General features: G+C 47.2%; 3 protein-coding genes across 3 annotated transcripts in view; all 3 read right to left on the bottom strand.

Moving 5' to 3' along the window:
• Gr64c (Gustatory receptor 64c) overlaps window positions 1-17029 on the bottom strand; it is a 52282-nt gene extending 35253 nt beyond the window's left edge. Inside the window, exon 1 of the mRNA XM_075691622.1 lies at window positions 16710-17029. Within this exon, the coding sequence (XP_075547737.1) occupies window positions 16710-16915 (206 nt within the window). The 5' untranslated portion in view covers window positions 16916-17029. The remainder of the gene's footprint in view (window positions 1-16709) is intronic.
• An 8322-nt stretch (window positions 17030-25351) lies between these two features.
• On the bottom strand, window positions 25352-42402 carry LOC142582125 (uncharacterized). Its single transcript, XM_075691522.1, has 3 exons — window positions 42023-42402; window positions 35993-36113; window positions 25352-25778 (listed from the first exon to the last, which is right to left on the bottom strand). The coding sequence occupies exon 3, from the start codon at window positions 25766-25768 to the stop codon at window positions 25352-25354; it is 417 nt and encodes a 138-aa protein (XP_075547637.1). The 5' UTR covers window positions 25769-25778; window positions 35993-36113; window positions 42023-42402.
• Window positions 42403-46668: 4266 nt separating this feature from the next.
• LOC142582203 (uncharacterized) lies at window positions 46669-118900 on the bottom strand. Its single transcript, XM_075691621.1, has 4 exons — window positions 118537-118900; window positions 79399-80414; window positions 48499-48632; window positions 46669-48350 (listed from the first exon to the last, which is right to left on the bottom strand). Exons 1-4 carry the CDS (start codon window positions 118701-118703, stop codon window positions 48030-48032), a joined length of 1638 nt encoding a protein of 545 aa, XP_075547736.1. The 5' UTR covers window positions 118704-118900; the 3' UTR covers window positions 46669-48029.
• Window positions 118901-144179: the final 25279 nt, after the last annotated feature.

The following is a 144179-nucleotide window of genomic DNA, read 5'->3' as shown; positions in this document are numbered from 1 at the left end:
TTATTGCAACCATTATTGCAACCATCTTGCAACCATTATTCGTCTTTTTTTCTTTCTGTGACATCTCCCCTACAGCATTGCCTTCGGCCGATATTTAGTATGATAACAAAAATTAAGCTTCACCCTTAACTTTAGGAGGTAAGCAGCGTAGCCTTCCAATGGGGGAGACAAATTAACATGTAGGTTTGTTAGCTCTTTACCATTTCCGCGCGTTTTATGCCTGTTGTTGTTTCAGCGTAATAGTGTCCATACATAATTTCATTTTGTGAATAAAACATGCGAACTTTATAGATGAAACTGTAATTATTACATTTCAGCAGCGACTATTTGCCAGAAGTTCTGAAAGAAAAGAATTAAAGGGCGTCTACTGCACCAGACAATGCGGTACGCTGCGTGGCATCACGCCGTGCATTTCAACCATAGCGTATTTTGGGGTAGCGCGAAGATGTCGAAGCTTCAGAGTGGTAGAGGGCGTTTAGCTAGTTTTGCCATTTTCCCCAGCAGGCGCCTTTCAATGCGATCTGAGGGGAATACTAAGAATCCTAAGCTTTCTTTGCGAACCCTCCTGGTCTTTACTGACCGCGGCTGATGCTGCTGCTGTCGTGCCGAATAACTCACGCACAGAAGAGAGAGAAAAGTTTAACGATATTTGGGGATGTTAGCTTATATACCTGGCATACAGGACTTCACTCATGCAACGAATTGGCTTATATGTAGCCCTATCTGTATACCGTACACCTACAGCTGTCCCGCAACTCTGCACGGAACTCCACTGTGAAAGGACAAATGGCACCTAAAGGGAGAGAGAAAGAAAATGAGTACATATTATTTTATTTATTTTTATTTTATTTAAATCATACTGCAGGCCGCGTGGCCCAAGCAGATAGGGCAGGGTAACAAATAAAAATACGCGTACAAAAGGCAGAATTGCAAAAATATGAAATTCAAGAAATGAAACAATATAGCACGAAACAGCAATGTTAGGTAGGAAATACTAAGAATATGAGTTTGAATTGATTCAGGGGAGTTAAGATGATGGAAAGGGATGAGGTTCCATTCTTCTATAGTTCAAGGAAAGACGGAAAACTTAAAGAGGTTTGTCCTGGCAACGTAAGGGGAGAGAGCGAGGGGGTGGGAATGACGGGTTTTCCTGGTTGCAGAAATAGTTATGTATAGACTAGGATCTAAAGCAAATTTACGGTTTATCAAGGAGTAAAGGAACTTCAGGCGTATTATTTTTCGCGTCGTTTGTAGGGTGTGAAAACGATTTGTCCGCAGTAATTCAGTTAGACTCTTCTCGGCCGTATTTGGAAAAAATAAAACGTATGGCTCTTCTCTGTATCCTTTCAAGGGCGTTAATGTTGTTTGTGGTAAACGGGTCCCAAATAACGCACGAGTATTCCAATTTGGGTCGAATAAATGTGGTATAGGCTAATGATTTTACTTCATGGGATGCATGTTTAAGCTTATGGCGAAGTAGACATAGCTTTCTGAAAGCAGCAGAGGCAGTAGCAGCAATGTGGCTATTCGAATTTAGGTTGTTAGTAATTATAATTCCAAGATACTTGTACTCGCTCAGTTCAGCCAAGGGATCTTGGCCAATTTAATAAGAAACTTTCATGGGTAGTCTTTTGTTTGTTATACGTAGAAGCACATATTTATCTCAGTTAAGTTTCATTCCCCACTTGTTGTTCCACTCAAGAATGTTGTTCAAGGCTAAATGAAGAGATAGTTGATCATGAACTGTATTAACATCGTTAAAAATGATACAGTCGTCTGCGAACAGACGAATATTGACAGGGGCCTCTATTACATCAACTATGTCGTTACAATAAATAAGAAATAGTAGTGGGCCAAGCACGCTGCCTTAAGGCACGCCAGAGGTTACTGAAAGAGAATCGGACTGCTGCCCATCAATCACTCCGTACTGTTTTCGACGCGTCAAGTAAGCAGAAACCCAGGACAGGATAAAGGTAGGAAGACCAAGGAATTCTAATTCACAAATTAATTTGTCATGAGTAACTACATAAAATGCTTTTTGAAAATCCAAAAATATCCCATCCACTTGGCCAGCCTTGTCAAGTACAGAAGCAAACGAGTGAATGACTGTGCTTAATTGGGTGACTGTCGAGAGCCCCTTCCTGAAGCCATGTTGGAAAGGAGATAAAATCTTACGCTCGTTTAAGAAATCATTAATGTAGTCAGCAACAATGTGTTCAATTAATTTACGAGAAGAGGATAATATGGAAATCGGTCGGTAATTCAAGACTGAGCTGGGGTCACCTTCTTTAATATAGGGACAACACGTGCTACTTTCCAATCGAACGGAAGTACCGCGGAATGTAGAGAGGCCTGAAAGATTGCTACAAGGAATTTACTAAAATGTTCCGCATAAAGCCGAAGGAAGGTGTTGGGAATGCCGTCTGGACCAACAGATTATTTTACTTGTAACCGGAGGAGCATGTTAAGTACACCTTCATGAGAAATGTTAACGTCAGAAGAGCAGGACGGTGAAGTTTGGAAAGAGGGTTCAGTTGGTGGGGAGAAGACACTGTGGAAATGGTCATTTAAAAGGTTAGGAACAGCCTTGGGATCAGTTATTGGAAAGCTATCGTGGATAATGTTCATTATGGATTTATTCCGTTCCTTAATAAAGTTACAGAACTTCTGGGGATCGTCCTTAATAAAATTTGCTAAAGTGTTACTGCAATAAAAAAATTTTTGCTTCTGCAATGGCCTCTGAAAGGGCGACACGAACACCGGTTAAATTGTCAGTAGCTGGGCCTTTCTTTCTATATAGCGGAAGACTGGGATGCAGAAAAGAAGAAAGGCACACATGGCGCCGCGTGTGTGCGCCTCTCTGCGTCACGCTCTTGCGCTCTGTGCCCGTTTTGCCACGAATCAACAACAAGCACAAGCTAAATATTCTCATGGCGACAAATGTAAGCCATTAAGCACGTAATCCCATTGTTAAAGCGCTACTTTATACGTTTTCTTTCCCAGGGTTTGGAGCGTCTGCTCAGTAGGCTTCTCGCTGAGTAAAGTGGGCCCGTCCCGGAAGCAGTGCAGGCAATCCACGGTCGCGTGCGTCACGTGTCGGGGTGAGTGAGTGAGTGAGTGAGTGAGTGAGTGAGTGAGTGAGTGAGTGAGTGAGTGAGTGAGAAAATAAGCTGTTATTGGGTCTAGCAAAACGCGATAAAATGCGCACCCGGCTAATCCCATGACGGGACAGAGAGATCTAGCCTGTCGGCCCGATCGCGGGCTCGCTGGACGGCCAGGATTTGGTCCTCAAAGATGGGACTTCGCAGGAGCGCGTCCCACTCTTCCTTGGTGAACTTCGGGCCCAGCGACCCGCACTCCCAGAGCGTATGAGGCAAAGTGGGAGCCTCATCACAGGCCACGCAAGAACAATTTGAATTAATCTCGGGATATATGCTGTTGAGGGACGCCGTATTTCGGTAGGAGTTCGTTTGCAAGAGTCTGAGTGGTGTCGGGGGTCTTCGACCATTGCCGTCTCGTCGCAGCGTAACGCAATCGTTGCACTGCAAAACCATACGTTGCATAATTTAATTGCCACTTGGCGGCATTTAATTAACCGCTTCACGAAAGCTCGACTTCGCCTAGATTTCAACATGTGCTTTGGACAATTTTTTGTTACTTGCGCGAATAAAATAACGTTCGCACATTTAGATGAGTATCCTTTGTAGTGCACACTGCAAGATACAAGGAGGGGAGTGAGAGCTTCCTTAGAGCGTTGCAAGGCATAAAAGAGAGACGGACGAGGCCAAGAAGGTGACAAGGCAAGCGTTTGTTTTGACGTAATATTTGTCTTGTCCTCGTCTTCGCATCGTGCTCGCTTATTTCTTGTTTTTATGCCTGTCGGCAGTGAGAGCAATTATCCAACCTGATTTTTGCACCGCACGTGACTCCGGTACACTCGCAAGCGCCTCTCCGAGCCATGCGAGGAGGACTGATACATCCACGGCATCGCAAGCAGAAAGACATTCCCGCCAGCGCTGCCAGTTCGCCGTATTCTTCTGAGTGTCTCTACGACAGAGATGGACGGGGACGTCGCTTCAAAGGGTCCACGAAGAAGCGAGCACCGGAGGCTCTCGTAAGGGGCTTCACGCAAGCCACTTGAAACAACTTCTACAAGTCAAATAAAATCACGGGACAGGGAAAGCAACAGCCAACATGAACGCTGGAGTTGTCTTTTCTGCACATGGTGGTATCGTTCACACTGAGGTTGGGGGTGGACACAATGAGAAGGGGGTGTTAAGGAGGAGTCGTGCGACCTTGCATAATCGCCGACGAAATTAGAAATAAATATATGTGAAAAGCTGTTTCTACTGCTGTCTTCCATAGCAGCTCCTCGTCCACTGCAGCCACCCGTCCGTCGCTGTTGCTATGCCCCCATAGAGATTTCTGCTAGAATTTGTAGATGGAACTGGCGCTAATACGGGAATGATGGTTAGGTTTTATCTATCTACGCTTTTATCTGATTTTGTAGGCGTAAGTTTGAAGCAATCTATATATTTCTCCAAACGTAGAAGGCAATAAGACTTTGCCCACTTGCATAAAGAATGCCAATTCTCGCATTTATAGTGTCATATTCTGTTGAAAGTGTTTGACTGTCAAATGATGAGAGCCGGCCGTTTAAAGCCCCAAGAACGAAGTTTATGCAAATCCATACGCTGAACATTATTTCCATGCTGGCTGAACCACCATACTTTTAGCTCGCATAGACACTAGCGCCAAAGTTCCATCTAATAACTTTTGCATTAAAATCTATGGCTGTACGCTGCCTCCGATAACTCACGTGACTCTATCACTTGCTATCGGCTAATGCCGCCGGATCACATGACAATCCACTACCACTGCCAGGTGCTTCTGCAACGCCGGCGGTTCTGAAGAAGACGTCGTCTCATAAGCAAGAAGTTCAAATTGTTGGTTATGAACAGGCGAAAAACTTATCGCGTGTATGACTACACGGAGATCGAAAATTTATTTCCATACTCGAGAAAGCATTTTCACGGCTCCTGTGGCGATTCATTAATTTCTTGTTGCTCACCTAGTTCGGCCACCACTTTGAATGTACACCAGCATGTCTTTCAAGAAAGACGCTCTAATAAACCTATTTATGAGTCTATAGACCTTTCAAGTCAAGGGGTCTAGTGTCCTCCGAAATCTCCTGTACGCGCTTCAATAAGCAGTCTTTGATGATTTGTTGCGACTCCTCCAACCAATTTGGGAACTTCACCAGCGAGTCATTTAAAGTATCCATTGGTAGCAGACATTTCAGCAGCGCAATTTCAGGCATATGCGTGTCAGACATTGCTCAAAGCGTTAGTCTAAAGAGTATGAAGGAGGCTTAACGATTTTATACGCAAATTCTTGCGTTGTAGTTGCCCATACTGCTAATGAAATGTCCAGACGAAATTTGCAGACAAAGCAGAGTCAGTACGAAGGCCCAGGCGCCATCTTCGTTCGCTTGCTTCGCGGCTGGAGACAAACACCGCCGATTTAGCGAGTTGGCCAGTGCCCCTAAACACGGCAGCTGCAGCTGGGGTTTCTGCTCGAGTTGCCGCGTAACATGCTCTCACGCCTAGGTTGTATGTGGGTCGTGCTTTACGAATTTTGTGACAGTTTAGTTTGAGAAGTTCAATTAGTTCAGTAATGTTCTTGCGCCAGGTGGAGGGCCTATAAGAGTTGAGGATCTTTGGTGCACTTCCGCACACGTGCGTGCGCGCGCTTGACGAACAAAGGTGTTTGTCCTTGATGCGTAGGCGCTCAGCCAGTTGCATCTGTCGCACAGCGTGTGCTGCGATCGTAATCGACATTATGGCAAACACTGTCCAAAAACATTACCGCCGCGGCAGCTGGAAAAGGGGTTTCTGTTTGAGTATCGACGTAACAGAAGTATATTTTCTCGTATATTCGAACTGCAATCCGATTCTATCATGTCTGTAGGTTGTAAGTCGTATTTTTCGCATTTTCTGAGGCAGGGCACCTTTAAACGTCAATTTACTTCGGTAAACCACTTTCGCTTGGCGGAGGGCCTCAAGCAATGAGGACTTCCGCACACGTGCGTGCGCGCGTCAAGTACGTCACTTGTGGTGGCGGTGCTTGTGCGACGCTGCCCGTACCAGCTTCGCTTTGCATCCATTTTCACAGTGTGGAGTAGAGGCGGATTTCGTTTTCGTGTAATAGCTTCACTGAGAAGTGCTTGTATAGACTGACAGACACACTTTTATTGACATCGTTAAGATGATGATGGGGACGCAGAGAAAAAAGCCCTTCACAGGCTCGACGAGCGTCTATGCCCCCTGGAAAAAGCCTGGCTTATACGAACATATAAAATGATAACGGCAAAGTGACAATTTATGCAACTACAACAAATTGCAATTCTGTAGGAACAATTAACTTGCTCTATGAGGTTGATTTCACATTCAAAAGTCAAACAGAAATTACTCTTCTATAGGATAACATCATTGCATGAATTTAACAGAGCGTAGCCGATAAGAAATGATTTGTTGCCCACAATTCGTACGTATTTCTTTTTTTTTTTTGTGTGTGTGTAAACGAATCTCCAGATGCTCGGGATCAAATCGTATGTGTTCGTTTTATGAACTTGTATAGCTTTACAAGAAATATAGTTTCCTTAACACTAAATATAAATCTTTTAAGCAGCACATTATTGTATAAATCTGTTATGCGTATTATGTTAAGTGCTTAAAAAATAGGTTTCGAGGGTCAATCGAACGCACCATTGCCAATATTGCGTACGCACGTTTCTGGATTGTGCAAAGTTTTTAATGTTGGCAAAGAAGCCGTGCATCACACCAGAAAACAATCGTTCATGCCAGAGTAAGACAATGAGTAATATAATAGTTTTTTGATACACTGAGGAAATAAGATTTCTGCAGTTTGAGAGGATCCCTATCGTTCCCGAAATTTTTACTGCAACAAAATAAACATGATTGTTCCACTGCAGGTGTTCCTCAAAGAGAAGACTTCAGATCTTAACACGAGACACCGTTTCTATAACGGCAGACCCTATTTTAAGAGCAGTAGCGCGAGAGTCAATAACCTTGTTCCGGGGCCTAAAGAGCACAGCTTTTTTATCAGTATTGATAGGGAGCGAATTACAGAGGGACCAATGATGTAACAAGCGTAGACAACCATCAACTTGGTTTCAAATGTCCGACATGCATGATCCTCTAAAAAAAGGCTGTATGGTCTGCATATATAACAAAAGTGGGTTTATCGGTATTGTTAACGATGTCGTTAATATAAATATTAAAAGTCAGCGGGCCAGATATGCTACCCTAAGCAACACATGGAGGAATAGCTTTATTATCTGATTATTGCTGATTGACTGCTACTTGTTGAGGACGAAATGTTAAATAGGATATTATGAGTTAAGGAACACTCCCCAGAAACCGTATACACAAAGTTTGGCGAGTAAGGTATAGTGGTTAATGCTGTCGAATGCCTAAGTCCACATAAATGCCCAATGCCAATTCTTTTAAGCATGAAATGCTTTCAGCTCCCGTTATCGGCGACTTTCAGGTGACATTGAGCCAAAAGCCAGAGCCGTTATCCGGGCACTCAAACGAGAACAACCGGGAGATTTGCGAGAACAAAACCAGATCATCCGGGCAACCAGTCAAAGCTTAAGAAAAATGTGGTCTCTGGCGCCCCAGCACCTTGTACAGGACTGCATTACATACGCTAGTTACGGCCCAAGTTACTAAGAAATATTGCTTCAGAGTTCTTCCTAATGTTTCACTATATCACTCAAGCTGCAACTTCTAGTACGCTGAAGTTTTATTTGTCATTTCCAACAGGGGGGGGGGGCGACGTTCAATATGCAGATACAGGGCATCACATACTTCACTGTCATCTTTTGGTGCCGAGACAGGGTTGCCTATGCTCGATACAACGCCAGGTGTCCACGAGTTCCGCGGCGCGAGTTTTGCGTCGCCTCGAGAGATGGCGCCACACTGCGTGGCGCCCCCTTCAGGCGCTTTGCTTCTTCTAGCTGGGCAGTGCGCTCTGTCTCCCTGGCGTGTTTCGCTGCCTGTCGTGCCGCCTTCAGCCGATTTTCTTCTTCTAGCTGGGCCGCGTCCATATGGACAAATGTACAGTACGGCGTGGTGCGGTGTGGTGTGCCGTTGCAAACATGCACTACACATTTTAAGATTGTCGCTAGTACCATCTCCAACCAATCTCCCCGCAGGGGCGTCTGCGTCAGCAGGCGTTTGGTGTGTTGCGACACCACGGACCCGAGCACACGAGGGTTGGACCCTCCCGCGTGTAGTCGTGCGCGGCTTAGCCGTGTCCGGGGAAAGGGGGATCCTGGAGGTTGAGCCGATGCTGGGTGATCGGACCTTTAAGGCCCCCCGGCGGAGGCAACACACCTCTTTGGCCTCTGCTTCACGTAGACGGCACCCCCGGACTGACCCACCCGGGGGAAATCGGTAGTCGCCTCTTCCTGTCTCTATCTCCTCAAACCTTCGTCTTTATCTCTCACTTTTTACCTTTCCTGTCTTCTTCTCTCTTCCATTTACTTCCTTTCTCCACGGCGGCAAGGGTTAACCTTGTGTGGATATCCTACCTTGGGTACACCATATTTGGTTATAGTGACGGCGTACGGCTGGCGTCGTGCAGGCTTGGACACAAGCCCTGCCGCGTCCCCTCGTTGGGCTCCGTGGTGGGCGGTCGGCGCTGTTGCCGAAAACACACACTTTCCTATGGCAGCTCAAATCTCTGTTGTCCATGATCGGCGTCTCAAAAGATGCCGCACCGAAGTACCATTCCAGTTCTCCTTTCGAAGCAACGCTCCATCTTTCCCCAAATACTACGTAGTCCACAGTGAAAGTAACACGCCTATTAGAAAGCTTTCTCCATTCCTGGTCGCCAAATGCCTGAAAGATAAAATCGGACAGACATACAAAGCCTCCAAAATGTCTAGCGGGGACCTCCTCCTAGAATTGAATAGTAAAGATCAAGCAGATAAGCTGTCTGAACTAACCAGTATTGGCGAGGCGACAGTGACTGTTTCAGCCCACAGAACACTCAATACAAGTAGGGGAGTAATATCTGAAGAAGATTTTATTGGATTAAGCGACGAGGAACTGCTGGAAGGTTTCCAGGAACAAAATGTTACCAAGGTACAGAGAATAGTAATCCGCAGAAACGATCAAGAAATCCCCACCAAACACGTTATACTCACCTTCGGAACAAGCGTAATGCCTACCTCGCTCGATGCAGGTTATGTTAGTCAATGTAAGACCATATATTCCAAACCCCAGACGATGTTTCAAGTGCCAAAGGTTTGGACACGCTTCACATGCATGTCGAGGACAAACAACTTGTGCTAAATGCAGCTCCAACGAACACCAATCTGAGAATTGCACTTCTTCCCCACATTGTGTTAACTGCAAAGGAGATCACGCAGCTTATTCACGGTCCTGCCCTTGCTGGAAAAAAGAAAAAGAAGTGATTGCTCTAACTGTAAAAGAAAAAATTTCGTTCTTTGAAGCCCGAAAGCGGCTTTCGTATCTTCCGCGAAGAAGTTATGCCGAAGTGACGCAGGCGGGGGCAGCGTCACAGAGGCCTCCGGAGTCCTCCGAGCCCACGCGCAGTGGTGCCGCAGTGACTCCTCCCGCCCCCGTGGTGGAAGCAGTCAGTACTGCTCCACCCTCTTCGACGGCCCTGCAGACACCAGTCCCGCAGGGCCCTAAGATCAAGCGAACCCCAAGGCCCGAGACGCCTGTCTCGGCGCCTAACTCTCGATCCTCCAGCGCCTCAGAGAGAGCGATGGAGGTCGACGCAAAAATCCCGGTGTCATTGACACCGAAGGACAAGCGCTCTCTTGAGCGCGGTAAGAGGGACAAGATCCCAATAACCACCCAAAATAAGAAAGCGATAACCTGAAGGTTATCGCTCATTTGTAGCTTTTTATACATGTCACCTATAACCCTACCTCTTAGTTTTTCGTAGTGCCATTTTTTACCTTTCAATTTCAAGATGGCTTTTATTATTCATTGGAATTGTAGAGGCCTTTTAAACAACTTAGGTGACATCAAAGACTTGTTAAGTAACTTCTCTCATGTGGCCTTGTGCTTACAAGAAACAAACTTAGGCGAAAAGCACAAAAACATTTTAAAAGGATTCACTGTTGTACGGCGCGATCGCACTCAGGCGAACCGGCTTTCGGGTGGCGTAGCTATAGTTCTACGGAACGGCATTGCAGCTAGAGAAGTTACCATTAATACTCACTTGGAAGCCATTGCTGTCACGGTTTTAGCACATCAAACCATTACCATTTGTTCAATGTACATTCCACCACATTCCCATTTTACTGTAGGAGACCTGGAGTGTGTTTTAAACCAGCTACCCAAACCTTTTTTAATAGCAGGTGATTTTAACGCTCATAACATATTATGGGGTAACAAAACAACTGACACCAGGGGACAAACACTTGAAGATTTTATCCTGACTAACGAAGTATGCCTTTTAAACACTGGTGCGCCAACCTACTGCTCCCCAAGCACAGGAGCCATGAGCTGTCTTGATCTGGCGCTGTGCACTCCATCTCTGTTGATCGATTTTAAATGGAGTGTTATCAACAATCCTTATGGTAGTGATCATATGCCCGGCATTATTAAAAACACATCTCCTTTCCCTACAGTACCATTAAGACCACCCCGTTGGAAACTCCATCTAGCAGACTGGCCTCTCTTCAGCGAGAAGGCCAGTCTTGATCACATATCAGATCATCAAACAATAGACGAAATGAATGAAAAGATTGTTGCCTCCATACTTGCTGCAGCAGAACGATCCCGCAATCCTCCGGCTTCTTAAGGAAAAAACTAAAACCCTGGTGGACGAATGAATGCACTCAAACCAAAAAAGCACAAAACAAAGCATGGGGTATCTTTCGGCGATATCCAACACATGACAACCTCCTGTATTTCAAAAAAGCTAAGGCGAAAGCCAGGTACACGCGTAGGCAAGCCGAAAGACAGTCTTGGCAAACATATGTATCCTCCATCAATAGCTCAATAACATCCAAAAGAATGTGGGATCAGCTTCGAAAGTTTAGAAGCGAGTACGCTCCCTATACGATCCCCATACTCTCACCTCCAGGTACACAAACGAATCTAAAAGAACAAGCAGATATATTAGGACAGCATTTCCATAACATATCAAGCTCACTAAACTACTCCACTGAATTTCAAAGGTATAAACAATCAGCAGAAAAACAAAAGCTTCCGACAGCAGGAAGTTCCGAGAAACCATATAATGCCCCCCTAACACTTTCCGAAATTAACAGAGTACTCACTACAGGCAAAAAAACAGCGCCAGGTCCGGACAGAATACATTACACAATGCTCGCACACCTTTCCTCAAAAGCAGTTAAGACATTGCTCCGCTTCTTTAATATAATCTGGGAAACAGGAAAAATGCCGAATGCGTGGAAAAAAGCCATTATAATCCCTTTCTTGAAAGCTGGAAAGCATTCTACAACAGCTACCAGCTACCGACCTATAGCACTCACAAGCTGTCTCGCCAAGTCATATGAATCCATTATAAACATCAGATTGGCATACGTCCTCGAAACTGAGAACCTGCTGGATAATAATCAGTGTGGGTACAAGAAAGGCTGCTCCACAACAGATCATCTAGTTCGGTTAGAACACGAGATACGTGCGGCCTTTCTACAAAAGCAATATTGTCTCACAGTTTTCTTTGATCTTGAAAAAGCGTACGACACAACATGGAGGTTCGGTATTTTAAGGGATTTAGCGGATTTGATCCGCGGCAGAATGCTTAAATGTCTAGCTGATTTCATGTCCGATCGAACATTCCAGGTTCGTTTAGGAACGGTGCTGTCCAGCGTATTTATTCAGGAAAATGGAGTACCTCAGGGATGGGTATTGAGCACAACACTGTTTGTGGTAAAAATGAACTCGCTCAATAATGTAATTCCATCTTCTATAATGCATTCACTATATGTGGATGATCTTCAAATTGCATGTCGTGCATCGAACATGGCAACCTGCGAACGACAAATTCAAATTACACTAAACAAACTAACGCAGTGGGCATCTGAAAACGGCTTTCGCTTCTCAAGTGAAAAAACGATTAGTGTTGTCTTCACACAAAAAAGAGGCCTACAACCAGATCCCATCCTTAAACTACAGGATGCCACACTACCCGTGAAACAAGAACACAAGTTTCTGGGTGTTCTGTTTGATAAAAAAGTTGAACTTTCTCGCACACATCAATAGTATTAAAATCAAAGCGAACAATGCACTTAACATTGTAAAAATCCTCTCCCGGAAACGGTGGGGCTCTGACCGTAAATGCCTGCTACACATCTACCGCACTTTGGTGCGTAGCATATTCGACTATGGTAGCATTACATATGGTTCAGCCAGACTATCTTACGTCCGACGACTTGATCCAGTCCACAACTTAGGACTACGACTAGCATGCGGTGCTTACAGAACATCACCTATACAGAGCTTACATGTTGAATGTAATGAACCTCCTTTACAGCATCGCAGAGCGCTACTAACTTTTTCCTACATACTCAGAATCCGATCCTCACCACAACACATATGCTACAACATCGTCACAAAGTGCAGCTCACGCTTACATTACACAAATAAACCAAACATGATTAGGCCGCTTATCTTGCGATACGAGGAATACTGTCGGGATTATGACATCCCTCGGGAAGTCCTCCAGGTTGCCAGAAAGCCAGAACGTTTACCCCCGTGGTGTGATTTCACAGCGTTATGTGATTGGACACTAACACATCTAAAGAAAAGAGACACACCACATCAACACATTATACAAGATTTCCGCTCTCTTCAAGACAAGTATATAAACTACATAGAATTTTATACTGATGGCTCTAAAACGGAAAAACACGTGGGTGTAGGGGCTGTAACAGAAAATTGGGAAACATGTATTCGATTACCTCAGCATGCCTCTGTCTACACAGCCGAAGTGTATGCGATATGGACGGTAGTTCAAAAGATCATTGCTGACAAACTTGAAAACACTGTCATATACACAGATTCATTAAGCGTACTGAAGGCTCTACACATGAAATTCCAAAGTGAACCCTTGTTAGGCGATATTTTGAATGCATTAACGTCAAACAAATATGGCAGATCAATTAAGTTATGCTGGGTACCAAGCCATGTTGGAATATTGGGTAACGAAGCGGCGGATAGATGCGCATCAATGGCAGCGTACAAAAACATTCAAAATACAGCACTTCCATATAAAGACAGTGTCAATGCAATTCGGAAGGCCTTGATGTCAAAATGGCAACGCGATTGGGACACTTGTTTAAGCAACAAGCTTCATCTAATTAAACCTGTCATTGGAGAGTGGAAATCATGCAGTCACCGGCAACGATTCTACGAGGTGATCTTGTGTCGACTTCGAATTGGACACACACATCTGACGCACAATTTCCTTCTCCGAAAAGAAAACCCGCCAACTTGCGAAAAATGTAATGAAGCTCTTACAGTCATGCACATCTTAATAACATGTCCACACATCGATACACTGAGACGGAGGTTTTTACACAGCCTGTATAAATTGCACATCCCATTACACCCTACCCTATTACTAGCAGATGACCCCCTAGTGCCATTTCCTAACCTCTTCGAGTTTTTAGAAAAAAACTGGTTATTTACACCAACTATAATGTAATGCAGGTTTACCTGCCATAACGGTTCTCTTTATTTTGTCTTGTGACTGGCGCAGCATGGCCTTAGTTGCCTTTGTGCCACTAAACCCAAACTAACTAACTAACTAACCAACCAATCTTCTTTGCCGGTTGCCATTGCCTGCTTGAATCTGCTCTCGATTACGGGAGAGCCAGCAGTTTTTTGTTCAATACAATTTAGAATAATCTGATTTTGAGTCAAAAGCACTGTTTCTGTGGAGTGAAATTTTCGAGAAGCATGCTGGCTAAGTGTTTTCAAGTGTCAAATTTCGCAAGAATTTGACATTCGTGCATATATTACCTTTTCTAAATCATTTGAAAATATCGGAAGTAACGATATTGGGGAGTAATTTTATGAATTATTTCTACCTCCACCTTTATGAATTACACTATCACTCTAGAAATTTGCATGCTCTTGGGGAAAATACCATCTTTGAAGCAGAACTTAAGTATATGCGCTGAGAGAGGGCTAAGAATATCAATAGCACGCTCAAAAGGGAGAATCTGAAACTCACATACACCTCGTGACCTGCTGTTTCGAATGGCCAGAAAAATGCCTTGAATTTCATTGGATTTCGTAGGCAACAAGAATGCAGTTTGAGGGGTTTGTGAGCTTATGCAATCCAGACAAGTAGGCTAGCGTGTATTATATGTACCAAATACAGAAAATAATTGAAAAAAATTCCAAGTCTTCTATCAGAAAGCCTTTCCTCATTAGTACAATTTCCATGTCTGCGCTGTGTTTGATGAGATTTAAACTATAATTTAGCCAATTCCACGTCAAATCGCTTCTTCGTAAGGTACCTCTGACCGAACAACTCGTGCATGTAGCCGTTCTTCACTCAACTCAGATGTGAAGTAACCTTACTGCGATATGCATAAATAGAGCAAGATCATCTAAGTTTGGGCTTTCAAGAAAAAGCTTATATAAAGACGGTCTTTTCTCTGTATCAGTAACAATCTAATAAATTAACTTATGTTTTGGTTGCAGCCACTTGAAAGTCATAACTCTTTGTTTATCCGATGTGCACGCGCCTTTTTAAGCGCTTAAAAAGTTTGTGTGGGAAACATTCCTCGTGTATATTCTAATAGTGGCAATGAAATTATCATAAGCTTTTTCTGCATCAATGACCTCATACATGAAATTCCAATTTGTATTTGTGAGGCTCGCACAAAAGCTACTTAGTATCGCCTCGTTTATGGACTGGTATTTCTTTCGAGCAGACTTAAATTGATGTCGTCTACCTAACTGCTTAAGAGGAAGGTTTAGCTCAGGTACTGCTACCTATAAAAACATACAAAAGGAGAATTCATTTTTCTCGGCAGCCACTTCACCAAATTTGAAGAGGATTATTGCATTTAAAAGAAAAGCTTAAAACGTACTGACGGTTCGTTTCGAATTTTTTATTTAAGTGGTCAATTTTTTATGAAAAATTGGCCAAAATCGCGAATTTTCAAAAGAAAGGAAACTATCAAGTGTACAACCCTGTCACTCGGAAATGAAAAGTTACATCACAGTTATATGATAGTAGATCTAACAGTACATCTAAAGTGGACAAAATTGATATGTGACACATGAATATAAAAATATTTTGTAATGTATAAATACAGCTTTTGCAGAATTCTTTGTACACAACGTAACAAATTCACGTAAGATATAAATTGACACATTGAATTCGTTCGCTTTCAATGATGTAATGGATGGCGTTTACAGAACTTCGATATCTGTTCTCGATACAAAACTATTAATGTAACTTCGTGCTATTTTTTTCGAACTGTCAAGTTTTTGAAAAGTATTTTAACAAAATCCAGGCTCTAAATCGAAATTCCGCTTCCAACAGTCGCTAGAATCTAACTTTCTCTCTCAAATGCAACAAATTTAATTAGAATCGATACAGGGGTTATTCCGGACAAGCGTTTCTACGTTTTACATGTATTTGAATAGGCCGCGTTGGAGTTGGGCCTGAGCTAAAGCTTTCTATTAGGAAAAGAAAAAATCAGTAGATGATCAGTGATTTTCGCGCATATGACTCCTGACATTCAATTTTGTTCACGTACGTTGGTAATAAAGACATGAATGGACGTAGATGTAAGCGGTAGCGCAGGCTCTCGCATCCGGTTACAAAAGTTATTGCATTCCAATATTCTCTGCATTTCACGTTGTTCATTTGACGATGACAGGAACTCAATGTCTGTAACGCCACCCAAGAATAACAAGAGCTTGTTTTCTGTAACGTAAGATTAAAAGGCATCCAAACGTTGGAAAAAGGCTGCAACACCACCGCTTGGAGGACGATACAAGACCGGGAGGGCATAGTTACCACACTTTAAAGACAAGACTTCGTAGTCGTCATGTATTTGTGAAAATTGTGGGGTTAAAGGGACACTAAACCGAAACAATAAATCAGTTTAGACTAATGAAGCATTGTTTGAGAACCTTGCAGGCAGTCATTTAAAAAAAAATAGTTCGATTATTAGATGAGAAAATGTAGGTCCAAGTATCAGTATTTGAATTTCGCGCCAAAACCCCAGCGCCGGTACGTCAGCGTGACGTCAGGGATTCCAAAGTATGCTTTCGCATTTTCGCCGCGTTGGCTAAATAAAGGTTCCCGAAACTTCCTATGTTTAATATTTGGTTCCATTAGAACACAATGTAGTGAACTGTGCCGCTATATATTATTAGTAGGCCCTAGAAGATGCCATCAAAATCCACGACGTCACAGTCCCTAGGTGCGGGAACTTAAGTAGGCGTCACCACCCGTATTTTGTTCTTGCGCTTTTTCTGGCTTACCAAAGGTCTTATCGTTGTAAGAGTGGTGTTTTTGGTGTTGTAGAAGGGTAATTTACTGATGCAGAAGAAATCATTTTTCACTTTAGTGTCCCTTTAAGTAGCACTTAAGATTACCAACAAGACTGGGCGAGAGCCATTTAGCCGTCCGCAGCGCACCTTCCTCCTGCACCAACGACCAACATCTGGCCGTGGGCGGCGGCCGACAGGGTCCGGTTCTCGGCTCTCAGGTGCTGGACGAACAGCTCGGCGAAGCACTTGGCCAATATGCCCGGCGCGCTGTCCCAGGCGGTGACGGCGGCGGCTGCCAGCGCGGTAACGATGGACAGCGCCGCCGACACGAACGCCGGTATGCTCGCGTGCATCCACCTGAGGAACACGTACCAGCGTGTCGTGAAGAAGGCCGTCACCACCAGGAGGTGAAGCGCCCTGGAACCGGAACGGGGAGCAACGCCGCCTTAAGCATCAGTGCCTTACGGTTCTCGACATGAGAACCTGCGTGCCTTTTTGCAGTCTTACTGCGAGAATCGAAAGACGTGCAATTTGCACTTTTCAGACATTCAGCGTGGCTACGTAGGCGCTGATGTTCGCCATCGCGCTTTAAGAACGATAAGAAAGTCGCAGAAGAAAGTGTCAAGTGACTATAGGGGCGCTACCAGCGAGGCCGCAAGACTTGCCTACCGTCGTTACCAGCACAGCATACAGGGTGCCTATGTTTACTTGCACCCAAATTTTCTAAAATTACCTCTGGCAAGTATAGCACAGTTCTAACCCTTGATCTAAATTACTCGATGAGGCAGCCACTACTTCTACGAGAAATCAGAATAACCAATTCAATAATTCACATAATTAACATAATTAACATTTCATTAGTCATATTACGGGACACGTATTAATATACGAATCACAGCGAATGAGTTCGCAAGACGTATACCCACTTGGAACGAGTTCGCTGGACAGCACCTGTTTCGATATAGTAATTTTCAATTCCGACGAAATGCATTGTTGTTCCAGTTAATTTTGTGCTCCAATGCATAAGACACCGTCTGCTTAAAGAAAAGTAACTGGAGCACCAATGCATTTTGTCGTGCGATTAAGCAGGACCGTCACAGACATAATCTCTGTGTACATCGACGTCGAGCACAAAACATGGGATCTTGTCTTGCGTAACCTCCGGATATAATACCACCGTACAAGAAGTAACGCGCTTTACCCCATTTTGTCTCCTTTACGATCGCGAATTTTAGACGATGCTGGATGCTATGCTTCTGTGTGAGGACGACGAGCGTCTAACTACACTGACGCCGAAGAATTTGCTGAACGCGCTGAGGAAGCTCGTCAGCTCGCGCGGCTGTACATAGGTTAGGAGAAGCACGGCGTTACGACACCAGCCACAGACAAGTGGGCGTCATAGGCGCCGACTACGGTGGGGCTCCGGGGCCTGAGCCCACTCCGAAGTTTTGCGAGAAAGGCAGAGCCCCCCCCCCCCCACTCCCCGGCGATGCCTCTCCCCCTTCCCCCTCCCCCAAAGTGTCGTTACCAGATTTTTGTTACCAACATCATTTGAAGTTTCTTTTCAGTTGTCTCTACCTTTTCACTTAAAATTTCATTCTGGCTAAAAGCTTGCTGCATCATTGTTGGCGCCGACGTGGAGGGCTTTTAATTCGTACTTCCGATTTATTTCTGCAAAGCAGAAGGGTTGAAATCTGGGCCAGTTGGTACATACTTGAACAAAAAAACAGTCAAAAATACAAAGGACAAGAGGAGAGGTTCACACCACAACGACTGGACTATCAACTGAGGTTTATTAGAATCGCTGTAGTCCCAGCAGTCCCAGAATCAGTGTAGTCCCAGTAGTCTCTGCTGGCCTTGCTGGGACTACACCGATTCTAATAAACCTCAGTTGATAGTCCAGTCGTTGTGGTGTGAACCTCTCCTCTTGTCCTTTGTGTATTTGTCTGGTTTTTTCGTTCAATTATTTCTGCAAATCCTGGCAACGGGAGGACAAGCGCATTAGAAGCGCCAGTTGCGGCTACCTCATCCGTAGTTTTTCACTTCAAAATATTTATTTAAAATTTCCACTGTAAACAAGATGCACAGACCATATATTTAGATATATACACAGTTCAAAGTTTATTAAATTTTTTAAAGAGAAAGCTGTAGCCAACTAACAATTATTTCTAATGGCTTGGATAGATTATGCTTAGAGGATGAATATGTTGTTGTATGTTCATCTCGCTTCAAGTTGTGTTGCATGCTTTTTTGACTTCGCAAAAAACCTACAGACTTCAGCGACCCCTTCGGCAAAGTCTTTTATCAACGGCATGTGAAATGCATGTGAGTGATGTGTCAGTATTGTTTCTCTTTACACTAGGTAACGCTAAGAACTCATGAAAAATAAATTCTAATAATTTACAACATTTATTAGGGATTGAATTAAACAACTCCACTTAGATGCAGAAGTCATAAATACATCTGATTCGCTCTGTAACTGAAGTGAGGGCAAGTATAGTATTTACTCGAAATCAAAATCAATATCAGTCATGCGCAGCAGTGCTTATACCCGGACTCACAGAAAAAAAAGAAAGCACTGCAGTTTCGCCGGAAAGAGGAAGCAGAATTTGTGATAGCGAAGCATACGAAAAATTACACGAAGCAAGATTCCTACCGCATAAATCCGTGTAAGGGCTGCACGCGTGTAAGGACGCCTTCCCCCCCCCCCCCCCCAACTTGACAGCCATTTAAAAAAATCCGACTGAGAAGCAGTCGCGTTCGGCGGGCTAATTCCAAAAATCGCGCCCAACAGCGAATTTCCGCGCGCAGACACCTTCGAGCGTCGCTACGAAAGGGCCAGAGGAGGCAATCTCGGAGGTTTACGGTGGATTTCATGCGCGTAGTTGGCAATATTAGGTCAAATGTCCAGGTCCCATCTAAGACTCGTCAAAATCGCGACAAGAAGGTGCGACAAAAAAGAATCCATACGTTAGTTATACCAGTGATATAAATTAGTCATCATTCACTTACTAATTCGAATAATAAGCATTGTCTAGCGCACGGCCCATGTAGACCTTCAAGTATCCCATTGGATGGCAACGAGCGCTCGCTGTCAAAACGCTGGCATCGTGAAGAACGCCGGCAGCGGGGGGCGAACGGACGACCGTGCTATTTATACCGCGACGCCGGAAACCACATTCGTTACCACCGTCTGCCAATGTTTATGTCCACTACAGGACGGCCTCTGACAGCGACCTCCAGTCACTCCTCTCTGTTGACTTAGACTACGCGATCTTTAGGGGCGCGGAAAGAAAGCTCGGGAAGGAAGGCAGTGTGCATGAAGTTAACAGCCATCCCTGCTCGACCTTTGTCATTGCACCTGCCAATGATCACCAACATTGAGACACGGTGCGCCGGCGGCGTAAGCGTCAGCCGCGCACGGTCAATCGCAGCTATACGGCAGGGCGACTTAAAGGGACACTAAAGGTTACTATTAAGTGAACGTGGACTGTTGAAATACCATCCCAGAAACCTCTAAACGCTTGTTTCGTGCCAAGGAGAGACTCATTTTAAGAGAAAATGCGTCCTGAAGCGTCCGCGTACCTCTAGCGCAGTTCAAATTGCCCGCCCTCCGATCGAGGAGTACTGACATCATGGTCTCATAGTGACGTTGCGCCATCGGTGAGTAGAACGGCGTCCGCAGACGGCGCTACGGCTTTTCTGCGCAAAACGCAAACGCGCAGCCAGAAACAGAGCCAAGACAGAGCCGACAGCAGAGCGAAAGCGGGAGTATGGTGGCTAGCGGAAGGAGAAACGCGCGACCATAAGCTGGTACTTTATTCTATGACGCAAACTTCGACGCTCGTCGCAATGGACCCTGACAACGACAGATTGGCTCGCGATGCTTGGCTCAACTTCAGCGATTTGAGCGCTGACGAGCGCGACCTGCTGCTGAGGGCTCGCGCTGCCGGCGTCGTTGTGTACTACGACGGCGGCCTCGACACCAGCTCTCCGGAGCGGGAAAGCAACGAGGGCTTCCCACGACATCACATGGACGTGGCATTCCGACTGCTTGTTTGAAATGAGTTTCGCGAGCCAGCAGAACCCGCACAGCACGACGCGATAACGAAACTACTGAAACTCCAAAGCGTGCGCGGCGCAGAGTCGAGCGCGCAGAGTCGAGCGAAAAGGAAACCTTTCGACCACCCATACTACAGAAGGTTAACATCAAAATGTTATATTTTCTTAGAATCGAATAGACGTAGACAAGTAGCATTTTCTTCCGTCTTATAATCGAATGAAATGATATTTTCAATACGAGCAGTTGAGTATTAGTAACACAAATTATGAGGAGTGCTTTCGTCATCGGGCTAGTACCGGAATGTCGCTGGGGGGTCTCAAATCGTGTCTTGCATTTACCTCAATTTCTCGGTTACTAAAGCTCTCTTTGCGATTATATTGACGCCTTAGATGTTCTCGAACATTGCTCTACCACTTTAACTTGACTTTCTGGTAACCTTTAGTGTCCCTTTAATACGCACAAACATATATATTTCCCTAACGCTCACCCGAGACGTCAATCTCTTGGTGGTGGGAGGGGACTCAGGCTGTAAATTGAACTGTCTCCTACTATCAGGTCTTGTAAATACGTATATAAGGCCGTCACTTCCATGAACAATTCTTCGCGCACACACACACACACACACGCACACACGCACACACGCACACACGCACAATATATATATATATATATATATATATATATATATATATATATATATATATATATATATTGCTACGCGGCGTTGCAGGAGCGAACAATGAGAGCACTGACGAAGACGACGATCGCCGGTAGTCGTGTGCACGGGCTCCATCTTGTATGCCTGTCTCCTGCCCGTTGTATACATCTTGTAAAGATATTGTCATGCATTTTTTCTCCCCGTAACAATAAACACGAGAGGGGGGGGAGTGAGGGGGCGTTCGGAAAGCTGGTCGGTCGCGAAGGCCTCCCCCGGAAAAATTAAAGCCTTCCGCCTACGAGTGGGCTGCAATCCCGGAGACCAAGTGTGCGTGTGGACCCTTGTTCACCGTTGCGTCCTTTGTGGAAAGTTGCTGTTATTTAGGTCCATACAAAGTCCTGTGCCGCATTAGTGGCGTGAACTACGGAGCCGTCCCGGTCAGTGCGGCACAAACACGGTGTAGACAACAACCTAGACCTTACATAATTCACGTCTTACTATAAAACCATATGTTGCGCGTTTATGATTTTTTTATTTTTTTATTTTCTTATATTGGACGCTCCTATTTGCAGTTAATGCGGTTACCTTTCTGTTTCTTCAGACAATGCTCGTCACGCTTCACCACTGCTCTGCTGTCATCTTTCATGTGGCTCTCACTATGTTCTATGCCCGAGCATCTGCCTTGAACCTGTCTTGCCTTTCTTTCCTTACTCCACTTCTTGAGCATCGAGCCGATGCTCTTTCCGAGGAAAAGGGGAAGTGCGACCCGCAGTAGTGATCACACTGCAAGAGAAGAGTCAGATAAGGACAAGAAGAAAGTAGTGCGCGTGCTACACAGCTCGTTCGATAGCCCGGTCCTATAGTTATGTGCCAGCAAGGCCTGCTGTATTTGCAGTGTATCCTATGTTGTATTTTCAAATAAAAATATTGCATTCTAAACAACACTATACTATAGTTGTGGAATTGTCAGTTTATACTCGAAATATTTATTCAAGCTAACTGGGCCTTCACCTCAGGCCTTCATATTGTGTTTTGAATTGTATTGTTGGGAACATTACCGTTACATATTTGCTCAAATGTTGAGCAATAGACTATCTCACGGGGAGTTTCATTTCGTCAGAAATCCGAAAGGATACTAGCAGTAGCCCTTTGCTGGCTGATATACAATGATTTAGGTGATTTAAATGCAAGTAACCTTTTGTTATCCTATTCAGCTGCGCGGTTCTTTTTTACAGATAATTTTATATGGGCCCCGTTCTTTATATGGTCCACCGAGCCGGGTGCGGCTTAACTACGGGGACGCGCCACCTCTTGGGTTTTGTACCAGAAAGGACAAATCCGCGCATGGTACACCCAGCCAGCTGTCGCAAAACAACATAGGTGCGTCATTTCATTCTTTCGCGCTTCTCTTTGCTTGTGCCTCTTCTTTCTTGCGCGCTTCTTTCCGCGGCAGGATTAAGAAGACTACAACCGTGCGCGGAGAAATGTGAGCCCTCGCGGAGGCCACCACTCGGCCAGTCCTATTTGGACACTGTCTCTTCACGCGCTTGCGCTTCGAAATAGTTCACCTGTCCACGTCGTGTCGTTTCCACAGCAAAGAGTGTCCCTGTGTCTCTCAGCTTAAGCAAAAAAAAAAAAAAAACTGCCTTTTGCTGGCAACTTTGAATTTACGCAAGCCGTAGCATCTCCTCTTCCACCGCAGGGATATGTAGTGAAATAATGCTCTCTACCCCTCAAAAAGCACAACAAAGGTGAGCGCGGGAGAACAGATCTTTACTCACGAATGGCATAGTAAGTGACAGACGCGTACTCTTATTGGGTACAATTGTGTAGCTATTAAGTAATTAATAAAGGAAATTTTTGCTTTGCCCGTGAAAACGTCAAGCGTTCGAACCCTTGACCCGTGCTGTTGCTGTTCTTCTCCTCTTGCGTATGCATTCACGTATATTGTGTGGATTGTTCCAAAGGTATCATTCTGCATGCAAAAATTTAAAAAGAATCAGTCAGCTGAAATTCATTTTTTTTTTCATTTTTGCATGCTAAATGGTGCCTTAGGAGCAATCCATCCAGTAAACACAAATGCATGAGCAGTTGAAGAAAAGCAGCAACAGAGCGAGCCAACGGTGGGAACACTTGAAGCTGGCATAGTGAAAATTTGCCTCATTTATTGGTCAGCAGCTGCACAATTTTAACCCAAAAAAATATGAGTGTTGCACTTACAATACACTATTCGAAAGTAAGGAAATTTCTGTGGCTCCCGCGCTCACTTTTGTTGCGCCTTTTTGGGGAGTAGGTGGCATTATTTTGTCTTCATATCCTGGAGGTCGAACAGGAGACGTTGCTGTACGCGTAAGGTCTAAGTTGCCTGCAACACGCAATGTTCCTTTTTTTATTCGGATGAGAGGGACACAGGGACACACTTTGCCCTGGAAACCGCACGAGGTGGACACGTGAACTATTTCGAAGCGCAAACGCGTGTAAAGGCAGCCTCCGAAATGGACTCACTGAGGGTCGTCCTCCGCGAGAGCGCACATTTCTCCGCGCATGGTTGTAGGCTACCTAATACGGGGGCAGAAAGAAGCGTGTAAGAAAGAGGAGGCGCAAGCAGAAAGAAGCCCGAAAGAAAGAAGAGCAGCGTCTCCGTTGCTAGGTGGCGCCGGCTATATGGAGCATGCGCAGCGCGGCGTCCATCTGGGACCTCCAGCAAGCAGTGTTACCACGACACATTAAAAAATAGTAAAATTTTTCGCGAAAAATCAGTAGAAATCAGCAGATTTCTTAACTTCAATTTTTGCACTCAGTTTATGAGCCCACGAATCCAGTGCTTATACTAGTACTCTGTTGAAGTATTGTAGCTTCCAGGAAATAGTACAAAAATTGACCCCGAGATTCTTAGCGATACTTTTGAAAAACTCGGGGATCCAGAGAGCCATTGTCAAGCACGAATTTAAAAACAGTGAAGCCCTCCGATGGCCTATTCAAAGGCGTCAGATGGTAGTTAGTACCTGAAAGCTTTAGAGTATAGTATCTTCCAGACAGGGGTAATTGGAGATCGCTGGGAGAGGCCTCCATAGAGGCCTCCGTGCTGCAGTGCACATAAAATTAGGTTGGTCATGATGATGATGATAATAATGGTGGTTTCACAGTTGTGGGGTTCGATATGCACCCACTTTCACAAATTCACCGCCTCACCTTTTCCCACAGAGCATAGAAACTCTGCCTTTCCCCACTTTGCTCAAAGACAGAGTTAGCGCCACGTTTGAGAGTTTGGAAACGCAAGAATGTATGTTAACCTCGGAGCCAACCACGTTTTTTTTTCTCTCGCTAGGTAGCACCACATTAATATAACCTCTATAACCATCCATCCATCCATCCATCCATCCATCCATCGATTCATTCTCTGTACTGAAAAAGTTGCAGATTCCGCTTTCGTTTCAGTAGAAACGCAAGAAAATCAGCAGATTCAAGCGCTTTGTCACTGAATCAGCAGAAAATTTTAAAAATCAGCAGATCTACTGATAAATCAGCAGCCGTGACATCACTGCCAGCAAGCCGCTTTGTGTAAACATTTTATTGGTTCAACTGGTATACTGTAGCAAGTAACCTCTATATTTTGGCAAAGGCGCTCAATACTGTATGCATATACTAGACGTTAAAGTGTTGTAACCTCTAGTTTAGGTGCACGCCTACTTACCTTTAATAGAAGTTAAAATTGTAAAGGTTGATGTTTAACTTATAGATTAAAGGTGGACAAATCTGTGAGAATATACCCCTTTAATTAACGTTACCGTGCTAAGAGTGTACCACCGTGTTATTCGGGAGCCAGCTGCCCTCAATAAACGTCGCCAGTTCCCTTTCAAGATCGACACGTGACAACGTATATATTGCAAGTGACGGTGGTCGAAGAGGCAGGATGTGTGTCCAATGAGCTCCTAAACAGCACTTTGCAATGCGGGGAACTCGCTTTATATCATGGGTCCTGGGTGCTCAAAGAGATGCGGCGTAATGCTAACGAATGTTTCTTTCGCATCTACCGCTAAATCACCACTAAATGTTTCGTTTCCGCATTCAGAGAGAGTTGCTCAGCGTCTCTTGCCTGAAGGCAGCCTTGCAGCGCACAGATCCGCGCTGTGCTGGCTGGCGGCATTTGCGCTCGTAGTCTGCTGCTCGGGCCACGAGTGCCCACGTGTCCCGAGACTTGGCGAGCGAGGTGGCAAGCTGCGACGACACCTTGGCCAACAGAAGGAGCCTGATGGTGAAGAACAGACCTCCGTTGAACATGCTCAGGTGTCTTGTCCCAAGGAGGGAGCGGCCCAGCAGGGAAGTCAGCTCGAGCAGCGACGCGGCAACCACCAACGCTGCCGTGGTGCACCGCACGCGGGAGCGCCCTTCCGCCAGTCGGTTCTCGCGGTGCAGGGGCGGCAGGCAGCCGGACAGGCGGAGAAGCCACGCGTCCGAGCGGAACCGGGCTTCGGCGAAGGACATGTTGCTGCTGCTGCTGCGGGGCGCTATAGCTGAACTCCTCCTCTGAAGAGCAAGGTTTATCTAGGGTGCAACTCTCCGATTCCGCCTATTCGATCGGATGCGAAACGTAGAAATGAAAAAAGAACCGGCTTGATACGAATTTAATGAAATGCATTGGAGAGGGAAAGCTCAATCCTGGCGAATATATGAAACAGAATTTTATTGATGACTTAGGAATTCTTAAAACCGAATTTCCGATAATCGGCAAGTTTTAAAAAATTGAGCCACGAAGTTTACAAATCCATGCTTCTGCACCAAAAACGGATGTCGCACTTCTGTGGGAGGCATCCACCAGAATGCTCTAAAGCAAATTTGGTATATAAATTCACAAGGTTTTACGAGAGTATTGCAAAAGTCCTACTGACAGTTTAGTGGCACGTTTCATAGCGGTGTATAGTACATCATTTTTTCCCGCTTTAGATGTGTTATTACGTGCAGGGGCCCAGAACGCACAACTATAGCAATCTGTTTTTATTCCAATCCCTAGGAGTGACGTCACGTTTACGTAACCGCGGACGGAAGTATCGGGCGGTAACCCGCAGCATTCTTTGAAAAGGCCAGTCAAACGCGCTTCTCGTTCTCTCGTTGCACTTTCTTTTGCTTTCGAAGCGAATAGCATTGCCTACACTGAGCAGCTTTAAAGCGACGATTTCTTTGCCACTTCTCCAGACTTTCTGGGGGCGCTTCTGCTGTTATGGATTCGCCGCGCCTGCCGCTGGGTTTCCTGCAACCCCACCATATGGCGCTCGCCTCCGGTCGTGCTTGGAGAGCGTGCGTAAGGAACGCGTATGTAGGCTCTAAAGCGGGCCTCGTATGCAGGCGTCGTGCTCGCCGAGGTTCGCAGATGCTGTGCTCTGCCCCTCGGCAGCCGCGCGGGAGTTGATCGGATAGCTCTCGGGCTGTCATGGTGCGGTGGCCAACGAGGCTACACAGGGCGGCCTGGGCTGGTCGAGCTTTGAGGCTTGGGAGGCGGTCAGCAAAATCGCATGCAGCGGCCGCCTGCTCTACGTGCCTCGAGGGCGGTGGTCGCGGCGTGTAGTTGATTACTTGTGAGCGACATGCATTCGCACCCCGTGGGTGAGGCGCTACCAGATGGAGAGTGAATGCGGCCTGTTTCGCTCCCCGTAACAGCGCAGACTCACCGACAGATTGGGCAATTAAAACAGGCGCGGGGAACGAGTGCGGGAGCCAGAGGAAACGCGCTGGGTGCGTAGCATCGCCGTTGGATGTGTACGGATGGCATAAACACGCCGTATGTGAAAATGGAGTGTTTAATGTATCGTTGAGACTTGACGTGAAGAAATCACCCGGTCCAGATGACATTCCAAATGCTTTTCTAAAGCAGTATGCCGAATGGTGCTCCAAATATTTATGCGTGATATTCAGAAGGTCGCTTCACGAAGGTACTTTACCAGATGACTGGAGAGTCGCAAGAATTAAACCTTTATATAAAAGTGGTGAAATAAGTGTATACAAAATTATCGGCCACTCTCACTTCTACTGCATGCAGTCTAATTGCGCATATTATTCATAAACATTTAATTGACTTACTACAAGAACATAACGCAAAATCAAAAGTTCAACATGGCTTCAGAAGAGAATACTCTACTTGTGCACAGCTGATAGACTATTGATGATTTTTCAGAAGCAATTAACAAAGCCAAGAAAACTGATGGAGTGTTTTTAGACATTCCCAAGGCTTTCGACATGGTTTCGCACAGAAAGCTTATTCATAAATTAGGTTTCATAATAACAAATGACAAGGTAATAGCCTTGATCGAGGCTTACTTGTCAAACCGGCGTCAATTGGTTTGTTTTATTAATGCCCACCCCACAACATCCCGGTTGAGTCCGGAGTACCCCAGGCATCTGTTCTTGGACCGCTTTTGTTTTTTGTTTTTATAAATGGTACTGTCCGTGACCTTTCTGTCCGTGTTAAGCTATACGCCGATGACTGTCTCCTTTATGAAAAAAATAAATAAATTGAATTGAGGATCGAATTAGACTGAATAACCACCTTCAAAACGCAAAAAAGTAGGTGTGATATGTGGCAAATGGTAATAAATCATGATAAAACAGTACACATGAGAATAACACTTAAAAAGAACCCTCTCCGTTACCGGTATGGTATTACTGATCACGCACTTTCCGAAGTCACATGCTGCAAGTATCTGGGCCTCTGGATTACTAATAACCTTTCTTGGAGTAAACATACTGATACCGTCTCCACTAATGCTCTTCTTAAACTGTTCTTTTTAAGGCGGGCATTACGGTATGCTACCCCTGAAACTCGCCTATGTGCTTACATTATTGTACGACCAGTCTTAGAATATGCTGTTTTATTCTGGGACCCCTCCACTAAAACAAGCATTTACAAATTGGAAAAGGTTAAAAAAGAAAGTGAGATTCATCTGTCATTCCTATGCACGTACATCCATCACGGACCTTCTAAGAAGCGTTTTACCGTCAGTTACTCGTACGAATCGTATTTGCCTCTTGAAATTATTTTTCCTGTTGGTGAATGGGCACTACAGTATTGACACTTCGCAAATAATTAGTTATTCCAATGGTTGCGCTACACGCGTGCGACATTCTCTGTCAGTAAAACCGTTATTTGCGAGAATTAACTGTTACAAATATTCCTATTTTCCTAGAGCCACAAGCGACTGGAACAACCTTGCTGGTAGTGTAGTAACACAAAAGCCACTGTTATTGTTTGAGGTGCATATTAAATAATTAGTTACTTTATTTTGTGTGTGCGTGTTGAGCCATATTCGGTGCTTGTAAATAGTGTCTTGAAATGAATATTCTGTTAAGGTCGTGCGCGTGATGACATCGGCGAACAAGTTTCTGCTATGTATATGTGTTGTCGAAGCCCCATGCCTGAATGTATGGTCTTGTGTTCAAGAACGCAGTATTGATAAACAGATATGAACGCTATTGGCATGGTGCACCTACACGATGATTCCCTTGGGAGCAGGTTGCTCTTTGGAGCAAGAGCTGGCGCGCTCCGTACACTTGTGCGCCTTCAAAGCATAAGCAACGATGTGCGGTGTCGGGCGTGCGGAGGCCGACGACACCATTGAACACGTGGTGCTAAGGTGCGAGGGCATTGGGCTATCTGTCGCGCAGGGTGTCTCCCTGCAGGTTGCTCTTGGTTTCAGGCTAGTGGAGAAGACGGTGCATGTGGCTTAGACCGAGCGGAGGCTGAGAGAAGCCTCGATTATACCGGCGAGCGGCACTTGCCGATAGGCGACGGCCCATCAGTGTAGCGTGCTCGCCCCTTTTTCTATTTTCCTTCCTTTTTTTTTCCTTTTGGTGTTCTGCTCTTTTTTCTACCTGTGCTTGCTTTGCTCTAATAGGTAGGAGGAGGAGAAGTAATTTTAATGAAGAGAAAGGAGGAGAGATCGGCCTGGAGAGCGTGCCTCTAGCCTGCTACTCCTCACTAGTGAAAGGGGAAGTGGGAAATACAGGGAAAGGTAGGTGGCGGGTGATTATGTTATGGTACATTGAGATACTATATACACGTTGTCCTATATGCGGATGCGCACTGTAGACGCAATACACGTAAGGGCAATCTTGTCCATACAAAAAGTGATCTTGTCACAAAAAGTTATTGCGCAAACACATTTCGCACTAAGTGAACGTATCACAGCTTCTAGAGGCGATCGTCTAAACCAGGCTCACTTAAAAAGTTCAAAAGTGATCTTATGGCACGTTGGGCACAGTGAACACTCCTCCACGCACCCAAAAGCTTTTCTTCTGAAAAGGGGCGGGAGTACAAGCTGTCAACTGTATATTTGAGTGTTCTTCGTTCGGCCGCATATTGAGGGCACACGCAAAGTACGTGAGCTATTGTCTCGAGAGTGTGACAGACGCTACATTCAGGGTCCCGTGTTTGTCCAATCTTGTGAAGGTATCGGTTGGTGTATGCCACACCCAGCCGTAATCGATGAATGAGTGTTTCCTAGCTTCGGCGTGATTGTCACGTCCGCCCAATACAACGGATTAACCACAGTATCAACATCATGGTACCCAATGGTACCCATTCTGTAACCATAATAGTCCAACGGTTATCTAACCTGCGCATTACATGACCTGCCCAGCTCCATATTTCTTCTGTTGATGTCAATTAGAATATCTTCTATACCCGTTTGCTCTCTGATCCAAACCGCTCCCTTCCTGTCCCTTAACGCTAGGCCGAACATTCTTCGTTCCGTCGCTCATTGCACGTTCCTTAACTTGTTTTCTAGCTTCTTTGTCACTCTTGAAATTTCATCCCCATATGTTAGCACTGGTAGAGTGCACTGATTGTAGACCTTTATTTTTAGTGATAATGGTAAGCTTTCAGTCAGAATCTGACAATGTCTGCCGTATGCAGTCCAACCCATTTTTATTCTACTGCAAATTTCCTTTTCATGATCAGGGTCCCCTGTGAGTAATTGACCATGGTAAACGCGTACTCCTTTATAGACTCTAGAGGCTGACTGGACTGAACTCTTCTTCCCTTGCCTGGCCATTGACCATTATCTCTGTCCTCTGGTTATTAATCTTCAACCCCACTACTTATACTCCCTCTGTTAAGGTCCTCAATCATTTGCTGTAACTCGTCCCCAGTGGTGCTGAACAGGACAATGTCATCTGCAAATCGAAGGTTGCTGATAGATTCGCCGTTGATCCTAACTCCTAAGCCTTCCCAGTTTAATTGCTTGAATACTTATTCCAAGCTCTCAATGAATAACATTGGAGAGATTGTGCATCCTTGTCTGACCCCTTTCTTTATATATATCTTCGTGTCTTCTTGTGGAGAATTAAGGTAGCTGTGGAATCTCTGTAGACATTTTCCAAGACATTTACTAAGCCCCCTGTGGTCCTTGATTACGTAATGCCTCTGACTGCTGGTATCTCTACTGAATGCAATGCATTTTCGTAATCTATGAAAACCATATAGAGAGGCTGATTGTGCTCTGCGGATTGATTACATCGATCTGACCCATTGTAGAGCATCCTTTGCCGAAGCCAGCCTGTTCCCTTGGCTGACTGAAACGCGGTGTTGTCCTTACGTTATTGGACACTATCTTCGTGAATATTTTATATAATACTGGAAGTAAGCTAATGGGCCTCTAATTTTTCAATTCTTTAACGTCTCCCTTTTTGGTTATTAGTATAATGTTGGCATTCTTCCAGTTCTATGGGACCCTTGAAGTCGATAGACAGTTCGTATAAAGCGCCGCCAGTTTTTCAAACATGACTTCTCCTCCATCTTTGATTAAATCTACTGTTGTTCCATTTTCTCCTGCCGCTTTTTCCCGTTTCATGTCTTGCAAGCTCCTTTTAACTTCATCGCTTGATATAGGAGGAGCCTCTGTAACCTGTTCATTACTACTACGATTGGAGGTATCGTGGTTGCTGTGGGTACTGTACAGGTCAGTATAGAATACTTCCGCTGCTTTTACTATATCTTTGAGATTGCTGATGATATTACCCTGTTTATCCTTCAGTGCATTCATCTTGGTTTGTCCTATGCCAAGTTTCCTTCTCACTGATTTCATGCTGCGTCCATTTCTACTGCTCCCTCATTCTTTCTCCCATTATAATTTCGAATATCACTTTCTGTTTGTTGATCGGCTTTGACCGTTCCGCGAATTCTATCTGATCTGTTGAGTTGGAAACTTTCATTCTTTGTCTATTCTTTATTTGGTCCTTTGTTACTTGGGAAAGCTTACCTACTGGTTGCCTTGGTGTCTTACCTCCCACTTCATTACGTATTTCATTCGTATTTCATTTTTCATTCGTATTTCATTACTTCATGGACCATTACCGAGCGACTGAAAGATAGCCAGGGTTGTACCAATACACAAGAAAGATGACAGCACATTATTACAAAATTACCGTCCAGTATCACTTACATCATCATGTTGTAAACTAATCGAACATATTATTGCCAACCAGATTAATGAATTTTTAGATGCGCACGCAGTCCTCTCTAATTTCCAGCACGGGTTCAGAAAGATACTCAACAATTACACAACTAGTGACAGTAATACATTCACTTTCTTCATGTCTCGATAAGAACGGGCAGATTGATGCAATATTTCTTGACTTCAGTAAAGCTTTCCTTAAAGTTCCCCATGACAAACTAATATTAAAACTCAGACGCATTGGCCTCCCGGAAATTTTAATCATATGGATATCAAACTATTTAACCAATCGCTACCAATTTGTAGCAGTTAATGAGCAACAATCAGGTTGCCTTCTGGTCGGCTCTGGCGTGCCCCAAGGAAGTGTGCTGGGGCCCTTCTTGTTTTTATTATATATTAATGACATTATTACTGAACTTGATCCGAATGTCCAAATCAGGTTGCTTGCGGATGATTGTGTGCTCTTTCAAGAAATAACTTCAAGTAACAACCAAATCCATCTTAACTCCTCTCTTGCTAAGATTTTTGAATGGTGTGAAGCGTGGGCCATGAAACTTAACACTGATAATACCGTCTTTCTTCGCTTCTTTCGCAAAAAAGCTCCGCTTTCTTTTAACTACAGGCTAGGTTCGTCACCTTTGCTGGAAGAGACTAAATGTAAGTATTTGGGTGTCACACTTTCTAATACTTTATCATGGAAGTTACATATAAATAACATCTGCTCTTCCACATTGCGTAAACCATACTATTTAAGACATAATCTTAGAAATTCTCCCCCTAGCGTAACATTACTTGCTTACAATTCACTAATTAGACTGAAACTTCAACATGCATGCGTTGTCTGGGACCCGTTTAATAAACACCATATCACCCGCCTAGAAAAGGTACAGAGCAAAGCTCTAAGGTTTATTTACTCTAAATTTTCCCTGTAGGACACCCTCTGAATTAATGTCGATTAACGGTATCCAATGTCTTGAACAACGAAGAAAAAAATTACGCTTGCAATTTCTTTTCTTGCTTTGGAATCAAGATCTAGCTATTAACCCTTCTCCATATCTGTCGCTTTCAAGGTCGAGGCATACACGCCACCATCATCCTAATTCCCTCACGCCGTATTTTGCGCGAACAGATTTATTCAAGTTTTCATTTTTTCCTTGCACTATAACCGGCTGGAATGATTCTTTATTGCCTTTCGTCGCACTTCGATGCGTTTAACTTTGTTATTATTGTTTTTTTGCCATTTAACCCACCGTGCTCGGACCTGTACAAGGTTTGCATTATTGAATAAAGAAAGAAAGAAGGAATTACTGCTTCAGAAGCCAACCTAGTTACGGTTTAATTCATTGCTTCTATCTCATCTTCATCTCCCTGTTCTAAGGCTGCATATTTGTTTGCCAGTACCAGCCTGAATTGCTCTGCTTTTATCCTTATTCCGTCTAGGTTGGCCTGTTTCTTCCTGACCAATTTTACGCTTTCTCTCTTGAAATTGTGGTGAATCCTAGACCTCTAAATATGTATGATCAGAGCACTTTACCTTACCTAACACTTCCACATCCGGCAGCGTGCTGGGATCAGCAGAAAGTATGAAATCAATTTCATTTCTTGTTTCGCCATTAGGGCGTTTCCAGGTCCACGTTTTGTTCCAACACTTCCTGAATGAGGTGTTCATTATTCGAAGCTTATTCCTTTCTGCGAATTCTACCAGTATCTCTCCTCTTGCGTTTGTAGAATCGACGCCGTAGTTGCCAATTTTCTGTTCACCCGCCTGCCTTTTCCCCACTTTTGCATTCAAGTCGCCCATTACTACAGCACACCGAGTTTGCACTTTTCTCATCGTTAATTCTACATCTTCATAAAACTGATCTATTGCATATTCATCATGACTGGAGGTTGGAGCGTAGGCTCGTACTACTTTAATATACACGTGTTATAACTTTTATTACTACTACTGCTATCCTCTCATTAATGCCGTAGAATTCGTCAATGTTGCCAGCTATGTCCTTAATGATTGCTTCTTATGCTGGAGTCCTCTATAGTAGAGGACGTGGCCGTTAGTCGGCACTGTCTAAGCCTCATCAGTTGTTCTATCTAACCTCAGTATCCCCAGCAATGATATCCCGAGCAATGCTAGCTTCACTCGAGAGAGCTTGGATGTTAAACGTTACCAGGGCCGGAAAAGAATATGAACATAAAAATCATTACGTTCACAATTAACTATTAAGCAAAAGCGGAAATTGATAGAATAAAGGCGGACGCAACGATTTAGAACTGTTTTCCTGGATCAGGTTAGCAATTCTTTTTATCTACAAGTAACGACCCTCCTTGAGTCGATCAGAGAGGACCGAATGTGCCGATGTTCTGTGCAGTTTTTAGAACGCTCGTGCTCGCTAAACCTTGCGCCAAGATGTAAAGTTGACCACGGCTCATCAATTGTTGAGACGCATATCCAGGGAGGGCCCCACTTCCTTACTCAAAAAAATCTGTGGATCCCACGCACTGTGGTAATCGATATAATCGAAGTTTTGTATGCTCTTTGCTTTGAGTGGCGATAATTGGCGGTGATGTCGGCGGTGACTGTGTGATTTATTCAGCGTTTAGTCCAATACGAGAGTGGTGAGTTGAGGTTACACGTTACCTTGAGTGCGCCACTGCAGTTTGTCTGCACAGAACACACAAGGAGATGTATTTGCTTGAGGCGTTGCCGTGTGTCATTGTTCATAATGTCTGAGAGGGTTAAGCATTATCATTTCCTCACATAGCACATCGCGTCGTGATGGAAGTGTTAAACTTTAACTGAATTATGCAGCTGTACGTAATTCAATATGCTTGTATGTATACCTTCTATACATACATTCGCGGTATGCATCACATTTCTCTGCGTAGCGACGACGTTCCTGTTCCGCGAGACTTTCGGGCCTGTGTGTACCTTTGTACCTGTGTGTACCTGTGTACCTGTGTGTACCCTGAGTGCACGCTTTGGAGCCCTTCTGCTGGCGCGTGCACTTCTGCACAAGTGGCCGCTGAGACGCCAGCTCCGAGCGCTCTCTCCAGGCTATGGACGATTGTGATGTTTACACTATCACAGCCAGGCACGCGACCTCGGCAGTCCTCCACCTGCATTTTTGTCGCATAGAAAAGCAAGCACAGCACGTGTCATACGCACAAACTACGCATCCCGTCCCACAGCGGCGCCGTCCGGTATGCGCGGAGGCGAGCCCCATCTGGTGGTGTCGCAAGAAACCGAGCAAGATCACAGCAGCAGCCGGGCCCGGGAAGTCGGGAGAAGAGGCAAAGAAAGCTTCGCTTTAAGGATTCCTGGCTACGCCACTATAATCATATGTGGTCATATGCGGATTTTTTCTGTGGTGAGTGTGCGACGGTGTCAATGCTTCCACGTCGCAAAGGATACATGAAAAATTCAAGAGATCAGTTATAGCGTTAATCTTTAAAATCTAGGTTTTCGTGTTAAGAGTGTTTCGTACTTATAGGGTCGCTTACGTGACCCTTGCGTTGTCTGGTTCAAATTTCACCTTTTATAACCCGAATTTCTTTCGCCTGTAAGAAACATTCGAATCGCAGTTAGAAATACTAGTATGTGACGCAAGAACATCCAGAATTACTTTAACTGCATTTTCTCCGTGTTAAATTTCTAGACTAGACTAAAGAAAACTGAAAAATAAAGCGTCCAGCACAAAACAATGTCTTTATATTCGCATGTTCTCGCACTTAAAAAGAAAGCACTCATACTTGGCAGGTAAATCACCTGGCATCTTATGGCAGTCTGTAAAACAGTCGGTATTGCAGAGACGGCAACTTCAATTTATGCACCTGAATGGATGCAGCCGCGAGCCTATTGCAGGTGTTCACCCTTTGTGGAAGCACCACGCGCAACGCGTCTTTTTTTTTCCTGATTTAATATGGCGGAAATCTGACCCATTTTTGCTAGATTACCACAGGCGACGTCAAAGTCAAGATTTGTCTCGCTTAAGCGGCCCGCTTGGATTTATGAGCTCAAATTTCATGTACGTCGCGAAATCGCGACTACACGAGCAGGTGGGTCGAGTGGAAAGGGAAAATGAAGCTCGAACCGAGAAGTAGAGCTTCGTCAAACGTAAAGGTTTCATCCTCAGAGCGGAATAAGTGATTAAGCTGGACACGCGAGTCGAGTGTTTATATCTCGGACCATGCACCATGCGTGAAGCCATGTTCTTCAATGGTATTTGCTGCACAAAATGGAAACAAATAATCTTGAAATGTCTCTTACCTTGCTGATCGGTTGGCCTGGGTGTACTGCTCAGAAGTGTGCTATTGAAAGATGCCACTCTGGTCTGAGAGCGGGTCGCCAAGGCAACAGCAGCGACCCGCTGACGCCCCCTATAAGAACTCTGCGTTGGCGCTAAAGAAAAAAATGGCCGTCCCAAAACAGCCGAGATTTCCACCTTAGCTCCTAATCTAATTGCTTCTTGGCATTTGTATATAGCTAGCAACGGCTTTCTTTGTGATTCACAAGAATTGCTTGCAAATTGATTTTCACTAAAGCATTGATCACATGTCGGCTCTTGTGAAAGGTTGACGCATAACACAATTACACTGCTGAGAACGTTTGCGAGAGAAGTGTTGCCGAGGAAAAAAGAAACACGCGCCTTCGTTGGCCAATATCAATTCTTTCGTGTCGCATAAATGGGGCAGTAAATGGAAGTGTACAATAATAATAATATTATAGAATAAAGAATAGCTAGTGTAGTAGAATAACAAATAAATACTGTGGCAAGAAACTTGAATTGCAATGTAGGATATGTTTGCGCCATACCTACTGAAAAATAAACATATGCCCAATAACTCCCATGTCCAATTATCCCACATGAGGCGTACGTTATCCTATATAAAAACCCGCGCGTTTTCATATATGTTATATGACATTATTGTATATGCAACGTATCGAGCATATGGCTTTCATTTTCGATAGGGATATCTGACCATGTCATATCCCTGGTGTATTTTTCACCAGATACTTACTGACTGAAAATAAGTTTATCAGGAATGGATGTTGCAGAGAGCTGCCATCTATAGCGCACTAAAGCACCATGTGAAACGAAGCCACGTGTGTGCAAGTGCACACGCTTTTAAACGCAACAGCTCACACCGTTGCTACACATCGTTGCCTTAGCAACGGGCAGAAATTTGTTGTTTTTTCGTTGATAGTGGCTGCGGTGTTGCAGCAGACCAGGCTAGCCTGGCGTGCCTGGCCGGCAATTGTTCCGCCACCTGCTACACATTGAATGAGGGGCGTTTTAGGTTGAAAATAACGTGGAGCCGTACCTCCACCCTGCTCATGCGAGAAGGGGTGCCGCCCCGTTCTGTGAAGAGTAATGTGCTGCTAAGTGTTAACTGGAACATCAGTGCATTTGCCTACAGATTTCGAGGACCTGTATTTTCCGGAGCTGGTGCTAAGTACAGTATTTGTGCTAAATGGATATCACATTGTTGCTGCTTGGATTCGATCCCACATTTAGACCTTGCATAATAAAGTGATTTATACAAAAATTCATCAATTTTTGTCAACTAGCCAGCATCACTCTGCAATTTGTCTTGCAAATTCAGTGTAACCTGCCCCCTCATGTAATCCAGTTGAGGTGACGATAATTACAATGTATGCCAAAAGAAGATAATTAACAAGCCAGTTACCGGACATCAAACTGGATAGCCAGGTATATTGCAGCAAGAGTCAATAACTATTCTGCTTTCTTTTATATTGAATAATATGTTCGTATGCTTTAGGAGCGTACTGTGTTGGGAGCTACTCGGTGCATGGCTGTGACAGGTAGCGAGGTGCAAGAGAAAAACACACAAGGAAAAAAGAAGCAGGCAGAAAGAGCACCGTATCGTAGTGTACAGCTGGACACCTGCATAGGCTTGAACGTGGTACAATAAGCACTCCACTAATATCAGGCTGCAGCGCTGGATACTCTGATATAGAAATCCTTTTTCACACTATTGATGCTTACTGTCGCACATATATATCAGAACCTACAAAGCACAATTCCGCAAGAAATGCATGAGCGTAATTTTTTTCACATCTCTCTCAAACGAAACTCCTCCGGACTTGGAACTAGGGACATGTAAAAATTGCTAATGTAGCTTTACTCCATAATAAAAAGGACACATATAATTAAAAGAATAGACTCCCATTAGGCTGTCGTCTGTTTTGTGCGAGGTACTCACTACGCTAGTTTAGCATAAACTCAAGGAGAGGCTATTCGAAACCAGGGAACAAGCTGGTCTCCAAAAAGAATATTCAACACTAAATTTATCAGGTTAGTGAGAAGTCTGAAGAACATGCCAGACCTTTATATATAATTTCAACAGATTGCTATAACCTGCCTTCTGAGTGCAAAAATAAGCTTAACACGTCACCAGTACTAATTACAGAGTCAATTAGCTTTTTTCATCCCACATGGGATTCGCACTACAAATGGCGGTGGAAAATTTTGCAATAGAACCGTAGCACAGGCACAACTGAATAAAGTGTTCCGCATCTTTTTTTTCCCGTGCGCCAGAGAAGAAAAAAATCTAAGTAAAAAGAAACATGGGCCATCTCATTCTGTAAAGGTGGATGACTAGCGAAGCTGTTCGACACGGAGATGACACGGAATTGAACAAAGGTACGAACTGATTTATTGTCTTGGTGGGTGGTCATCGTGACCAAAGGTGCGCACACACATTTGTTTTCGTGATCGGTGGTTATTTTTTGACTCGCAACTGCTAACACATGCTTTTCTAATCGATGCACGCACGCCGCTGGATGGTCGGTTGGGCCGCATCGGCGCGGCATCGCACGGGATGCGTCTGCAACACGAAACACGTTAACCACTCCCTTTTCGGTCCCTACTCATCCACAATGAAATCACCGACAACCATCACAGGGGTAGTGTCATCGCAACTAACCCACGCAAAGTGAGTAGCCATGAATCCTACGGAGCTATGAGCCATTGCATTTTTTACTCGCTTAGGGGTGTATGAGCCATTCATCATGACAGTTTTCTACATGCTGTTCTGTATGTTCTGCTGTTCTGTATGGGTGATTAGAGTTGGTGGAAGGTAATGTATGGGTGATTAGAGGAGATTAGGGTGATGTAAGCACTGTTAGCTTCACTTGGCTGAGTGCTTGTAGCCTCTGCCTTACGGGGCTATGAGCCATTTTGCTTGCTCACGGGGGTATGAGCCATTGATGATGATAGTTTTTGTTTACGGAGAACAAAAACGTACGGAACACCAGCCATGTACAGCTTCGCTGTAGAAAGAAGAAAGTGCAGCAGAATTGATCCCACCTCAATCGACTCCTCATTTCGCGTGGAGAAAGACCAAGTATACTTATCCAATAATGCAGTGAGACTTCTGCACAAAGAATCATAAGCCATTCCACTCTGTGAAGGTTGCTGACCAGCGAAGCTGTCAAGTACACGACATGGAGGTGACACAATTTTTAGCTAAGGTACGAACTCATTTATGGTTTTTATGGGTGGTCATCGTCACAAAAGGTACGCACAGTCGTTTATTGTCTTGATCGGTGGTCCTTATTTCACTCGCAACTGCAATCACATTCTTTGACAATGTCAAATCGATGCGCGTACGCTACAGGGTGGTCGGTTGGGCGGGATCGGTTTGGCATCGCAAGAGGTATGTACAACACCGAACGCGTAAACTGTTCCCTTTTCGGTGCCGACACATCCACACTGAAATCACCGACAATGACAACAGGGGTAGTGTCATCGCAGCTAATTCACGCAAAGTGACTAGCCATGAACCTTACGGGACTATGAGTCATTGCATTTTTTGCTTGCTTACAGGGATACAAGCCATTGCTCACGGGGGCATCAGCCATTGATGATGACAGTTTTCGTCAAGCGGTTCTGTATGTTGTATGCGTGATTAGAAAGAACGTACTGAAGCACTGTTCGCTTCACTTTGCTGAGTGCTTGTAGCCTCTGCCTTACGTGACTATGAGCCATTGCATTTTTTGCTTGCTTACGGGGGTATGATCCATTGACAATGATAGTTTTTGTTTACGGAGAAAAAAAATGAACGGAACTCTAGCCATATACAGCTTCGCTGTAAAAACCGTCTGGATCTCGCAGAGCTCTGATGGTGGAAGCCGAAAGGCCAGGAATAAGCACGTTAATATCTTTGGTGGTTTGGTCGCTCTGTGGGTGTTACCTCCGCAACATCCCCATCCAGTGCTTAAATAACGAGACTTGCTACATCACTGCTTCAGTGACGTATGTTGAAGTTCCGAGTAGCCTTTCACCGGACTTGCCCCGCACATGAAGTCAGCACTGTTAGGGTTGGCGTCTGACAGGTCATTCACCCTCCCTCCTGAGCCGGAGCCCACGGGCGACCTCATCCCCTTCCCCTCCTCTCACGGTCGTGGCATCGTGTTTGCTTACCTCATCCCCTTCACCTTCTCTTGGCCGGACCCCACGGCGCCGGAGAGGTCATTCACACTACCCCTGAGCCGGAGCCCACGGGCGACCTCATCCCCTTCCCCTCCTCTCATGGTCGTGGCATCGTGTGTGCTTACCTCATTCCCTTCACCTTCTCTTGGCCGGACCCCACGGCGCCGGAGAGGTCATTCACACGACATTCTCACCGGATTCGTCGAAAAGAGGATCGACTTCTTCCTGTGCTCGGTATTGCTGGAGGAGGGGCCCTCTCTCCGTGCCTGTCACGTGTCATTCGACGGAAGCAAGATCCCGCCCACAACTTGTAGAGAGCCTATTTAAGGGGCTCCGAAATGTACTTTGAGAGACTTCATACTTCATACTTGATACTTTACTTCATGCTTTTCTTATTTTCTTTCAACTACCTTTGAATAAACAGTGCAAGTTTCGCACTAGAAAATCGTCTCGCCTCTGCTTGGTCGCCATGATCTACCGGATGCCTGCAGCCCGCCGACAACGCCACGCTACCCAATAAGTAATGTCGGTCGAGCTTCGATAGGCAGGCGTCGCTACTTCTCGGCAGCAGTACGGTACGCTACCCTGGAGTAAGCAACAGCACCCACGTGTGCTGACAGATTCGCTGAAGTGCTCCTTGCGCCTATGATAAACGGTTATAGAATAGTCCGCTGTCCTCAAACGCAAGGATAAATTTCGTAACATGCTACACCGTAAGAAATTTCTGAAAAAAAATCCGACTCCCCGCTCCCTCCCTTCCCCGCCCCAAGATATCTTGCGTCAATTATTCACGTATTAAAAGAAAGCCGCATTACGATGCATCATACAGATTTTCAGTGTAAGATCACCATGGTATCAAAATGAGACAAATAACTGACGGTTTTGTAGAATAGAACAGCGATTCATTATGCAAAAAAGAAGTGAGGCGTGCAGACAGGACACAAGAGTAGAGAAGTGGACAATACGGCGTTCGTGTTGTCCACTTCTCTACTCTTGTGTCCTGTCTGCACGCCTCACTTCTTTTTTGCATAATGAATCATTACCAACTAGCTAAGCTCTCTGTCGTTCTTAGAACAGAGACGCGTGTGATGGAAGTTACAAAGAAAGCTTGCAGTGTATATGCTTCGTTTCATGGCATCTGCGGCCGTACGTGACCCGCGTGTGTGGACATGCGTGACGTCGTCTATCTTTGAGAGTCCCATCTTTGAAAGTTAAAAATCACAATAACGAATGTTTCGCGGTAGTTCTAAGCGCACAAGTTCGGTAAATGCTGCTGAAATTCAGAGTAAACGTATTGTGTTGATGCAGATTACACAGCGTCTGTAAAACAAAATGCATGAGTGACATTGTAAAAGCACAAGCAGAGAATTCCGTCGAACGAGAAAACATGCCATTTGGGAACTTTTTGTTATTCGCAATACCCTTCTGGAAAATTTTCTCAGAGTGCGTGCGAAGAAACGTTCGGCAGGTGTTACATTCGTGTAACACAAGAAGCGAAAAGCCTGCTGCACATTTGGCAATACATGAAGTTATACAATTACCCGCCGGGGTTGCTCAGTGACTATGGGGTTGGGCTGCTGAGCACGAGGTCGCGGGATCGAATCCCGGCCATGGCGGCCGCATTTCGATGGAGGTGAAATGCGAAAACACCCGTGTACTTAGATTTCGGTGCACGTTAAAGAACCCCAGGTGGTCGAAATTTCCGGAGTCCTCCACGACGGCGTGCCTCATAATCAGAAAGTGGTTGAGGCACGTAAAACTCCATAATTTAATTTTAAGTTATACAAATGGGGTTAGGCTTCGCGCAAGACGTAACGAGCCGCAATGGGAAGCACACGTACGGAACTAAGGCGACCTCTCCACTGCACGCGCTGCTTCCGCGGTGGCGTACTTGCGCGGCCGCCCTCGTGAGCCGCAAGAGCCTGCACGCTCCTCCATCGCTCGCCGCCGACAGCCGCCGCCGCTCCGATTGTGACGTCAATTCGTTTAGCCTGAAATATAAATATTTTATTTATTCTGGAGCAAGGAAATGCTGATCTGCAACCTTATTTAAATGAGAAGGATAATGCTAGAATGTGCTAATGACACCCGAGCCCGCTAGCACATATTGAGATCCGCACAGCACCGCGCACGGCGAGCTACGGCGACTCGAAACACAGAAGCTGCGGCGACTGGCATGCTTTTACCCCCCCCTCCCCGCGCGCAATATGGCGACGCAACGGCTTCACTTGACGGGCGCTGCCGCCACTACAGCAGTTTTTCTGTAAACCTCCTTCGGCACACCTTTACGTATAAACGCCATGCAAGCGATCTTGCACGCGACAGCGACAAGCGACGCGATGGAGATGGCTGTCGCGTTCGCTCGTCGCCTACAAGTCGTACCCCATGCGAGCGATGACTTCGAGCGACGTCTCCCTAGTGTTGCCGGTATGAGTGCAGCAATATAGGCGCCGAAACTAGCATGACGCGTGCTTTATTAACTTAAGTTGATGTGTTTTACTGTAAAAAGCAGCATATTCCTGAAAATCTTGCAGTAGGTTGTTATCCTTGCGCGTATAAAAATTCAATCGTTTGCTCGTTCCGTGCGACAATCGGAAGTACTAGAGTTATGTACATACAGTTCCGGCTTCGCGCAATTGGCTAGTCGCTCATAGCACTTCCGGGCGACGAATTCTAGATTTGCAGAACCGAGCGATCGCGCGATAAGACCGAGCGATCTGTTCACGCGACGGCCCGATCCGTCGCTGTGGCACACGAAATCGCGCTCGTGGGGTTTGGTGAGCCACAACCGTGGAGCAGCGACTGCTTCAGGGAAGCGTGCTCGTCTCGCGCCCCGGCGTTTCGAGTTCGATTCCAAACCGATATGTACCAAATTTTCTTTTCAAAGGCGCTAGTTTGCTCTCTTTACAGGAACCTCCCTGAGAAATGTGATTTCAATGCGAGGACTTTTTGACGTGTTTTTACACTTTACGGCGTCAGCCATCTTATCGTCAGGGCGCAGCTTCGCAAAGGTCACCGTCAAAATAGACACTCAAGGCTTTCGCCTTAATAATTAAACACAATATGTTATGTTTTTGTTTTCGCTTTACGGTATCAGGTCATCGAATTTTGTTCACGTCATCGAATATTTGTACAGGTGCATGTACATTATTATAACAAAAGGAAATATATACGTTCCTATACAATAACGCTCACGACAAAACGTCCACATTTTATACAAAATCTAATGGTGTTTATTTGGCAGTGCTCGGAGCAGCGCAAGGTCAACGGTCAGGACAGTGGCAGCTTCCAAGCACGACAGCCGTTGCCGAGTAAGAGCGCTCCACCCACTAGCGTTTCGATCCGGTAGCGGTGAACCCACTAGCGTCTTTCTTCGTTGCACAACGAACACATCTAGGTGAGGGTCAGGAGGCAAACGCAAAAGGTGGACGTGATAGAGAAAACTCGGAACGGAAATACTGACCGTCAGATGGCGCTCACTGGGCGGCAGCTTACCAGCAAGTATGCGGCCTGTAGGGTGGGCAACACAGCGACAAAGAAGGTCAAGCGGAAAGTCAGAGAGGCTGAAATAATCTCATGGGTGGCGGCAATGGAAAAGAAACCTGCCATGAGTAACCACTTAAGAGGAAAAAACGAAATCAGGAAAGAAACAATTTATGATAACTCAAAGGGAGGAGGAGGAATAAACTTTTATTGTACAACCAGCACTTTATGATGGCCGGGCCTAAGCCTCCCATGAAGGGACGTCGAGGGCTTGCCTCGCCGCCGCCTCACGGGCGTGCTGGGTCGCCCAGATTTGGTCGTCGAGGGCGGAGCTCCGCAGAGCCTCATGCAACCTCGACGAGAGAGTCGTGGTGTTAGTCTGTGAGTACTGTGCAGGGCACTCCCAGAACATATGCGGAAGCGTAGCCGGGTGAATGCCACAGCACCGGCAGTTGGGGGTAGTGTAGACGTCTGGAAATATAAGGTGGAGGCGGGCGGGTGAAGGGTACGTGTTTGTTTGTAGCAGACGCAGGGTGGTAGCCTGCGCCCGGCTGAACTTGTGGTGAGGCGGGTAGAAGGTTCGGCGACTAAGGTAAAATGCCTTAACAAGATGGTTATAAGTTGCCAGATTGTCCCTGGTGTCCAACTCATCTCCAGTGACTCCGGCGCGGTTGACTAAGCCTCGCGCAATGGAGTGGGTGACCTCGTTGAGATTGGGGAGGTGTAGGTGGACAGGGTCCGCATGGGCCGGGATCCATGTTAGGGAGATTATGCTGTCTTTAGAATGTGGTGCCTGGCAGAGGATGCGAAGGGCTTGGGGATAAATACGGCCTTTGCTGAAGTTAGTGACGGCTGAGCGAGAGTCACACACGATGGTGTGACAGGTGGGATCTAGAGTGGCCAGGGCGATGACCACTTCTTCAGCCGTCTCGGCAGTGGGGGTAGTGACGCTGGAGGCGTGGTGTAGGACGGACTCCATTGCGTGTGGCGACAGCCACAAATCGTGTGCCATGGGAGTATTGGGCTGCATCAACAAATGTGACGCCAGGTACGTGAGCAAGGGCTTTTATGATAGCTCCGGCACGAGCTTGGCGCCGGGCCCTGTTATATTCAGGGTGCATGTTTCTAGGGATAGGGTCCATGTAGATCCAGTTACGGATGTCGGTAGGGATCGGTTGTTTGGGGCCCTGTTGCTTATGGTAGGTGAAGCCAAGCGTGGATGGAATAAAGCGTCCCGTTTCAGTAAGGGTGAGCCGTTCAAGCTGAGAGCGTTGTTGGGCTTCTATGAGTTCGGAAAGGTTGTTGTGAACTCCCAGTTGGTTGAAGAGTTCAGTGCTGGTGCAATGCGGGAGGCCAAGTGCTTGCTTGTAGACCCCTCGTATGAGGGTGTCGAGCTTGTTTTGCTCAGCCCGGTACCAGTTGAGGTACGCAGAAACGTAGGTAATGTGACATATGACAAAGGATGGGACGAGGCGGATTGGACTCAAAGGGAAGCTCCAAACTTTTCGAAGCGAGATCAGGATGCCTTAGAACACACACCTATAAAGCGAGATATAAGGAGGAAGAAGAAGCATGGTGCTTGCTGCGGTAATGCTAGGGAAACTATGGAGCATGTTTTATTAGAATGTGAAGACGTCTACCCAGAAGCCGATTTAGGCGCCACTGGCCTCCTTGAGGCACTTGGGTTCAACGAGAGGAATGGAAAAGTAAACATGTCCGCAAAAGGCATTAGTAAGAAGCAATTAGAGGATTGGTGGAAGTAGGGAAACGACAAAAAACGGAGATATACAGAAGCACAGTTCGAAATAGGCGACCAGAACATTTGGGTGGGGTAGTTCATAGTGTATTTTTTTCTCTTTTTTATTGTTTAACCTAGGTAGGACATTAGGCAGTATAATAGCAAGAGCTTGGTGGCGCAACCCACTGCCCCGTTCCAAAGGGGACGCTCGTCCGTCCGTCCGTCCGTCCGTCCGTCCGTCCATCCATCCATCCATCCATCCATCCATCCATCCATCCATGCATCCATCCATTTTTCTTACACGCATAACGATACCTCCTGACAGACGCTAAACAAATACACACTACACGGGCCAAACGAACTGAAGTAAATTACATCCTTAAGTGCCTTGTACTAAAGATACATTCTGAAGCAGCGAAGTGATCGCAAAATTTATCCTAATTATATTACTGACTTCCGAGTACGCAGTCGCTTTTATATTCACGTGGAATGTACGCGCGCAGGAAGGCGAATTAATATTTTTCAGAAGATTTGTTGTGTATTTCAGTTTGGGCCCATCTTCGGACTTTCTTTTTTCACACGCGTGTCTGAGTGCAAAATAACGACTTACGAAGCCGCACAAGCTTTACGTAGACGCCATCTTTAAGTTGGGTAGAGGGGTTACTTACAGAGCATCAGAATATCGAGTTTAAAATAAATATCGCATATCATAGTGACTACACGTGGCAACGTTGGGCATAAAGGCAGCGGTAACAATCCACTGAATAGGGGGTAATAACTTCTGAAGCGACCCGCCGTGGTAGGTTAGTGGCTACGACGTTTCGCTGTTGATATCGGGGTCGCGGGTGCAACACCAGCAATGACGGCCGCACTTCAACGCGGGCGAAGCGTAAGAAATTAGATTTAGGTGCACGGTAAAGGTGGTCGAAAGAAATCGGGAGTCTCCCGCTATATACGGCGTGCCTCCTAATCAAATCGTGGTTCTGGCAGCAGGTAAAACCTCCCAATTTATTTGTATTGTTATATCTGAAAAGATAAACTGGCACATGTCTGGATATGTAGTACTTATACAAGGCAGTATAAGGCGGCACTATGGACAAGACAGCATGACGCAGATTCGCACCACTTCGGAAAGTAACGAAATTCGACGCTAGAAATAACACGGCTGTCATGCTAGAGCAATTAATAGTCCAGAGAATTGAAGGGCTCGCAATTTTTTTCGCAATAACTACATGAGGCATACCGACAATGAAGGAAAGCAATGAGTACACGAAATATGCTTTGTTTATTTCACATGTAGAAATAAATAAGATATGTATAAGCAATCATTCACGCAAGCTGAATGCCACAGCAAATGCATAGCTTATGCGGACCGCAGAACTGTCTACGTCGATAACCGTGTTTGATGATGGCGGCACAAGTTATCGTCGACGTGTTTCGGTAAACTGCATGACGGCGTGACGACGGCGGCATGACCAAGACGACATGACAACAACAAAAGCACGAGGCCGCGTTGGGTGCTATGACGATCTCGCAATGACGGCCGCGCTCATGCTGCTGCTTCTCTGCTCGCTTACTCTACGGCGGCCAGGTGTTCCTACGACCATTCGCTTTAACAGTATGCTGGCACTGCGGAAGTCTATCTAAGCGAAGCTGTGGTGAGTCGGTGAGATGAAGCGGCGCATCTTTTCATTTCAGAGACCCGCAGCGGCATTTGCGTTCAGGTGGCAGAGCAGAGCGCTATATACACACCAGCGGCCACTACACCATCTAAACCGTATACCTTAAGATGCCGGAAAGCTCTCGCGCGACAGCGCACGCGTCTCGAACAGTTAGTTGGCCAACTCCCCGCGGTTGCGTGGCAGCACATGACCTTCGCATCGGCGCAGAGAATCCTGCCGCCGACCTCGTGACACGAGCCAAAGAGACCTGTTCGCTTTGAGGTAAAGCGAGAGTCGACGAGAGCCCGCGACGCGTGCGATGCGCGTACACCGATTGAGCCAGTGCTTTCCTTGGCTTTGTTGTCCGTTACTTTCATGTGAGCCAGTGCCAGTTGGCAGTGCTTTTAAAAATATGGTTGACTATAATTTCCCGGCATAGAAGACGCGAGCGTGCACGCCACGTCCGTGACACACGCGTGGCATGCAAATGGGGAGTCTCGTAGCCAGGCCCATAGGGACGCAAGGAGGCAGCGCAATTAGTGGACTCTGGGTACTCGGGCAGTCTTCGGACAGATTAAGGAGTCGAAAATTTCGAATCTCCTGTTGAACTGAACGCTCAAACAGTCGTAACAAATGGCGTGAGTAAGCGAAAATTGCAAGTGGCAGGAATATTTCGACATGAACATCAGCACAAAAGCACTTCACACACTGGAGACACCATTACATGGTGGCTGAAAAATGAATCCCCACTCGTCGCAATACACAAACACACACAAAAAAAAAAAAACTCCCCAAGTACCCCGGAAGCGTTACTCACTGCAGTTCATAGAAGCTCTGAGAAGGAAAGCTGCCTACAAAAATCTGTAAGGCACGGTCCACATAGTCTCACAATGTTTGCCTCGCACCTCAGGTGTGAAAAACATGCAGCTTTCTTTTTCTAATGGCCCATTGCACATAAAACGAAGCTCAAGGCAGGCATCCATATCGCCACGCTATTCGGCCGCAGCAGAGCAGAACTGAAACGGTGATTGTGAACAGGGCAGACGCGAAGCGGGGTGCCGATGAAGCGGGCTTGTCGTTGGCAGTCCCCGACTTGGCCTTTTCGAAGCTCTCCAACGGTCGTTTCGTTTTCTCTTTTGGAGAGTGACTGGTAGATTCCGGCAGTGCTGCCGACGACGGTCCCGGATGCGATGGCGAAGTCGTGTAAGCCGGGATGGATGGAAGCGCGTCCGGGTCCGGTGTCGCGTGCTCCGGACAGCCCAAGTCCTGCAGGCTCAGGCGCGTTACCTGCGGCGGAGACGCGCGTTTGAGTGTCCGCTGTGACAAAGCCTCATTTGGCTCAGCACGCGCCAATGACCGTGTACCGTTCGCGCATACGGTGGTGGCCGTGACCCGGGAACTGCATAAATGCGCCCACGCTGCGAAATTTGCCCACCTTGCTTTTGCCGCGTGCCGGGTCGTTGAACTCGCAGCTGACGTGACGCAGTTCACGGCGGAACTTTTCACTCAGCGTGCGGTTTTCAAGCCGCAGGATCCACGCCAAGCGGCAATCGCAGGTCAGCCGGTTGCCTGCGCAAGGTAACGAATTAAGCGCGCAGTGAGTGCGTCTGCTATTGAGCCCTCTTTCACCATTCGCCTGGCCATGTTCCCTTCTGATGCGTAACAGCATGGTACGCAAACGTGCGTAATGCACGTTTGCGTGCACGAGAGGCGGTGGATATTAAGAAAGTCATCTTTTCTCGCAGCAAATGCAAGCATTACTTCAATAGCATAAATACCAGGTAGCATTCCCTGAAACTAAAATTTGTAAATTATCGAAGTACACTCTAAGAAAAATCCCGGGGAAAACGGGAGTAACTGGGCAGTTAGTCCTAAAAAGGGCGCTTTCGTCCCTCAAGGAACTAACTGCATAAATTTGCGTGCCGTGTGCAATTTTCGGAGAGCAAGTGTTTAGTCCCTGGTCGGAAAGAGAGCAACGGGAGGGCGAACGACAACAGCTACTCCCCATGCACTCCGCTGTTTCCGTCCGTGTCATGGAGCGATGCGGCGAAAACGGTATTGTCTGTAAATCGTGAATAGTTCGAAGGTCGTGCACTGTCTATTGAACTACATGCAAAGCAGCACTTTGCCCCTTCGTAAGAAAATTGCATGAAATTTAAAAGCTCAAATGTTAAGAGCCATAACCTTCGTGCGCACACCATAAGTGAGCGATGGACATCAAACGCGCAAGATTTTCTGCTAGAACGGAGAGAACCTAAGTTCACTTGCTTATGTAGCACAGGTGGTTCCCATACTTCGTGCAGTGCGTCATGCAGATTCCCGTGCAGCCAGGAAACAATGCAGTGTTTTCGCGTTATTGTCAAAATTTAGAACATAGAAGCACAGACGTAAGGCTGTGCCCGTGGCGACACGACACGGCAGCGTACGGATGCGCCACTTCCTTTTGAAGAAAAAAAAAAGAAAATTAGACCAGAAAACATCTTGCACACATGTTGAATATGTATTGGACTTACACTCGTGTTTGTCATCACTCCTGGAAAGGTCGCTGCCTTCACTATCAGGAGGAATTGCTCCGCTATAAAAGCATTTGGGAGCCATTTCACTTTTGCGAAGCAAATAAACGATGTACATGTTGTTGCATTTGCGCAACATAGCAACGTTCGGTCACCAGGAACAAACTATTCCGAGATAATAATGTTTTTCTTTTAATCTACAGAGTCAGGAGGATGTGGAGCTCAGCGTAAGAATTTTTTTTTTTTACACTTTGCCTTATGGAGAAATACATTTACAATTGGCAAAACTTACCTGTATCACTGCTCGCGGTCGCGCGCAGCCTCTGGCATGTTTGTTTTGCTAGAAGATGCGAAGGATGAGCACACTTGACAGCACAAGACGGCGCATTTTTTAGACGAATGTTCCGGAAATGCAACAACTTGTGCAGACAGCTCCAAACGGACTTTGCTTCTGTTTTTAAAGCCGTTCATCGGACTGTTGCGTAAATGCAACAAGGTGCAGTAAAGGGTTAATGAGGTAACTGCATGCATCGATTCGTTAGCGAAGGGCAAGACGCCCGGCCCGGATGGCCTTACTGCCGAATTTTAGTGTTTTCGTTCCCTCTTATCGCCATTATTACATCAAGTGTACCGTGAGGCCTTGGAAGTAGAGTACCTAACCACCACAATGTACGAAGGGCACACCGTCCTTATAGCCAAAAGCGATGATGAGACTAAATTGCAAAAAGTGGACGGATATCGGCCTATCTCTTTATGCAATTTGGATTACAAATTTTTTGCAAAGGTGTTAGCTAACCGTTTGCAAATTGTAATAAGGTCTGTGGTCGGTGATCATAAAACATGTGGCATCAGGGGCCGGTCCATTCAGACGAACATTCATGTTGCGAGATTGGTGCTAGAGTGTGTAGCTGAGGGGCTTGGATCGGTGGCAATGGTACATACAGCTAGATCTGGCTAAGGCGTACGACAGGGTGAATCATTCATTCCTGTTTACTGTACTAGAGCATATAAATATTGGATCCCTGCTCCTTAGCGGTGTCAGGATATGTTATGCCAATGGCTCAACGAGGCTGATAGTGAATGGCTCTCTCTCCAATCCGATTAGGCTTGTATCATCAGACCGACAAGGACGCCCTTTGTCACCGTTTCTGTTCTGCTTGTATTTAGAGCGATTTGTATGAACATTCCTAAAAAAAAATTCCAAGGGTTTAAATTACCGACTAATGAAGTTCGGGTTCTCGCGTATGCAGACCGACGTGGCCTTTTTTCGTACCGATAAAAAGAGTGTAAAGACTGCTCTTGCAATTACAGAAGAGTTTTGTGCGGCTTCTGGTGCAAGCCTTAACTTTGAAAAAAGTTCATGTTTTTGGTTTGGAATACGGGTCACAATGCCATCACATTACACAGGCATTCAATGGAAGAAAGATCTGCGTTATTTAGGTGTGCCTCTCTCACAGTACAGGAATAGCAACGCTAATTGGTCGGGAGAAGTTGGCAAAATTCAACGTAAAGTGAATTCATGGCGAGGGAGGAATTTGTCAATGTTCATTCGTGCTCAAGTGTGCAACGTGTTCTTAGCTTCCCCTCTCATGTATGTGCTGCAAGTAATGCACTGCTCACGACTTCGTCTTCAGGCACGGCATCGCGTATTTGCAACATTTATTTGGAGTTCGAGTTGTGAATCGATGCGGCCGGACAATCTGTTCCTCCCTCTTGAACGCGGTGGTCTAGGATTAGTCCACCTCTTCGTCAGGCAAATTGTTTCTCGCCTGTTTTTCGTTCGAGACAGTGACCATCCGTTTTCGCGTGAAATGTTGCAACTCCGTTTAGTTCATTGTGTTCTTAACATAGTGGTGTCACCAAATGCCAAAGATGTCCCACAGGCTCCTTGGGGCTTTCTCAAGGAGGTTGTTGACACACTTCTTGAAAGTTATAGACTCCGCCTGGTGCGCGTGTTCACAGCGAGTCGAAAAGCAATTTCTGTGGCACTGGTTGACTCTGTTTTGCCAGATCCCTTGTATCGTGCACCTTATTTAAGCCGACCTCATCGGGATGTACTTAAACGCGTCCGAAAAATATGTGTACCTCCTAGAGTAAAAACATTTTTCCTTAAATTAAATTCGGAAACACTCCCTGTTAAAACTTGGTTCAATTCGAGATGTTGCTTTGTGCCGTGGTCAACAAACTGTCGACTATGTCTCCATGCCCAAACTATAGATCACTGTTTTATAGACTGTAGGGATGTTGTATTTTTTGGGGACATTCTCCAACGAACGCTTAGAAAGGACATTGACATCACTCCATATTCAATTAGGTTTCTACCGTTTAAGGTTACGGGTGGTCCTCCCTATGACATGTTCATAGCACTTGGTTTATACAGCCTATTGAGATGTAGACTGTGTGATCGGCATGCCGGAAGCCCGCGATCTATAAAATCCTTCTTTCGCGAAAGTGCTGCTTATGTAACAAGTGTGTACGCTGCGCAGGAACCTCCGCCAGACTGAATACACTTGTTGGATGCATGTGTGCGTTTGCCTGAGTTTTAAGTGTGGAGTGTCTACTTTGTAATACACCTTCAGTTTTGTTTTCCATATAATAAAGAAAAAAAAAGTCCAGCCGTAGTGGAGTGGTTAGAGTACCTGACTTGTGAACGAGAGAACCTGAGTTCGAATCCTGCTTCCGGGCACTTTTTCTTTATTTTTCAGCTCAGTAATTTTTTTATCAGGAAATAAATGCCTAATTACATAAATTCCACGTTTGCGGAGCATCAGCAGAATGACCGTTACTCCCTTGAGGAGCATCGGAAAAGGGCAACTGTTAGTCTTCGAAGGATTAACCGCATGGGAAGTAACAGTTCATCCCCTCGCACTTACCCCCTAAGGGAAAGAATGGTTGTGGCAGATCAGTTCCTCCCTTAAAGGAGTAACCTCAATACCCCATTTACTCCTTTTCTTCTTAGAGTGTACTATTGAGCAGCTTCGCCGACAGGAATTTATTGATTTCAACGTTATTTTCACGCGGACGTCAAGGCGCCCCCTCAAAGAAATACCGCGAAATTCAAGCGACGGGCGAGCCCCTGTCGCGCGGTGTGGGGCACGCGACATCGCGAAAACAAATAGCGATTGTTGCGCGATCGAACATGCTGCCGCAGATACATCGAAACACACACACACACACACACACACACACACACACACACACACACACACACACACACACACACACACACACACACACACACACACACACACACACACACACACACACACACACACACACACACACACACACACACACACACACACACACGCTAGGATAGTACAGCCTTCTTCGATGGCGCGTGCCCACTGCAGGGGATTGGTCAAGATTTGAATGGTATTAGGAAGATGTTGGTGGTACTAAAACTGGAAAAAGTGTCATGTGGAAACAGATAAAAATGTGTAAAGAACTGAAGAGAATCGTCCTGAAACAACTATAAGTTCCTCCACGGCTGAGCAGACATCCAAGTGTTAGTTTACAAGAGAGGAAGCTCCTAAAGAAAGGATATTTAAAATGGAAAAATTTAAACCAAGTTGCGTGAACGTTGGTTCTAAAATGTTTTTATTTAACAAACAAAACGGTGGCAGAGTAAGAAAAAATTATCTATGGTCTCATCTAATGCACAGAATGGGCACGAAGGAGAGGGTACCAGACCAGCCCTGTGACGATGAAAGTTTAGTGATGATGTTCGGCAGCCTAACCGGCTAAAAATTACATGAGTTTTTCTGGTGTGAAGAATTTTTTTGCCAAGGGAATAGGAGGTGTCGATATTCTGCAACTTTTGCAAGCGCTGGGTTCAAAAAGTCTAGAGCGATTGCATGTCTCCTGTATCTAGTAGTAGTCAGGTAAGCTGATACCGGCAGACATGATAGTACAGTGCCATTGAGGGCCGCTCTCGCGAGATCGTCAGCCATTTCATTCATGTATGATTATACATAGGGGATTATACATGACCCGGCACCCAAAGTAATCTAATTAAATTTATGTAGTCAGGCACTACAAGATGAACTGTACGTAAAAGGTTAATACCACTATTTGGTGTGAGCATTGTACATAAAGATAAAGAATCCGTTATTAACGCGATAGCGTTAAGGAGCTCGTGTCGCAGAAAAGCCGGTGTCGTCGGCGCCGGTGTCGGCGTCCGCGGCGTTGGCCGTGAGCGATAAATCACGGCAGGCACTTCATAAATAAAAAGCAACTTCCAAGATGGGCTGGGTGGGAATCGAACCAGGGTCTCCGGAGTGTGAGACGGAGACGTTACCACTGAGCCACGAGTTCTTTTTTTTTCCTTATTTCCAGCTTGGCTACAAGCCTCAAAAGTGTTTGTGATCATAGATCACACTCGTTTTATATGTGTCAAAGTATCAAGCATTGACACCACAGCTTCATCACAGTCATTCATCTTGTACACGTCAGGTACCTTCACAACCATTTCCACAAAATATTCATACACAGTTCGGCCTTTAACATCGCAATGTCTATATGCAAACAGACTACGCCATACTGCGTGCAGTCCAAGTAAAAAGATGACATCCATCTGTTCAAAATCGCGTTCAGGCGGTAAAAAACGAATGCCATGTGGATTGAGGGGTCGGTCTATCTTTAACGTTCTCTGTAATATATCCCAAAAGAATATGGCATTATTATAATCGATGAAAACATCTTCAATCGTTTCAGCTTTGTTGCACAGAAAGCATCTGCTTCCCCATGGCACATAAATCCCTCTTTCCTCTAGCCACGTTTTAACAGGCAAGGTTCCCGTGTGAAGCTTGAAAAAGAATGTTTTAACGTTCGCCGGTATACACATATTTTTAACCCTTTTAAGTACGTCTTGCCCAGGCCCTTGTTGAAAAATTAACCGATATAATGGAACAGGGAACATACTTTCAGTGAGATCCTTCATAAGACGCTTTCTTTTTACATTGGAGAGGTACTCAAGGGAAAATCTCGCCCTAAGGAAACGATAGGACGTTACAACTTCACGCAAGAACCTTGAAATTGTGTAGTGAGGGCCAATGGCTGAAGAAACAAAAAAATCAGGCATAGAAACTGTTAACATGGTTTGAAAAAAACAACACAGAAACGGGTCTATTTCGTCCCTTATCAATATGAAACGTGATACAACTTGCTGAAGAAACAAGTGGCACACCGACAGACCACCTTTCTTTACTCGACGAAACAAATTCGTCCTTGATGTTCGCTCCCACGTAGAACACCAGATAAACGTGGCAAATATTCGGTGAAATTTTTGAATATGCTTACGTGTACAATACAGTGCCTGCAGAAGATACATAATTTTCGCAACGAGAAAAACATTACAAATAGTGGCACGTGCAAAAATCGACAACTCACGTCCACCCCATGCTTCGGCCATCGCACGCATTTCATCCGTTTTTTCGAGCCAAAGTGACTCGTTCTCACGATACCCATCCAAAGGTACCCCCAGGTAAGTGCTAGGTGTCGTGAGCCACCGAATATTTTCAAAAACACCGGGCGTGGCATTCCAATGGCCATGCCAGAGACCAATACTCTTTTGCTTATTGATTTCACTGCCGCTTTTCTCGCAAAACCTTTCAGTAATTCTTAATAATGAGCTAACACTCTCCCTATCTGCAGCAAATAGGGCAACGTCATCGGCATAAGCTAGAACACGTACTTCACAGGACTGTATCTTAAACCTCCTGATTTCTGTACTATTAACTATTTTTCTACAAAGCGGCTCCAAAAATAAAGCAAAAAGTAAAGGGCTTAACGGACAACCCTGTCGAACGGAAGAGAGTACTTGTATGCGTTGTGATAGTTCACCATTAACAATTAAATTGGTACATGAGCTTTGATATGCCATTTTGATGCCTTTACACATGACGGAACCAAGCCCTACATAATTAATAACAAGAGAACACTATGTGGTACCATATCAAAAGCCTTAGCTAGATCTATTTGCAGCATCGCTACCTTGAGGAGAGCGCTATCGCAATATTCTAAAATGCTTCTAGCTGTATGAATATTTGTAAATATTTTCCTACCTCTGATGCCGCATGTCTGACGCGGCCCAACTAACTTCTGTATAACCCCCTGCAGCCTTGCTGCAAGAACTTTCATGAAAACCTTGTAGTCAACATTAGTCAACGTAATTGGCCTGTATCCCGTTACTTTACGTAGCATATATTTTTCTTTGCCTTTTGGGATTAGTACTGTGTGCGCGCGATTGAACGATGGTGGTAAAGTCCCCCGCTCGACTGCCTCTGAAAATACTTCATGCAATGCTGTTGCCATGTCCGTCTTGAACGCCTTGTAAAATGCCGTGGTAATCCCATCCGGACCAGGAGATTTGCCCGAGCTCAGTTCCTCAATAGCCCTCTCAATCTCTTCCATACTAATATTCATTTCTAATAAATTCGTTTCCTCTTTGCCTAGCGTCGGCATTTCTGCCAGAAAGTCATCCTCGTAGCCCGGCGCCTTTGGCTCCCGACAAGCAAACAAATCTCTATAGTAACTTTCAAATGCCGTCATGATAATTTTCTGTTCTCTGAATATCCTACCATTATATTCTATTTCCAATATTTCATTTCCTCGAGCGTACGCCTTTTCATCTGACAAAGCTCACTTTGTAGGTACTTCCCCCGCGAGATATTTTTCGGCTCGTGCTCGTATAATTGCGCCTCTGTATTTATCCTCCTCTAAGCTTTCTAGTTTTCTTTTAATGACTTGCAGTTCTTGCGTCACCAAACCCGGATTAGCTGTTTCGATTCGCACCAAGTCTTCGAGCTCCTGCCGCAGCATCTGTTCATGTTTTTGAGCCTGATACTTCATATGCCCACCTCTATCTATTGCGTTCAATTTTACCCTTTGTTTAAATAACTCCCATTTCTCTGCGGCACTGCGTAGTGTGTCATTAAACAAATGATGTATTTCTTTTTTTGTTTCATCTATGAACACGTCATCCTTGATAAGCTTGGCATTCAATTTCCATCTTTCCCGTTCAAGCTTCCTTTTTTGCTTTTGGCCGATCTCGAAGGTCACTAAACAATGATCACTGAAAGAAACAGCATCAAAATCGTAGTTCTGACACAAAGGCGCAATCTCTGAACACACATACACTCGGTCTAGTCGTGCATGGCTGGTGCCTTGAAAGTGTGTGAAATGCTGTCGACTTCCACCTCTTGCGAAGTGTGCCACATCATTTAAAGAGAATTTGCTCACGCATTCTTTAAGATACGCAGCACTTTCTTCATTTACACAAGCAGTGGTTGAACGGTCTTCCTGATTAAGGACACAATTGTAGTCACCCAACACAATCAAACACCTCTCACAATCAAAATACATACTCAATTCGCGAAAGAACAAAAATCTTTCATGCGGCTTTGTAGGTGCATAGACACAAATAATTCTAAATTTCGTTTCCCCGTAAGAAAGATCGCACAAAACAAAGCGTCCTTGCAAGCAACTTGTAACCGTTTCAACGACAATGCCAATTGAATTTTTAACAAACAACATACACCCGGCTGATGTTCCCACCGCATGGCTCACGCATACATTGTACCTCAAAGAAAATTTTGCTACCAAGCCTTCGGTCGCCTCCTCTCTGCTAACCTTCGTCTCCTGGACCGCAAGCAAATCTAGGTCTCTTTCTTGCATTATGCGTTTAACTTGATATTGCTTGCGACTAGCCCCTAGACCCCGTACATTGAGCGTACCGACGCGTAATGGTGCAGGTATACTAATCATGGTGATTGTAAGCGCGAACCACCAGTACAACGCTAACCGTGGCTCTACCCTGCAGTGGGAATACCAGGGTATTACTTATCGCGTCCCTGACCCCGAACCGGCGACGATGACGCCGACCGGACTTCAGGGACATATTTTTTACCCTTGGCGCCAGCAACGCGGTGCCACTGACGCTCCAGGCGTTTAACCTTGCGTTCGGTGGTGTCCTCCGTCAACTTCGGAATGCCTGTTCTGAGACGCTTCCCGCGTCCCGCGGTCGCCCCTGTAGCGTCTGCTTGATATTCGGCCGTAGTGATCTCGGTGCTGTCGCTCATGTCTTCCTCTTCACTTGCTTGACTTAAGGGCAGTGACTCTTGCGTGCAGCCTATTTCGGCACGTTCCTCAGTTGCCTTCGTCAAGTCCCGACTGTCAGGTGTCGTCCTTCCAGTTTCCTCGGCGTCAGTCTCCCGGGCCTTGTCTTCGCATTCCTTGGTGTTGCTGTTCGGGGCAGACCTTTCGGCCTCCTCCGCGTCCATTATGTTCTCTTGTACTTCTTCTGTTGGGAGAACGGTTTTAGTTACTCTGGCGTAGCTCCTTGCACAGTCATTACTTTCGTGTCCGAACGCCCGGCACACACCACAACGTGGCGTCTGGCAGTCCCGTCGAACGTCTCCTTGCCTGCGGCACCTCAAACATAGCGGGGACCGGCCCGGGACCACAAGAAGGACGGTGCCACTTCCCAACTTGAAAAGATGAGGCAGGTCATCAAGCTCAACACCTTCCTTAAGTCTCATTCGCACGACTCTCGTCGTGGATGTCGTATGTTCAAAACCGGCGACGGACCAGTTGTCGTTCGACACGTCAAGGACGTCACCAAAGCTGCTCAACGCTTGCCGAAAGCTCTCACTTTGGACAGCAAAGTCGACCCAGTGCACTTTCACGGTGACGTCTTGTTGGACGGGGTCAATGACAGCGCAGAAGCTGCCCTTGACCTGAAGTCCGCCCGTTTTCACCAGAGCATCCTTGTCCGCCTTGCTGCGCAACTTGACTAGCCAGACGTGATTCATCTGGTAGGCTCCAATACCCGTGATGTTCTTGACGATACCAGCGTCCTCCAATGGCTCGCGAAAATCTTCCAGCCTATATGGTCTTCTTGCCAGGTCCCCGTGCAAAAAAACTCACTGCTGCATGCTCTCGCCTGAAGGCAATGTTGGCAGCAACATCCTATAATCCGAGGGTGCAGAAGAAAACCTGTCACCGCGGCCAAAGGCGGCCGCCAAAGAACCTCGCACGGAGCGAGCCATCACGCGTCCTTCCTCCTCGAAAGCCGAACGCGGAGTGAGCCACGAGTTAGAGAGAGAGAGAGAAAAACATTTATTGAATTATAAAATGGAATTCTCGCGGATCGAGGTCTTCTCTTCTGCACGCTGCCTTCTCGTCGAAGGGAAGCCTCTTCAGCACGGGTGGTCCCTCAGTCCAGGGCTCCACTGAGTTTGGCCGCGTCCCTAGCGTGCTCCACCATCCTTCTTTGGACGGCGAGTTCGCAGCTGACGAGCCGGCTCTCCCAATGCTCCGCACTCGGGGGTTTATGATCGCGGAATGCGTCGTTTTGTTCGCACTCCCAAGTTATGTGATAGAGTGTGGGTGTAGCCCCGCACCAGGGGCAGGTGTCCCTATACTGCGTTGAGAACATCTTGTTGAATATGAAAAGGTTGGGGAAGGTGTTTGTCTGGAGCCTACGCCAGCCCGTTGCTTCCTCCTTCGTCAGCGCTTTATGGGGCGGTGGGTACTTGAATCTAGTCCCCCTGTAGTGTTGCAGTAATTCCGAATAACTGTCACTGAGGATCCCGGCGTAACTAGCGCGGTACTCCTGCTGCTGCCCAGCCCGGAATCTATTAGCTCGAGCTAGACCGTCCGCCGCCTCGTTACCCCTTATGCCCTCGTGTCCAGGTATCCAGATCAGATTGTGTTTGATTTTCGCCTCCTCCGAGGGGTTACCCCCTCTGAGGATCCTAAGGGCAGTTTTGCATATTCTGCCCCTCATGTAGTTGCGACAAGTCTCTTTTGAGTCTGTGAGAATATTTAGCGATTTATTCTCCCTATATCCTTGCATCGCCGCCAGCGCCACGGCGATTTCCTCGGCTTCAGCTACGCTCCGTATCTCGGCCGAGACGCACGAGACAAGCTTTTCCTCCTTGTTCATTACTACCGCGATGGCCTTAGCCTCGCTTCCTATTAAACTTATGCTCGCGTCCGTGAAGAGAGTGTTCTCTTCTCTAGCCACTGTCTTTTCTATGTATTCGGCCCTAGCTTTCCTTCTGCCTTCGTGGAGCCTGGGATCCATGTTCTTCGGTATAGGCTTCACATTAAAGGTTTTCCTAATTCCCGCCGGTACGTCCTCGTACCGGTCGACGTCTCCTATTTCGAAGCCCAGCCTACCGATCAGGTTTCGCCCCGTGTAGGTCCCCGTTAGTCTTCTCATTTGCGCTTTCCGCTGTGCTTCCGCCATTTCGACGAAGGTGTTGCTCACCCCTAGTTGCATCAGCTTTTCGTTGGAGGTGTTTCTCGGCAGGTGCAGCGCCGTCTTGTAGGCTTTCCTCAGGACGACTTCAATCTCTTCGTTGGTCGTTTTAGTCCTCACTTGGTAGGGTAGCGAGTACATGACTCTGCTGACGATCAGGCTGTTGACGAGCTTGAGAGTGTCTTCTTCTCTCATGCCGTGCCTCTTCTGGGAGACCCTGCTTATCATTCTGCTCACGTTCTCGGTCGACTTCTTGAGGAGGCCGATGGTGTGGTTGCACTTTCTGCTGCCTTGCAGCCACATGCCGAGGACGCGTATCATGTTGCGTTCGGGGATGAGTTGTCCTTCGAGGCTGACCTCCAGTTTCGCCTTGGTGGGATGTCTGCCGACTCTTAGCAGTTCGGACTTTTCGGTGGAGCACCTGAGGCCCCTCTCCTTCACGTAGTCTTCGACGCACTTGGCTGCATCTTGCAGCGCCGCTCGCTTTTCTTCCAAGGTTCCGCAGGTGGTCCAGACCGTGATGTCGTCCGCATACATCGCGTGCCGGATTCCCTGGATCTTTTCGAGTCTCTGCGCTAGGCCCAGCATCGCCACGTTAAACAGTACGGGCGAGATTACCGAGCCTTGGGGCGTACCTCTGCTAGGCGTTGCAAAGATACCGCTCCTCAGCTCGCCCAGGCCGACCGTCGCCGTTCTGCCCGAGAGGAAGTCCCTGACGTAGTCGTGGGTCTTCCTGCCGCAGTTTGTATTGTTGAGGCCCTCCATGATGGCCTCGTGGCTGACGTTGTCAAAGGCCCCTTTGACGTCGAGGGCCACGACGACGTTTTCGCCCTTTCTCGGCATTGTAGTCAGGACTTCCTTCTCGAGCTGCAGCAGAACGTCTTGCGTCGACAGGTTGGCCCTGAACCCAAACATCGAGTTTGGATAGTATCTCCCGTTTTCTAGGTGCCGCTGGATGCGCTTGGTGACGATTTTCTCGTAGAGTTTTCGTAGGCACGACGTCAGCGAGATGGGCCTCAGGTTCTCAATCTGGATTTTCTTTCCGGGCTTGGGGATCATTACGACGATGGCGTGCTTCCACTCCGCCGGAACTTTCCCTTCTTGCCACAGCGTGTTTAGGTACTTGACGAGCTGGTCTATCGCTACGTCGCTCAGGTTGCGTATGAGGGAGTTCCGGACTCTGTCCGCTCCCGCCGCCGTGTTCTTGGTGGCCGATCTGATGACCTCGACGACCTCCTCCCTCGAGATGGGTCGGTCCATGTCCGGGTTGTCTTCGCCTCGGTACTCACCGCGGTATCCCTCCGGCTCTCCCGTTCCGTAGCATTTCTTGCGGACCTCCTCGAGCAGCTGCTCGTCGGTGCCTTGGAATAGGTGGATCAGCCTCTGGATCGAGTTGCTGCTCTCTCGCTTGCTCTTGCTGGGGTCCAGTAGGCCTCGGAGTATCTGCCACGTCCTGGCCGTGCTGAGGGTGCCGTTTAGCGAGTAGGTGAATTGCTGCCACCCCTGTCTGGCCAGTTGCGTCGCGTACTCCTCGGCCTTCTTGGTGATCTCCGCAATCTTCTTCTTTAGCTTCTTGTTCAATCTCTGCTTCTTCCAGCGCTTGGTGAGGCCGCGGCGTGCTTCCCATAGCCCCAGCAGCCGCTTGTCCACCTCCGGTGCCTGTTCTGTTCTGTCCACCTCGCGGGTGTAGAGCTCCTGGATTTGCTTCAACTGTTGGCTCCATTCTTCCGGGGAAGTGATGTCGCCGCCCAGTTCTCTGCAGTGTCTTCTGAAGGCGTCCCAGTCCGTCAGTCTGGTCGAGCCGATCTTTCTCTTCGTGTTTTCCGCCTCGAGTACTAGGCGGAGGACGTGGTGGTCGCTGCCCAGGTTTTCCAGCAGGTTCTCCCATTCCGCGTTCTTGGCGTTCTTGACAAACGTGAGGTCGGGGCACGTGTCTACACTGACGCTGTTACCCATTCTGGTAGGCTGGGCCTCGTCGGTTAGGAGCTCGCATCCCGCATTTTCCGCGGCCGTGCTAATCGCCCTCCCTTTCTTATCCTCTTTGGCGTAACCCCACAGGGGGCTCTTAGCGTTGAAATCTCCCGCTATCACTAGGCTGTTGTGTCCCGCTAGCCTCTTGGCTTCGGCAAAAAGTTTTAGAAAGTCCCCATCCCTTTGTTTGGGCGAGCTGTATACGTTAATTACGAAAGTGCTCTTCGATTTCCTTTTCTTTTTAGGAATAATCTCCGTTATCACGTGCTCGATATTTGTATCCTTAATCTCGTCGTGATCTATGGTGACGATTTTGTTACTTATGAGTGTCGCGGTATTCCCTTTCTCCAGGCACGTGTAGCCCCTAAGTGCCGGAGTGCTAAAGGTTTCCTGTAGTAGTATCAAGTCTGGCGCGGTTCCTCTGTGATAAATGAGTTGCTGCAGGAGCCCTTGCTTGCGCTTGTAGCCCCTGCAGTTCCACTGCCAAATCTCTAATTGGTTGTTTCCTGCCATGTTGTTGAGGTCGATGGGTTAGTCGCTCCTAGGGTTTCTGTGCTACCGCCAAAATGGCGCTCGTTAAAGAGTCTTTCTCTAGAGTCTATTATCTTTTGAGTGTTCTGGTTCTTAATGTAGTTTCGGAATCCCTGCTCCTGGAGGGCCATCTTTTGTTGGGTATTCTGCAGTTCCTTCTGCATATCCTTCATCTGTTTCTGTGTTTCTTGTTGCATTTGCTGCATACTTTGCATAAAGCTCTCTAGCTTATCATTAAAGCTTAGTTCGCCGGTCACCTGTTGAACGGGGCTAGGGGTCTTCGGTGGCGAAGCTACCCTAATAGGCGAGGAGTACGAGGGCGGCGAGACGAAACCTAGCCGTCTAATCTCTTGTAGTTCTTTAATTATGTCATTAATTTGTCTCCTTAATTGTTGGTTTTCTTTCCTTAGTTCCTCAATTATTTTGTCCTTGGTATTATCTGTGTTTGGGTTTGAGTGCGGAGCATCTGGAAAAAGCGTGATGGGAGGGCCGGCTCCCCAGCTTACCTTAACTCCTCCTTGCTTCTGTTGCTGCTGCTTCTTTGGCTGCTGGCCCTTCGGAGGTGGGGGTGGCCAGGACCCGTCCCGGTCTCGGCTCCGGCTACGGCTCCGCCCCCTCTGCTGGCTCTCGTCACCCTCGTCCGAAAACCACCGTGGACGTCTGGCTCCGCCGCCGCCGTGGCTCTTGCTGCGACTGCGGCGCTGCTGCTGCGGCTGTGGCGGCTTGCCCCACCGCAGCTCGCTCGCCGTCTTGAGTCTCATCTTGCAGTCCTTGGTGCCGGCCGCGTGGTCGCCCCCGCACAGCAGGCACTTGGGTGTGCACTCGTGGCCTTCGACTGGATTCTGGCTGCCGCACTGCCGGCAGGTCTTGGACTCCGGGCTCGGGCAGACGTCTGTCCGGTGTCCTTGCTGACCGCAGGCGTAGCAGACTTGCCGCGTCGGGCGATACGCGTAGCACCACATCTCCCCGCCGTAATATATGACTTGCTTGGGGAGACGTGGGCCGTCGAAAGTGACGACGGCGGTGCTGGATCGCCCGAGCATTCTGGCTGCCAGGACCTTTACTCCTTGGGTGCGGACGCGGAGGTTCGCCTTCGCACATTTCGTTGTCGCGCCGAACGCTGCGTTGCTCGACGCTCACCGCGTCCGATGCGGGGCGCGTAGTCGCTGCGCCGTAGCCCATTGTCTTACACCCCTTGGCGGGTCGACGGGAACGCTGTCGCGTTCAACTCTTGAAGGCGAAGCTTAAGCGTCCTCCAATTTTTATGACTACCGTCGATATTGAGCTTAGTATACGTAAGGCTAACACTACAACTTGAAATTCAGCCAGAAATACGGATAAGTAATCCTAATTGAGAATGACCAGTCTAGAGCAGGAGCGAAAACGCCAATTCCAGATTTTTCTCCACACTGTGAGGCGTATGTTGCAGTGGTCGTATTTACACCTCAACTCAATAAATTACCTTGTAATAGTCCATTAAATATATCATGAGAGAGAAATATTGCTTTGTTTAGGTAGATGTCATCATAGATGATTTGTAGACTCTCTCGCACATTACAGATAAGTGGCACCTCCGAAATAAGTACATTTAAGGGGTTACTCAATGTTTGTACAAATACCACCTGTAGTGCATGAAACCGGGTCCAGTGTGTTCCGAAAACTCATGTAGACTGGGAAATGAATGTTTTCCAATTTTCTAATAGGGGATTCGTACATATTTAAGAATGTTAACGCCGTCAGCAACTGAGGACAAGTCCTGCCCCTTCTTCTTCTTTTTTTTTTTTTGCTCATACCAAATGTTTTCTTAACATGTACGGTTACTGATCAGTCCTACCTAGTTGGTTTCTATTTTCCGTATTTTATTTGCAACGCTTCTATGCTTAGTCTCACATGTACTGAATATGTGTCACTTTACACTGTTTCTCCATTTCTATACCTTCATTACCTGCTTTGCATACCGCCTGCCTATGTAATGCCCTCTTCGAAGGCATTTACGGATACATTGAATTAAAAAAAATTCAAGGGGCACTTCGGTGACCCTACGTGGATGAATGTGAAAGCATTGCGACCACCGCGCGATACCCACGCTCTTTCAGTCGTCTTAATTTAACTTTGCCTTAACACCATAGGTCGTGGGTTCGACTCCCACCTAAAGTCGTGTGTTCGAGTGACTTAATTAACTCTGCCTTAATTACCCAGGTCCTAATTAACTCGCCTCAATTAACACCAAAGGTCGTAGGTTCGATTCCCACCAGAGGTCGAGGGCTCTTAGCCTTTTTGCACCATCGTGTGGTCACGCAGACGCCGACAACTATGCGCCTGATGATATTCCGCCCGATGAGCCATTTAATGCTTTCCCATTAAAATAAGAAGTGAACCCAGCTCCCTCTCGGCTTTGCCGCAGACATCGGGGGCGCGTCGCACGGTGCGGCGCTCGTCAGGCCGCTCGCGCAGCCGTCGTCGCTGACCTGCCGCCGCCACGTGGTCGTCGACGTGGCATCAAGTGGCCGTTGATGTCACATACACGATCGCGGGCTATTCGTACACGGACACGTTGCATGATCTGCTAGCGCATTGTGCAACCTTCCACACCACGCTAAATAGCCAGCTACACATAAAATGTTTATCATACAATTGATTTGCGCCCTGCCTGGGATTTGCATAAATCTCTATGCGACTTTTCAGTTGCATGAAGACCTGTCGGCGTTGAAGTTCTTCCTCTTTTGTCCGCGCTTTCTAGGCCAGCGTTGTCGAACCATAAAGTCTTACTAACTTGCCCAGCTTTCTTCCGCTCTAAACACTCTTGCGAATAGATAATTAGGAACACATTTATTCCTTTATTTTTTGCTCCGTAACAGGAAAAGGGGAGTAGCCGAGGTACTCAATCTCTCCATAGTGGTTCACCTATCACAGAACAGGCCCACATTATGGGAGTTCAGAGAGAGAGAGATAAAAAGGAAGGCAGGGATGTTAACCAGTCAAGCATCCGGTTGGCTACCCTGCGCTGGGGGAAGGGAGTAGGGGAGTAGAAAGAAGGGAGAGAAAGAGAGAGATGACGGTAGAGAGACGCCAACGAACAGTGCTACAGAGTCAAAGGCGCTCGCACAAGCCAGACGTTCTCGGAAAGCATACAGGTGTCTTTAGTGCCTTCTGCGCCGATGATCAGTGGGGACGGTGTTCTAGTATTGTCTGCTCACTCAGCAGCGATCATCTAGTTTCCTGAATGCGTTCGTCATATAGATTGTATTTTTGATTGAAACCGAGGACAGTGGCACAAATGGGAGTTCAGGTGGCAAAAGATAACCCGGAGCTTTTTAAAACACAAACGTGACGACCCAACTCGGCACGTGCGCTGGCTTTCTCATTTCTCTGGCTACGCAAGCGGAGGAGAGCACATGTTCCGAGGTCCCAGTATTACAAGGAGGACCGACGGACTTGCACTAAAATACTTCCGTGTTTGTCAGGGCTTCGACTCTTCGGAGTAATTCTGGCTCGGGATTTTACAATTAATTGCACTGCTACGATTCCTCTGACAATATCACAAAAATATTGCCTTATCGAGTTCAAGTCTGTAAATTAGCCTTCCAAACCGCCATTATATAGGCTGGCAAATGCTGCGAAGACACAAGAGCATAATGAGGTCAAGTGCGAGCCCGACTTTGTTTTCAGCTGGCATAACTCGCCCGAAAGAACGAACGAACGAACATTGAGTCCAACCCACGACCAGCCATGAATAGGGGTGAAAGAGGCCAAGACAGCCGCCTTTAAACATTCCTGTGTGTTCCTGGGTTTTCACAGATGAAGCAGCAACTCTGCGAATGCACTGCAAGACCCTCCTTCTTCAAATCGTAAGCCTCTCTCGCTCGAGCAGCCCCGTAGAATTGCGCTGCCGCATCAGAACTCTTCGCAGAGCGCACAGGCCCGCAGCCGCTCTTGCGCCGCGGACTGTTTCATCCGGCGACACGTCCGAGGCGCTATAATTAAAGCGCTCGTGTTGCAGGAAGAACCGGTACGCGGGTCGTTGGACGCCGTGCGCGCCTGCCGAAAAGGTGGTGGCCCGGACGCGTCGTGCTCCCTCGTCGAGACGGCGCTGCCGGCCGTTGAGACCAAACGTCGACAAGTCCTGCGCAAAGGGCCGCGCTCTCTCTGCGCACTACGGACGGGAGATCGGCTTCGCGGCAGGGAATGTTAGCCGGGAGGATGTCTCCGTTGCAGTTCCCGGCATTGTGGACGTGGCCTTTATTGAGGCCAAATTTAGCATTTATCGGGCACCCCATAAAATGTCTACTGGCGTAGGGCCCCACGCACCACTGCATATATACCGTGGCCCTCAGGGATGCTGTTATGCTGCCGTTCCTTCGGCGTGCGTAGCTTAGATGCCCCGTAGTACTGCTAAAGAAATGAACGCCGCCAGTTGAAGCGACAGTTATTGCATTGCACAGAAACAACGCCCATGAAACTTGCACACGTTTCATCTGGCCGGTGTTGAAATTTACTTAGCGAAGCATTATATAGTTACACATTTCCGAGCAGGCCTGTGTGCATTATTGCATATTTGAATGTTTTAAAAACATTGAAAGCTTGGGCCTTGTCAGCCAAAGATGGCTTGAATGTGCGGCTATACAAAGTATACAGCTTTGACAAAGCGGACTGCCGTTCCATGACACCCGCCACGTTTGTGCGCTGTGGCTAAGTGGCACTCCCAATTGCTATAACGGTGTCGCGGACTCGTGTTCCAGTTGACACTGATCGACGATGTGGAAAAATGCAGAAAACGCATTGGTGATAAATATTGACTCGGATATCAATGCATTTCGCTACACATTTTGAGGATGTATTTCATCGAGCTGGTGCTAAGGAACAGGATTTCTGCTAAACTAATACTTTATCACGGTTGGGCTTCAATTTCGAAGTTGTGACATGTGCAGTAAAATGATGAATAAAAAGATTAACTGGTAAAACTTTTCAATACATCACAGCACACTGTGCTTACCTAACGCCGCGGTCGCCCAGTGGCTTGCTGCGCTACTGAACTCGAGGTCGCGGGCTCGAACCCGGCCGCAGCTGAGACATCTCAATGGGGACGAAATATTCCGAAGTCCTCCACTACGGCCTGCCCCATAATAAGAACGTGCTTTTGGCACGTGACACCCCAAAGCTTCTTTTTTTAATTCTGGTGCGTAAGTACACTCCCTCCTTTTCAAGTAATCGAGCTGTCGTGACAGAATAGGAAATGTGTAAAACATGGTGGCCGTGACGTGTATGCCGCTCTGCAGTCAGTTCCGGCGCAGGCGATCTGCAAAAGCATGGCCTTGGAGATCTCTTTCTAATACCCAGCGGCAACCGTCGCTGCAGCGTGAGTTTGGACACCACCTATATTGTACGTTATCTAGGTCGGCCAAGTTATGTGCCACCGGCAGAGGGCAGTGCACTCGAATCGAAGTGGCACCCTCGGAAATGGACCGCGAGCGGCAGATTCCGCATGCCGTGGTCTCTCGTCCGTCACGCCGAACTTGGAGCCGTTCGTTCGCGCCTGCCAGCGGGTGCGAGAAATAACGAGCGTTCGCGCGGTTCCCACTCGTGTGGCGAGCGTCCAGACGAGGAGGCGCGCGGAGTGCTCTCGCGGCGAAAGGTCCCCAGATAAGCTAAACAGCGACGAGTGAAAGAAGCGACGGACTGGCATAACGATTAACGATAAAAAAAAAAAAGAAAGAAGCCGCGGGGGCGGAAGGCTGTGGAGCTTCTTTTCCCGGCCACGATTATATGGAGCGTCAGGAGTGCGTCCGAGGTCTAAAATAGCTTGAGGCGCGGCCAGCGCCACGGAACGCGCCACCGTCGTCGCGACGCCCACATCGACCGCGCTTCAATGGTTCACAAATGGGCGCCAGCTTGCGCGCATTCGTGGAAGGAGCACAGCAGCTGCACAGTCAGGCGCTGTGTGGTTTGGCTGCCCCGGAAATGCCCTCGGCCGCTAGAAGTCAAGTGACATCGTGCTTTAAACTGTGCTCCCGCTCACATAGTCAGTGTAAAAAAGTGCGCATAAAACTATTAACGAAAATAATCGCGTTTAGTGGTCGTCCTCTCCTTGAATTTCTAAGAAAGCGCAACAGACGAGGTGAGCCTTTTTTCGGACCCGGGCAGCATAGGGAGAAACTAAAAATAATGGTTGACAGGGTTTCTTCTTTAACACGCACCGAACAAACTTGTACGAATAGAGAAACTGTTCCATACAGAGAAATTTGTAGAGCGTAATTTGTTGTTCAGCCGCATTTTCGCTCAGGTGAATACGAAATTAACGGTTTTTTACGTAGTACGTTGGCGAATTTTCTTTCTTCGTGAGAAATCTTGATCTACCTTTTTAGCTATCAGTTGCTTTTCTTTAGACATTAACCTATCAGTCACTGTTTTCATATATTGAGGTATCAATTACTGTTCTTTAGATATTTTCAAACAAGATGTGCGGTGCTGCCGCCAGAAGGAAAGAGATGAATAACCTTTTGTTTATTGCCGGTACACCGGTACTGCTCAACTTCCCCTTCCACTATACGTTCATTTTATAATGATCACTGTTGCTTACATTTGATCCCCCCCTCCCTCCCGCTCCCAGCCGTACTGCCCCAGAGTTTAATTATCTTTACGTCTGCTACAACGAGCACGCGATGCGAGTCTACCCCGCGCAGTAAGTGTCAAATGTTACTACATATACACACACATCGACACGAGCATCAGTGCGCAATGATGCGGGCCACTTGAAACGGCCTTCGCGGGCGGCATCGCTCTGTGCGCGACGCCCCGTGACGCGTGCCAGAGCTGATAACGGCCTACTCACGGACAGGGTCAAAAATAATAAAGATCAACGGCATGCACACTCTCCACGTGTACACCGATGTGCTTCGTGGCAGACGTGACCGTGTGTAATGAGGCACTGGCATGCTTGCATACATGTTCACACCACCGATGTAACGGTTGGGGTCGGGCATGAAATAGATGGCAGCTGGCCCATGCCGTCGTCCAACTTATCCACGCTGAGGACGTTGTTGAAGGGAGAGACTTGTTCTCATCGATAACGAGGAATACGGGATTTATTTACAGTATTTACATGGAGAACGTACCGTTGTCAGATGGGAAGAGGACTTGGCAACCAGAGGCGCCGCGTCCCAGAGCTTTCATGTACTCAACAGTTCATCAGTCTAAAATGACTGAAAGATGAATGCACCTTCAGGAGCCGCCAACGGCTCCTTAAATACACTCTGTCCTCCATAGATCCCTAGGTGAGGAAGAACGGCCGTTCGACCAAACGGAGCGTCCAACGTCATCGAAGCCGGCCTGCCTTTGAGGGGGAGGGTTTACGCATTCACTTCTGCACAGGTAACACTGACCACATCAAGGTGGGACGGTTCTCGCAGACACGGTGCTTGACCCGAGCAAGCGCCTCTTCGTCCCTGTGTTGACTCCGCAGACAATGGCAGCCGCATTCTGTCCATGACTTCTAAGCCCCGTGAGACGGCCGCAAGACATCTTCTCCCAAGATTTCCACCGCTTCAAACAAGCCGTGACGGCGACGGCGAATCCACTAACAATACTTGGTCCGCCGACCACGTTTAGTCATAGACGCGCCGAGGGCGTGTTGATGCGGCACATCGTTGTCCCTACAAAGCGAGTCGCCGCAGCAGGTGGGGAAGGCTTAAAAGGTCGCTTCTGGGAAGCTTGCCACCTCCGCAGCAGCAGATGGCTGGGAAAATTTTGTAGGTCGGTACCCTTAGAGGCCATTCGTAACAGCTCCTCCATGGCCCGGGAAATCTCGACTGGCCAGTGCTGATAACCGCTGGGTAGGAAAAGAATGGCTGGTGGCAAGGGGGGGATGGCTTGGCTTGCAGCGACCAGCTGTGAAATGATGACACCGCCCCAAAATATCCAACAAGGAAAGGCAACTGCAAAACGAACCTCACAACACGGTTCTGCGGCGAGATGACAAATCTTGGATCTCACTTTAGACCCGCTAGGCTTCAAAGAAAACATAAGTGCAGAAACTAAACTGGTTAACCTCCCTGCCTTTCCTTCTCCCCTTTTTCCTTCCTTCCTTCCTTAAGTGAAGAAAAAAAAATTCTGCGTTTCGCTACGCAAATTTTTGAAGCAATTTCGTGCTGATGAATTAAGCAATCATGGATGGAACCCTGCTACATGAGAGCGGATCTTCTTGGCTTAACAAAATTAGCAATAACAACCCCAAATTTTGGCGGGATCCTTAAACGCATAATTCAAATTAGCCTGCTCAAACCATCCGCATTGCTGTGCAACTTTCCCTTCTTATATCTAACGGAGAAGTTGTACTTTTGGAGAGTGAGGCTCCATCGGAGCAAGCAGCCATTTTTGTGTGACATTTGATTGAGCCACGTCAGAGGATGGTTGTCAGTCTCGAAGATGAACCTCGCTCCGTACAAGTAACACAACTTTTGGGCTGTACAAACTAAACAAGCACATTCCTTCTCTGAAGCGCTGTAGGCTTCCTCTCTTACAGTTAGTTTACGGCTGGCATAGAGGATAGGATGTTCCTCATTATCGTCGCCGACCTGACTAATACGTCCATAGCTCTGTCGCTTGCGTCGCACTGAACCATGAATTCCTTTCTGTAGTCTGGCGCGCGAAGCTCAGGACGAGAAAACAATGGCGTTTTCAAACCTTTGAAAGCGTTCTCTTTGTCCTTATACCAGTGCACGCTACTAGGTGCTCCCTTTCGGAGGGCGTCCGTTAAAGGACTTGCCACTTGCGAGGAATTCGGAATGTACCGTTGATAGTACCCTACAAGTCACAAAAATGAACAAATGTCTGTTTTCGTGCGCGGTTGAGAAAAATCTCCTATCATAGCTATTTTCAGCTCGGCCGGCCGTCTCGTGCCCTGACCGACAACATGGCCCAGATAAGTAACCTGCGAACAGCCAAACATAACACTTTTCCGCCTTCATCGTTAAGCCGGCTTTCCTGAACCGTGAGAACACCTGTTTGAGGTGCGATACGTGCTGTTCCCAGCTGTCCGGAAAAATTGCTACATCATCAAGATATGGCAAGGTGAACTACTGCAAGTCTTTTAGGACAATATTAATTAACTTAGCGAAGCTAAACGGCGTGTTCTTCAGCCCGAAGCTGAGGGCGAGAGGGCAAAAAGTGCCTACAGGTGAGATAAATGCGGCATAGCGGCTGGCACTTTCTGAAAGGGGAAGTTGCCAATATCACCGCACGAGATCTATAGTTGAAATGTATTTAGCATCGCTAACTCTTTCAATTCGTTCCTCAATGTTGGGTATCGGGTACAGCTGGTTCATAGTGATGCCCCCCCCCCCCATTTAACTTCCTGTAATAAATACACGGACGAGGGCCCTTATGAGGTGTTTCTACAAGTATTAGCGGTGACGTGTAGTCACTCTCACCGGGCTCAATTACTCGCAACTCTAGCATGCGCTGTATCTCTGCCTCCATAATTTCTCTTCGTCGTGTAGACACCCTGTAAGGCTTTGATCTTACGGGTTCGGCTGGTGTCAGCTCTATTTCATGCGTTATTAGTTCGATTCTACATGGCCAATCACTGAATATGTCGCAATATTCCCCTAATATCCCTTTAAGCTCATCTAGTTGCTCGGGTCTAAGAGTGTGCGAGCTTACCGAATGTTTTACTACTTCTTCTAGGCTGATTTGAGAGCTGGAGGTCGCATTATACTCATCAAACTTCGTACTAGTGTCATTCTGCTCTTTGATGGTACAGTTAACGACTCTGCTCCGCTCTACATACGGCTTCATCAAATTGCAGTAGTATATCCTCATCTCCTTCCTGCAACTGGGCATTTTCAGAGCATAGTTAGTATCTGAAAGTTTGTGCAACACTTTAACAGGCCCGTCCCAGTGAACTTCAAACTTGTTCTTTCTTGAATGTTTCAGGATCATTACCTGGTCTCCGGCGTTAAACGTACGAAGCCTCGCATTCTTGTCGCAATAGAACTTGGCGTTCTTTTGAGCTACTCCCATGTTCTTTTCGACTAGTTCTTGGGTTGCACTTAGCCGTTCTAGCAGATTTAGCACGTATACTACCACTGTTGGACTTTCTCCTCTTTCTTCCCACATCCCTCTTAACATTCTCAGTGGAGAACAGAGTGTCCTCCCATGCACTAGTTCTGCTGGCGAGAACCCTGTAGCCTCATGAGGAACCGTTCGCAAAGGAAACAAAGTGGCCGGAAGGCAATTCTCCTAGTCCTCCTTGTGCTCCTAACAAAGCGCACGCAAAACTCGCTTAACCACTGAATGCCACCTCTCTACACTGTTTGACTGAGGGGAATAAACGGAACTGTGTATCAACTTTACCCCGCACTTCTGTAAGAACGTGGATATCAGTGCGCTGGTGAATACTGACCCTTAATCCGCCTGAATTTCGGATGGAAACCCCACTCGTGCGCATACTGTCAAAAGCGCGTCTGCTACTTCGGTGGAGTTGAGCTCTTTCAGAGGGATTGCTTCTCGAAACTTTGTAGCCGGACACAGCATTGTAAACAAGTACCTGTAACCCGACTTTGTCCTTGGTAGAGGCCCTACCGTGTCTATCACAAGTCGTCTGAAAGGTTCTGTTATTAAGGGCACTACCTTTAGTGGAGCTTTCCGGGTTTCTCCTGGTTTACCCGAGCGCTGGCAGACGTCGCGTGATCTTACAAAATTTTCTACGTGTTTGAAACAGCCAGGCTAGTAGTATTCCATAAGCAACCTTTCCTTTGATTTGTTTATGCCTAGGTGGCCAGACCGCCCATTTCCATGACAGATACTCCTCTCTGATCTAGAATCCTACCCTTTCGGTCTCTGTAGTGTCGATACGACAATCCTCCTCTCGTATCGTCACGTTGCGCCTAGCAATGCCTTCTTTAGCTGCGTGATGCAATTTAGCTAAGCTGTCATCATTCTTTTGCTCGGCTGCCAGTGACTCTCTATCTACAGGTAAGAGCTGATCAAGGTTCTTTGAGGCCGTTGATAGCAACGACCCTGTCTCGCTTGCGAGTGCGTCAGCTGGCTCTTCCTGCAGGCGTGAACTTTGACCCCCTAGTGATCCGCTCTCATTGAGCTGGTCAGCTGGCAGGCTTTTCTCAACCGTTTTTTCGTCTCTCGAGCCTAGCTCGGATTCGGTTACTGAAGTTACCTCTTTTGCTGCTTCCGCTGGAGCAGCTTGTGCATTTTCAGCCGAAAGCGACGCGATTTTGGGAGCTTGACCTCGCGTTAATCCATGCACTACGCCCTCTCCCAGTTTAAGCCCTTTGTTACGCAGTAACTGATCCGACCGATTCGAAAAAATGTAAGGGTACTGCAGCGACTAAAATTGGGAAACTGCAGCCTCGGTCACGAGTAATCAAGTGCAAAAATCTGACATTCGAAATCACTTTGCGTCGCTTTGGGTTCCACCGCATATGCCCTGCGTAACCAAGAGATTGCACCGAGAGGAAGCCCCACTTCTATATCGAATAAGGACAGGATCTGCTAATACACCGGCCTGGTTATTTAAAACGGGGCGAATCAATTCTCCGAACTGTACGGCATGCAACGAGACAGGAGACATTGAGCACTTTTTGTGGTCCTGCCAGCAATTCCAAGATGAAAGAGACACTCTCCTGAAAAATCTGCAAAACAAGGACCTTCCGCATGCGCGCCTGCAAGACCTTATATTTCCCGAGGGATCAGTTATAGCCCGCAAAGAAACTTCACACGTCTCCTCATCGATTTCTTAAGAGAGACCGATTTGATGGACATATGGTGAAATCCTTCAGCGGTATTGTGCGAGACGCTCGGGCGGAGCAATTGCCGGCCTTGTTCGCCAGGCTAAACCCGCCTGTTGCTACACTTCACCACCACCACCACCACCACTTTGGCCATGGGCAGACGCACGCTGTGTTCTACAACCTGTTTAATCCATGCTACTTCTCCAGTGAAGTTATCTACCTTCACGTAAGACGGATGGACAATGTCCATAGTGGCGGCACTGACTCGCAGCACCCGGCATGGTTTGCCATTATACTTGCAGGTCGTGAAGATATGGGCTTCAAAGCTCCATATTCTCGTCTTCGTTCATCCACGTAGGAGAAAACTACGCCTGGCTTCCCTCAGTTTAAAGCGATATATCCCAGTTTGTGGCTTTTATAGCAGCGGATCGGTCTAAAAGGTTCGAATTTTCTTTTGTGCTCTTTTTGTCCGGTTTCCCCATTTGCTTTCTCCTCGCTCTTTTCTGAGGGCTTTCTCCACGTCTACAGGCTCCGGTAGTCTAGTCTGCGAACCAATTTTGAACGGAAATGATTTCCGCGGTCCATTTCGACCATCCCAATTTCCGTCCTTTCTACGCGTTGCGTACTCTTCGGCTAATTCAGCCGCCCTTACCAGTGTTTACATTTCCACTATCTTGCACCCACAGCTTCACAGATTGTGGGATTCTTCTGTAAAACAGCACTAGACACATGCATTCAATAATCATGTCTCTGCTCTCGTACGCTTCCGCGCTTTTCAGCCACTCGACTAGGTTTGCCTTTAAGATATATGCAAACTCCGGATATCCCTCGCTATCCTTCTTGCCTGTGCTTCTAAACTTTTGCCGAAAAGCTTCGACTGAAAGGCGGTACTTCTTCCGAAGACTAGCCTTAACCTTCACATAATCATATGCATCTTGCGCACTTAGTATGGCGATTACTTCCGCAGCCTCACACGGCAACATAGACAGGAATCGCTATGGCCATGTACTCAGGCCGAAGTTCATCTCGCAAGTCCTTTCAAAATTTCCTAGGAACAAGCCTATGTCATTCCCGACGTCAAATGTCATTCCCGCCCTGAGGGGATGGGAGAGCTTAGAGGAGTATGTATGTGTGTGTGTGTGTGTGTGTGTGTGTGTGTGTGTGTGTGTGTGTGTGTGTGTGTGTGTGTGTGTGTGTGTGTGTGTGTGTGCGTGCGTGCGTGCGTGTGTGTGTGTGTGTGTGTGTGTGTGTGTGTGTGTGTGTGTGTGTGTGTGATGCGCTTTAAATCATGCATCTGGGACCTCAAAGAGGGGCGACGTAATGCCAAGGCATTTCTCTCGCATTTACTCAATATTTTGTTTCTGTGATAACGCAATTACTAGCTTCCAATGACGTCACGCAGTGATGAGACCATCTACGCGTCTCCCTAAAACGGGCTTGGACCTCCGGCGGCGCCGTCCCAGACACGCCGCGAGCGCTGCGGCATTGCGGAAGCGAAACTGGATAAACTGCCGCCTCTCGCGCGCGCGACCTTGACAAGAGCGAGCGAGCGAGTGGCGCCTGTGGGCCGCCAGCCGCGAGTGGGACAATACACCGGGTGCGCGGAACAAAAGGGCGAGCGCAGAGATGAGGATTCGTCACGCTTCCTTCCCGCTGCTGAGAGAAAAGCCGCGCGAGAGAGGCGGATCGAGCGGGCATGTCCCGAAGTGTGCGCTCCACAAATTCCGAGTGCCGAGGCAGCGTGGGAAACGCCGGCGGCTGGGGCAGAACGGCGCCTGAGAGCGCCGACAGTGCAGTGTTCGACAGCCGGAGGTGAAACGCGACACACTGCAGGTTCAGGCGGTCAAGAACGGAGTGACTCCGATAGGCCGGAGGAGCCATGTTCCCGGCTTCGAAAGTAACGGCGCAGGTGGCCTGGCGAGTACGTTTCTGACGCGAGAGCGTCAGCGGCCCCATGTTGCAGAAAATCCGGCGCCGGACATCGTTACGGCAAAAAGGTTTTCCAACCACCCATACCCATGCCCTCCATGTGGCGCAAGGAAGTTAGTGAGCTAATTGAATTTCTCAAGCTAAATTTCGTACAAAAATCGTAAAGTACGACTTGCGCACGACCTACAGAAATGATAGCGTCGGATTGTAATTTGACTATACGAGAAAATAATTCTGTTATGCGAAAACTCAAAGAAACCTCTTAATACACACGAACCGGCCGCGGCGTTCACAGACCGGCCACGGCGTCCGCCATGCGCACCGGCGCGATGGGTGCCTTTGGGGCCACGGAGCGGCGCGCCCGGCTCCTTGCGATACCTCCAGCTGGCGCTCGCCTCCGCCTCATCACGGCGCACGCAAGAGGCTGTGTTTCTACCAGAAAGTCCGCCTTCGTGCATAGCGTTCGCGGCCAGCGTTTCCCGGTAAACATTACGGTGACATACGCTCCAATTGCTGGGAAGCGTGAGAAGCAGTAAGGGATCTTCGAATGCTATGGCGGTCCACTCTTAAAGACGAAACAAGCCCAGATATGTACACTTAAAGGCGGAGCTTAAGCGTCTTCCAAAAAATACAAGAATGAAATTAAAGATTTTTAGTAAGATACTTGAAAAAGAAGTGGAGGCGGCAAAGGAACCTTAAAACAACTGTCAGAAATAATGGTTAAGAATAGATGAATAAATAAATAAATAAATAAATAAATAAATAAATAAATAAATAAATAAATAAATAAATAAATAAATAAAATGAATGAAGCAAGTCACACTCCTGGAAATTTCATATGTGAGTCGCGCTGGGTCCCGAATAATGTCATGCAATGCATACATCGATACAAGGCGCCCAGTGAAGGCGCCCAAATATAAAGAATTACTGGTGAAGTTAGTTGAAGCCCAAGCAAGTGAAATTGAATTTCAAGACCTTTTCTTCGCGTTGCAATTCTGTGGAATAATAGGGTAGGTTCATTTTCTTCTTGTTCATCTCCTTCGTTTTTGTTTGCACGACGTGCTTTTCATCTCTCGGCATCAACAACTTTGGACTTCAAACCTGAAGTTTGACTCAGAGGAAGGGCGAGGCTATCGAGACGCTGAGGTTACACGAATAACACTTGTTTTTCTGTTTTAGTTTGTTTGTTTGTTTGTTTGTTTGTTTGTTTGAGGACCGTTTTCTCATGTTGCGCTATTCGGATAGCGCTCATATGCTTAGCTAACATGCCTCAATTTTCTTTATGATGAAGAAAATTAATGAAGAAAACGCCACGAGGCCTGCCTGCGGCTGCACTGGTATCATCATTAACTGGAAGGGCGCACGTTGGCATCATGTCATACCACGAGCTTAGCTATATAGATGCGAAAGATTCTTGCCGAGAGCACGTTATAATTAGTGTTCAGATGGTCTCCCGCGGACAGCCTTTGAGAATTTATCCAGCTGTTGTGGTCCCGTCCACACGGCGACAGGCGGGCTGGTGTTTTGGAAAGCGCTTGATGGCAACTCGCCTCTTTTTCTCTGCTTTCCGAATGTCTTGGCCACTGTCACAAGTGTCACATTGCGCGGTGCTCTGACTGAACCACCTGGCGTGAAATTGGAAATCAGGGGGGCACGTCGCACACGGGCTACGCAGCGACGCCAGGCTCTGACAGAGGCTGCCGCGACGTACGGGTGAGCGCGGTAGACCGAAGCGGGGTTGCAGTGGGGACGCAATGGCGCGCGTTTTCAACGTTCAAAAAGATATCACCAATAAAAGCAAGAACGATTGCTATGCGATAGTGGAACGTTCTTCCTCCTCCGCAGCTAGCGCTCGCCAAGCCTTCTCTATTTCGGGAGCACGCTTAGACTTGGGCAGACGGGGCAGAAGTCAGTCTAAGGAAAGGGCGAAAAATAAAATTTTCCGGAATAGAAAAATGCGAAGGAAGAAGTAAAAATCGCGAGCGCGAGACGCAACCCGGAAGCCAGCAGAGCAGCCCCGTCCCCCTCGCGGATAGTTCTCTCCAACATGCGTTCTCTTCTTTCTTCCTGCTCTTCTTTCTTTATTAAGGAACGTGCAGTTCTTCAAGTCTGTCGGCCTGGCATGCTTCCACGTAGGATAGTCGCTCGTGAGTTTATTACAAGGATTGGTCACAATTGACCCACCGGCCTCTTGTGAACTGGAGAAGACGTTCTTTGTTTACGATCGTCTAACGCGGGGGCCACTTCTCTAGACAGAACCGACAGGCGTACCTCAACTGTTGACCTTGAAGATTGCGGCAAGAGTGAACGCTCAGTGTGGGCGAGCGTAGCGCCGTTCACGTAACCGTGCGGCTGGATGGGCTTGTGTCGAGGACGCCAGAGATGGCATGAGGCCCCATCTTTTGCACGAGGAAAGCAAACAGGCTAACGTGGAACAATGTCTGTGGGGCGTTCCACGTAAGGGAACGCAGCTAGCAGAATCGCTTTGCAGGGCTGCTGCAGATACCAGTGTAATGGAGTGACGTGATAGCAGGAATGATCCTTGAAGTATTCCTTCCCTGTTATTTTAACTTCACGAACACATTCCGAATGAATACAAAACTAGGCGAGAACTCTACAAGCACGAGATAGCATCCTTTGATTGTAATGCCTTAGCAGCTGCGCGCGCGTGTGTCACGCGCAACCGCGCACTCTTTCATTTATCAAAGCGACGCTTAATACCTGGCACCTCTTGCAAGCTTGCAATTTCTTGCACACAGTGACGCGCTCGCATGCGCGCAGCACTTGTACAGTCTTCTGTTAGGTATCTCAAAAGTGGGTGATGTTCGCCTACAACGTTGTAAAGATATGCGTGAGCGCGACCGAACTGTTGTTGATTAGAGCCCAGTGCTCTAATCATTAGGCAACTGTCGCACGCTTGCACCAATGTCGCTCTTTAAATCGCCTGGTGCGAGCGTCACGTGTCGCATTCTTCCGCGTGATCGCTTTGAGACGCTGTGCTATAGACTGCTGTAATGCATGCGTTCGGCATCGGCCCACACTGTATATCGCCCCCCCCACACACACATAAATATATATATATATATATATATATATATATATATATATATATATATATATATATATATATATATATATATATATATATATATATATATATATGTGTGTGTGTGTGTGTGCCCAACGCCCAACGGATGCTCTGCTTTTTTCCCGTGTTGCCGATATGAAAAGGGCGACCGTGAAAAGAGTTCACCCTATGTACCACACCATATACAATGTCATTTCATACATAGCCATCAGGCGTGAAGCCTGCGAAAACATTTCCACGTCCTTTTTTCTTTTTGACAATCACGCGGAATAACACTCAGCACGTGACTCACCAGTGAGACCCATTGCGAAATCCTCGCCGCGCTCCATGTACTTCAGGTTGTGTATCGTCCTCCACGTGAGAGTGACCAGCTGGTTTTGCTCCAGGTCCACCAGGTCCAGATTGGGCGCACCCACGAACATGTCGGCGGGCAGTATGCGTAGCTGGTTGCTGGCTAGATAGATGAGCCTGAGGCGCGCCAGTCCATCGAACGCCAGCGGATCGATGACAGAGATCTGGTTAAGCTTGAGGTCCAGCTCTTCCAGGAGAGGCATACTGACAAATATACCGGCGTCGAGCCGCGTGAGCTTGTTGCGATACAAATCGAGCCTCGTGAGCTGGGAGAGTCCTTTGAAAGTCCGGTTGGTCAGCACTTGTATGAGATTGTCCCCGAGCTCGAGCTCTCTGAGGCCCCCCAGCTCCGCGAAAGCAAGGTCTTCGACGTACTCGATCTGGTTCTTGCCCAAGAACAGAACAGCGAGAGAAGGAAGCCGCGAGAACCAGCCGGCGTTCACGTGTCTCAGCTTGTTTTCGCCGAGCTCCAGAGTTTCGAGCCTCGGCAGGTGCGCTATGGCGTCCGGCTGCAGTTCGATGATGTCGTTGCCCTCCAGCTGCAGCAGGGTGAGCGCGGACAGCTTGTAGAAGGCCCTCGTGTGAAGCACACCCAAGTTGCACTCCGTGAAGCGCAGCTTCTCGAGCCTGCCCAACTGTCGCAGCGAGTCGGTGGGCACGAAGTCGAGCCGGTAGTCCTGCCCGTACACGGTGAAGGTGACGGAAACCAGCGCTTTCTGGCGCCGCAGCGCCTGGAACACGGCGTGGCCTCCGGTGAGTGGCTTCCCCACGTAGCAGACGACGCCCGTGGTGTCCGCCTCGAAGTGTTCCGAGGAGCACCGGCAGTACATGGGCTCCTCTTGAGCCAGGTGGCACAGGTTCGGAGGCACGGCCGACGAGTGGCCCGGCTCGGACGACGCGGCGACCGCGGCGAGAGAGAGCAGCAGGAAGCACGTGCTCGGCCGGCACAGCGGAGACCTGCGAGAGGAAAGGCTTTTCTGTAGCAAAATCGAAAACGCCTTAAAGGCAACAATTAATATAACGAGGTCATTAACAGTATCGTCGCACATTAAGCACGAACAAGGTTCGGAGAATGTTCTTGGCGCGATGACTTTTATCAATTGGTCGGCGACTAGTAGGCGTAATGAAATCACTGAAGCGGTCCAACGCGGTAGCCGCTAAGGCCACTGTTTATTGAGAGCAGTCAGGCATGCATGGCGCTGATGGAGTCAATAAGACTGCCATGCGGCTGCATCACGTCGGGGACGCTATAGCGTATTCCTGCCACGCACTATAGTTTCTAATCTGCATAGCACGAGACTATCTCGCCGCCACAACCTCTAGTCTAGGCCTCGTGTCAGCAGAGCACGTTCATGAATATATCGTGTAAAGGGTGTTGAAGCTAATGGTGTTTCCTTTTGTGCTGTCCGTGTGGACCACACAGCAACAGCCAATTTTTTACCGCGCGCAATCATAATGAAGCCTGGGAAAATCATGTCGTCGTTACAATATCCACCATCTATATAGCGGTTTTGGCCAGGCTTTCTTATACCCCTGATACATGGGCACTCCAAATGCATTCGGACTAGCGGACACCTACCAGAAAGGCGTTAACGCCCTTTGACTCACGACAAAGGGGTATCTCTTTTTCAGTGAAGGCCCCTTGCGGAAGGGGACCTTGACTGAACTGCTTCATAGGCCCAAAGGCGCAACCTGGTGCGCAATTCTTCAACAACTCAAAATTTGACGAAGCCCAATGGTGCCATATTAATAACTTTAGTGCTTGCAAAAACGATTTTATAGTTCGCAGTAACGCAATTTGCCCCGATACGCTGTATTTAACGCTTTGTCAGTTTCAAGTTCAAGCAACGTCATATGCTTTGCTGCGCTGCTTATAAAAAAAAATGCCAGTGTTGAAACCCTTTTTGATAAAGCGTCCTTGAGCGGCGGTTATTTCAAAGAACATTAATTAGTTCGTCCACATGTCAGGACTCAGAAGTACTCCTCTCGAACATGCGCTTGCCAATTTCAGATCTTAACCTACGACCACCACATTGACACAGTTGTGCTGTTTCTGTGGCAGACGTTATTAATTTACTTACTCCACATTTCCTTCTGTTATCGTTTCAACGAAGCCGAAACAGAAACTCCGTTTTACGGAAACCTTGTCCAATAAGCATATTTTTGCAGAAAAGCGTCAAAACGTGTGCGTATATATATTCTCCATCATTATTGTCGACCTGATTGGCGCGCTAAGTCACGCTTTCATCGTATCGGGGAGCGTTTTGGGCGAACACGATGTGCGGGCATACTGGTGGGCTATAGTTGGTAGGATATTCTTTACCACAGCAACGCAGAAGCACATGGACGACGAAAGAAAAAGGCGGGACACGGCGCTAACAACTGAGCGTTGATTGCACGAGAGCATATATATATATATATATATACATACATACATACATGGGGTTTCTTCAAAGGTCAGCAGGCTTGCATCTGCAGCGTGGCCAAGAGTACGTGGGACAGAATGGCAGGTGCATCAACGAGAGATTACGTGAGCACAGGAACAACGTGGAACAGCTAGCTAGCCAGCCACATCAGGCCACCTTGCCGCACATTGCGCTGCGCACGCCGCGAATGGAGGCCTCTGTTTTATCACACTCAATCGCTGGCCAGACACCCTGTCCAGCCCACCAGAAAAATAGTAGAGGCTGCAGAGATTAGGAATAGGGATTGTGTTGCTTGACCGTCAGTCTCCTTATCAGAGAAAGAAATATTGTTTGTGTCGCGTTAGCCGCCTGTGTCAGATGACACAGGCGGCTCTGTTCCCACGCCAATCAGCGATTCAGCATAGACGGAGTTCTCATAGACACATCGCTTCCACCAGGGGGCGTCAGCCGCCTCGCGTTAATTTTCTCCCGATTGGTGTGTGTGTGTGTGTGCGTGCGTGTGTGCGTGTGTGTGCGTGTGTGTGTGTGTGTGTGTGTGTGTGTGTGTGTGCGTGTTTGTGCGTGTGTGTGTGTGTGTGTGTGTGTGTGTGTGTGTGTGTGTGTGTGTGAGAGAGAGAGAGAGAGAGAGAGAGAGAGAGAGAGAGAGAGAGAGAGAGCTGCGCTTAGCACTTCCACGATTTCAGTGACAGTGTTATGGACTCCTAATTGCGTCAGTCTTTCGTAAGTCCGCCGGCCACTCTGTAGACTGAACGCAGTAGAGTGTCAAGAGAGTGAAAATTCCGAGGGAGATTAGGAACGAACTCGCCATTCCACCACAGCATGGGAGAACACAACGAGGGACGCCGACGCGCACGCGCGGAGTCCCCCGAGAAGACTCTAGCAGACAAACCGGCCGCGTATGTGGTTGCCTCGCCTGTGGGGAGCGGCACAGATGCAACAGCGGCTGTGGACGGAACGGGGCGGATCCTCCGAACCGAAGAAATCGCAGCGAGGTCTACCCTAAAAGCGGGAGAGGCCGCCATTGCTAGTGCAACCGCATTCGCAGGGTCGCTCTTCATAATATTGGACTCAATGTCAGCGATCAAAAGCTTCAGGTCGAGCTAATTAAGCCAATCCGCGGCAGAGAAACTAGAGGCCGGATATAACCACCAGGCTGCTCTGGGTCATTAGCCACGAGGGAAACGCCGGCAACGAAGCTGCCCACGTCACAGTCCGCGCAACTACTAACCGCGCCGAGGGGCAGCCTCTTCCGAAAAACAACCTGAAACACTGCCACTAAGTAACGGAGATCGCCTCCGTCGGCAAAGAGAGGAACGACAGATCTACCCGCCTCCATGCGGCGGCCTAAACAAACAACAGGCCGTGGCCCTGCGCAGAACCCAAACGCGCAGTGTGCTCAGCCCCAGGAGACTAGCGGCCATCCTGAAGCCATCCCTACTATTTAATAAAGTTGTTTCCTCTTCCTCCTCCTCATGATTGGTCGTCCGTTCTCATGCAATCAGAGGCATACTAAGCGGGTTAGGCATTTACAGATGGTTAAGTGCTGCCAGATGACGGGTCAAGCAGCTGCAGTGATGAAACAGAAGATGACCGATCTCGGCCACTGATCTCCGCTAGAACGAATGGAGGTCAGTGATTTCGGCAGCCGAAATTCTAAAAAAACAAATGTGCCATCCTTTCAAAAATCATCATTTTTTCCAAGGAAACAAAAACGTCTCTAACATAATTAGTTTGTCTGATTTATTAGGACGGAAACAAATAATGCTTGGACGGGACCAAGCGAGGACGCCAGACTAGCGCCTAGTCTATCGTCCTCACTTCGTCCCGGCCCAGCGCTGTTTGTACAGGTCCTAATGGTGTACCAACCAGCCCAGTCCAGCACAGTGCTTCCTGTCTACTTTATTTCTTTGTACAACTTCAACTTCATCCCCGACTTAAACTTTTTGCTCAAGCCGTCTCTCCACCCACGGGTATACCCTCGCCTTCTTGGCCAATCGCCCATAGTGAGTACATCCCATAATGTAGGAAGCAAGCAGAGACCGAAAGATGAAAGTGAAGTTTAGTGCCTGGTGTTCAAGGCTGTTCGGCACCACGCTCGCGAGGTCTACATTTGAAAGACACGCATCTGCGTGAGACAGGAGACGTAATAAAATGAGTAAAGAGTTTTAGATGATAGAAAACATGGGATTTATATTTAGGTGAGGGGTAACTATACGTTACCTAGATCACGACTTGTAGCACATGCAGTATTTACCAGTACACTTTGTGGCTTTCGAAGGATCTTCATTGGTGCACGTCACCGTTTCGCTTGCACGATGGCAATAATGTGCTGGCGAAAATCGCAGGCTCCGTAAACGAAAGCGATTTTTTAAAGGACCTTCGGAGTAAAAGCTATCTTCCCTGGGGCGAGCGCTCTGTACGAGGCGACATCAGCGCTGTAGAGATTGTTGTTGTCGTTATTATTATTATTATTATTATTATTATTATTTATTAACAAATGAAACAGCCACAAGAGAAAGGATAGCATGCAGTTATTTTTTCTTGCTTTTGCTATTCATCGAGTGTAGCGCAGCACGGAAACGCGCCTCAGAGGCGATGGCTGAGTTCGGTCACTATATACGCCAGTCGCGTTACGAGTTTCTCGAGCCAATTTCGCTATGTTGATAAAGCGCCTTGTTCACAAACTACCGATTTTGTACAAGCACTGCAGATTAAAATAAGAAGTCCCATGTTCTCCGCATCACAGAATTCGAAATGTATCGGAGCACATCGCCTCCACTGGAAGCATACCTAACGGATTAAAGCATTAAATGCATTTTTTTTCGCTTTCCCATCCTAACTTTCTTACTCCTTCTGTCTTTTCCTTTTATATGGTTGTGCGCGTGACAAACTGGATAACCCGCCGTGCTTGCTTCGTGGCTATGGTGTTGGGCTGCTGAGCACGAGGTCGCGGGATCGAATCCCGGCCACGGCGGTCGCATTTCGATGGGGGCGAAATGCGAAAACACCCGTGTACTTAGATTTAGGTGCGCGTTAAAGAACCCCATGTGGTCAAAATTTCCGGAGTTTTCCGCTACGGCATGCATCCTAATCAGAAAGTGGTTTTGGCACGTAATACCCCATAACAAACAAACTGGATAGTTAGCCTTGCTAAACTTGATTGCCTTGGGCATTGGTTTCTGTTTCTTTCGCGGTCTCAGAAACAGGCAAGGAAGGAAATTTAATTAAGCTCTTCCTTAACAAGCAGCGACGTAAAGTTGACACTGAGGTGACGCTCTCTCGCTGGGCGAAACCTCCAGCGAGCGTTCAAGGACAGCTCGTGCGAAGACGCGACCTGTGCGGCCATGGACCGAGGCGCCCATCCGTCAGGCAGCCGCTCTAAGCGAACGACGAAGTGACCTCAGCGACACAAGGCGACGCTTTGTCGATGCCCTCAAAGCTAACAAGCTGAGAGGTACGGCGCCGCCCACAGTTTTCTCGGCCCCCCGCAAATTGTCTATGATGCGCCCTATGATAAATAGGAAACTTGAACAGGGGGGCCAAAGAAGAAAAAAAATGACTGCGGCATTAGGCATGTGTCCCCTTTAGTGCCTTGTAACACTTGTACAGTTCATCAGCTTCCACTCAAGTGCCGGAAAACTTCCATTAAACAGAGCGGCGGGTGTATCAACATCAGACTGTAAAAGAACGCAGTCACTTAACAACTCCAATGCTTCACATCTAGCGTCGCATTGTTTCAATGGCGGTTGTAAACCTTTGTTTGAAGACACAAAAATCCTTTCAAGACACAAATGCCAAACCACACGGGAAATAATCGAGGCATTTCACATTAAAAGATTAGGAGAGACTTGCGTTAGCCACGCATCAATATCTTTGTTAGAAAACGAATTTCAATATCTTCTCAGCACGTGTGTTAATCTGAAGTAGTGCCTTTTGTTTTTTTTCTTTTGGCTTCCCTACCTCTTGATACGTTTAACTGATAGTCTTTACACCTTGTCATGTTCATATGCAGCACTGTTTGCAATCACTTACATATAGGTTGATAGTATCAATCAAGATTTAGTTCAGAATTAGCACTCGTAATGTGTGCTTCTAGTCTCTGTGTGCGTCCCTTCGCGCTACAATCCAAGAATATATTTAATGTGCGCCTAAAGCCAACTACACGGGTGTTCTTGTATGTGGACTCTTGTCCATATGCGGCCGTCACCTCCGGGACCCAGTCCGCGACTTCCATCTCGGCCGTGCAACGATATAGCCGTTGACCTACCGCGACGATTCGGGGGAAGCACTGTGTGGTCATTTGAAAACTTTTCCTGAAATGTTTATTGCGATAAGCACTCCAGGCACATTTCTGCCGTCGACGTCACCGTGTTGCTCCGTACAAAGTCCAAGGGCGATGACATCGTCCCCGCGCACCGTACGCTGTACGTGCGAGAGAAAGCGTGCGAGGATGAGCCGACGCTGGCGGCTCAATGTCGCGCGCGCAAGGGGGAGGGGGGAGGGGGGAGGAAGCCGGGCACTAGCACGCAGTCTTCCGTTTTACACAAGGGACTGGAGCGAGGTCCCCGTCAGACGGCAGCTGCATGTAGCGCTGCCTCGCGGACCCTATCGTGAAAGCTGTCTGCGATAAGGGCACAGTCTGGGCGTCTAGGTGCACCGGGGGCCGACAGCTTCGCGTGCTCTGTGTTGCCGCCGCTTAGTCCGTGTTGAAGCGAGAGGCAGCACAAAGGGGGTCAATTCGCTCGTTCCTTCTGCCGCGCTTACCCGCTACAGCCTTTTGACAGCGAGTTGTTGACCGGAGTGGTTGTGGAGCCCCGTGGTCATCGAGTGAGATGTGCTCGTGTTTGCTTCTGCGCGCGTCACACCATGCTTGTTAACTTATTTAGGAAGGAAATGTTTCTAACTTTATATTGCCGATAAAACTACATACTTCGTATAGCTGTCTACTAATTTGCTATCGCAATCGATGCTTTGCTTTTCGGGCGAAACTGCGACATTATTTAGACACCTTACTAATCGACGGCAACTTCCCACACATTACGGCACTTGCATGCAAGATGCAGTAGTGTACTCTTGCTTGGTATCCGTGGAAATTGGTAGATTTTATAGTGTAATACGCGCTGCACTTGATTGAAGTTATTTGCTGCGCGGCTGTGGGTAATTAATCGAAAGCAAGTGGTAAAAACGACTGTTTCACAGACACGCAACTAGGAAAGAATGTTGAAGCTTGTAAAAGTGAACAAGGACTGCATTTTCTAACTTTATATTTCAGTCTATATTCGTTCCGCTCTACATCATTGGCTCGGACATAACTCGCACGGCACCACGTCAATGTTATTCCTGGGATCGACCACTTGGCGCACTGCATGACAAGGAAAGAATAGAAAATGACATCAAGTCTTACAAAAAACGGGCCAGTATTTATGGCTAAGTATGAAAGGCAGTATAGGGGGTATCGAGTCTGGCTGCATCCATCTTTAAAAGCTCAAAAAAAAAGAAGAAAATGAACTAAGCACTTCGCTCTGCTCGGGCTCACCGCATGCGTTCCTGGTGATATGTGTGGTGATATACGTGTGTTTATTTATATTTCTTCTGGTGACCGCTTTTTACCTGCTCATAAATATTAAACGTTATCGCTCGGCGCGAGACGCGCCTGCTTGTGTCAGAGCATTCTCGATTCTAGCAGCCCATGCTATCTGTGTTGTCCCCGAATTTTTAAGGCGAAAGCCTTAGCTATCTATGTTGGCGGTTGACCTTGGCGGAACTGCGGCGCGAGGAAAAATAGCTGACGCTGCAAAAGAGTGAGAACACGTCAAACAATTATCGGATTGATGTCACATTTTTCAGAGAGGTTCCTCTAAACAAAGTAAATTGTGGCTTTGCAAAGAACATGTGTTACATTTCGGTCTGCATGGAAATCGAGCCCAGGCCGCCGGGGTGCGAGACAAGCACCCTTCCCTGAAGCCACGGATGCTCCAGGGTTCTGGCTTACTAAAGGTGTGCCTAGTGCATGCGCGATTGCACGCGTCACGTCGCAGCCACCTCGCTGACTAAAGGTGTGGCCAAGTGCTTGCGTCATTGCGCGGCGCACGTGACGATGCGGAGAAGGTGGCGCCACGTCATCAGTGTATAAAACGTTAATGACGTTCCGAGGTCTACAAACGGTATAATTCTTTAGCATTCCCACACGTGAGCAACCTTTAAGTGTCTGCCGAAATTAAAGTTCAGTAACTGCTGGCACGCCAGGTGTTGTTGCGCAGAAAAGCGGGCGCGCGCGCTCTGCGCATTGACGTCACAGTCGGAGCGGCGGCGGCGAGCGATGGAGGAGCGTGCACGCTCTTGCGGCTTGCGAGAGCGGCCGCGGAAGTACGCCACCGCGGAAGAAGCGCGTGCCGCTGCGTCTGCACGAGCGCGATGTCGAAGACGGGCCGGACTCCCGCTGCAGAAGCGGTACAACGACGGGTACGGCGAGCGGAAGAAACCAAGCGACGACAACCTCCATAGTATAATGAATAAAGAGAAAATCAGACATCCACCCGTTCGTAGCAATTGCTACAAAGGAAACCCAAACAGGTTCCTCGAAAGAAAAGCCTCATAGTTGAAGAAAAATTCGTCCTGGTCCGGGACTCGAACCCGGGACCACCACCTTTCCGGGGCAGCCACTCTACCATCTGAGCTAACCAGGCGGCTAGCAGACAGCAGGGCGAAGTCGAATTTGCCGACAACAGGAAGCAAAGGCAAGCGTTTGACGTAGTAGTTCTGCGGAAACCCGCAAGGTGGAGATGTGGATGTCTGATTGGGTGAATGTCTGATTTTCTCTTTATTCATTACTTCTCTCCACCTTGCTGGTAAACAAGACCGCACTCCAGGCCTTGTTTATGCAATTTTACCAACACGCGGGTTCTTTTTCTTTATCCGGTGGAAAATTGCGCGGCACCGGTATTCGAACCACGGTCCTCTTGCACGCGAGGCGGATGCTCTACCTCTACGCCACCGCTGCACGCGCTTTCTATATTATAGTTTAATTCAAGAACTCCCCAGCTTCATTTCAGTGTCTCGCAAGTTGTTACTGACAGATAAGTTTTGGGTCAACGCTACGTGTGACCATTCTTCCCTGTAGGTTTAGAGTGAAAATTCACCACACCAAGGCGGGAAGGAACTACGAGAACGTGGTTAAGCCAAGCGAGCCGCATGGCACATTATCTCTGTTACAAATCGACGCAGTCGGTGACAACTAATAAAAGGCAATATACGACCTACTATTTACAGATGAGCAGCGGGACTGTAGCTCAATACAGTGAACTTTAATGTTGCTTGCCATGAACGTGATCGACGTTATTGAAGGTAAATATGTAAATATATTGCAAAAAATGACTTCGTTTTATACTTCGTGATTTTTAGGGCGCCCTATTGCTTGAATGTCTTCTGCTGAGAAGCTAAGAAATCATACTTTAAGTTTTATAGCGCTAACCATTTATCTCGTGGTGCTTAAGAATTTCACGAGAAGTCGCATTAGTTACACGGCTCCCGTGATCATGTGTACACGCCTCAAGAAATGAAAAGTCTTGAACACCACAACGCATACCCCTCGCCTTGATAGAATGTCGTAAATACAGAGATAAAGTTTTCGTGATCTCGCTTTTCGTTTTTCCTGGCACAGCCGAGTGATCGAAATGAAATACACACGTCAGCGCTGTTTCAGAGTAAGCCATTAGATGAACTATATCTCCCGTCCCGTCTGAGCCTTTAGCCGCCGATGACGTCACTCTTCACCGAATAAGTTTGTCTGAATCGCACCCCTGAAAAAAGATGAAAAACGTGTTTTGCCTTCGCGTCTGCCTTGTGTAGCACGAGAAACCAAGAACTGACGTCGTCGCTTTGGCAAGCAATGCTGTGCGCGACGTGGCATCAGGGAGCAGGTCGCATATCGGGCGCCTGCAACCCAAGCATCGGCAAAAGTCGAGCGCCGTTGGTGACGTCACAGTGGCCTTGATTTTCTCGCCTTCGCAACAGCCAGCAGCCGCGGACGCTATACAGCGGCGTGACGAGCGGAAATCGGGAAACTTTCGGTATTACGCCAGGCAACAGAATTTGTAGTTACAGCGTGAACGCAGTTCTGACCATGCGAGGTTGTCGTGCTTGACGCAAGTTATTCTTTGGACACGCGACATATGGCAGGGGGCAGCGAGCCGCCGTAGTGGGCAGTGCTGCGCTGCCAAGTGAGCAGCGCGTGTAATGTGCCCGCAGAGAGAGCGAACGTTGCCCCTCGTTCGTACAGAGACACGCCCGGACGGAGTAACGTTGCAGAGAAATAACGAAGGGCTCGAAAAAGCTCGAAACGAGGAAAGCCAATGTGCTCGACGAGACCCTTCGTAGGTGCTAGACTCGCTAAACGCACATTTATTACTCGGTACGGAGAGGAGGCGACTGTGGCACAATAGTTACAGTAATGTCAGTAACTGGATCCCCTGCCGTAGGTGCACGCATATCCTGACAAAATTATTATCGCGGTGTTCTCTTCGTGAATACCGAATGTGCACTCGCTCATCACCATCCTTTCTTTTCATTTTTTTTTGTTTCTAGCTTTTCTCTTATTTGACGGACACAATGTTTAGAGGAGTCACAGTCTTCATAGCCTGCAAACGGTTTATTTTCGGCATATTCATAAAGTATATGCCCGATATCATCCATCCGTTCCTGATCAACCTACGGGTCTATCTCTCTATAACGCTACATGACGGTCTATGACGCCAAACACTCCCATGTTTCTCCTATACTGCCCAAACGGCTTGCACCATTTTATCCCAAAGAAGAAAGACTAGCAGTTTATGGTCATGCTTTGCAATAATCAGTTTATTTCCACAGGCACATGTTTGGCTCCTCGCTTATCGTGACCTATAGGCAACGTGATGCACTACCTCACACGCAATGACCTTTTTAGGCAATCTTGTTTCCTACCGGCTAATTCAAAGTGGAATTCATTACCTGAAGATGCATTTTTGGCTCGTGATGTCACTTCAATCGAAGTTGCATTGTTACCATCGCATTTGTTAAATCGAAAGCCTTAGATGGCTCATGGGTCGAAAAGTACGATGTCCGGCGCTATGGCACCAAAATTCATAGGGAGTCGAACCCACGACCTGTGTTAGGAATTAGGGCGAATAAGGTAATCGATTTCTTTATAAGAAAGCATGAAGTCGAGGCGAAGAAGACGCGTCAGCACAACCTGTGGTACGAATTAAGGCAAGTTTAATTAAGGTACTATTAATTAGGATAGAGTTAACTAAGGCACTCGAACCTACGACCCTTGGTGGAAGTCGAACCCACTTGGAGATATGGGCAAACCGGCCATATCTCCAAGTAGGATTCCAATTGACATCATGAACTCGAGAGTAGAACCCGCGACTTTTGATGGGAGTTGAACCCTCGAATTCTGGTGGCAGTCGAGCCACTGCCTTTGGTGTTAATTAAGGCAAACTTAATTAAGGCACTAGAACCCGCGACCTAACACGAGGATATGCGCGAACCAGCCTCTCCTAGTTGCATTTCAATTGACATAGCGAAGGTCAACAGTCGAACACATTACCTTTGTTGATTAAGGCGATGTTAATTAAGATATCGTTAATTAAGGTATATTTAATACAGGCACTCGAACTCCTGCCCCAAGATGGAAATATAGGCGAACCGGCCTTTCCAAGTTGGATTCCAATTGACATAGTGAAGATCAAGAGTCGAACCAGCGACCTTTAGTGTTAATTAAGGCACATTTAATTAGGATATGGTTAATTGAGGACCTCGCACCCCCAACCTTACGCGGGAGTCGCAACCACTTGGAAAGATAGAACTGCGTTATACTCTCGGCCTTCACAAGACCTTAACGATGACAATTGGAATCTGACTTGGAGACACGGACGAACCGGCCATATCACCGAGGCGGATTCCAATTGACATCGTAAAGGTCTAGAGTTGAACCCACTTAGTTTGGTGCTAAATAAGGCAAGGTAATTAATGCACAGTTAATTAAGATATAGTTATTTAACGCACTCGTACCAACGACCCAACATGGAGATATAGGTGAACCGGCCTCTCCAAGTTGAATTCCAATTGACACAGAGAAGGTCAAGAGTCGAACCCGCGATCATTGGTGTTAATTAAGGCAGATTTATTTAGGATGGAGTAAAGTGAGGCACTCGAACTCACGGCCTTTGGCGGGAGTCCAACCCGCTTGGAGACATGGACAAACCGGCCATATCTCTAAGCAGGGTTTGTGTACGGGCTAGTTGGTATTCCATTGCAAACATCACTTACGGCGCGCACGTAGACAGAGGGACCAAAAGAACAACGGAGACAAGCGCTGTTACTTCTAACTGATCTTTATTTTGAGTAACGCGCATATATAGACCGAGACAAAGAAGAAAGCGCCCTCCTCCCCCCCCCCCCCAAAAAAAGAGCACGATACCGGCATGAGTATTCAAACAAATTCAAAGGAACCCTGACCGCCTCCTAAAGATAAGCGAGCGCTCATATGCGACCTCAGAAAAGCAAGTTCTGTATCTATTAATGCAAATTGACGGCTTACTAACTAAGTCACCTTCAGCGAGCGCTGCTGCTTCAGTGATAAATCTACTGTTTTCATCAGAATGACTAGCTAAGATACTGTTTTTTTTTTTAAAGAGCGGAAGACAGCCGCATTGTGCGGAATGGACGCCTAGAAACCCTTCCCGTCCTTTGCGCACTTTATTGCTATGTTCTTGCAATCTAACATTTAGACATCTACCTGTCTGTTCTATATATGACCGACCGCATTTCAGGGGTATCTTGTACACAACACCTTTCGAACAATCTGTATACAATTTTCTGTGATTGATACTGCAACACTTAGGTTCCTTAGCAAGCAAATTAGTTCTAACGCAAAGCTGTGCAAGTTTTTTAGGGGCAAAGAAAACAACATCGATACCTGATTTTTGTCCTATTTTCTTCAGTTTGTGAGAAATCCCATAAACGTACGGGATAACAGCTGTTTTGTTTCTTCGATCATGTACCTGTAGCTCAATGGTGTGAGGATCACTGCTTAACCTACTACGCAACTTCTCCGAGACTGAGACAAGAAGGTTGCTAGGGTAGATTTTTTTTGACATTTGACATTATTTATTTCATCATAAATTTGTACATCAACATAAGCAAACAACTGTTGGGCCCATAGCCAAGGCTAGTGTGGGCCCATGTGGTATGCATGCGTTTGTGCTGCGGCGATCAGGACAGTGATGAACAAATGCGTATTGATTATACATAATTGTACAGGATGAGAAACAAGAGGGAAAAAAGAAAACATACATCAGTGCAACAATAGAATAGTATTACTGAAAAAATATCACCACAAAGACAAAGCAACATTCTTAACTAATTTTTGAGAGATATAATATTTTTATGGAAAATAAAAAGTTACTGGCACTCTTCACTTCTATTGGTAAGGCGTTCCATATCTTTGTACGATGATACTGAATTAGTCTTTGACCGTATGTGTTTCGGGTAACTGGTAGATTGAAATTTATGTTAGTGGCGTGTCTAGTATTTCGTGTAGGAATCACAAATATACTAAACGACAATGAGTGATTGCGACATATTATGTTATTCACTAAAATAGCAACTTTAATTTCGGAGGATAGGGTAAAGGGAAGTATTTTCAACCTGCAAAATAAATTACTGCTGGATTCGAATGGACTAGAAAACGTCATTATCCGCACCGCTCTCTTTTGTAAGCGCAAAATTGGATCCAAATATGTTTTAAATGTGGACGACCATGACTCGCAACAGTATGTCAAATGACAATGAAAGAGAGAAAAGTAGATGATTTTCAGTACCGAAATATCGAAGCATGCCCTCGCCTTTAAGAGCCCATAACACGCTGACGCTAGCTTCGGAAATACATTATCAATGTGTGGTTTCCAGTTTAAACTACTGTCTAGTGTCACGCCCAGATATTTAATTGTGTTCACCTGCTCCAGAATGCTATTATCAAGATATATTTGCAGAGGTGCACTGTTGACATGACTATGCCTAGAATGAAAAATCATGTAGTGAGTTTTAGCTTTGTTGAGTGTAAGTTTATTTGCTCCAAACCATGATGAAACACAGATTAGTTCTTTATTAGCAATCTGTATTACTTCGTGAAGTGTTTTGCCTGTAAACACTAGTGCAGTATCGTCCGCGTACATGACAGCTTGGGCAGATGTGAGAATTGAAGGAAAATCGTTGACATACAAAGAAAATAAAATTGGCCCTAGGACAGACCCCTGTGGCACACCAGTTTTAACAAAAGAACACGAAGACGTAAAATTAGTAACCTTAACAAACTGTTGTCGGTTGGTTAAGTAACCAGAAAATACATTGAAAGTACTGGCACTGAAACCGTAGTATTCAAGTTTCTTTAGTAGTATGGAATGAATAACTGTATCGAAAGCCTTCTTGAGGTCTAGAAATATTACTAAGGCTAATTCATTATTATGGAGTGCCTCGTTTATATGCTGCGACAACTCTAGTACTGCTGAGGACGTAGAGCGACCGGTTCTGAAGCCATGCTGAGATTCATTTAAAATGTTGTTTGTGCTCAGGTACTCTTTCAATTGAATAGAAATAACCTTCTCAAACACGGTATTATTAGCACTCAAAACAGAAATTGGTCGATAACTTCCAGGGTCATTATTATCACCACATTTATATATAGGAGATACTTTAGCAATCTTTAGAGTTTCAGGGTATGTACCGCGTGCGATATTAAGATTGGATATGGTTGTAAGAACAGGGCAGAAGAGGTCAACGTTATCTTTTAAAACTTTGACAGTAATGCCACCGTGACCTGCCGCCTTGTTAACATTCATATCGGTTAATATATTTTGTACTAGAGTATCTTCTATTGGTTTAAGGCAAAATGTGCAGCGTAATAACGGGTAATTAACATCACATGACTGATGAGTTATACAGTCAGCTAGAACTGGCCCAACATTGGTAAAGTATGTGTTAAACTCATCAACTGTTTCGGTGTCATTTCGGTCAGGAGCAATGTGCCTTTTCACAGGTGCACCAATTACATTGTTAATAATGTCCCACATCTTTCTAGAATTACCCTGAGCCTTGCGGATCAGTTGCGCGTTAAACTCTTAAAATCTGTACCCTGCCGCCCTCAACCGAGCGATCTGCGAACTGAAACTAGCTTCTACCAAATGATAGCAGGATTTTCTTAGTGCACTATGCAAGCAAGCATGAACTATACCTCTCTTAACGAGTTTTGAATGGGCGGATGCATAGGATAATAGTGGCTTATTGGCACGCGGCTCATACATCCAACATACACGTTGCCGGGCAAAAGATAATTTCAAATTTGAAAACCTAAGGGACCCATTCTCTGGAAGCTCATGTGTAAGTGTGAGCGGAGGTAAGCATTCCTCAAACAGCTTCAACAACCAGAATAAGAAAATCATCAAAATAACGAAATGCTTTTTCGATTTTTGTATTGCCCAGACGTGACATGACGTTCCTGTCTAGGTAAGCCAAAAATAAATCGCTCAACAAGGCAGCGATACCAAGGCGCTATACATATCCCGCTTTTATGGAGGAAACTCCCATTCCATTCTGCGAAGGTTGAGGAAAGGTAAAGTTGAAGCAAATTTATAAAATCTGAAACGGACACACCTCATTCATTGTGGAACGCAACAGCACCAAAACTATAAATGGCTTCTTCGATAACAACTGTGATGTTTGGGATGTCAACCCCACCGCTGGCAACCAGTTGTAATGTTTGGAGTCGGGCATGAAATAGATGGTAGCTGGCCCATTCCGTCGTCCAGCTTATCCCTGCTGAAGATGTTGTTGAAGAGAGAGACTTGTTCTCATCGAGAACGAGGAATAGGGGATTTATTTAGAGTATCTACATCAGAACGTTACAGTTCATCAGTCTATTATGACTAAAAGAGGAATGCGCTCTGAGCAGCCGCACAACAGCTGCTTATAAACACTCTGTCCTCCCTAGATCCCTAGGTGAGAAAAAAATGGCCGTTGAACCTGCTACCGATTTGGAGCGTTCAAAGTCATCGCAGCCTACCTGCCTCTTAGGGGGGGGAGGCGGGGTTTACACACACAGGTTTCACTGACCGCGCCGAGAGGTGAGTGGGTTGTCGCAACACGGTGCTTGACCCGAGCAGGCGCCTCTTAATCCACGAGCTGACCTCGCACAGTGGACGCCGCGGCTGTCCATTGTCTGGCGTCTTCAAAGACCCGTGAGAAGGCAATGCAAAGTATCTCTTTCCAGGAATTCCCCCTGCTTCAATCGAACTGTGAAGGCGTTGGCGATTCCACTAACAATACTTCGTCCGCCGACCGCGTTTAGTCATAGCGGCGCCGAGGGCTCATTGACGCGGCGCATCGTCGTACCTACAAATCGAGTTACCGCGGCAGGTGGGGAAGGCTTCCATGGTCGCTTCGGGGAAGCTCGCCATGCTCGCAGCTGCGGCTGGCAGGGAAAATTTTGTAGATCGGTACCCTTGCAGGCCGTTCGTAACACAACCAAGAGTGCCTGATGCGCAATAGAATAAAACAAGCCTTTAATATCTATGGGCATAGCCTTAAATGGAGCGTCAGAATGTTGAGAAAGGTAGTGTATAACGGCGGAAGATTCTTTAACCAGAAAAGGATCAGAAACATCTAGCCTCTTTAGGTGACACAGGAGCCAGCAGGAAAGGGAGTATTGCTACGTGCCTTTTACCGAAATAGTGACACGCTTGTCTTCGTCATTTTTTTTTTTGTTTCTCTATGTGCGCGCTGTAAGTGATGTTTGCATATCTCTAAGCTGGATTACAATTGACATCGTGAAGGTCTCGTGAAGGTGGCCAGTCGAACCCACTACGTCTGGTGTTAATTAGGGCGAAGTCATTTGAGGAATCGTTAATCAAGAGAGTTAATTAAGTCACTCAAACCCACAACCTTTGGTGGGAGTCGAAACCACGATTTAACGTGGAGATATGGGCGAACCGGCCATATTTTGAAGTTGGATTCCAATTAATATCATGAAGGTCGATAGTCGCATTCACTACCATTGGTCTTAATCAAGAAGAAGTTAATTAGGGCACAGTCAATAAAGATAGAGCTAATTGAGGCACTCAAACCCACGACCTTCGGTGGGAGTTGAACCCACTTGTAGAGATGGGCGAACCGGTCTTATCACTAAGTTGAATTTCAATTGACATCGTGACGGTCTCGTGAAGGTCGCGAGTCAAACCCACTACTCTGGTGTTAATTAGGGCGGCGCTAATGAAGACAGTTAATTAAGATAAAGTTACTGAAGGCACTCGAACCCACGTCCTTTGGTGGGATACGAATCCACGACCCAACATGGAGATACGGGCGAACCGGCCATATCTCGAAGTTGGATTCCAGTTGACACCGTAAAGGTCGAGAGCCGAACCTACTACTAGTGGTGTAAATTAAGGCACAGTAATGATGATATAGTTAAGGCACTCGAACCTACGATCTCTGGTGGGAGAAAACAATAGGAAACAACAACGCCTTAGGTTGAATATATCAAGTAATGTAATGAATGTCTCGCGAGCGCGCAGGTTGTCGCTTTCATCCTATTTAGCCTATGCTAAAGTGGCTGTCAACATTATTAGTTGATGGCACTGTATTCCAAACATTATGACATTATTCTTGTTTATTTATTTTTAGCGCTGGCCGTCACATGTTGTTCTCCTTTATTGTAATTTTGTTTGCCACCTGCTTGGCCCATGACCTATGCCCTACAGTGTCTATTAAATAAATTAAATACACATTCAGAAAACATGCTTCCTAAAGATAAGGGGAACAGTATGCTTCCGTATTGACAGGGTAGTCCATCTGTCTTTCAGAAGGAGAGATGACACATTCTGTCGAAGACATAGGATGGAAGCACTGACCAGAACCGGATGCGGTGACGCACTACAAACATCCCGGAATTCAAATACAGTGTACTCTGCCGTGCTGTTAAGTGGCTCGAATCGTCTCCACTGGCACGCCCAATGGCACAGGTTCAACACTGAGCGTAACAGGTCGAATACTACGGAATATATAGACACAGGGATTATCCCTCCACCAGCCACTGGCAGGTGTTCCTCGGAGTATCAAGCTGCGTTACCACATTGTCACTTGCGCACACGCTGAACAAAGGGCTCTACCACAAGAATCTTAAGTTATGGTTTGTGGGGCTTGTCTCTAGACACAAACAACAAAACGCCAGGCAGAACCAACCTTACGATTAATGTCGACTTTAATGCTATTAGCGTAAAGCAACATATCGACACACGTATCGCTACTGAAGACGCACGAAGTGGCAATCTCGCTGTCTACCACAGTGCCAAATGAGACCACGACACAGCACATATTGTTGTATTAGTTGCACCCTAGTGACAACTCGGTAGTGTCCATAGTATATCCCATAGCTGCAAATTCGTTGCAATGGCTCTCCATCAGGCGGCTACGCTCCACCGGAGGCGTCTGCTGTAAATGCGTGGGACAATATCATTTTATTATATTTAAGTCTTGGCACATATATTCTGGAGGACTGAAGAATAATGGGCATATACCAATACCACATACGCAGCATCCCAAGTGTCCTATATTAAGCGAAACAGCAGGTAGCTGTCGGTTCGGGTACATGCCTAGTCAGCCAACTTGTTTGCTCGGCAAGACAATTGCCAGCACAATACGTAGTGGACTAAGACGTCTACATGCATCCACAAATATAACCGGCGTGAAAACCACTACGAACGCCAAACATCAGGGAAGAGGTAACGAAAGCTTCGTTTGAAAAACCGCGTCCCAAGAAGCAAAACCTGAATTCACGGCATCATGGCGTTGGCGTTCGCCGTTTAGCCTATTCTTCTATATAGTTTGATTGATTACGTCTTTGTTCCGCAGGCAGACAAACCGAGTAGGTAGGCGTCTACATCAGACGTGGTTTACAAAGCCCTTAAACAAGCAAGCAGTGACGTATAGGGCTCGCGACATCAGTTGCTGTGGCCTATTTTGCGCCCTGTGAAAACAGTGGAGTGCTATGGACGTTGACAAGACGCTGACACCTTGTTCACAGGCGATTTACACATGTTGTCCGCACCAAGCAAGACTTGGTATAGTATTAAAACATTATGAAGTTCCTTGGAACTACTTTCTTTGAAAACATAGGAAATATACCAAACACATCCGACTAAGCGCAAGTTTCCAATAAAAGCCGTCTGTCGCTGTCGCATGCTTATTTCTAACCTTTCGGAAGTATTTCATTTCAAGGACATGCCGTCATATAACATGTTGCTGCGTTTTGCTTTATTAAACAAGAAAACCCTTAATGCTCTCATGTTCAGTGAGTTAACGCCGCCTTCGTTACTCTCCTTGTTTGGTTCACATTACTGTTGTGTGCGCTGGCAAGAACCATTATCTACGTGCGAGCTGCTTTGGGAATGAATAGCTCTAGCTTCCGTAACACTGCAGGTGTTTATTAAGACCGCGTAGAGCTCTGCCACGCACAACTATACCGTGTCCTTGGGCACAAGGCGGCGTCACTATTTCGACAAGGCGCGCCTGCGCATCTCTGCCGCCAACGGTCTCCGGATCGCATGCATCATCCTGCTCGTGGGCGAACAGGCGCGCCGCGTGCACCATGTATACGGCTGCGTTAGCGAATCTTGTTTGGTTCTCTAGCTTTGACGACGCGATCTTTTTTTCCTCCCACGGAACTACGGAAGCTTGCCATACCTGCTTTGGTGCAGATACTACGAAGAATGAATTTGAGAGACAGATACATAATGGTATAGCTAATGAAGGAAAAATGAGACATCCACCCAAACGTAGCTAAGTGCCACAAAGGAAACCCATACGGGTTTTTCGAAATACAAACTTCGCAGTTGAAGAAAAATTCATCCTGGTCCGGGACTCCAGCGCGGGGCCACCACCTTTCCGGGGCAACCGCTCTACCATCTGACCTAACTTAGTTACTATCAACTTAGCTACGTTTGGGCGAATGTCTCATTTTCCCTTTATTAATTACTTCACTCCACCTTGGGGGTTTCCGCAGAACTATTACGTCATAATGGTATAGCGTGGCAGTATATATAAGAAACATATGAAGAGTGCACCAAAACTAAGCGACACTATCCATCACTGATTGCAGGCGTAAAAGAGTTTATGCATGCGCTCCTGCTTATGCCACTGCCCCTCATGGGCAGATATGTAGCTAAAAAGGAAAACTTTCTGAAAGTGTATTTGTGACTACATTTGCGTGTGTACGTGGCACACGCACGCACATGCACGTGCGCACGTGCATGTGTGTAGACGTGCACTCATGCGCGCCGAGGTGGGGGGCGCCAGGGCATCGCCAAGAGGTGTACTCACCATGAAAGCGTTGTTTGTTGTCGGTTAGCTTGGTGCTTGCCTATATGAAATCATGGACTTTATGAAAATAACCCAGTTTATAATTAATAATTTAGTTCTTCAGGCAAAATTATGAAGTTTAAAAGCAAATATATTGCGGCTTTACAGTATTATTTGGCACTGTGTCTCTGCGTGCGGATGTTAACCGTATATCTCTTGCGTTCAAAATACACTTCACATATTCAAAATGTTGTTTTAAGAAAACATCGTGCAAAATTTATTTAGCACTGCAAAAACGCGATAAAACGATATAACATGTTTGACAAGCCTAATTTTGAAACAAGTTTTGAAGCAAATCTTGGGACACGTTCCCAAAGGTAAGTAAACCTGTAAAAAAAAAACGTGTTGCTTTTTTGTTTAATGCCCCGTTAAAAAAACCTTGATTATTTGCTCTCCGTTAGCACAACAAGGTGGCTGTTTCTCCCGCCTGGCGGACGGCCTACAATTTCGAGAAACTTTTCACGCATGCATCCACGCGCAGCGCCAGCGACAAACAAAATATCATGTTATGCGAAGAAAGAACAAGAAACGCTGCAGTAAGGAAACGCGGCAGCAGCAGCGAGCGAATGGGCCTTCGTGTTGCCGCTCGCATCCAACGCGAACTAAGCTTCGAAAACACAGCGCGGCGCCGACTCTCGCCTGGAGTAAGACGCGCCCCCCCCCCCCCCTTCCCTACCCTTCTCCGGAAGCCTTGGGCGCGACGGAATGCGGCGCGCTTCCTCCCCGCTTTCCTCCATTGGGTGCGTGAGATTGAGCCGGGATCGCCGGCTCACCCTCGTACGCTTTCGTTCCCACATACAGCATACGGCGCGCGCCGACGATGTTATCTCCCTTGGACTTTATACAGAACATCACGGAAACGCCGACGGCAGAAATGCGCGTGAGTCCATATAAATGCTGTCGCAATAAAAAGAAAGTTCCCTTTGTGCAGCGATGTCGTAGCAAGCATGGCGAGCTTGGCACTATATGCGTTCGTCGCCGAAACGGCGCCTGCCTGTTTGCGCCGAGTGGCATAGCAGATGGTCAAAGCCCAAGTTTTTCGATCGTGCCACTTTGTGCACACTTTCACGTGGCCGCGTTGTTCAGTCAGAACACCTGCCAAAAATGGGCGATGAAGAACAAAGAGAAAGCGGAGCGGAGCCGAGCGCTTGTACAACGACAGGCGGCGTCCCTCTGGAAGTGTGGTGGGATAGGACTCAGCATTGCACGTTGACGCTGACGAGAGGAGAGAAGAGCGAGAGACATCGACAATAAGGTGGCTTCTGTTCGAGCGGAAAGACGCCACGACGAGGAAGCAGGCTCCCGTTTTTTGTGTGCTGCGCCTGCACCTCTTGCACAACGCATTTCAATTTTGCGACTGTGCTGGCACGAGTTCCACCACATCCGCCACGGTGTCCCATAGCGGCTGTGGCGTTGCGCTGCTAAGCACGAGGACGCGGGTTCGATCCCCGGCCGCGGCGGCCACATTTAAGGAAAGAGGAGAAATGCAAGGTCGGTCGTGTACCGTGAGAGTGGATGCACGTTAAAAGAAACCCTCAAGTTATCAGAATTAATCCAGTTCGCCCCTGTGGCGTGCCTCATAATCATATCACGCTTTTGGCAGAGAAAAACTCCACAATCTAATTTAAATTTTCCAACGAGTCTGCTTGTCGAGCGTCTGTTTTCTCATTAGCTTTCTGATCTGGGTCAGTTAGCAAAGACAGCGCGCGATGACATCCCTATATAAAATATTTCAGAATGAAGGTAGCTAGACGTAATGCAGCCACGTGTGTTTCGGAAGATGAACACTGTCACATTGAAATCATCTGTTGTTGCGAAGGGCGCGCGGTGCATCACATTAAAGGGAGTAGTTCACACTGGTGAACATTTCTGTAAAAACTCCATTGTAATTCATTAGGAAGCAAAATGTTAATTACTATAAGGAAAACATGAAGGACAAACTTCCGTATTTTTCTTTCTTTAATTTGGCACCGAAATTGCAGCGCCGGTACGTCAGACTGTTGTTATGCACATTTCAATATATTCATTCGTATGTAGGCCTAAAACGGCCCAAATAATAGACACACACGCAAATAATGTTCTCTAAGCTTCCGAGCAGGAGTTCTTTGCTCATTTATTTGTACACTTTCTCAATCGGTAAACATTTTACCACAGACAAAAGGGCCCGCTTGCAATGTCTGTGACGCACCACGAGAAGTTGGTGCGCGGAGTTTACAAAAGTACGTCACCACTGGGGGCTTCCACGCACCTTTATTGCGTCTATTGTCGCGAGACTAAAAAATGGCCAACAATATCTGAACTGATCTCCTCTTTTATCCCTGCCCCCACATCCGTACATTTGCTGGTGTATAGCAAACCTCTGTTCGCTATAACAGTAACACTTCCAGCATTCGAGAAACGTAATGAACTGCTGCAGCTGAACAGTTCTCTTTATGATCTTTGTAAGACAATCATCGGCGTGTTACAGCTGTGCACCAACGTAGCGCGTTCAAAGCCTCGCGTAAAGTCAAGGCTTCGACGGAAGCCCGTCTGGTCGGAATGAAGCATGAAGTAGTAAAACGACGGACACCGACCAAAAGAAGTACTAAAAATGAATAAATCTTTAAGACGTTTCGGCTTCGCTACGGAAGCCTTGTTCACAATGGTTTGAAGGAAAGTTCACGGAAGCTTATCTATTCTTCAGCGCGTGATGTAAGCAGCGCTTGTACGACGGGGGAAGGGGTCCTTCACTTCGATTTTGCGTGTGACGTATTTTCTGTATCTCCAGCGATTCCAGATACAGCCACGATTTCAGGTTTCTTTCGTGGCTACAACGTGCGGATTCGGCGCGTTTTGTGACAGCTGCTGCCAAAGTGATCGGCAAAGTTTTGTGCGTGTGCGCATGCGCGCGCGCGCGCGTGCGTGTGTGTGTGTGTGTGTGTGTGTGTGTGTGTGTGTGTGTGTGTGTGTGCGTGTGTGTGCGTGCGTGTGTGTGTGTGTGTGTGTGTGTGTGTGTGTGTGTGTGTGTGTGTGTGTGTGTGTGTGTGTGTGTGTGTGTGTGTGTGTGTGTGTGCGTGCGTGCGCGTGTGCGTGTGCGTGTGCGTGTGCGTGTGTGTGTGTGTGTGTGTGTGTGTGTGTGTGTGTGTGTGTGTGTGTGTGTGTGTGGCGAGTGCATCGACTTGAGGAATCCGAATCTTCGCAAAGGACACTCGGCATCGATTTCCCAGAGCGCATTTTCTTTTTTTTTCCTCCCTCCAACTGATCCGGCCCGGGAAGGCGACACGGCAGCATCATGAGGGCACAGACAAGGTTGCTGATCAAGGGCGGCAAGGTTGTCAACGATGATATGATGGGCGATGCCGACGTCTTCATTTAAGATGGCGTCATTAAGCAGGTGGGCAAGGACCTGTCTGTGCCAGCTGGGACTCGTAGTATAGAAGCCAACGGGATGTACGTGATGCCAGGTAGTATTGACTGCCATGTCCACTTTGAATTATTCTTCGTGGGAAATTTTTAGGTCGTTCAGTTTCACAAAGCCGCTCTTTTGCAGCGGAGCTGTTAAGGGATACTTTCCCTACTATCGGGTCCGCGTGTAGAAAGAAATCCCGAAGATAGTTCTATGCCGGGTCGAGTCATTCTTTTGATAAAGTTTATCTATCCTATCCGACCTGCGGCGGAGGTGACGGAGGCGTTAAGCCCATACGTAGGCCGATCCCGAAGAGAGTACAATACTGCGCCAACCCGCAGCGGAGGAGGCGTTAAACACTCGCCGCCCGTGAGCCGATCCCGAAGATAGTGCAACACTGGGCCGACCCTCGGCGGAGGTGCAGTTCGTCATTAAAGGGCCCACATACACAGCTTTGCTGGTTATCCTTCTTTACAGAGTGGAAGGGTGCCGAGTTTTTAAACTCACTTTTCTGTCGTAATGCCAACGCTAGCGCGCTATATATATATATATATATATATATATATATATATATATATATATATATATATATTTATATATATATAGTCTGGTTATCTTTCCTTCTTCTTTCTTTCACATTCTTGGAAGCATGCACTGACCGAATGACTGGAGCAGCGAGGGCTCATGACGACGTGGCAAAGGCGTCCTCGCAGTTGCTCTCCTCGCGCCAGGTGACGGGCGCCGGCGCGGATCGCGCGGCCAGCGAAGCCTTCCTCCCGGCAGCTGCGCCGTCGACGAGAGTGGGCGTTGCCAGTTTTGGCTCTCGCAGTACATGGCTGGCTCGGCAACAGATGGGCGCGCGATAGAAGAGGCACCCGACCCCAAGAGTTCCCCGCAGGCGCCCGCGATATGCATGCGGAAGCGTTTCGCACTCTGCATTACTTTCGCCGAAGGTAAAAGAGAGGTGGAGGGTTCACCGCGGCCCTGTCGTGTATCGCCGCGAAGCAAGAACGTGTCACGACCCTGTCGTTGCCATCCAACCGAAGTGCATCGGAATTTTGAAGCGGTTTTCGCAACACCGCAAAGGAATGCGCCGAGTATATGAATGTAATTGCAACTTCTGCGGCGGTGAGCGCGAGCGAAGGTGGAATAACGTTCAAGACGGCGGTGGTCATTCTCCTCCTCCTAAGCGGCACCAACGGTATCGGGGAAAATCAAATTGTTCTCACTACTATCTTGAAATAGAGTTAAACCCGGTCGCTTCACAATACCTGGGCCGAAGCACGATGTCATGATTCTGTCCGCGATTCGCGAGCATTGTCACCAGCATCGGCCAATAGTGAGTAGTGCTTGAGCAGAAAGGAATCGATAAGCAGTAATCTTTTCATTCTAACGGGCCTGTGTTTTATGTTTGCGCGCTTACCTCTGCGCGCTGTCAACTTACAAGAAATAGCGAGACAAAGGAACTGGCTGTAAATGTCTGTAATCTCTCGCGAAGATATTGTGCGAATTAGTGGATGCTTAGTTTCTTTCCTTTTTTTTTGCGTTTCGTTAACTGGCTTATTAGAGTCTCTTTCTAATAGAATACTTTGCGTATTTTACGATTGTTTTGCTTACTGCTGCGCATAGATACAGTGCTCAGAAGAGAGCAGTTCGCCATACAGCAAATGCCCAGCAGGATGGCCACACTCGAGAGCTGTTTTCCCCCCTTAAAATGTGCCCCCTGCAACGTTTTTATAATCTTAATCTTGCTCTAAGATGCCAAAAATACTTCAGATGCAAGAATCGCATATCTTCTTCAGTTGTGTAACCTTACTGCGCCCATACTTACCTCGTATAAAACTAGAGAAAAGGCGAAATGGCTGTCAACTTTTTTACTTACCAATTATGGGTTCAGTGGATTATCATACTGCGTACCAAGCTTGACCAATAAAACTGAAAAACATGGCATTGACAGAAACATTTTCCAGAGGTGCAATAAAACAGTGTATTATCGAAGACCTGCCTTCGGAACAGTAACATGTTTGTTTGCATAAGAAGGTAGTATGACTGATTGCCTGTAGTGCGCTTTGTTTCGAATCCTTGAGTTATCTTTTACATTTCTGAGATATAGGCATTTGCATTTTTCACATTTTTGTACACGCACGTAGTTATGTTGTTTCTGTATCTAACAAAATAATACCGTCCCCATTTACTATATATTGGCAATCCTCGTAATGTATGCCAAACCTCTACTTCATTTCCTGAAAAAAGTTTTGATGTGCTTTTTGTAATTTTTTCTTGTCTTCTTTGTGCAAAATTATTACAGTGTTTATATCTTTATGCGACAAAACGCCTTTTGTTCAAATAATGTGGGTATTTCGTAATTTACATATATATTCTGAGGAATCTGTTTCCTTTGTATACTACTATTCTGGTTTTGTAGTTGCTTTAGTTATACCAATTGTTATATATTCGAACTAAAACGTTACTTATGCAATGTATTTATACGTTTCTTTATTTGGCTGCCAAGGATAGGGGCAAGGACCATGTCAAGCTGCTACTTACCAGCTTTTTGTTCTTGTCTTCGCGTTCGTTATGTGCAGATGCTGTAATGAATGCCAAATTTATTTATTTATTTATTTATTTATTTATTTATTTATTTATATATTTATTTATTGATGCAGCCCGAAGGTTGTTTTTTATTTTTCGTTTCGTGGCATAGTTCAAAGTGACAGCTTGCTCTATCTTTAGCACCTGTTTGATTTATTCCGGCTTTTTTTTTTTTTTTGCACTCAAGCTCGCCCCTTTAGCTCACTGCTTAATAGGAGTTTGATTTCACAAACAAGACTGCACGTGGTAAAATAGAAAACAGAAAGCAGTTCTGTTTCCTGTTTCACCACGTGCAGTCTTGTTCGTGAAATCATACTTTTCATGTTGAGTTTTATTTCCGCGTAGTCACATCTAAGTTGATCATGTTTGTTTTAAACTTTCCAATTTGGTGTGGCTTGGAATCCACCTTTACTTAATTCTGCGTGTTCTGTGGTTCTCTGCTCATTTCATGAAACCATGCCCATAATTTTCGTTCCTATAACAGCTGCCTGGTGCTGATAGGGCATTATGTTGTCTTTTCTTTTTTTCGTTCGTTTGGTGTTTCGTGGGGTAGTGTGAGCTGGGGGGGGGGGTTATTTTGCGTTTCGGCGCTTGCCTTTAACGACACATGCCCTATACCTTGCGAAATGTGAGGGGAAGGGGTTTTTATCAGATTGCCTTAACGAAAGGAATTTCACTTGGTATTTCAGGGCATGTGTATGTATCTCTACTGTCTTCATCGTTTCGCGCTGCTTAAATTGCAGTGCGTATAATTATTTGCAATTGTTGTTTGAAGTTTATGCAGGCATAAAGCTAAGAAAATAAATATATTAAGGATGGCGGCCGCCGAGCTTCTTAAACTTGACGAACTTGCCTAGCGCTAATTGATTTTTCGGTGAGTGTAGTAGAACGTGACCTGCGCTTTTGCTCTGTTTACGACACTCTTGGCAGCTTCAAGCACGGTGTTGCCTGCTAATATTACCAGAGGAGAAAGAGAGAGAGAGAATAAACATTTTTATTGGGTAATACAGTTTTGGAGAGGCGTCCTCATTCCAGAATGCCTTGAGCTCGGACCGCGTCCTGGGCCCTCGCAATCAGCCGTTGCTGATCCTCGAGGTCGGAGCTGGCCAATGCGCTCTCCCAAAGCTCGTTAGTGGGGTAAGGGTTCGGAGGATTTAATGGTGCCGCTCTGCAACCCCCTACTATGTGCCTGAGGGACCCGGGCTGTGCGCAGAAGCGTCATTGCGGAGAGAATTGTGTAGGGTCTATGAGGTGATTTCTGGTTGGGTGGGGGAATGTATTAACCTGTAGAGCTCAGAGGAATCGCTCCTGCTCTCTAGGTAGTGACTTGTGTGGGGGTGGATATGCTCTGCGGGTTAGCTTGTAGTGTTGTGTTGTAGTGTCTTCGTAAGAGACTAGAGGGTGCGTGCGCTCGGGTTCAGATTCCTCGGCGTCGGCTCGGTGTGTCAGATCTCGAGCCGCGTGGTTGGCGACCTCGTTGCCAGGAATGCCTTGATGATCTGGCGCCCAGATGATCATGACTGATCTCGTTGGCGGCTTTTGATTGATGATCCGGAGCGTAGTGGTATGAATTCTGCCGCTAGCAAAGTTGTGGCACGCCTGCTGGGAGTCGGTCACTATGACTTCAACCTCTGTTTGGGAGAGCGCGAGGGCTATGGCCGCTTCCTCGGCTTGGAGGGGATTGTTTCATGTGAGCGAAATGCTGCTCCGATGTTCTGTGTTGACGACTACGGTGGCTGTTGTGGCTGCCCGTCTGGAGTAAGAAGCCGCGTCCGTGTAGGCTGTAGAGGGTAAAGTCCCGTATCGCTTGTGTATGGCCAGGGCGCGGGCCTCCCTTCGCTCTGCGTGGTGCACTGGGTGCATATTGCGAGGTAAAGGACGTACGGTGATGTTTCTCCGGATAGCATGGGGTAAGCTCACAGTCTGAGGCGGCGGATGGCTCAGAGGGGCAGAGAGCCCCAGGCGTAAGAGAATGGACCTCCCTGCTTCCATAACCGCCAGCCTTGTTCGCTGACTGGATAAATGTGCCTCGATCAGCTCCTCGGCCGTGTTGTGCACACCTAGTCGTAGTAGGAGTTCTGTGGACGTACTGATTGGCAGGCCCATCGCCTGCTTACTGATCATTATGTTGATTTTCTTGCGTTCCGTCTCGTTGAGTAGTGCGTATGGAATAGCGTAAGTTATTCGAGACACGACGAAGGCTTGGACAAGCCGAAGCGTGTCCGCCTCCCCCATGCCTCTTGTCTTGGTTGTTATTCGCCGGATCATGTGCGTAACTTGGGCTGTTGTATTCTTAAGCTTTTGAATTAAGATTGTATTGGTGCGATCCGACTGGAAAACCATTCCCAATATCTTTACGCTCTGAGACGGAACGATGGTGTGTCCCTCCAGTAGTATGTTGATAGTGGGCGAGTCGGATGTGTGCTTCTTTCGCGGTGAGAACAGGAGTAGCTCCGACTTTTGGGGGCGCAGCTGAGCCCGCATGACTTAGCATAGTCGCTCACCACGTCTGCAGCTTCCTGCAAGCGGTTCTCCATTTCCCCGATGGACCCTGTGGACGACCAGATGGTAATGTCGTCGGTATATAGACCATGCCGGATCCCTGGGATGTTATCGAGGAGCGGCGGTAGGCCTATTAGGGCCCATGGTAGTGTGTATAAGCGCGACTGGACGAGGACGAAGAAAGAACCAGATACACAGACACAGCGCTTACTAGCCCGCCAACGTGTTTTAACCTATTAGGGCGATATTGAAAAGGAGAGGGGATAACACTGCGCCCTGTGGTGTGCCGCGCCCGCCAAGTAGGAAGGGGTTTGTGGCTTTGTCCCCGACCTTTAGGATGGCTTTTCTATCTGAGAAGAAATCTCTGATATAGGAGTACGTCCTGGCTCCACAGCCCAGCGCGTTTAGCTTCTGTAAGATTGCTGTGTGCTTGACGTTATCGAACGCCCCTTTAAGATCTAAGGCGAGGATAGCCGTGGGGGAGTTGCGTGTCGCTGGTACAATCACCTCCTCTTTCAGCTGAAGTAGGATGTCTTGAGTTGAGAGGTGTGGGCGGAATCCTATCATCGTTGTTGGAAGTTTCCCCGAGTCCTCCAGGAATGGTTGTAGCCGGTTGAGAACGATGTGCTCTAGGAGCGTTCCTACACACGAAGTGAGGGAGATCGGTCGAAGGTTCTGAAGGGCTGGTGGCTTGCCTGGCTTCGGTATCACACGAACCTCGGCTATTTTCCAGTCCTTGGGAAGGTTTCCTTTCCTCCATACTTCGTTAAGATGAGCGGTAAGCTCTAGTAACGAGGGGCTGTCAAGATTTACAAGTGCCTAATTGGTAATTTGGTTCATTCCCGGGGCTGTGTGGCGTCTCAAGCCCATTATCGCCGCTGTTACCTCATGTAGATGAATGTCCTCATCTAGGAGCTCGTTAGGGGTGCCGGTGTAGGGTGGCAGAGGCTCCGATGGCTGTGTGGGGAAGTACTGGGCTTTGTGAGTCAAAAGGAGGTCCGCCTCGTTTCCAGGAAATTGGTGAATTATTCGGGCCATATTGCGGTGGGATTCCGTTTTGCTGCTGGCCGGGTTGATTAAATACCTCAATAACTTCCACGTCTTGGAAGTACTCAGTCTTCCTCTCAAGCTGTCGCAGAGGAACAGCCAATTCTCTCGGCATAGCGTGGTAGCGTATTCCGCAGCCTCTTGTGTGAGTAGTGCTTTTCCAACGCTTCAGCAGGCTACGCCGGTCTTGCCACATGTGGAGCAAGCGAGCGTCGATGCTTGGAGTGGTGGTGGATGTTTCAAGCATTTTGGTGTGCGCCTTCACATCCTGGTGAAGCTGAGTGATTCAGTCCTTAATTGACTGAAGCTGTTGGCTCTGTTCATTCGCAGCTCGCTCTTCTTTTATCTCCCGCAGCTTGGTCCAATTCGTAAGGCGAGCCGCGCCTATCCTGGCTTTGTATTCGAGTCCATGGAGAGTGGTGGCTAGCAGCGCGCGGTCGCTGCCTAGGTACTCCTCCAGATTGGTCCAGCAAGCTTGGGGGATACTTCTGGTGAGGGTTAAGTCGGGGTTCGTGTCTCTTTGAACACTTGTGCCGAGCGTCGTGCTATTGCTTGGATCGTTGACGAGTGTGAGATCCATGTCCTCAATAACTTTGTGAAGCATGTTTCCTCTGGGGTTGGTGTACGTATAACCCCAGAGGGGGTGGGCTGCCTTAAAGTCGCCCACAATTAGAAGCGGATGGTTGCCTGCTGCGTGCGTGGCTTGCTCCAAAACCAGTTTGAGGACCGATGGCGCGCTTTTCGGCCGAAGTAGACGTTTAGAACAAACATGGGACCCTTCTTCTTTGTTGCATGTGGGATAATTTCGAGCAGAATGGCAAGCGTTTCGGATTGCTGGAGATGGTGTTGAACGGCCACTAAGTTCTTACTGACCAGGGTGTGAAGGCTGCTGCCTGTATCGGTGCCATAAGTGACGTATCCGGGTAGGTGGACGTGTCTGTTCGTTTCTTGCAGTGCGATGATTTCAGGTGGTCTTGTTGATGTAGCGATGTATTGTATCAGTGATCCATACTTGTTCTTGTAGCCCCGGCAATTCCACTGCCACACCGTGGTTTCGCCTGGGGAGCCCCCGCCCTGACTGCATATATGTTGAGGCGGAACCATCTTGGTTATCAAGGGGTGGTGATGCGTGCACAAGATGGGGTTCTGGGGAGCCCAAAGAATCTGGCAATTCTGGTAGGGTCTGATGAGCTGTTTTCTTGGAGCGCCGGCTTTGACGAGCTTCCAGTGCTAGTATGCGTTCCTCTAGTCTCATGATGCGTTCCGCCAACTGAGTGTTAGAGTGTTGTTGGGTTTCGAATTGTTGTTGTTGTGCCACTGACTGTTGCATAGCTGTGAGTTGTTGCTGCATAGTAGCTTGTAGGGATGTCTGAAGGCTCTGAATAGCTTTTGCTACTACCTCTTCTACCTTCTGGAGAGTGGCATATTGGACGGGTATGACTCCCTCCGGTGCAGTGGGCTGCGCGGTTGCTCGTTGCGGTGTCGGATTTGAAGTGACTGTGTGAGCTGGCTGCTCTTCTCATTTCCGCTTCTCCGGGGGTGGGGTAGAAGTGTTTTGTGTAGGGGTAGTTCTATTTCTTCCAAACAATTCATCTTTAAGTGCTACGAATTCTGCGTGTACGCTAGTGATTTCTGATTTGAGTTTTTCGTTTTCTTCAGTGAGACGCCTAATCTGGGCATGTGCCCGTGCCAGCTCTGTGTCAACAGGGAGGGGGGGAGGGCGGACGAGCTTTGGGAGAAACAACCTGTGCCCAGCTCACCTGCTGCGTGACCTGCACTGCGCTGCTCCCTTGCTTCCCCTCCTGCCGCTTGCGGAACGACCACGGATCGAGGTTCTGCCATGGGATGGCGTCCGTCGTCGTGATGAGGTCCTACGCCTGGAACCGGAACGCGCCCTGGAACTGCTCCTCCCCTGGACAGCTCCGCGTCGTTTCGGGGACCGCGACTTGCGGGATGCTGAGTGCTCGCCACGTGGCCTCGGAGACGAGGAGCCTGCTCTCAGGATCTGCTGCGGTTTCCGGCGGTTGACGGGCGGCAGGAACATGTTGGGGCAGGTTTTCGCCGCTGTCGGGTGATTCCCACTGCACAGAGAGCACCGAGGGCGGCACTCGTGCTGCTCCGTTGCTAGGGAAGTGCCGCACTCTCTGCACTTGGGTGTGGCGGGGGGCCGCGGGCAGACGTGGCCTCTGTGGCCTGTGGCCTGTCTCGTTGCAGGTTCGGCAATGTGGCACGGTTCTCTTGTAGAGGTAGCACCGCAGAAAAAGGCCGGAAAATTCGATGTAATATGGTACTGTTTTTCCCAAGAATGTGATCACCATGGTGGTTGTGTTTGCTTGGTGCTGAGGCCGTAGCTTCTGAGGCAGTGCTCAGAACAAGGATGTTTTGGTCTGCGTCGATGCGTATTTTGAATCCGGTGGAGCCGATTTGTAGCTTTGCCTCATTTGTGATGGCGTCTACTAACTTCCCCGGGCTCACCTTGTTGAGCTGCAGGCCGTTCCGTGGTGGAACCGCCAACTTGTAATCATAGGCAGGAAGGGGGGGGGGGGTTGTCGGGGCTTGCGCATCGCCGGTCGGCTGTGGCGGAGAACGGGCTTCGGTGGCGTTCGGGAAAGTTGGGGCGTGGTCGAGCGTGTCTGCAGCCGACGGCGACGGGCACGGCTGGCAACATTGATCCACGGCTCATTGTCTTCTTCGTTCTCCTCAGCGGCCGGAATAAGTCCTTGGGATTCGCGAATTTCCATGTCCTCGTCCTCCGGGGACCCGGTAGACGATCGGTGGGCTTTGTCGCCGTCGGCATTGAGCAGCGCGTTCGCCATCTGCAGCGGTGCGGCGGCCGAAGCCTTTGCTAGGCCTCGCCACTAGCGAAGTGAGTTTAGCGGGGCGGCCCCGCTTCGAAACTTGATGTGGCCGTAAAATGCAAAGTATAGCACTTACAACCTCAAGTTTGGTGTTGACGTGCTCTGGCTGACTTCAGGCACACGATGATTACGTAGAATATGGATGTGGAGGTGATTTCGCCGAAAATGTAGCGTCTGTGCGGAGCAGATGTGGAGCCCATGCGACCCGTCGCCACACTTCGTCGTCTTCCACCAGAGGAGAATATGGCGCTGCAGTAAACATTCGAAAGCGGTAATGGCGGGTAGCACGGGAATTGTTGTATACAACTTACAAGATTTTCGTTGTTGTTGTTGTTGTTGTTGTATAGCGAACATGTCTGTCGCTCATACGCACAATGGGGGATTGGCCAAGAAATGGCTGAATTAATTCTAGTTATAATCAGAAATATATTTTGAGGACTGCTACAGGCCTCTAAGACCCATCTTACATTGTATATTGTCATTGCCCTGAATCTTTTTCAGAACTAGCTCAGAAACGATTACTCAAACTATTCATCTTGTATATGAAGTCCATCGCATCATCAACATCATTATTATTATCATCATCATAATCATAATCAGCCTATCTATGTCCACTGCAGGACGAAGGCCTCTCCTTGCGATCTCCAATTACCCCTGTCCTGCGCCAACCGATTCCAACTATATACCCGCAAATTTCCTAATTTCTTCACACCACCTAGACTTTTGCTGTCCTCTACTGCGTTTCCCTTCTCTTGGTACCCATTCTGTCACCCTAATGGTCCAACGGTTATCTAATCTGCGCATTACATGACCTGTCCAGCGCCATTTTTTTTCTCTCGATGTCGATTAGAATATCGTCTATACCCGTCTGCTCTCTGATCCAAACCGCTCTCTTTCTGTCTCTTAAAGTTATGCCTAACATTTTTCGTTCTGTCGCTCTTTCCGCAGTCGTCAATTTGTTCTCAAATTTCTTTGTCAGTCTCCAAGTCTCTGCCCCATATGTCAGCACCGGTAAAATGCACTGATTGTATACTTTCCTTTTCAATGATAACGGTAAGCTCCCAGTCAGGAGCTCACGATGTCCGCCGTACGCGATCCAACCCATTTTTATTCTTCTGTTAATTTCCTTCGCATGGGCCGCTGTGTAGTTACAGACAACCTTTGAGTGCGTTTAGAAATCCTCTAGATTGCGTGAAAGTCCAAGATGCAGCAGCAACATGAGAAAGTACTACATGTAGTTTAATCTCCATCTCAGTGTTTGGGGGTTCGGTGTTTACCATGGAAAACATGAGGACATGGTTACTTCTTCCGCATACTCGGAGAGGCAGCTTTTCGCATCTAACCGTGACCCGTCATTCCTATGCAGGATGAACCTTCGTGTCGGCAGCAAACGTATATTGGCTAATGCCAGCTTTTCTTCCACCCACTTTTGTACGAAACTCTATGTATGGAATTCAAGGGCGGACGCCCCGTGCTTTGATTCGCCAATAAGAAGGTTCACAATGCGCGCAAAAAAAAAATAAATAAAAGGAACGCGTTGATGAAAAAGAAAAGAACAAGTTCGTAGTGATTACATCGAACTGTTCTTGTAGTGACTCGACGCACACGTACACATAGAAAGCACGAGTGACAAAGGCATATTGCATGGATAAGAATGTGAAGATAAGGGAGCTACTGTACACAATATGGAGAGTCCCGATTGTGCGCTCGCTAAGTGCTCTCGATACGAAGCAGATAACGTTCCTACGTGACGTCACAGCGTGCGAGTAACATGAAAAGGAGTCAGGGAAAGGAGACAGCTGTACCGCCACGGCGGGCGCAAGTTCGTTGAATGGAGAGTCTCGTCGCAGACAGAACAGAGGTCGCGGGCGACGGTGGGTCGTCAGCGCACGCGGGTGAAAGCAGACGCGCTTTTTGCCACTGAGGCAGCACTGCGCTCGGTTGGGAGGAAGGACGCTTGAAGTATGTAGCGCTGACGACTTCCCTTTCTTCCGCGGAATACTTGCCCGTCCTGTGGACGAGGTAGTTGCCTTGTTCGCAGCAGGTTATCCTAATCCCAGAAACCACTTCGTGCTGCAAGTTTGCAGAGCTGCGAAACATGTTAAGAGGCACGCTACCTTTTCGAGATAACATAAAATAAGGCTTGGATGCGTTATTACAACTAGCATGATAGAGAGAGAGAGAAAAAAACTTTATTGCTCAGTTAATCGGAGTTATGGCAGGTCTGGGTGGGGCCCTCAGTCCAGGGCTCCACTGGCTCTTGCGGCTCGCTGAGCTTGGTCCAGGAGGGCCAACTGGCTCCCCTGATCCTCGCGTGCGAGTAGTGCCTCCCACTGCCGTACGAAGTCTGTGACGCTTAGAAAAGGTGAATTGACGTTGCTTGGCCGAGCCGTACATTCCCACGTTATGGGAGCCAGCGTGGGTTTCGCGCCGCACCACGGGCAGGTGTCGGTGTAATATGTCGGGTGCTGCTTGTGTAAGAGGTTTAGGTGCGGGTATGAATTGGTTTGTATGCGACGCCAGTCTTGGGCTTGTCTTCTATTTAGTTTGCAGTGCGGAGCGCCGTAGGTCCGTCTCTCCCTCCTCTGACTCTCTAATATGTCGCGCACTGCGGACAGTGGTTCCTCTAGGGTTCTGGCCGCTGCTCGGTCGTTGCTTCCTCGAGCTATGCGGTCTGCCCTTTCGTTCCCGTCGAGTCCGTTGTGCGCGGGGCACCATGTAATGCCGTGGTCCAGGTCCAGTCGTGAGCCGAGTATTCTTTCGGCGCTGCGCGGTAGCATTCCCCGCATAAAGAGTTGACACGCTGCCTGCGAGTCTGTAAGCACATGAGCCGACTGACCCTTAAAGTCGGCGTCTCGTATCGCCAGCGCTATTGCCGCTGCCTCTGCTGTGCATACCGAGGTAGTCTTAACCGTAGCGGTTATCGTGGTGACTCTATTGGTTGCGGCGATCGCGTAGAAGTCCCTGCGAGTGGTTTCACTCGCGTCCGTGTAGTAGACGGCCGGATCCTTGCCGAATCGCTTCTGCAGAGTCCTCGTCCTGGCCTGTCTGCGGCCTGCGTGGTACCTGGCACTCATATTTCGTGGTATAGGTGAGACATGGACGTGCTCCCTCAAATCTCGTGACAACAAGTCTGTTTCGTCTCCGCAGAATAAGGGTCGAGCGTTGTATCCCAGTCTTTGGAGAATAGAGCGGCCCTGGGGCGTAGAGCTCAGCCTTTCTCTTTGCGATATCAGAACTGCAGAGGCCTGTTCTTCATATTTGTTGTAAATACCCAATCGCTCCAGGCGCTCCGTGCTGACTGTGTTCGGGAGTCCCAGAGCAGATTTGTATGCCGTTCTGATAAGGGTGTCCACCTTCTTCATTTCACTTTGGTTAAGTTTTTGGAACGGCAGGCCGTAAGTAATGCGGCTAATCGCAAATGCTTGTACCAGCCTAATAGTTTCTTCTTCCGCGAGCCCGTTGTGGCTGCGTCCAACTCGCCATATCATACGTGCCACACTCTTAACGGTTGGTGTTAAGCTCCGAATTGTGGCATCGACGTTGCCATTCTCTTGGATAAGCAGGCCAAGCACTCTCATTTGGGCGACTTCACGAATGGCCTTGCCGTCGAGATGTAAGTCTATTCTTGGTGTGGTAGTTTTCTTATGACGCTTGCTGCGTACGCACATGAACTCTGATTTTTCGGGTGCGCACGTCATACCAGCGTGCTTGGTGAAGTTCACTACCTTGTTAATGGCCTCCTGTAATAGCTCTTGTTTTTCTCCGTAGGAACCCCGGTGTGCCCACAACGTTATGTCATCGGCATAGATCGTACATCCGAGGTCCCGTGCTTGCTCGAGTTCTAGGGCCAGTCGCCTCATCCCGACATTGAAAAGAAGAGGCGACAAGATTGAGCCCTGTGGAGTTCCTCGGTTGGGCATCGCGAAGACGTCAGAGCGCGTACTGCCCAACCCAATCGTTGCCTTCCTGTCGCGAAGGAAGGTAAGGACGTACCGAAACACCCTTCCTCCGCAACCTATGTCTTCCAGACCTTCGAGGATTGCTTCGTGAGAGATCGTGTCAAACGCTTTTTTGACATCGAGCGCCACAACTATCCTGGCTTCTTTGCTTCGTGGCGGGTCCAAAACTTCGTCGCTAAGCATAAGGCGTCCTGTGCCGAGACGTGTGGCCTAAAGCCAAGCATAGAGTGGGGAAAAAGTTCATTCCGCTCGATGTCATTGCTCAGTCGTGTTTGGATCACTTTCTCAAAAAGCTTCCCTGCACACGACGTGAGCGATATTGGTCTGAAGTTTTGCAGATCTCTGGGTTTAGCCGGTTTCGGTATGTGAAGCGCCAAAATTTATTCTGGTGTGCACAACTCCGCGAGATAGGAATGACCATACGAAAGGATGCCAACATAACCAAACTCCTCGTTCTCTCCACGTACTGCAGGGTCTCAACGTCGCGAATCGTGAGTGATAGCCGGAAGACTAGAGATAAACTCGTTCGAAGGGAACACGCTTCCGACAATAATACATGCGAAGGGCTTCGTATGTATGCGTATGTATGTACACACACACACACACACACACACACACACACACACACACACACACACACACACACACACACACACACACACACACACACACACACACACACACACACACACACACACACACACACACACACACACACACACACACACACACACACACACACACACACACACAACACACACACAAACACACACACACAGACACACACACACACACACACTAGTAGTTTTTATTCGTCAAATAAGGCGGCTAGCGCAGGCGTTTGCACGTGTGGCGTACCAGAATGGCAGCGCCAAGTTACAATGTAGAAAAAAATAATAACAAAAGGGGAAGAGTTCTCAGTTGTTACGTTTTAAGCCAGGATTGAACTACGCGTTTACCTTCCAGATTTACGTATGCCCATGCCTGAAAGGTAGTATAAGCACAGTTTTGACAATCAGCGGAACATACGACGTTCATTCGCAAAATTGTTATTTCACGCAAATTTCACGGTTCATCAATCGCGTGACTGGTGAACGCATGATCCGTATACAGAACAGCGTAAACATGCGTGCCGAGTGCCGCAAAGGCTATTGTGCTATGTCGTTCCCCTTGTTCGATTGGTTATGTAGGCAAGTGAGTCCGGAAATGCGCCACACTACTGGCGATGTCTTGCTCAGTTAGACCAATTCGCTCATCGCGGGTAGAGCAAACCTGTCGTCATATAGTAAACCTTCAGCCGTCGTGCGTTGTGCGTCGAGAGGATTGTAGATACTTCTAAGACGAAGGAAATAAAGCAACGTAACCCCAATTAAAACCACGAAATCGCTCTTTCGCCGATGGCCAAGAAGGGTTCCCAGAGGCCCAAAGTTCCACTTCGGTTTCACCCAGTGAGGCGGAGTTCTGCGTTTCGGAGCAGTTGCGCAGAGTGGAGCGACATAATTTGCATTGGCATCCATAATTTAGTGATTTGCGCCATAATCGAAAGCATAGTAAAGATTCTTCAAACTAAGAATTACTTGGCCAGTGAACTTGAAACTTCCGCCTCTCTACAAGCGTTGCTTCGAACACGGCTGAGGTGTTCGCTGTCATGCCGGACAGCGTTTCGTTGCCTGCCAGCCATCTCGACCCGTATTCACAAAAAGGCCCTTTCGCTGGAATTGTTCTCAATCGAAAATTCCAGCCAATCGTGATGCTGGACATACATTAGTGAACGCTACTAGCTAGTGGCAAAGAGCACTTACGAACGAAAAGCTTTGTAAATTCGTCCGCTGGCCCACAACGCATTGCTGTGCTCACCTGGAGCTACGGTGCTGCGTCGGAGTCCGACAACGCGCTGGCACGCTGCTTCTGGTTGCATGTCTCGCGCTCTTCCTGCGCCTTGCTGATCCAGCGCCAATGAGTCCACGTACGCCGGCATTGCCGCTGCCGACAAGCCGTCGGAGCGAGTCCGTCTCGTACGCCATGGCTCGTCCTCCGGGCGGCTCGTCGCAGTCCGCCAGCGAGCAACGCGTGCTCACGGTCCCGCACACACTCGGCCACGCCGACGTCTCTCCTCGCTGGTCTGGCCCGCAGTCGACCGGCTTCGCTAGCGGCGGCAGCGGTGGGGCACGCCTTCTCCTCGACGCGGATGACGAGCACGACACGGCGCCGCTTTCTCTCGAACGATGCCGCGTGGCGGCGCGGCGAGCGCGCGCCTCACCGAGGTCGTTCCGTCCGCGTGTTGCCGCCGACGAGAAGCAAGGACCAGATGGCCGCGAGGTCGCATGCGGCTGCCTAACGAGCGTGTGCGCTCGTTATGCTCGCACTAGCTCCGCGATCGTCCTCCGCCCGCTTTCTCTCGCGCTTTTTGCTCGTTCGACCAATATCATTTTCTCCGGCTGTGTCTCTTGGCTCTGTCTCAATTTTCCGTTAGTTTGCTAGCTGCCCATTCAATGGCGCCTGTATCATCTGTAGCTTCCTAACGCTCCCCTTTCAGGGTGCCTCCAAGCTCAATCGCTCGGTGCCAGGAACCGTTTCCACGATCTCCGACAGTCTCGTTCAGCGGCCGCTTCTACAAAACGTAACTTACGCGAGGATAAGCTTTCCCGCGCTTCGCGCAAGTGAAACTATAGGTTGCCGCACAATAAACTGCCAAGGGAAACTTGCGCTACTCGTTTAAACGTGTTGCCTGTCAGTAGACGCCTTCTTTTTCGGCAATTTACTGCAGCTTGTGTGAAGGCTTTCAATCATGTATATTGTTACCGGTGGACGAAGCGCTCCTAGATACGTGGTGCCCGATCTTCCTAACTTTGAGGGGAACGGTCTGGGTTTGTTGAAACGCAAAGGGCCTAGACGTCTGGCTTCTTTCGTGATGCAAATTATTCGTCTCTTCCTTTGCATTCTTCGTCTCTTCCTTTGCAGGCCCTTTGCTCCGGTCGACTAAACGGCGCCTTTGGCGCCTCCGTCCATGCGCGCCTGCTTGTTGGCCTATCGTTGTTTCGCACAACGCCGACGAAGAAGCGTTGGACAGAAGAGTGCCCCACTTTTGCTACGCCCTCTATCGCTCTGGCAAACAAACAAGAGCGTCCGGTAGCGCTCGCAGCTCAACCAGGAGCCTCGACTGCGTTCTATGATATAGTACAGGAGAGTTCTTTGTTACGACTTGCCTGGTCCTCCCGTTATCCTTGTGGGGCGCTGTGGCTAGAGAATGAACAAGAATCAAGAGTTAGTGGAATGGCTAAGTTCTTATATTAAGATTTTTGGGAATTGTGCCAAAATTATCCTGTTGGGTGACATGAGTGCCCACATGCAGGATCTAGATGGTTATACCGACAACGACGCGTAGATAATGCTAGATCTCTGTGAGCAATGTAACCTCTTTATCGTGAATGTGTTGCCTAAGTGTGATGGCCAGATCACGTGGGAAGGCAGAAATAGGCCATCGGCCATCAATTACTATCTGATCGCAGAAGGAATTTATGAGAAGTTGAGAGAAATGGTCATGAACGAGCAAGGGATCGAGCAAGGGAACGAGCAGCATAGGATCGAGTGACCATAAACACATCTTTTATACAAGCGGGTGCTGCGGTGGCGTAGAGGTAGAACACCCGCCTCGCGCGCGAGAGGTCCGTGGTTCGAATCCCGGTGCCACGCAATTTTCCACCGGATGAAAAAAAATCCGCGTGTTCATAAAATTGCATAAACAGGCCTGGAGTGTGGCCAGCTCCCGGTGACCAGAACCGGTAGCGCACTCCCTCACCAGAGAAGGATTGGCCACCCTGGTGCAGTACTTGGCCACAACCTCCTATATGAACCCAACAATCAAACCCAGGCCCTCAGTCCCCAGCAGCTGCGAAGCAACTGACCACGGCGGCGGTCAGACCTGCGACGCAGCAGAGGGTGCTAAGAATCCCTGGCTCCGGACAGGCCGCCATTGGAATATGAACCTGGCAACGTTTAACGCTAGAACGTTATCTAGTGAAGCGAGCCTAGCCGTGCTATTGGAGGAAGTAGAGGGCAGTAAATGGGATATATTAGTGCTCAGTGAAGTTAGGACGCCAAAGGAAGCATATACAGTGCTAAAAAGCGGGTACGTCCTGTGTTACCGGGGTTTAGCGGAGAGACGAGAACTAGGAGTCGGATTCCTGATTAATAAGAATATAGCTGGTAACTTACAGGAATTCTATAGCATTAACGACAGGGTGGCAGGTCTTGTTGTGAAACTTATAAGAGGTACAAAATGAAGGTTGTACAGGTCTACGCCCCTACATCCAGTCATAACCAGGAAGTCGAAAGCTTCTATGAAGACGTGGAATCGGCGATGGGCAGAGTGAAAAAAAAATACACTATACTCATGGGCGACTTCAATGCCAAGGTAGGCAAGAAGCAGGCTGGAGACAAGGCACTGGGGGAATATGGCATAGGCACTAGGAATAGCAGGGGAGAGTTATTAGTAGAGTTTGCGGAACAGAATAATATGCGGATAATGAATACCTTCTTCCGCAAACGGGATAGCCGGAAGTGGACGTGGAGGAGCCTGAACGGCGAGACTAGAAATGAAATAGACCTCATACTATGTGCTAACCCTGGCATCATACAAGATGTGGACGTGCTCGGCAAGGTGCGCTGCAGTGACCATAGGATGATAAGAACTCGAATTAGCCTAGACCTGAGGAGGGAACGGAAGCAACTGGTACATAAGAAGCCGATCAATGAGTTAGCGGTAAGAGGGAAATAGAGGAATTCCAGATCAAGCTACAGAACAGGTATTCGGCTTTAACTCAGGAAGAGGACCTTAGTGTTGAAGCGATGAACGACAATGTTGTGGGCATCATAAGGGAGGGTGCAATAGAACTCGGTGGTAACTCCGTTAGACAGGATACCAGTGAGCTATCGCAGGAGACGAAAGATCTGATCAAGAAGCGCCAATGTATGAAAGCCTCTAACCCTACAGCTAGAATAGAGCTAGCAGAACTTTCGAAGTTAATCAACGAGCGTAAGACATCTGACATAAGGAAGTATAATATGGATAGAATTGAACATGCTCTCAGGAACGGAGGAAGTCTAAAAGCAGTGAAGAAGAAACTAGGAATTGGCAAGAATCAGATGTATGCGTTAAGAGACAAAGCCGGCAATATCATTACTAATATGAATGAGATAGTTCAGGTGGCTGAGGAGTTCTATAGAGATTTATACAGTACGAGTGGCACCCACGACGATAATGGAAGAGAGAATAGTCGAGAGGAATTCGAAATCTCACAAGTAACGCCGGATGAAGTAAGGAAAGCCTTGGGAGATATGCAAAGGGAGGAGGCAGCTGGGAAGGATCAGGTAACAGCAGATTTCTTGAAGGACGGTGCGCAGATAGTACTAGAGAAACTGGCCACCCTGTATACGCAATGCCTCATGACCTCGAGCGTACCGGAATCTTGGAAGAACACTAACATAATCCTAATCCATAAGAAAGGGGACGCCAAAGACTTGAAAAATGATAGACCGATAAGCATACTGTCAGTTGCCTACAAACTATTTACTAAAGTAATCGCAAATAGAATCAGGAACGCCTGCGACTTCTGTCAAGCAAAGGACCAGGCTGGATTCCGTAAAGGCTACTCAACAATAGACCATATTCGCACTATCAATCAGGTGATAGAGAAATGTGCGGAATATAACCAACCCTTATATATAGCTTTCATTGATTACGAGAAAGCGTTTGATTCTGTCGAAACCTCAGCAATCACGGAGGCATTACGGAATCAGGGTGTAGACGAGCCGTATGTAAAAATACTGAAAGATATCTATAGCGGCTCCACAGCCACCGTAGTCGTCCATAAAGAAAGCAACAAAATCCCAATAAAGAAAGGCGTCAGGCAGGGAGATACGATCTCTCCCATGCTATTCACAGCGTGTTTACAGTAGGTATTCAGAGACTTGGATTGGGAAGAATTGGGGATAAAAGTTAATGGAGAATACCTTAGTAACTTGTGATTCGCTGATGATATTGCCTTGCTTAGTAACTCAGGGGACCACTGATCTGGAGAGGCAAAGCAGAAGAGTGGGTCTAAAAATTAATCTGCAGAAAACTAAAGTAATGTTTAACAGTCTCGGAAGAGAACAGTAATTTACATTAAGTAGCGACGCACTGGAAGTGGCAAGGGAATATATCTACATAGGGCAGGTAGTGACGGCGGATCCGGATCATGAGACGGAAATAATCAGAAGAATAATAATGGGCTGGGCTGTGTTTGGCAGGCATTCTCAGATCATGAACAGCAGGTTGCTATTATCCCTGAAGAGAAAAGTGTATAATAGCTGTGCCTCACCAGTACTCACCTACGGGGCAGAAACCTGGAGGCTTACGAAAAGGGCTCTACTTAAATTGAGGACGACGCAACGAGCTATGGAAAGAAGAATGATAGGTCTAACTTTAAGGGATTAGAAAAGAGCCGATTGGGTGAGGGAACAAATGCGAGTTAATGACATCTTAGTTAAAATCAAGACAAGGAAATGGGGGCATGGGCAGGACATGTAATGAGGAGGGAAGATAACCGTTGGTCATTAAGGGTTACGAACTGGATGCCAAGGGAAGGGAAGCGTAGCAGGGGGTGCCAGAAAGTTAGGTGGGCGGATGAGATTAAGAAGTTTGCTGGGACGACATGGCCACAATTAGTACATGACCGGCGTTGTTGGAGAAGTATGGGAGAGGCCTTTGCCCTGCAGTGGGCGTAACCAGGCTGATGATGATGATATATATATATATATATACATATATATATATATATATATATATATATATATATATATATATATATATATATATATATATATATATATATAGAGAGAGAGAGAGAGAGAGAGAGAGAGAGAGAGAGAGCGAATTACTATTGCAAAATGTCGCAATTTCGCCCGAGAGGCGAAACATCGATTGCTATAGCAAATTCCAAATTAGCAGACAGTTACAATAAGTAAGGACGGTTGTATTATCGGCCGCATAAACTTACAAACACTCGCTTAGTAACTAAATTACCAGGCATGGTCAAAATTTAAAACTTAAATTATGGGGTTTTACGAGCCAAAACCACTTTCTGGTTATGTGGCATGCCGTAGTGGAGGACTCCGGAAATTTCGACCACCTGGGGTTCTTTAACGTGCACCTAAGTACACAGGTGTTTTCGCATTTCGCCCGTATCGAAATGCGGCCGCCGTGGCCAGGATTCCGTCTCGCGACGTTGGTGGCTGCGGTGGTGCAACCGCTACCGCGGCCTTTATCGTCTCTGTTTCTTGAGAGAAAAATCTGAGCGCGTTGTCATGTGTTTAGAAATCAATGGGTAACGATTTTTCAAGAGAATTCACAACACGGGTGTAGACGGTTAACGAACGTTTCGGTGGCTGCAGACGCTTTTCGATGCATTCGTAAATCTGGAGAGCAGAGTGCAATATGTCCTGTTCGAGGTAGAAGTCATTCGCCCACACTGACCGATACATGCAAAAATTTTATCGGACGACGTTATGGAACAAAGTGGAGCGGACGACAGTGGTTGTCCAACACTCGATACCGCCGTCGAGGAGGAGAACGACGGTGTTAACCGATACCGTTACCGACACCTTTACAGATGATAATACCGATACAGTTACCGAAGGTACTACCGAGGGCAATGTTGAGTGTCATAGTACCACCATAGAAAGCGGTAGTGAAAGTAGTAGAGGTAGTAGTGAGAGTAGTGACGACGAAGGTAGTGAGGATGAAGAGGAGGAAGATGAAGAAAAAGAAACACCGGATCGAAGAAGGAGGAGGACGACGTCGTTGTCGTAGCTGCTAACGAAGAAAGGGCACCTCTCCCTCCTACTAATACTACTCATAATGAAGCAGCACCCGTCGTCGTAGAGCAAACATCATTTGCAGACCGATTAAAATTGGAGATGCAGTCGAATATGCAGGACATGCTACAACGTTGAGGTAACAGGGATGAACGATCGGAAATAATGAAAATGGTAGAACCAATGCAACCCCTCGTAAACATCTCACCTCCGCATAATAATCGTACCTCCGGTGGTGATAATAAGAACGAGAAACAGACTGCGAGCAGTAACAGCAGTAACTGTATCAGTGGCATCAGCAACAGCGATTCTGAATTCGGCACGGTTCTGTATCGCCGTATGTAAAGAAGATGAAGAAGAGAAAAGCTAAAGCAGATAAGAAAAGAAAACGACGTCACGACGACAGAGAGGAAGAAGAGGAATAGGAAGAAATTACAGATAACGAGCTTTACGAAATGCAAAAATATTTTGTGGATACGTTATCTCTATCGTTTCCGTACGTGGTCGACGATGAAGTAAAGAAATGTTTCAACTAGAAGACTGCGTGTCACGAATCGAAATAATATTTTATTGCAAACGATCATTAATTTAACGGTATACAAATTCGCCGAACAAATACATTGTATTCACATATCGAATACAGTCTGTGTCGAATGGAGAAGGACTGGTGTACGAAATGCTTGAAAGACAATACGCTGAATATATGATAACGATGAGCTCATTCAACGAAGTTATTAAAAAGTGTAATTTTTTCGTATACCAGGACGCAACGGCAGATGCGTGTAAAAACATCGACGATGTCAACGAAAACGACGAAGGGTGCGATGACGATTTTTTTGACGACGATGACGAAGAAGGCGACGACGACCGCTAAAGCGATCACACTTTCACGATGTTCGCCAAAATTGTTGCTCGTAATTCCGTCTGCTTCACAAAGTACCACAATCCATACAACAGAAAATAATGGGCATCGATACCATGTTGCAACGCATGGTAGGTGTCATGCGCGTTACCCCAAATAGCATTATGGGTCGTTCTAACAAAAGGAAATGATACGGTAACGATTACGATCGTTCGTATAAATTTTGGGACAACAGTAGTAGTAGTGACGAAGAAGGACGATGCTTTGACATGTTGAGTAAGATTGTAAATTATTCGGACGACGATGAAGAAGGAGATAGACGGCGTCATCGACGAAACAACGAAAATGAGAGCAAGGCCGTTGGAAGAAGAAAATTCACTTCTCTGCGGCCGTTACCCAATAACTCCGTACGTCGCATCCTCTCCGATAACGTGAAACGTGAAAACACGACGATGCTGTGTTTTCCCACAGCGTCGTCGCAAAAACGTAAAGATGTCTGCCTTTAGAAAAGGGTTGGAAGACATTTTTCTGAGCAACTTCGACATTGCATCGGCAACGAATAACGGTCACACAATTAATTTTCTTGGATTCACTTCCAAATAAGAAAAATGTATACGTGTCATCGAGCACGTACCGGCATTTGCAACGAGGTGCCTGCGTCTGAGCAGGGGTCAGGCCGATAACGTGTTTGCGTCTAAACTGTGACTGGTTCCATCCGCCGTCGGTTCTACCATGGGTTACGTGGTTTGTTTGATGTATAGACACGCTTAATACCAATTATGTATGGGTTTCAATAACGAAAAACCGCGAGTATCGTGCGACATGAATCAGATCGTCATCAGGAGGTACGACGACATACACCGGGTTACCTATGAGCGAAGCGCAACTCAAACGTCCCATTGGACTCGCCATAAGTGTGTATAATCGTTAACAATTTGGCACCGTCATAAAAGTGGCGCTGTGGTGTATGACTAAGAGTTTCCATCCCAACATTGTCCGGCCGTTGAACGAATCGTATTACAAGCACGACGTCGTAAGACACGGAATTAATAATTTAATGAGAGACAAAACGTCTCCCAATTTCGATTATCTCTGTATGTTGGTAGACATGTGTTCCAGCAAACACACGAGCCAGAAAAATGCCGTGGTGTTACCTGCTGTTATAAGCCGTTTCCTACCGTGGGCGGCGGACATGTACGTCAACTGGGACGAGGACGAAGCGAGGACGATTTGAGGCACAGAACCCGTGTTGACCATAAACGAGGTCACCGATACGGTGGTTCTATCTCCCGGTGCGCTATGTTTGTTTGAATTTATCAAGGAAAAATTTGGAGGTGGTAGTAGTAGTAATAGAGGCAACGAGGATAGTAGTAACAGTAGCGACGGTAGTGATATAGTAGTAGCAGTAGCGAAGACGAAGAGGTGAAAACAAGACAAAAGAAAAGGAAGAGAACACAGAATGAAAAGAAAAAAAGGAGAAGCAACAGAAGTATAAAAACAAAAGGAAAATACGAACCACACACTACATTGCAATGAGCAGTTCTACATTAGTGTGGTTTATGTGCATGCAACAACTACTTGTGCAAAATAGAAGTGAGGCGTGCAGACAGGACACAAGAGTAGAGAAGTGGACAACACGGACGGCGTCCGCGTTGTCCACTTCTCTTCTCTTGTGTCCTGTCCGCACGCCTCACTTCTATTTTGCATAATGAATCCTTACCAACTAGCTCACCTTTCTGTCGTTCTAAACTACTTGTGATAGGCTTTCATGTAATATGAAGTTTCGGTTGGTAACAACCTGCCCCCCGTACGGGACTCTACGTTTTCCGTCGTAATGGATGGCCCACAACGGCATTCCGTGCACCAACGGATTGTCCACGTTAGATATCAGAGCAACTATGGCGCATCTATCGTGAGGTCCGTTTAACATTGCCGTGGCAACGGCGTAACTGTCGACTGAACCTCTCGCGGGAAAACCGGGCAATCTCTGATCCGGAACCAGTTGATGATAGTGGATGTCAAATATGTGCAATCCACGGTATTTGTGTGAGAAAGCCGACTGATGTTCAATGTCTGATGGGAGCGTTGAAATATGAGCCGTAATCCACTGTTCGGTCACATTGGCGTCTGATTTAGAGAATCGCCTTCACCAGCCTCGTACAACGCTCGTAGGCCTTCGTGATGAAGAAAGACGCACTCTCGTATGTGATACATTAACATCGGTACAAACGCGGTATTCGCAATGTACGTTGCAAACTTTACGGTTTGAGCTTTATCCAATAAATTCAAATCAACAGCTCCATTGCCGTCACCACCGTCTTTACTAAACTGTCGTCTGATTTCATCACTCGGTGGTGAAATGTTGTTATTGCCCGTCATGTCGACGGCTCCGATGTGAGCGCGCCAGGGACTGGCGTTCGCACGTCTGGTTCGTGTGGCGATACGAAGTGGCGATCAGCCGCCACGAGTGCAGCCAAATAAATTTTGCTGCAATGACCAAACTCTGGACGCGAGTGTATGGCGTGAACGAATCGGTCGTCTAGTACACAGGGGAATGCTTTGGCGATTTGAAAAAGTAATCGCGTTTGAAGTCGGTTAGTGCGAGTGCCAACTCGATGCCAGTGCCGCATAAGTTTCTGTAGTCTTTCGAATGGAGAATACGTTCTTCTTCGTCTGGTCCAAAAAAGGAGAGAAACTGCGCCAAGTGATGAACGGTGAGACCACAATATGGAGTTAGTCCCGCGTCTCGATCGTACGTGATGTTTCGGGCAAAAGGCACCGGACACAGGGGAGCCGAAAGGACTCTTCCCGTGTGCTCGTCAATCAAATTCAATTCCGAATGATTTGTTACGGCCGCTAGCGTACTGGTCCTCATCGTAACGCATTGGGCGTTGCGCGCGTCTTGATTTTTACTCCCTTCGTAAAACGAGTACGTTTTGTTTAACTCTTTGGGAGCTCTGTTTTCCGAAAGTAACAAATTATATATCCATTGATCTGTGCTCTGTTTTAATCACCGCCTCATACCGGTCGTGGGATCGAGCATGCACAGATGAATTCCGGCGACGTTCGTAGTTGCCGTCGTCGTTGCCATTTTTCGTGCCTCTTTATTTTTTGTAGTATGTAATATTGTACATGTGTGCATAAAAAAATAAAAAATATGGAGCACACACAGTGGTGAAGTCTGGTTCGTAAATATTTTTCACAAGAGACAGGTCGTTCAGCTGCAATCGGCCCGACCACGGTAGTTCCTCCGTTCATCGGAGATGGAGCCACTGTCGGCACACCGGGTTCCGGAGCTTCCCGACATCATTGCCCCGATGAACTCGCTCGACCCCAAAAACCAATTGGAACAGTACTGGGCATCCGGTAACGCCGTTGCGAACTTGAGTGCAGACTGGGAAACCATTTGAGGAGGTTATTGGGACAGGCGATAAACGGCAGAACGTTTGTGAAAGACGCCGTTCACGTTCATGGAATTAACTGACGGCGCACCCCCGGAAGCTACCCGCGAGAATGTTCAAAGGTTTAAATCTAAGTATTACTCACTAGGCGCACCATGTAATTTGATGTTACAAGCAAATTTAGACGTAGATAGACACCGAACGATCCGGAATTACGTGAGTTTATACATAAAGTAATCAAACAATTGGGGCCAAATTACACGCTTACACACCCGCAAGTACACGTAGCGGCTCAAGTATATTTCGTCGGAAGATTGAGTACACGTCTGCAGCCGATATTATCCGACGATACGGTCTACCGTCTAACCATCATAGTCCGTGGCTCGGAGGTGTGAAATACGACACCGTCAATTCTCTATCGAAAACTCACAACATGTTTGTTTCGAGCGAACCGATGGACTTACTGTATGCCGGTATGTTCGTGGATTGTGGTGCTAGAACCATTCAAATGTTTGAAAAATTGACCAATGCTACTCAATCGGAGCACACCCCCGCGTTAGAACGGGACGTTCTGTCGAGGTGTGCCAACATGGGCGTGGCAATAGCGACGTGTCGAAAATCGCTCCTTATGGTTGCGATTGGTGGGTTGCGTTGAATCTATCCTTGGGTGCCTATTCTTGTGAAAACGGATTTGTTAACAAAACTACTAAATACGAACAGGGTGGGTAAACCTCTGTTAAACTATATCTTTGCAAATGCGGCCCTTGGCAAGGCGCTGCCGACGGTGGGCGGCAGCAGTTGTTGCGAGGATCGACGAGGAAAAAGTGTGACGCTGCTTCCGACGACGGCGCCATGCCCGGCGCACACGTTTAGGCTGCGGCGTACGTGATAGTACAACAACGTCGCCCATTTTATGGGCCTTACCCTATTCGCAAAAAAAAATAATAAAATGAAAATGCGTGTTAAAAAAACAGAATATACACTGTGAACGGAAATAACTCCCAGGTGGGAGTATAATACTTGCCCTCTAGCGACCCCCCGGTTGGGAGTTTATTATGCTCCGTATGATCGCAGTAGAATCTTTACTCCGTGCAAGAGGAATATTTGCGTGGAACTATGGGAGTTTCTTTTCTGCTTATATTTTTTTGCTTTGCAATGGACGGAGTTTTTTCGAGGTGCAACGGGAGTATAAAAAGAGGCATCGCGTGAGTTTGCGCGAAGATCTTTACATGCAGAGGTTGCTGGCCGAATTTCGCGTCAGATTTAACAAAACAAGTCAATGAAACCACATATATTATGACATACACAAACATTCCAGAAACGCCTAATGCAGAACTTTGAAAGATATTCCACGTACACGCGATACTCAAGAAGCAACGCTGCCGATATATATAGCCACGATACTGTGTGCCTCGAAACCGCCTAGGGAGCAGCTGTGCTGTTTTCAGAATTACGACTCGCATACTCGTTCATAGGAGATCTATCTCTAATTAATAAAGGGAAAATCACATCCAGCCATCCGTAGCAGTTACTACAAAGGAAACCCATACGGGTTCCTCGAAAGAAAAGCCTCACAGTTGAAGAAAAATTCATCCTGGTCCGGGACTCTAACCCGGGAGTCAAACGAGGAAATGGCGCTGTTTTGCTCCCATACGTCGGAGTAAATATTCCAGGAGAAGAGGTTTTAGGGCACATCCCCTGTTAAAACTCCCAGGTGGGTTTATTTTCGTTTACAGTGTACCAATGCATCTCTATTTTCTATCCAGACCATAGCTTATGAAAATGCCATGTCTGATATGGATTAAAACTATTACAATCTGCGTAGCGTTTTGCGAGAAATAGTACAGTGCGTATACCGATTACATTAAGGGTTACCCAAAGATATCAGCACGCGCGGGACCACTAGACTCGTAAAATAAGTTACCCCATCGTCATCAACGTTTCGCCAATGAAGAGATACAACAAAAATCAACTTTCTTCTGTTCTTACGTACAAGTGCACGACCGCTACGTATACCACCGTGACGACGACGGCGGCGGTGACGACGAGGTTCACACCGAACACGTACCGCCACTGTCGTGATTGTGGGCACGGCGTACGGCTATAACAGAACGTGGTGTTGGTCGTGTTCTTGGTGTAGCACCGGCACACAGCACGGTGAAGACGCAATAACCGACCATAACCCCGCTATGGTTGTTAAATATTACGGGGCGAGCTCAAACGACGACGACGCGGAAATTGCCGACATGGGCCAGTTTGCGTTTAGCCCCCCCAGCGAAATTAAAAAGACATGCCCATCCATAAAGGAAATTGTCAGAACGCAACATCACGTACAACAACGACGACGTCATTATCAACGACAAAGGAAACAGCCGCAAAACAAAAGGCAGCGTTTGCATAGCGAAAACGATGCACCGTCGGTTGCCGCCGATTGTCTACGTGTTTTCCCCACCACTAATACCGATCCGAAGGTTACGATCGTAACAGCAGGTAATAATAACAGGCAATGAAAGGTGTTGGATAAGAATCGCTCTTGTGTAAACGGCAAAAAAAAAAAAAATGGCGATTGTCGCGATCCAGTGTCTAACGAAGATAAATGTCGGATATCTTCCACATATGCCGCCGTAATGAACGCATTTGCGTGTTCTCAGCCCATTGCGTGGGCTCGTTGCTTTGCGAATCCGGTCGACAAGAACCCTTATTTGGTGCGACGATGCATGTAATGCAAACTCCCATTTTCCTATTATTGCGAACACCGATACGCTCTTTTCACAAATAGAACGGGGGGGGGGGGGAAGAGGTTGCGATGAAGGAAACGACGTTGAAGAAGAGGATGATGAAAACGTTGAAATAATTTAAGTCAACAGAATATGCGCTCCGTTTGCACAGTTGACTATACGATCGTTATTTTTGTGTGACCCATTTTGCGGACACGTTGCCGGTCCTCAGGATTCGGACAGCGAGTACACGTCGTTGCGCACTCGGGCTCTCGTGCACGCATTCGAATATAGAATGGCGAGTGACGACGGACCCGTGCCGTTCCCCTTTACAAACGTTGCGGATGCGTTCGTAAACGTATACATGGACGGTACGACAGGAAATTAATCCAATCACTACCCAGTCTGTGTAACGGCGGTCTCGAGGGCCGCAGATGGATACGAATGCCGTTACGCAAGTATTCACCAATACGCCATGAATTACAACCACCTGCTCCCTTGATAACAGCGCTGTGGAACTCGTCACAACTTACAGGTGCCTTTGCATCAATATTCAGTCAAACTTATCATGGAATAATCATATTAATATTACCCTTGCCTCTTCAAACCATACTCTCGGACTTATTAAACACAAATTAAAAGAAGCCCCAATGCTTATTCAAAAACTAGTGTACACGACATTAATCCGCCCTAAACTCGAATACGCGTCTGCGATTTGGGATCCCGAACAAACTTACATCATCAGTAACATCGAAGCCTTGCAAAACCGTGCTGCGCGATTTATTTTTTCAAATTATTCACGTTGCACCAGCGTCACCTCGTTAAAGGATAAAACTGAGTTATTATACCAATTAAATGCATTGGCGGTACATGATTCTTACGCAAATGCACACGCTTACGATCTCATCCAAAGCGGTGATTTGGAGGTGTTACATAACGCGATCCATCCGAAAGAAGTTACGCTGACGAATGCTTTGATAACTGATTCGACGTTAGAAAAACGTCGGCCGAAGCCAATGCAAACCCTCCGCCGATATTACAACAGCAGCAACATCGAGGACAGGCGTCAGAGTGCAACAAAGATACGAACGGAGGAGGACAACAAAACATGTTTTGTTGTCCTCCTCCGTTCGTATCTTTGATCGCTGTGCACTTGCAAGTGCACAGCGATCGACCGACGCACGGCTTCGGGACGTCGTTCGACAGAGCCCCGTGTACAAACCTTGGGACCCATAACGCAGGACGCGTTGAATCACTATACGATGAATCACTATGAATCGCGATGAATCACTATACGATGAAGGAAAGCATACTGTCTCAATTGACCGCGTTTGTAGTAGACAATCCGAAGTGCAGCGACGTATCACGTGATCGCGGTCTGTTTTCTAAAGATCCTTCGACGAAGCACGGTCCCAGATTGATTTTGTGGGCTCGCAATAAAATGCCAGTGAACGATTACGCTTCGGTCAACAACGTAGCTTTAACGCCCCGCTTTCCTGTTACACGTGCCCGTTTCGCCCAACTCGCTGCGTGTTACACCAGGTTCGCAAAAACCAGTGGCGCGGCATGCACTTCTTACAGTTCGTGCGCTCCCCCACGTTGGCGGACGAATAGGAAAACGATCGCGAGTGGACGATCGAAGAGAGAGATGGTGTCGATGGCGGTGGGGAAAACGGCACGGAAACCGCAATGGGGACGACGAGAAGGGAGACGCACTGGTCACGCCCACTACCTCGGCCGCTTCGTTGGACAGCGGTAACGAAGGCGGCTGTGATACGGCGGTGGTCGTGCAACAGCAGCAGCAGCAGCAGGAGTGACGGCGTCGTGGAGCAGTTCCGCGAGATGACGATACCGTCTCGTAAAAACGTAAATGCAGTAGAGTGGACAAAAGAGATCACAAGAACTACAACGTTACTCAGTGGTTGAAAAGGAACAACAAATCCCGATACTGAAAAACGGTCATAGTGTATTTGTACAACAAAAGACAGCGAAAACTGCGGATTACAATATTGCAACGATTTCCTACGGTAAACAAGATTCCTCGCTTAAATATTTACAAAACAGCGAACCCAACAGTGCGAGATATTTTGGTGCTCTGAGTGATTATTTCAAAAGAAGTAAACCTGCTGCAAATTCATTTGGATATTGATATAGATCTAGCTGAGCTGAAATTAAAAAAAAGAACTGTGGCAGACAGCAGCTCTTCATTTACGCTTCAATTTGCCAGTTAGGGCTGCCTTAATAAACCCGATGGAACACCTAGATACGTAGACCCGCCATCTGCTAGTAGGAAGAAAAAGAATGCGGTGGCTGCTGTAAAGAAGACGACGACAGTGGCTGGTGGTGGTGTCAAGAAACCAACACAGCGACATTCAAGAGAAAGAAACCGAGCCCGGCGATGAGGCGTGTCATAGAACAATTTGTCGATAGTAAGAAGAAAAATGAGGCAGGTAAACAGAAAGATTTCAGTAGCGTGAAAAGGTCGTTGGTTGCTGCTAGAAATCGAGTGGAAAACTAAGCCGAGACAACTGAAAAGCAAATAATCGAGATCATGAAGAATAGAAAGAAGGTGGCGAAGAAGACCGCCATCCCCGCTGTTGTGTCAACATCAAGAGATTTTTTGGGTACGCAATTCCAAGCGTTCGGTGAACCCAGTAGCTTTAAAAAGAAGAAGAAACAGCCCGCCGCTATACACTCCCGGGCGACACCGATGACATACCGTCGGCATATCTACCTAATCAAACAACTGCTGCAGACGACGATTCCGAAGATGAGTTACCGTTGTCATATAGATTGGCTACTGGGAAAAGGAAGAAGGCAGCGGCTACTGCGGACGTAGAAATGGAGAATGGAGAAACGAAGAACGGAGAGAGAGAGAGAATAAACATTTTTATTAGGTAAATGCAGCTTCGGAGAGGCGTCCTCACGGAGAAAGCATACGTGCCTGGGAGCTCAAAGAATAGTGAAGACGACCGTTACCTCTAAAACAGCTTGGCTGTTAAGTTTTACCAACAATAAGAATTTTATCAACAATAAAAAGATTGATACGTGTTCTAAACAAAAAGAAAGAACGGGTGGTAGTGTTGTTTACTGTTTTCAGATTACTAGCAAAACACTATATTAACAAAAATACACCCCGATCAAAACAATAGAGGACAGCGGCGATGGCTTCTTTATCCATGAACATTTTCGAACTTTCGTATGAAGACATTGTGAATCAAGAGGTCATGCGACGATCTTATTCCAAGACCCTCAAAGAAGCCATGCGCAGGTGTAAGTTTGCAAACGTTAGGCGAGATGCTTTCGCTTCTAAACCGTCGAAAAAATCCCTGTACGGCACGAATTGCAACTTTGCGTGGACGCCTCTGCAATGACGTACACGACTGCAGTTTTGGTAGTGAAGGACTTGCGCCGGCCTAAAATATCTAAAAAAGTGGATTTTGTCGGCCCAAGGATTGCAGCGCGTCATGATGCACGTCGCTCGTACCTTGAAAGACCCGAACAAGCTATACGAACTGGAAAACGATGAAGCTATGTTGTCGATCATGACGAGAAATATATCCATCTTACAACTCGGATGTATTCGATCGATCGTGTTCGGTATAATTAAGGACGCAGTCAAATACAATCTCTTACCAAACCCCACCAAAAAGAACGATTCGAAAATTGGTTATGCTCATGCGGCGATATCTGCTCTCGCCAACGCCATGCATAACACGGGTAACGTCGTGACCGGACTTGGCATTGCATCGAGAACGAGCGGAGCGACTAACGAGAATCTCGGTCGTAATGTTGTAATCAATAAATTGACAAAGGTCCGTAGAGTGAAAGAACGTTATTACGAGCGTATAATGAATGTGATCGGGTTTGTGGACACGCTTTTGTAATAAAGGAAAAGGGTGGCATTACGCGTTACGGACTGGACTGGTAACACATACACTGTTACAGAAAGCTTCGCTTTAAAGACATCGCTAATGTACAACCAGAGAGAAAAATGGGCACTTAAATTAGTTCTATAACTATATAGGTATATAGCAGTTCAAATAAAAAAAAAAGATTTCCAATGGCAAAAACGAAAAACAGCAGCGACAGCCAAGTCAAATATCGTCGCTTCCTTCTCTAAAAGTGTACTTGGAATTTAGCGATGATATGTCTCCCGATGAAAACGACGTTAAAAGCGCCATTGATTATATAAAACGAGAACTCGTGCCGGCCTAAACGGAAGCCGCGTTGCGGGAAAAAAAGGAGACCGACGAAATCGCAGGCAACATACCAATGCCAAAAGAGTTCGTAATTCCACCCGCGTTCACACACAACGTTGACAACAGACTTGAGGCCGAGTATTTACTGAATAAAAATCCGGAAGTTTACGCAGGACTACAATAACCGGTAACAAAGGTAATCGCGCGATGATTACCAATCCCAAAGATTCTACAAAGAAAATCGAACAAACGGTGCCTAACTGATTAGGCAACGAGGACGATGATTCTCTGTTACAGCAATTGTGCAAGTATGCCTCTCCGGACGAGGACGAGATTTCCGCAAACGACGACGATCCAATTGCGAATCAATTTTTTTCGGAGATTATACAAAGGCCATATGATACGGGCACTCCAATGCGGCCTCACTTGCAGTGTCCGACTACGTTTCCGATCAAATAACCAACGAGGACCCCGCTCCGGTGAAGCTCGCATCGGTTCGGACGACCCGTGGCGAGGAACCGAACGAGATCGCGCAGTGTAGGCTGGAATCAAAAAGTTGGGCGAGTCCATCGGGCCCGACCCGTCCAACGAGCGCGCGCGCAGTCTGGTAAATTCGAAACTCAAAGCGATGTCAGGCGTTTTCGAACGCGGCATCGTGGCGAAAAGAAAAACCCCGCGCATAAAAAACGACTACGAGCCATGGCGAACATTCTCAAGCTCGACTGCATACAGCGTAACACCATTAGAGCCACGGTTAGGAAAAAGCGCGACGAGAATGCAATGCCAAGCACCGAAGAGCTCAATTCGTTAGCTCTGGTTGACGAGCGACACGGAAGGCCAGTTCACACGATTGGGGAATTGAATGCTTTTCTATCCAATTCGGACGACGACACGTATGAAGTACTCAAATCAGCGATGCGCGACTCGAGTGTAACCGGCGTACGTTGTATATTGAAACCTCCCGTTGCGGTCAACGATTCTGCTGTGGGTGCCATACCTGGCAATATACAGAGTGCCTACGTGCGTCGTCAACAGCAACGTCACTCTTACCCCTCTTCATACGATGAATGCGTACACTGGAAGCGATATTATTGTCTGTTTGACAGCCGAGATGTTTAATGAAGTTACAAAATAAAACAAGTTTTAATCATCACCACCGTGTTTTGTTTTTCTATCGTGTACAGAATGATAACAGCAGGAAGAGAAGAAAAAAGGATTCCCAGACACGCACGGACAGTTTGTGTGTTTTACTTTTTTTGAATATTTGTTTGTTTTATGACAGCACCTTTTCCGCACAGTGCGCTTTCGCTTGCTCAAAGATGAACCACTTGTGCGATCCTCCTGCGGCGGCATCTCTGAAGGCATCTTCGGAAATGATGCCCCACTTGTACCAAATTTGGAATGCTTTATATTTGCTCGTGTTATCGATGTGGTGACATGCCGATTCCTTCGGTGCACGCGGTCTCTCGTAACGGTGTCGCACTACATACATATTTATAGAGCTCGGCCGACGTTACGTTATGATCTCATTCGTAACGACCACCACTGCGTTGTTTAGTCCCGTAATGTTCGTCAGACGTTGTTTTATTGAATTACACGCCTTACGCATTTTAGGGCCTTTGTTTCTCTATAATATCGATCGGTATTCCGTAATAGGATAGCGGTCCACTCATATGACCGGTGTTGTATTCGAGTAGCGAAGCAGAAGTATTCGAGTAGTGAAGCAGAATACAACACGAAGCAGCCTTCTAATCTTTCGCTACATTGCCGAGATTGTAACTGCACGCCAGAGTTAAATGAATCTGCGATATTGTACAGGCATAAGAATGAAGATACGCGTCTTATGGTAGAAGCATGGCATATCTATAATGGTGGAAGCGCGTGCGTGAGTCAGCCTTCGATTACTTCACATAAGGAAGAGACTAAGTGCCTTAACAGTTATCTCTCACGTAGACCGGCACGTGTACCCGACTGACACGTGGTGTTACCATTCCTGAGCATGCGCAGATGAGTTTTGTGTCTTTTTTTCTTTTTTCGCCTCAGTGCTCCCTTCAGTTGGTAGTCGGCGTTCGTGTTGTCCACTTCTCTACTCTTGTGTCCTGTCTGCACGCCTCACTTCTTTTTTGCATAATGAATCCTTACCAACTAGCTCAGCTTTCTGTTGTTCTAAGGTAAGTCAGTTTTACACTTTCCCGTATCGTGTAAATCGCCGTAATTGAAACATGGAAACAGGAATTGAGGGTCGTCGGTGGGTACACAGGCGGTCTTGCCACCCCTGCAGCTTGACGTACGTACCATCGTTACCGCTGTGGCACTCATTTTTATCGTGCTAAAAGCCTTTTACAGCTTTATAATTTTTGTTTCCGTAATCCACGGGAAAACACGGGTCCGGTAGACAATCTAACTGGTGAATTGTGTTGGTCAATCTCTTGTTGGAGAAACCATTACATTGGCAAACGTAACCAGGCCAGTTGTCGTACGTTTCCTACACACCGCGTGAAATGAGATCGAAGAGTTTCACTTCTTCCTGTAATTTTCTGTCGTATAACGGTGCGTATTTGACGATACCGCTAGACTGTGGTACCAAAACTCCACATGCAACTTGTTTGTTGCAACTCGGTCCTCCGAAAAGGTATTGACACTGTTACGACTTTGCACCGCTGCCACCACTATTACGACTTTGAGGTGGTCCCGTAGCGCTCGTCACCCGTTTCGTGGCAGAGCGTTGGTAGCGAAGACTCCGAGTCAGGCGTCGTTGAGAAGAACGAAAGGGACTTTATACACTATATACAGGTCATTATACAGGACAAGATCGGATCGGCACGGGGGCCGAGAGCTCACAGCAAACGCGACTGTTCCCGCTCGGCGACGTCCGGTGAGACTGCAACGCGTGACACATGTCACTCCACTCGAGAGCGGCACTCGGCTCGCGGTGGGTCGGTGGATTCGGTTTTCCAGGCGGCGGCGTCGGGACTTATAAAGCCCCGAGAAACGATTGTTACTCAAACGGCCCAATACAAAGCCAGCACTCGACGGTCGTCCGAGAGGTCAAACCAGCGACCGCGCTGGCCACCCGCTTCCAAGTTGCCGTGCGCGGTGACCTCCAGGGAAAAGGAAATACGGCGCCGGGCTGTCTAGCACTTTGTTGCACGTTTGGACATGTCACTTGCCGATGCTTCTCCGGGGACGCCGCTGCCTGACGGCTCAGCATCTTGACTTGTCAAGGGAGAATTAGGGCGCTGTGCCTTTCGGCGCAGCCCCGTGTTTGTCCAAAGGGCGTTCGCAGGATAAATTCTGCATCTTGTAGATTCGGAATCCGGGCTGGTGGTAATGGCACAACGACACTGACACGTCGTGTGTAACGTGTTGTCCTCGTAGGAGCAGGTCAGTACTCGTTGACCCAATCGCCAATCGCAGTCTTTGTTTCCCATTATGGTGTTTACTAGATTTATCGGCAAACAATACTGAAAGTCCACGTCCAGTTTGACGCTGTTCAAAATCACCGAAACGTCATTGTCGTCGTCCTCGTTTGAATGCTGCGACTACTTTTCTCGCACGATTCTTCTTAAACTGGCACGGACGAAACCCCCTTCACACGGCCCACCGTCGTCCGGTGCCAGACGCACTGCTTTCATGCGGTGAGCGTACACTGTAAACAAAAAAACTCCCAGATGGGCATTTTTTGCTTGTCCTCTAGCGCATGCCCTTTTGTACATCTTTTTGCTCCCATTGAAAGGGCGTACGATAAAACTCCCATTGATGGGCATTATTTGGGCGCACAACGGGGGTACCGTAATACGCTCACTTCACCCCCATTTGATTGGGAGGTACAATGGGAGTTTTGTGAAGGAATTAAAGGCATTTTAGTTTAGGTGCGGCAAGCACGTAGCGAAATGCTTGGTGGCGCGGGTCGCGCGCTTACGCAGCATCAGACGGAACACCGCAGGCCGAAATGTCGAACGCTGGCGATCAAGGCTCAAGGGAACTCGGCCGTCCGTGAGCTACCACCCGAGCAGGCGTCGCACCTGCTCGGAGCGAACGCCGGCGTCCTACACTTTGGCCTGCGGTATTCCGTCTGCTGCTGCATAGGCGCGGCGTACCGCCACGAAGCATTTCGCCGCGGGCTCGCCACACGTGGTCCAATCGACGGCACAGGGCCACCGCTGAATCGACCAAGTCACGCGCACACGTGGTCAATGGCGAATGAACCCGTCACCGCACGTCTTCATTTCTTTCCTTTCGCTGATCACAGGCCCCCTCCTTGCAAAGCTTTTATACAGTCGTCCTAGCTTATCGGCAGTGCCTCCGAAGCCAGCAAACGCCTTCGAGAGCAGTTGCTACTTACTGAAAGGAAAAATGCACGAGACACACACTGACAGTGAAGAAAATTTATTAGACATCAAATGTAAGAAACATAGTATGTTTACTTCCGGGCCCAAAAGAAAGCGCATTTCTGCCCCAGTAAAACAATTTTCTGGATTTTAAAAAAGAACAATGTACATTGTAAGCATGCCAGTTACTAGTATTCTACATGTCCTAACACAATGAAATTAGTAAATGAAAGAAATGCTAAGAAATCTTACCTCGTTTCATACTGAACTGTAACTACAGAGCCATGTGTTTGAATTGTTACTTTGTACTGACACTCCACACTTTTGCACAGACTACATATTGAGCTTGCTTGACTAACAGTAAAACTTCATAATTCAACAACATAATTCTGAACTTAAACTTACAGCGCAAACACCTAAGACAGACCACAAAAGCCAGATACGACACACACTGGCGCTAACTGGCTTCTTTATTTCTTCATCGTCTATGCATATATAAACCCTAGGCCACACAACTGCACAGGCGCCCAGATTACATTACAGAGATCTACCAAATTATCACATATGCAAACGTAGCAAGTCAAATTCAGATGGATGCAGGGACAAAGATATGTCATTGATGCAATTATCACCTTGACTTTTTATGTGGTAGGCTTCTAAGGCAAGCCGCACATGCTCATTCTTGCTTTTGCCAAGAATCGATGTGCCATCAAGTCGTGTCTCACAACTGTTGCAAGGGTTTATATGCGCAACAAGGTGCACTCCTCTATCTACATTTTTGTTTACTTTTTGCGCATGTTCCCTGCGTGGTCCCTTAAACACATAAGGTCATCTATCAACTCAAGAAAGTTGCTTGCCGGCAGAGTGTTCCTTTGGCATTTTCTGCGCCAAACAAGCTTTTAAAGCTATGCTTCCACATCTGCAGAGAGAGCAGAGGAGGATGCCAAATTCGGCATGCTGCTTTATACGTGTCGCGCGCTGTCGGCGTGGTTTATACCATTCCACTCTCATGTGGTAAGACATAGCTTGGCTAGATAGGGCATTGCGTCAATGAACGACTCGAGGAACATGCGCAAAAGTAAACAGAAATGTAGATAGAGGAGCGCACCTTGGTGCGCATATAAACTCTTGCACAATTGTGAGGCACAACTTGATGGGACGTCAATTCTTGGCAAAAGCAAGAATGAGCATGCGTGGCTTGCCTTAGAGGCCTACCACATAAAAAGGCAAGGCGATAATTGCATCAGTGAGATATCTTTGTCCCTGCACCCATCTGAATTTGACGTCCTACGTTTGCGTACGTGATAATTTGGCAGATCTCTGTAATGTAATCTGAGTGCCTGCGCGGTTGTGTGGCCTAGGGTTTATATTGCATCGACAACGAAGAAATAAAGAAGTTAGCGCCAGTGTGTGTCCTATCTTCCTTTTGTGGTCCGTCTTAGGTGTTTGTGCTGTAAGTTTAAGTTGCTTGAATAAGCCATTCCAAATTAACAGTTGCTTGTATAATGAGGCCGATCAGCGGCATTTTGCATGGACTAGCACACAAATATGATAAATGTCAAAGTACTAAATTAAGAAATTGGGACTCATCACACAAACAAGCTACATAATTTAGTGTAGTTATTGGGCTGTATTTCAGAGCAAGCTATTAAAAATTATCGTATTTTACGAACCAGAACCCACCTGATTATGAGACATGCCGTAGCGAGTAACCCCAGATTAATTTGGACAACCTGAGGTTCTTTAACATGCACCTAAGCCTAAGTACACGGGTGCTTTTGCATTTCGCTCCCACTGAAATGCGGTTTTGTTTGCGACTAGATTTGCGAAACTTCCAAACAGGATCCCCCCTATATTTTTACAGTGGGCGCTCTTTAAATGGAGCCTCAAGGGGCCAGGGAAATTGGTTCCATTTACCAGGTGTTCTATTTCTGAGAGACATTCCAGAGAGCCAACCAACTACCAGGATGGTGTCCTGTTTAAGCGGCAGTTTCGCTTAAGCGATTTTCGTTTATCGAGGTTCCACTGTAGACCATAATAGTGGATGAGTTGTGTTCTGCATGGACACTTTGGCATGGCTACAATGTTTAGTTGAATATTGTGCAAGCAGCAACATTTCACTGTACCCAGTGCAATATATAAAGCCAGCAATGTAACATGTTGCAAATGCAGCCACGAACAAGTACCTTCCCTGATCATATCTAATAGCAGCATCTTTAGACGAAATTAGTCATGCTTTCTCACGTTTAAGTGCCTTGCTTTCAGAAATCAAATCCTCCTTATCACATTGGCCTCCAATTGTGTCATCCCCCGAGCTGAGGTCATTTGGGATTGCATTTAATTGCACTTCAGATAGCATATTGGTCTTATTTAAAAAGCACATGGCATCACAGTCACCACCTAGACATAAAATTGAGGCTGCAACGCAGTAGCAGACATTCTGAGGTAGAAGTGTAACTATTCTTTAAGTGGGATGCATACTCAAAACACTGCAATGCAATTTCAGACAGGGCTGATAGTATAGCAACCAGGACGGATTTAACGGACATAAAGGAGCAAAATTGTGTGAGCTTCGAATTATTATTCTCCCTGAGGATCCATGCTGTCCAATTATAAAATGGGGATCAAAATAAAGTAATTGGATAGCAAACCTGCATTTCATTAAGTAAATAAAATACTGTTCATGCTACTTTCTAGGGTGCACACTACCTTCTCTTTGAATGTGAATTTGTTACCTTGCCATGGGTTGCCAAATGTATAGGTGTATTGTTGGTCGAGGGTGGTGGAACGGATATAGGTCTCAGGCTAGAGGAAATACTTCGACAAGGAGACTTGCCAGGTTGAACAACGAATGTCTCGGGCTGGAGCCATTTGGTTCCCTTGCAAAGATGTTGGCTCCAGCATGAGACTTCCTTTGTTGGACAACTGTTGATGACTAATGTCGCCATTGTTTTCATTTACCTTCGCCTTATTCAACCTATTGCTCCACGCAGGTGTTGCACTTTCTTTCAAAAATAAAGATATTAATGAGCTCAAAGGCTTTGTGCATGGCTGCGTCCCCAAGTGCAAAAATTTCTTTTCAATGAATGAGAGTTGGTACCTTTTTTTGGGAATTCAATAGGAAGAACCAAAAATTAAGCTAACAGACTGGCTATGACGACAAGTAAACATGAATTGATGTGGAGTGCCACTTCTTCATTTCACACCAGGCTTGGGGCCAGCCGGACTTGTTCCTAAAATTGAGAAAATTTTTCTCATGAAATACATATTAAGAGTATTCTCTTCATAATCTGAAAATTAAAAAATGGTTATCTGGTTAATTATATTTAGTTGCGAACAGTGCGAAGGACACTGACAAAGTAAGGGCTTATACAGTAATGACACATAGTACTGGCAGACAACAGATTTAATTTTAGAACAGACAAACAGTTACGTACCTTAAAATGCTTCCTAAAAGCCATAAAAAAACCAACGCAGGAAGCAGTTGTATGTATGTAATAATGTATGTAATAATGTATGTGCATGAAAAATACACCTGATCATTGGTTTGCAGATTTACTTGTCAGTTAGCAAAACGTGTTGCACTGAAACATTTCTCTTACAATTTGGCAATTCTGTGGGCTTTGATTATTGCTCGGGTCAGTTTATTGCTGTTGTTACTGCTATTAGGGTACAGTGAAGTGTAATGTAGATGGGCAAGTGTTACTGACAACTATGAAAATTGGCAAATTTTGCTGCACCAGGATAATGCACGCATTGTCCTGCTGCAGTGAAACTTTCCAGTAAACTTTCACAGTTGTCTGTAGCACTTTCCTGCCTGTCTCGCCTCACACTGTTCCATCTATTGCTTCACCATACTGTAATATGCACCACCAACTGACACAAAATTCTGCCCTTCTGAAGTACTTACTGCTACTTCGAACTCATCACATTGAGGCCACCAGCCGTACTGAGCCCAATGTAGTATAACTGCATGGACTGGCAGCTCCTGCCATGGATTTATTCTGGTGTAATGACACCACAGAAGCAAACGAAGACAAAGACATGCAGGGCACAAGCGCCTATCCTCAACTCTGGCTTTAATAACAAAACAGACATCACATACAACACGTAGTGACATGAAGTGACGT

Source organism: Dermacentor variabilis, chromosome 5, assembly GCF_050947875.1.
Source record: "Dermacentor variabilis isolate Ectoservices chromosome 5, ASM5094787v1, whole genome shotgun sequence".
Taxonomy (NCBI): Eukaryota; Metazoa; Arthropoda; class Arachnida; order Ixodida; family Ixodidae; genus Dermacentor; species Dermacentor variabilis.
This window is presented reverse-complemented; position numbering and strand designations above follow the sequence as displayed.

What these genes read in the sequence shown, in the direction of transcription:
- LOC142582203 (XM_075691621.1), bottom strand. Translation starts at nt 118,703, where the DNA reads ATGGCGTACGAGACGGACTCGCTCCGACGGCTTGTCGGCAGCGGCAAT. An exon ending in TTTCGCAATGGGTCTCACTG is followed by an intron (nt 48,633 to 79,398) that starts GTGAGTCACGTG and finishes TACCTTGCGCAG; the next exon opens with GCAACCGGCTGACCTGCGAT. An exon ending in CGGCACGCGGCAAAAGCAAG is followed by an intron (nt 48,351 to 48,498) that starts GTGGGCAAATTT and finishes TCTCCGCCGCAG; the next exon opens with GTAACGCGCCTGAGCCTGCA.
- LOC142582125 (XM_075691522.1), bottom strand. Translation starts at nt 25,768, where the DNA reads ATGTCCTTCGCCGAAGCCCGGTTCCGCTCGGACGCGTGGCTTCTCCGC.